The following is a 137603-nucleotide window of genomic DNA, read 5'->3' as shown; positions in this document are numbered from 1 at the left end:
GCAATCCTTAATCATATTCATAATATTCCCTTCTACCCAATTCATCTGTCTTTTCATTCTTTATTGTGCGAATTTAGGTTCTTAAAATCATGATCAAGGACAAACTTGATTAACCCAGAAAAGCATTCATAGAAAATAAATGAGACAAGCCCGAGTATGTACATTTGGTCATTATTTGTAATATTGTATGGTAGTGCAAGTTGTTGTGTCTTTTTCTTTGGACTTTAATATATTCTTTTTCCTCCCCCAACATTAATATATCTTCCTCACTAGCTACATAGTCAAATGTAGAAACCATGCTAACCTTGTTTTTTTTTTTGGTCAAGATGCTACCATGCTAGCTACCTTGTTATATTGACTTATTGTTGCTGTTTTGTTCATGTTTTGATGGCATTGAGTTGCAATGAAGTTCAGTTGTCAAATCATTCCAGCAAACACAACCCTATTACATAAATGGCTATTTAACCTTCTGAATTGCTCATTGAAGGAGCCAATAATGGAAAAAAGGGATCTAGCTACACCGTCCATATAATTCCAAACAATCCCTCCGGCCCTAAATAAACTTCAATAAATTCTTGACACTTGAGTGACAAAGTCACTTAATTCTAAGGGCTTTTGACCCTTATTTCATAAAATATTAAACTACTTCCTGACCAAATGCAATATATAAATATATATATATATTTATTTTTTGGTTGAAAAAAATGCAATATAATAAGTTTTTTGCTGTTAGCTAGTAAAAACAAACAATATAACAAAGAAACAAATTAAGGAACCCACCAGAATGCATGAGAGAATTAAATTTTTAAAGAGATATATATTCTCATAAAAAATCCATCATAGTATATATATATATATATGTAGATTAAGCCAACCCAAGAATCTTTTTTGTGTGGCATTTTTCTTTTTGAATTTGTTCAAATGTGAAATATTTATTTATGAAAACCGCGTGAAAGTGGGCAAAAGGGTCAGGACCGCCAGGCTGACAGACTGAGCCCTACTCCCAGAGGCCCAGCTCAATAAAATGAAAGAGTTGAATGGATTATGGTCCACACACACTTGACATTCCACAGTCCACTAGCTAAGCTTCTTCTACTTTTTACTTGGCTACTTGGATTGTGAAAGAGTAAAGACAAAGTCACAAAGCTATTATAGCGAGATTGTCGATCCCGAGGTGAATTTCCTTTTCTCCTACAATTAAAGTCATGATCTGTGACTCTGATTGCTGAAGATCTCCTACTCCTAGGACCACTTGGTTGTTACGATTATAGGGTCATAAGTTTTTCAGGATTCAGTCTCAATGTGCAAGGTAAACTTTTCTCTGTGTCAAAGCTGCAATGCATCAAAACAAGGTGAGTCACACTACAACACGACACGATGAAATAATATGAAGCATTATCCTTAACTTTCATGCTTCAAACATATTCATGTCCACTAGGTACCATTAGAGGGGGTCACATAATTTAATCTATGGTGGTCCAATTTTAACCCTTGTGCCTTTTGTTGTAGTAAATACCGCCCAATTGTTGTAATTTTAATCCGAAACATTCATAGGCTCTCTCGCCCCAGGCACATAAGCTAAACAAAAACAAACACTAGTATATGCCTCTGCACTATCGCCTATATGATTAATGACCTATTGACCAATTGACTCGTGGGTGGCACATCACAAAATCCGCCCAAACTGTCGTTTGTGACCCATTATAAGCACCATTACACCAACCTTAAGCTTCCCTTCCCTTCGCATATTCCTCACACATGAATATATAATTAGCAATGAACAATATTATCCAAAGCCTCTCACAGAAGAAAAAGGCCAATATATTTGGGTCTCAAAGTAGTGCAAAGCAACATCACCAAAAAAGTAGCACAAAGCAAGTAACGCATACCAACACCGCCGCCACTGCCACTGTTGCCACCACCACCTCTATGCCGCCCCATGGATGTTGTCGAGGGCTTAATGACTGCTCAAGTTTGAGGTCGATTAACGTCGTTTCTAACCCTATGAACCAGCAGCCAACCTCCAAATTGGAGCAACAGGTGCGTACTTAGTTTAGGACTTTGGACCACATACACCTTGCTAGCTTTGTATTTTGATTTGTTTCGACCAAATTAGGGTTTGAATTTTGGACCACATCTCTAGTTGGGGCGCATGACTAGTGCATCTGCATGCATGCATCATATCATCATATCAAATAAAGGTCGATCATCATATCAAATAAAGGTTGGCACGAAGTCCTATGTATACTCCTATTTCATTTGTGTTGTCCCAGGCAATAAGATTTTGGTTAGATGCGTCCAATTGGCAAATCCCACCCAAATATTCAGTATTCAGCTCTTGGGCCCCCATAAAAGCTGAAGAGTGGGAGGTGCCCAACATGAAAAGGTCTTGGCCCCCCAATTCTCAGGCACCAAGCCCAGTCATTAGAAAAACCATATGGGTCGAAACGGATAGGTCCCAAATCTGGAATTGTGATCCACGGTGGGTGGCGCCCAACATGGAAAACGAAATATTCGAAACACTATTGTCCATTTTTTTAATTACATTAGAGGGAATCGAATATGAATCTATCATAATCTTAACTCATATTACTTCATCTATTTTTACTAATTAAAGCAAACCCCAAAAACGTAGTTGGTGGAAAACTCAGTTGGAAAGGCCGTAGAATTAGCCCCTCTGCACTCAAATTCGATTCCTACTCCCCCTAAATATTAAAAAAAAAAAAAAAGCAAACCCCAAAAACTTTAGCGTAAATCATTTTTTACCATAATTCAACTTCTTGAACAAAAACTTCATATGACCAAAAAAACCAGAGCATTAATGTGATTTTTATTGTCTATTTTTTTTTATAGAATTTAAATTTGTTTTGAATGAATTGTTTTGTCATTTTTGGGTTTTGGGCTGTAAATTTAGGTGGCTGATCTGGAAGAGAAAGTGGTGAGGGAGAAAGAACTTCGGATGATGTACAGGAAGCGGATGGAAAGAACACAAGATTATCTGCGGTACTGTTTACAAGTAGCCCAAGATCATGGGTTTTTGGACCTTATAGTCAACAACAAAGATAATGTTGGTGTTCGTCCACAACAATACCTTCTCTCCCCCAATAATAATATTGATGTTGTGAATGGCAATGCCAGTCCTCAATTGCCAACTACTCCTCTGCACCACCAACCTTCTGATCTTGCTGTTCTTATTGATCAAGCCAAGCTAAATGGATGGTACATCCATCCAGATGAGGTACATGTTTAATTACAATTATAAGATAATGTAGTCACATTATTGATTAAATGATTTAATTGGATTGATGTTTTAACAATATTAATACAAGCATGCTTATGTGTACATGTGATGAAAATTGTATCAGATTGAATTTGAAGAAAAAATAGGCCAAGGGAGTACCGCTCACATATACAAAGGAACATGGCATGGGCTTGATGTGGCGGTGAAATGCATATACCCTGATTTCTTTAAATCAAACGACAATGGTGTTTCATTCTTTGCTCAAGAGCTTGATACCTTATGTAGACAACGCCATCGATATGTGCTTCAACTAATGGGTGCGTGCCTCGATCCTCCTAATTACGCGTGGGTGGTGACGGAGTTCTTGAGCATGACACTAAAGGAGTGGCTGCATGGCCCGGGCAATAGGCGAAGTGAGAGGATGATGCCTCTTCCTCCATTCCAAGAGAGGGTGAGTAGGGTGTTGGAGATTGCCCAAGCCATGCAGTACCTCCATGAGCAAAATCCCAAGGTGATTCATCGTGATCTCAAACTTAGCAACATCTTTTTGGATGATGCTATGCATGTAAGAGTTGCGGATTTTGGTCATGCTCGATTCTTGGGTGACGAAGAGAAGGCATTAACTGGTGAAACAGGTAAGAATTTGTGTATTGTAATATGTTAGATATATACAAATAAAGTACTATCACATAATATGGCAAAAGTTAACAAAAAAAAAAAAAAACTGTCACATTTTAGTTGAGACCCAGAATATTAAAATTTGATTTGGTTTCGTAATTTGTAGTATTACTTTAATTTATTTATTCATACATTTTGGTACCAAAATACCTAAGGTTATGGACTTAGGTCCTAATATTTTCGTTTTGGATTTGCAGGAACTTATGTGTACATGGCACCAGAGGTGATCCAAAGTGAGCCTTACAAGGAAAAATGTGATGTATACAGTTTCGGGATTATACTTAATGAGCTTCTAACCGGAAATTATCCATACATTGAGACCGATTATGGTCCCACCAAGGTATTAATCAAACAACTCATCCGTCAAGTCAAACAATTACATGAAAATCACCTCATCCTTTTAAAAGCAACATATAAAGTTGTGCATACTATAGATTAATAGATGTAAAGTTGTTCAATGATCACCAGCTAACTATTTTCAAAAAAAATAAAAAATCATAAAAGATAATATTAGACTGGGTTTTGAACTAACTTGAAGAATAAATAAACAAAAAACTATATATAATCGATTAAATTAATCATGTTGGGCGATATTAATTGTTGTGGCCAATTATCTTAATTGGTTGTTATTAATATATATAGATTGCTATGGAAGTTGTGGAGGGTAATCTAAGGCCAAGACTTCCTGATGATGAGGATGGGGAGCTTGAAGAGCTAATTGACCTGATTTGCCTTTCATGGGATGGAGATGCTTCTCTCAGACCATCCTTTGCCACCATCACTTGCACTCTGAAGAAGCTTCAAAACAGAATAGTTGACAATGTTTAGCAGTTGTTTATGTTAATATAATCACTTTGATTCTTATAATAAGCAATTACAATATCACATTTTTTCCTTCTTTACTTGTGCTCCAAATATGTCTCATGAATCTAATAAAAGACTCAAAATAAGTAAATAATTAACTGAAAAATGCTATTTACCTCAACGTTATTCCTACTTGCTTTCTTAAAGACATATATTGATACCGACATTTACGTTAACAAAGCTCTAAACCTCAATTACTTAATTTTGAGGGCTTGTTTTGTTATCATCTGAATTATATATATACATATCATAAAGTCAAAACTTAGAGGTTTATAAGTAAAGAATTATCTGATGAGTTTAAGTTTTAAAAATGATCAAGTAGCTAAATTTCAATTAGTTTATGGAAACAGTCTCACATAAAATGCAATAAATTAAAGTTCATCTTGCATTATTTGACCATGCAATCATACCCTATAAATAAAGATTGATGCAGACCAAAGCAACTTTAGAATTACAAGTCATTTATCTATCTTGCTTTTAAAAATTTTGGCATTCTATTTTTGTCTTCTTTCATTATTGAACGAGCCAGCTTTATTTACCCACTTTATATTATTAATTGACCTTCAATTATTAGATCAAATATTGTTGTTAAGATTTCGAAACCATTGCAAGAAGATATTTTTGGCAATAATCTTTCTTTTATTGGAGTGCGTGACCGGTGACCCTTCAAAAAAGGGTTATTCCATATTTATACAAAAGATGACTCGAAAATATAATCTCGTAAATACTGTACCGAACAATAGGGGTCGGCAATGGGCCCGGCCCAAATTTTTTGGGTTCGGGCCGGGCTCGGGCTTGAATTATAGAAGCCCAATAGGACTTTCGGGCCGGGCCGGGCCGGGCTTGGGCTTTAATACACAAGCCCAAAGCCCGCCCATCGGGCTTTGGCTTGCGGGCTTGGAGGGCCGGGCCGGGCTAGGCCCGAACGGACGGCCCAAAATGGGCCCAAAGCCTATTTAGACACATATATATCTTTAAAAAAAAAAAAAGGATTTTGGCTATATTGTGATTTGAATATGAGACCTCACATAACAAGCTTCAACTCTCAACCAACTGAGCTGACTAGTTTATTTGTCAAATTTGTGAATCATAACATATTTAATAGCTCTTTCGTTTATTTACTTCAATAAATTATTAATATGCTTATTAAGTTATTATATAATACTATTATGTTAGTAATAGTGTAATACCATAAATAATAAACTTTTAAAATTATATACAACATTACAACTATAATAAAACATAAATGTACATATGTATTATTATATATTTTATTACATATTTTTATAAACAAACGATGCAATTGTGTTGTCAACGATCCAAACCGTTCAAATTTTAGTTCCTCACTCAAAGATAATTTGTGCAAAAAATTAGCTCAATCGGAGATATAAAAGTGACATAATGGTGGTCAAATTAATGAACGATCGTGGTTTTTCTAATGATCATCGAATGGGTAGATGAATTTCGATTTAGCCGATTTTTTGTACGGATGATCTTTGACTATGAACATAGAAAATGAACAGGTCAGATTGTTGAAATCACGTTGTGGTCTTCATAATTATGGAAACAATAAGGTTTCAACGGGAAAGTTATTAGAATTATACTCTTCAAGTGTATTTATATGTAGATGCTCACATATCGATCTTGTTTTCAACGATCCGAACCGTTCAAGTTTTAGTTCTCCACTCAAAGAGAATTCTTGCAAAAAATTAGCTTAATCGAAGATGTAAAAGTGATTTTTCTAAATGTAACGGTGGTCGAATTAATGAACGATTGTGGTTTTTCTAATGATAATCGAATGGGTAGATGAATTCCGATTTAACCGATTTTTTGTAAGGATGATCTTTGACTATGAAAATAGAAAATGAACGGTTCAGATCGTTGAATTAATGAAATGACGATTGTGGTTTAATAACTTTAATTATACTTGTATTATAAAAGTTGTATATACACATATACATTTATATTTTATTATACTTGTAATGTTGTATATAATTTTAAAAGTTTATTACTTTATTATTTATGGTATTATATAGTTTACACTATTACTATTTACTAACATTATAGTATTATATAATAACTTAATAAGCATATTAATAATTTATTATAGTAAACAAACAAAAAACCTATTAAATATGTTATGATTTCCAAATTGGGCTTTGGGTCGGGCTTTGGGCGGGCCTAAACGGGCCGGGCTTCGGGCGGCCCATGGGCTTCAAGGGGATGGCCCAAGCCCAACCCAAGAGACTTTCGGGTCGGGCCAGGCCGGCCCAATTTTTGGGCCAAATCGGGCTTCGGGCCTAATGGGCCGGGCGGGCTTCGGGCCTTGGGCTTTTTGGTGAGGCCTACCGAACAACTTAGAGAATTTTTTGTTTTCGTTTTTCATATATTAGAATTGCAAACAACATAACATATATTTAATTAAAGGCTTAATTATCGTTTTACCACCCAAAACTATAACTCATTCCCATTTTACCACCTGAAAGTTTTTTTGTCCCAGATTACCATCTGTAACTTACATCCGTGTCCCATTTTACCTTATTCCGTCAACAATTCCGTTAATGCTGACGATCTGGCCGTTAATGCTGACGTGGCGCGCTAGATGTGCGCCACGTGTCACATCTTTTTTTATTTTTTCACATTTTTTTATTTTTTTATTTTTATAAACTTTGAAAATTAATTAAAAATAGCTCAGAATTCAGAAAAATACAAAAAAAAATTCCTACGGACTCGTCTTGACTAGCACTAATTTAATATAAGGTTAAATTACCAATTTGCCCTCTAAAAATTTTCAAAAAAATTAGAAAGTCCAAATTTATTTCTAAAAAATTAAAATAAACTTTCCTCTATTAAATAAATTCTAGAAAAAATTCTAGAATTTTCGTAAACTCTTGGACAAATTCTCAAAAATATTTTGAAAAATTACCAAAAGCTTGTTTTAGAGAATTATTTCGAGACTTTACAGAAATTTTAGATTTTTTCTAGAATTTATTTTATAGAGAATTTTATTTTTCTCTAAGACCGAGAGGTCTTTTGGGTAGCAAGTGTTCACGAGAAAGGTATTGTTAGTTTTTAGAAGACTAACGGTGCAGACCTCATATTTTTTGGAGTTCGGGAGATTATTCTATGAATTTTTAAAGAGTCTAGAGTATTTTAATTTTCTAGAAATAAATTTGGACTTTCCAAATTTTTTGGAAATTTTTAGAGGGAAAATTGGCATTTTGACCCCATAGTAAATTAGTACTAGTTAAGACAAGTCGGTAGGAATTTTCCGTGTATTTTTCTAAATTCGGAGCTATTTTTAATTAATTTTCAAAGTTTATAAAAATAGAAAAATCAAAAAATACAAAAAAGATGTGACACGTGGCGCACATCCAGCGCGCCACGTCAGCATTAACGGAATTGTTGACGAAATAAGGTAAAATGAGACACGGATGTAAGTTACAGGTGATAATCTGGGACAAAAAAACTTTCAGATGGTAAAATGAGAATGAATTACAATTTTAGGTGGTAAATCGATAATTAAGTCTTAATTAAAAAAATAACATAATATAAATTGGGCCAGACGAAACGTGATGTTCTAGAATTACGAAGCGCACTAACAAAATATTTGGCCCACTTTGTTTTTTTGGTGGGCCTCCCATCACATTCATACCTCTGCTGCTCTGCATGCATGGAAATCAAAAGAGACTATTTAATAAAAAACGTCTAAAAAATCAAATCAAATCCATGGAGACAAACATTAACATAGGCACTTCCCAAATTTTTAATTACTTAATTACCGACATAAAATAATAAAAATAATCTTCTAACAACTCACGCTTTTGAGCTTTGAGCTGACGCATGACAACCACTGTTGGTTTTGGTACTTGTTACTTGGTAATTGGCCAAAAAGTACCTGCACTACAGATTCAGCTGAGTTGTATAGCTAATAATTAATTAATTAATTAAGTCAGGAATAACTAGAACTTCATGATGCAAATTCCAGATTTACCCTCACTTACATTATAGTATTTCCTTATCGTGACAAGAAAACAGGGTTACGCTGATGGTTTATTCTATGACGATTATGTAGCAGGGAATAACTTACCTGTACGCTGTTATAAGGACGAGTGTTATTAGTGGCATCTGCTGTAGTAGGTAAGTTCTTCTCCTATGTAGAATGTGGGTTCGCATCCTTCAAATATTGTCAGTTACTTACCGCTCGGACATGTTACTCTTTCCACTTTAAGTAATGTAATTGTAATGTAATGTCCTCCTTCTTCGGATCTTCTTGTCCTAAATTTTAGTATTTCTTTTAATAATTTGTTTTATTTTTCTGAAACCACAAAACCACGTGCTTAAACAATATTTAATGCGTTTGTTCGTGGGACTTTGCAATTGCTCAACATCTGAACCAACCCCCTCTGCTCTCGCTTTCAATTCTGTGCAGCCATTCCTCTCCCTCCTTTACTCATTCACTTTCACACTCTGCTGTCTGCTCTGAGCTTCTCAGCTCAAAGAACTGATGAACGTCACCATAATCTGATAGATTTTGGCTTTTTGTCAAGTTTTTCAAGCTTCACCACCAAAATTTTGTGACCCAATACTCAAACGGTCAAACCCAACAAGATCAAAGAACTAAACTTCAAGCCTGTTCCTTTTTTTTTTTTTTTTGTTCAAAATTTGATTTTGAAGCCCAGTTGCTCACTTTCTCTGCACTACTGAATCAACAATCACTTGGAGGACCACCTGCCCCAGAAAATGATCTTCCATCTTTTACTTTGTGGGTGCTCCGTGGATAGCTTCGGTCCAGTCTGATTATATATACTCAGGTGAGGACACTAAAACTAGTGTTTCTACTGTTTTAGATAATATATAGTTTTTAATTTAATCTTTTTGGCGCGAAAATTACTTCTTTTCGAGTTGTACTTCACTGGATTAGTTTTGTTTAGAAAGCCATTGTATAAAGCTCCAACCTTCATTAAAAAAATTGAGGATCTGATAAATCCTGAAAGAAAAGGAAAGTATCTTCTGAAAGTGTCTGAAATTCAGATATTTATTGTGATTCTGATTCTGGTGTCCCGTACTTTCTTTTTTGGGTTTAATGCAAGTTTTTAATTTTGGTGTTTGATGTGATAGGGTTTTAATGAAAGTCACAGGGAAGCTCTAAGTTAAAGGCGGCGGAATAAGCATGGCGGAGAAGCAATATTCCAATGGAGGTGAAGTTGTAGTGGAAGTTCGGAGCGAAGAGACCACTGAAGCAAAAGGGTCTCCTTCAAAAGTCCGGGAATCTTCAGCTCCCAAGCAAAACAAGGTGGAGTCTAAGTCAGTCCCAGTTGGGTTTCCTTCACCTGAAATTTCAAGATCCAGCCCCAACCGGGCCATCCCCAGTAAGCCTCCCAAAATCCCCACCCCCAATGAGACCCTCACTAGGAGAAAGTCATTCAATAGGTCAGTTTACTCCAGACCCAAGTCAAGGTTTGGTGAGCCTTCAGCGCCCATTGATTCCAATATGATTGAAGAGAGTTACTTAGAGCAGATTGGTCCAAATTCCCCTTATAGGGGTTCATTCAATAGGGGTTCCCCAAATAATAAATCAGCGGTTAGGACTGTCTCAATCAATTCGAGGGGTCCAGCTATGCCCTCTCCGGGCAGGCTTAAAGAGGCGGAGGACGAAGAGATTTACAAGAAGGTTAAATTGAGTAGAGATAAGCGTAGGAAAGTGAAGACTAAGGTCTTGGTTGAGTGGATTGTTTTTCTGTGCATTGTGGGTTGTTTAGTGGCTAGCTTGACTGTTGAGAAATTAAAGAATTTCATGGTTTGGGGCTTGGAGATTTGGAAGTGGTGTGTGCTTGTGCTGGTGACATTCTGTGGCATGTTGGTTACAAATTGGTTTATGCATTTTGTAGTTTTTGTGATTGAGAGGAACTTTTTGCTTAGGAAGAAGGTGTTGTATTTTGTTCATGGAATGAAGAAGAGTGTTCAGGTTTTCATCTGGTTGGCTCTGGTTCTTCTCGCATGGCTACTGTTGTTCAATCGTGGGATTGAGCGATCAAAGACTTCCACCAAGATTTTGGATTATGTTACGTGGACTCTTGTTTCCTTTCTTATTGGGGCATTTTTGTGGTTGGTGAAAACTTTGTTGCTTAAGATCTTAGCATCTAATTTCCATGTGAACACCTTTTTTGATAGAATTCAAGAATCAATTTTCCATCAGTATGTTCTTCAGACACTTTCAGGGCCTGCACTTATAGAGGAGGCTGAGAGGGTTGGGAAATCACCAAACACTGGGCAACTGAGTTTCAGGACTACAAAGAAGGCTAAGGCTGGGAAGGAGAAAGAGGTGATTGATATGGCAAAGCTTCATAAGATGAAGCAAGAGAAGGTTTCAGCTTGGACCATGAAGGTATTGATGGATGCAGTTGCTAGTTCAGGGCTGTCCACTATCTCCAATACATTGGATGAGATGGAAGATGGAGGGGCTGAGCAGACAGATAAGGAGATTACCAATGAGATGGAAGCAACTGCTGCTGCCTATTACATTTTTATGAATGTTGCTCCACGTGGTTCTAAGTGAGAAAAACTACCTTATTTGTGCTTATTTTGTGATATCCTGGTTCTCTTTTCATATTTGGTCTTTTGTTAAATATCTTACATCTGAGTAGGTACATTGAAGAGGAGGACCTCTGGAGGTTTATGATCAAGGAAGAAGTGGATCTTGTGTTTCCGCTGTTTGAGGGATCAGAGACTGGACGTATTAACAGAAAAGCTCTAACAGATTGGGTGGTAAGAACTTTTACTTTTATGTATCTTGACTTCCACATTGAGTTGTAGTTCTTAATTGGTTTTTGGATATCTTAGTTTCATACATTGGTTCTGTAGTCATGAAGTTCAACTTCTCCATCATACATATACATAAACTAATGGTCTTTGAATCTAAAACCATATTAGATTGGGGGATGGAGAAATGAGAATTTGATAACTTGAGTCCGCTTCTATTACATTCTTCTTCTTAATTTTCTAGGTAAGCATAAAGAGCAAAAGATAATCTGCACTTAGTCAATTATGTTTGATATTGAACTGCAAGATTGAAAAAGTAATAATAATAATAAAGCATCATTCATTCAGTTGGTACCACAATTAAGTTGTTGGAGTTCTGTTTTAGATGATTCTTTCTGAAATAATAGGTGAACCATTTTTTTACCTTGTGATTTTTTGCAGGTGAAGGTCTACAATGGTCGCAAGGCATTAGCTCATGCTTTAACTGACACCAAGACAGCTGTAAAGCAATTGAACAAACTTGTGACTAGCATCCTATGTGTTATTACCATTGTAGTGTGGCTTTTATTGGTGGAAATCGCAACCACAAAAGTACTCGTCTTCCTCTCATCACAGCTCGTAGTGGCAGCTTTTATGTTTGGAAACACTTGCAAGACTATTTTTGAAGCTATCGTGTTTGTATTTGTAATGCACCCATTTGATGTTGGGGATCGCTGTGTTGTTGATGGTGTACCGGTAACTTACACAACTCTTACTTCATTATGTTTGGATTACTTAATCAAATGTTTAATATCTGGTAACCTGACAGTTGATGGTTGAGGAGATGAACATCTTGACTACAGTCTTCTTGAAACTCAACAACGAGAAGGTATACTATCCAAATTCAGTTTTATCCACAAAACCCATCAGCAATTATTATAGAAGTTCAGATATGGGTGATGGTGTGGAATTCTCAGTTGCTTTTACGACACCAGTGGAGAAGATAGGCTTGTTGAAGGAGCGAATAAAGAAGTGAGTTATTTGATGCTTTTACTCATGTCTGTGTGTGTGTGTGTCTATAAACATATATATGTTGATATTTTTTTGTCAAATAATCTGATATGTTATGTTTTTAGATTAACACATGATTCCACTTGAGTAACAGTCTTAATTAACAGTCAGGAAACCTAACAGTTTGACCAGTGAGCTTCAATTGTACTGCTCTTTTGTGTTTACTCTTATGCAATTTTCTTTTGCTTATTCAGCTATTTGGAAAGGAACCCACAACATTGGCATCCAAACCACAATGTGTTGGTGTTTGAGATTGAAAATGTGAATAAGTTGAAGATGGCGCTCTATTTTAATCACACTATGAACTTCCAAGAATTTGGAGAAAAGAATAAGCGGAGAACTGAACTAGTCATGGAATTGAAGAAAATTCTTGAAGAGCTAACCATCAACTACTATCTGCTGCCCCAAGAAGTTCATCTCACTCAAACTAAATCAGATGCAACTGTCGCCAACATATGATTCATCGTGGAGTAAAAGGAAGAACCTCTGATGACCTTTTTGATTTCACTTCCTTTTCTTTTTTGTCAGTAGGATTTTGGAGGAATCACAATTATTTTTAGCAGATAGATGAGATAACTGCTGTGGATTAGGATTGAAAATGATATGAAACGTTGTTTAATTTCCTTCTTTTTCTTTGTCTTTCTGTACTTTTTTGAAGGTAACTCTAGAATTCTTCATTTGAGCAAGGCAATATGTGTACCTTATCTGAATTAATGAGCAAAATATCTTCCTCTATGGCTATGCTTGGGTGCTCATTTAATTTTCTTCAGTAAAGAAATCAAGTATTCACTGCAACAATCAATAATTTGACATGGAAAATATTCTTCAGTGATGTCTGCAAATTTTGAAAGCTAAAATCCTGTAAAGTGTTGGCAAATGATTTTGATGCGCACTGATGCTTATTGGTCTGAGACCATTAACACAGTCCAAAACATGTGGCCTGCCAAGAGCCATGCATGTTTTCTCAATGGAATCCTGAAGTGAACTCCAGTTTCAAGTGGAATCGGTTTCTAGCAGATCAACCCAATTCTAGGGGATAACCTTATCCTTCAAACCCAGGTGGAGAATTTGCCACCTAGGATAAAGCTGAATAGACACGTCAGCTGAAAATCTCCAATTTCCACCTCCCATTTCATTCCCTCCACTACTCATAACAACACATACATTGTATCCTAGGCAAACAGAGACTCACTTCTAGGAACACACAAAATGGCTTCTGCTTCAATGGCTATGCCACTAATGTCTGCCACCCAAAACAGATCAAACCAGCCAAGCTCTGCACCATTATTGAAGTCCTTCCCAGTAAGGACAACAGGGAAGGCTGTGTTTTTTAAGCCAAAGCCCAAAGGCATGTTCAAAGTGCAGGCCTCTTTGAAAGAAAAGGCAGTGACAGGTCTCACAGCTGCTGCATTGACAGCCTCCATGATGATACCTGAGGTGGCTGAGGCTGCAGGGCCTGCCCTCCCACCATCTCTCAAGAACTTTCTGCTTAGCATTGCTGCTGGTGGAGTTGTGCTTGTAGTGATTATTGGAGCTGTTGTTGGGGTCTCCAACTTCGACCCAGTTAAGAGAACTTGAAGAAAAGTTTGAATCTTTTCCTGAATTTGATGTCTTAATTTTCTCCTCTATATCTTGCAACTCTGTTTGATTAAAAATATTGTGCAACTCTTGATTATTATATGAAGTATATATTTTCTTTACTAAATTGATTTTTGATTGTTTATGACAAATTAGCTAGATAGAGCCACTATATATGGGCTGCAAACACTGTCCAAGAAAATGAAAGCCAGCGAATCAAGAACAAGGATTCTGATTCTGTGACAAAGAAATCTCTGTATGTACGGAATGGAGGAATGCCTCATAATTCATTTCATGAAAGATAAAATAAGCTTACAAAAAAGTCTCACTTTGAATCCTATGAACAACCCAATGAAGCTAACAACATATCTTGTGTAAAACAAAATGCTCCAAAACAATTGTTAGACTTTTTTTTTTTTTTTTGCTTTAAAGAAAATTAATGACTGTAATTCCCATGAATTCTTCTTCACTTGTCTTTGCTGTACAGCAATTCCCCCAAAACCTGTGGCTTGAGCCTCAATGGCGGTAAGCCACCCCATGTCCATGAATAAATCTTGCATCTTCTTCAGTGTAGACATGGGTTTCGTTCAACAACCTAAAATGACACATTATAACCCATCAATTAATTAATTAATTTTCAGCAATATTAGTATATTTTATGGTAATTAAAGGAATTAAGTGATGATCTTCTTACGATAAAGAAACAGTTTTGTTCATGGTTGTAGAGGAAATGAACAAAGCACCATTCAAATAGTTCAATTCCCCATCAACTCTCTCCTCGATTCTTCTGTCCATTTTCTCAGCATTGATCGAGAAAGGTTCGTCTGAGGCCTGTTTATATATGTATATGACATAACCGGCCATTAGACCCCAAAATTTAAGCAAATAATATTCACATAATCTAATATAAATACAACCATTAATAATGCATTTTTGTAGCTTTAATTTAATTACATACCATAACCCATCCCCATGTATCTGCAAAAGATGGTATGTGAGCTGCGTATGCCACCACGTCTGCACAAACATGCAAATGAGCTCACGGTGTTAGACAATCACTAAATCCGAAAAGTTTAAACTACTAGTAAATACACGAACAATGTATATAACGCTAATAATTAACACACCAACTTTTGAGTTGAATGGGAGACTTACACTTGAAGACTTGTTTGATTGTGTTGAATATGGAGGTGAAGACCTCTTTGTGGGTGAAAATGCCTGCTGGTCCAGCCTGCATCATCAGGTAAACATTAATTTGCTTCATTCGCAATGCTAAATTGACAAAAGAAGTGGGCCTTATTTATTATTATTAAGAGGCCGTGTGACATTAATTTGCATGTACCTGGGTCACAAAAATGCCACCGTGATTAAGCTTTGGCTTGAGAGTTCGTTCATAGAAAGATTTTGTGTAGAGTTGATAGCAAGGCCCTCCTTCAACTGGGTCTGCCAAATCTCCTACTATTATATCGAATTTTTCGCAACTCTTTTCCAATTCCGCCCTTCAATAACAACAAATACGAATCTAATTACTTAGAGGGAATGCTTAATTGAGTTCAACTAATTATTAATCTAATAATATTTTTTGTCACTTTGTTAGAAAATGTTTCAAGTTTGATTTTTTCTTTTATTTTTTAGCCAATCAACAAGCATCCTTTATTATTACGTACTTACTTGGCATCATTAATGACAAGATTAAGCTTATTGTGAGAAAAGGCCTCCTGATTCACTGTCAAATGTGTGCGGCAGAAATCAACCACCTCCTGCAATAAGTGGCCCAAAATTTTATTCTGCACGTCTGTCTTAAATTTTTATTAATGAAACTAACCAAAAATTCCACGTACGACACGATACAAAATTGTCACGAAATATTGTGTTCGTATTAGGATTAATTGTTTTGACATACATTATGTCATCTTGCGTTCGTAAAAATATTGACATAAAATAGTTACAAATTTAATACGTACGTATGAGTTAACACAATGAAAAACAAGAACAAAAGTTATAAAATATAATAATTATTTTTCTTAATATAGTGGTAAATTGGTAATGAAGGGTTAATTAATTGAGTAAATAAAAGAAAGCAAGAAAGAAGTAGTACGTTAATTAATTACCTGATCGATGTCGCACATTACAATTTTGTCGAGTAATTTGTGCTTGAGTGCTTCCCTTGCAGCTGACCCTTCCCCACCTCCCATTATGAATACAGTTTTAGGCCTGCACAATATATTGTAAATTAATTAATTCAAAGGTTACAAATACATTTTTATCATAATTAATTTCTTTAATTTTTGATGTCCCACTTATTTTTGTTCCGTACGTCAAACTCTAAACAATCACACTTTTTTTTTTTTTTTTTTTTTTTTTTTGTGGGGACTGAATACTAAAACAACACCATCTTTATTTGACCCTCTGCTTTTTGTTTAATTGATTGGAGGGAGATCCTCTACAATTTTAAAAAATTAAAAGGAAGAAAAATGTTAATATTATATCTAAAAACATATATGTTAATGTAGTAGAGCGGCCCAACAGAGAGAGGACTGACTTTGGGTGGCATAAGAGAGCAGGATGTATCAAGCATTCGTGATATATAAATTCGTCCACTTCTGCACTCTGCATCTTTCCATCAATCACCAACACCTGTTATTATTAAATTTATTTATCAAATTATTTATTTAGATTTTAATTTCATTTCAAACGCTGTTTTATTTTGAACAAATAAGATATATACGTGAGTGTTAAATGCAGAAAGCCATATATATATATACAAGTAACACAAAGTAATTACAAACCTTGCCAAAATGTTTTGTATCCAATAAAGCAATCTCCTGATACTTGCTCGTCCCTTTATGAAGCACACTGTATGTAAAAACAGACAGAAAAGAAAAAATGACACAACAAAGAAACAAACAAAAACACACATAATGCATATCCATCGATCAATTATGAATATATATAAACGTAGACATGAAATTTACAAATTACCCATTCAAAGCAAATGACCATTTGAGGTCATGGTCTAGGGTTTCTTCGTACCAGCTGGAACTATGATCTCTATCAAATGTGTGGTTAGCACCGTTGAGAACTACTACTTTAGGATGATCAAATTTTGAGAAACCATTTGCATGCAAAAACTCAACGGCCTCACCCATTTTCTCAAAAAACGAATTAAGAGATTATGATATAATTAAGGGGATAATTGAAGCTAGAAGAGGATGTGTAATTAGATATTCCTGTGTGCAGTGCAGGGCAGGTTGGCATTTAGGAGAGGGGGCTTTAGTGCTTTATATAGTGGCAGTGCCACAAAAAAAAAAAAAAAAACAAATTAAAATAAAAATAAAAATCTACACTGGTAACTTGGTAATTGCTAAAGCTAGCTAGGATCAAGGATATGAAGGAACTATATATTATTAGGAGCATGCACGGGCAATGATTTTGTCAGCTGCAGCACCACCAACTTTCTGGTGCAATTCACTTCACACAAACCAAATTAATATGCAAGCCAATTATAACCCCAGCTTTCATAAACAGAAGAAAATTTTAATCTAAATTAATACTTTAATAATAATAATAATGTATGAACAATAGGTTATAAATTATAGTGTGAAGTTAGTTTTATTTTAATTCCTTTTTCTTTTTTAGATTCATGATGGTAAATAGTTGTTGTTGTTAGAGCGCACATTTCAGTTGAAGTTTTTGTTCTTAGATATTTTTTTGATCTTCAGACCAAAAAACAAAAAGATATATATTTTTTTAATCTATGAAATATCATGTAATTAAATATTTAGTTTTTAACTTAGCTTGAAGTTTGAGTAACATTTCATATTAATTGCTCAATTTGAGACAACTTGCAGTCATTATATATAAAACATGTCTGATAATCTTAGAGAAGATGTGTGAGTGGTGGTGTGCGAAGATACGCACGCGTAGGAGCAAAGTAGTTGGCACTCTCAAGTTTGTGATCGATGGAGGAAGAATACAAGGATTAGAGATTTAGAACGGTAAAACCAAACCCACCAGCAGATGGAGTGATCTTTGAGTATGAGTGTGGCTGTTACACGGCCACATAGAATTATTAACCCACTTATATTATAATACGTGTATATTTATTATTAATATTATACTCATTTACTACTTACACCACGTTAAGGACCATGAGAGAGCTGTCCAATGAAGCATTCTATCACGATGAAGTGTGACCCATAATTCATAAAATCCATTTAATTGTAAGAGAGTGTTCCATTTAAAACTGGGGCCCACTTGGGATTATGGACCTTTTTCGGAGATTTTATCCTTTGTTTCTTGTACTTGCCCACAAACTCACTAATAAGTTGGCCTGCGTAGTGAGGGGATAATTGTCCCACCAAACAAAAGCGAGGGATTATGGTTTAAGAGCAGATGGGCCCCACAATATAACAAATGGGATTGATTGTGGGTCCCACATTGGGACAGGAAGGAGGCCTTCACTGAATGAGCGTGGGGTGACTCCACTAATCCATTTTGTGGAATACCCACTCTTAACACTAGGCTTCCCCAGCCCCTTCATTATCTCTCCATGTTTTTTTTTTTCCTCTTATGCACTATGATTTCTTCCATGTTTTGACAAAGAGAAAAAAAAAATCTTTCATGCTATGTCTAAAATGACCCATTTTTCTTGCCTTCAAACTATTCTAAAATGCTAAAAGCCTTTCAACTTTTTGTTTTGATGGAATTCCATTTTAAAATTGAGATAACTGTTGGCAACTTAAAACATTAGGGTTGCAAAGAGTAACATGAACGATATCACAATAAAACTTTAGATTCTAACCAATGTGTTAATATTTTATTTGTTTATATTTGAACCCACTTTAAATCTTATAATACTATTTGTTACATTATTTGGTGACTAAAAATTTAAGAATTATTTTGGTGACTTCCGTGTTATTGGATAACAAATTCTTCCTTAGAAATTGCAGGCCACCGTTATGTGCCATATGTCTCTCAGTTAAGAGTTCTTGGGACAATGCTTGAAGCCTATTTATTATATATTGTTAACATGGAGTTCCAAGGAATCTTGTTTTCTAGTCTTTGAAATTACATGCTATATATTATGGAAGTGTTACACGCTAAGTATCATTTTCAAGATTTCAAAAGCCCTAATTTTGGATCCACACTTTGTTCATTTGCTCCCACATTGAGATGATATGAAGATCACAAAGAGCCAGTCACTTGGGACAAAAGTCATTAGAAGATCCTACACAATTCTTAACAATATTTTAACATAATAGGGGCAAAATAGTCATTAAGGAAACAGTAGGGATACCAAGAGCCACTTCCTCTTGGGTTGAAACCTCTTAATGGGGAGACAAGGGCAAAAGATTATTAAATCAGCCCATATTGTAAGGGCGGCTCAAAATCATTTTTAGGGACTTCGTATTTAGTCAATGGCTTTCTTTCATAGTCTATGAGACTGTGGCCCCCCACCAAGTCAAAGCTTTTCGAGTCTTTTTCTATTTCCATTTCATTTTCCATGTAAAAGGTCAATTGTAACGTTTGTATTTAAAAGGTTCCAACAGATAATGATGATTTATATCGGTTTATTATTCATTATCTCCAAGCAAAACATATACAAGTTACTGTGCAATTTTTAACTATTACCAGGTTGAGTCTTTGAGATATTGGATAAGTTTATTTATACAGAAACTTATAAAACACTGAGTATATATTAGTCAAATTTACCTTTTTAAAAAAATTTATTTTAGCTCTAATATTCAGAATATATATAGAAAATAAGCTTAATTTATTGAAGAGATGAACCTTTTAGTTGGTGACAACTATCATTTTCACAATTTCACGTAGATGGCAGCAAGTGGGAGGGAACCCATCATTTATTGTCGTGCTTCGATTTTCATTTTTATGTTAAATATTAATTATTTTTATGTTGTGTAATTAGAGTTTCGAAAAGGGAACATTTATTTTGATTCATACATGGATCCTTCTTTTCTCTGAAGACAAAAAGATAAGGGGATTATGCAATGAGCAATATTCTTAGATTTCATTGCAAGAGACGGCAGAAAGGTAAATTAGGTGCATGTATATACGCATGCTGAATAATTTCAGGACTCTTCTTAGACAGCAATTACATTTGGCAATTTAATAATTTTAATTCTCTTTTTAGGTCATGTGTCACAAACTAGTGTTAGGGTAATAATGAAATGTTTTATTAATGTATCGTATTATTTTTATTTTCATATAGTTGTTTAATTAATCATGTCAAATGATACGATACTAATTTAATATGTGTTTATTATGTCATGTTAAAAATTGTCACTCAGTCGTTATTGTAAGTTGAAAACACGCTAGTGATGAGGCGTGCTTGATGCTCGCCACTATAAGCAGTATCCATGTATAAGTTTGCATCCCCCAATTGGAATTTCAATTATAAAAAGAATGAAATGCGATGGAGGACAAACCCACTGTCAATTTTGAAATCTTTTTATCACTTTTGGTATGTGGGGTGCGATGGTGCTCCAAAAACAAACCCTTTCTGCTCACTCAAGATGTTGTTGTCCTAAAAAGTGTAAGGGTATTGAGTGACTGAGTGACATGCCGTCAAATTGTCTTGCACACGTACGTGCTCTTGGTGCTGGAAGCTGACCTGTAAATGATGTCAACCTGATAAGGTTAGTTTTCAAGAAGCTTTCCTCGGACACCAAGTGGAAATTGGAAGTGGGTTCAATGTTTAATGCTACAATATGTATCACAGTTGATACATACATGCATAAATGCTTTATAGTTGGAGAGTATAATTACTAAAGGAACACAAACACAAATGGACAATGGCAGTGTGGCACTAGCTTGTGTTAGTGAAGAGGGACCAAAACTCAAATTGGCATCCATGACATGGATAGATGCCTATATGTATTTGAGTGCCACATAAATAAGATAAAAAGTGGTGCAAGGCATGCATAAAAGAAATTGGTGGCCTCAGGCCTGCTCAGTCAACTAATTTCTCATTGCTTTTTCGTTTATGGGTAATGGGTTACTCCTCATTCCTCAAAACAATATAATAATTTGTAATCTTGCTAATTTTCTTGCAAGAAAAGTATAAGATATCTGTACGCATACTGCATTTACTTAATCTTAAAGTTTATTGTGTTGTATTCGCACTTATGAGCTAGCCGAGGCCCAAAGTTTTGCTAAAGCCACTTTAACAGAAGCTGCTGCATATCAGATTTTGTAATATCCCAACAGATATTACATAAAGACTTTGAAAGAGAATTCAATCACCCCCGAAATGATTTTGATACGACTACATCAGATTGCCCCAGAAATTTCAAACATAACAATTCACAGGTGAAAGATAGTGAAAACCATAACAATTCTCAGCGTGGACTATAACCCATAGTCTGAGTCAAACCCGTTACAAACTAGCCCAACTTTTTATCCTCCCATTGAACACTGCGTTTAGGATCTGCTTATTCGGCCCAGCTGGGATGGGTCGAGGACTGGCCCCTTACTCCCTATTCTTCTTTTTTTTCTCCCCGAGGTTTGCATTGCAACAATTATTAACAAATTGTTTATATCATCAATGAAATAAGTCAAATAACTCATTAATCAGAGAAAAAACCATCCTCACAAAGGATAGTAGACATCCATGAAGGAGCATCCTCCAGGCAAACAAACCCATCACCAAACATTACAAACTGTTACCATAATGTATTCAATGGTATAATAGTACAATATTTATAACAAAATCATTTTGTTTTTAACTTCTCAAGGGAAATTCTAAAAATATCCTATTGCTTGCTTTCTAAACCCCACATGAGGAGCTTTAAAGAACAAACTATAGTGAGCGTGTAGAGTTTATAAAGCAATCCATAAAGTCCTTTCGAAATTTTCTTCTTTTTCAATCACACCCCTCCCCCTCTCGCAATTGCCTACAACGCCTATCACACATGATGACATGAGTACATGACCCACGGGAAAACCGAATTGCATATTTGTCTTTAAAGCAAACCCAACAACCCATTGACAAGTATGGCCAATCAATGGTGAATAATTATTAATATATTAACCAAGATTACCAAAAGTAATACAACCCAAGATATTTCTTATACTGCATAAAATCTAAAATATTAATCATTTGTATAATATTATGAAGAAATAAACCACAGATCAAATGCCATCCAAAAATTGATCGATATGCACAGGCAAATCCAATATATATGCAATATCGATCTTAAAATTTTCTCTTGCATAATTTCGTTTTACAAAATCAACCATCCATATAGTATGTCTATACCAAGTTTGCAAGGCCAACAAATTAAGTCCAAATTTCCAATTATTTAAAGGGAGTTTTAAAAACCTGCCTTAACAAGGATAGTACATGCCAATGACACCAACTAACTCACCCATAACTTTCACCAAACCAAAAACAATATACACATAGCAGCGATTCAAGTCACTAGCATTTATCCCTCAATTAAAAACAAAATTAAAGTGAACAAAACTTAAATATGCAAACCTGAGGAGTTTAATTAAACAAATATAGCCTCTCCTGATTTCAAAAAACTGTTGCTAAGATACTACATAAAGAGTCTGTTGAAAATAACCAAATTAAACTTAAGCTACTTGAACTGGTGGAACCTCTATGTTGACTGCTGCCACTGGTGGAACTGGAACATAATGCTCCTCCTTGGGAGTGTGGATGGTCACCAAATCTGGCAATGGAGTCATTGGTCCCTGCTTGCCCTTGGGATCCCAGTCGAGCATGATCTTCACCTTAATACCAAGCACACCCTATGGCAGTCCCAAGTAAAAAAGAAACCACACAATCATTATCTTGTCAGCAAAATTTCACTGAAACCCTTCAGGTAATGACAAAACAAAAGTATGAGAAGAAGCTAACCTGTCTAAGGAGGACGTGTCTCACAGCAGCGTCGATATATTCATTGACAGGCTGACCAGAGGAGATCATATAGCCATCCTTAAACTTCATTGACTTGGCACGCTGTGCCCTGAGCTTTCCGCTCACAATAACCTACGTGTGAAGATACAAGGTCAGATTTTCAAGAACCACTGACAAACCCCAACAACAAAGACATTATAGTTCTTCAAAAGAGAAAGAAATAGGCACTGTGGTATACCTCACATCCCTTAGCCCCACTCTCCATGACAAATCTTAGCACACCATAGCAAGCCCTATAACAATAACAAATCTCAGTTCCAACACACAATATCAACAAATAAATATATGTAAGTACACACTGTGCAGACACGCAGATGGAATGTAGGAGAATATTCCAAACTCCAAGCACCTTGAGATTAGCACAAGAAGCCTGACAAACTCCAATAGGGGTTTAATTTGAGCATTGATGTGAAATCATCCCCAAAGCTTATGGGGGCAAAACAGAAGGGGTTAACGAAAAAATCAATGCTCATGTGTAATTAGTACCCATCAAAATTTACCATCCAATGAGCAAAGTGATATTGCCTAGGAACACAAAAATCATTCCTAAGCTAACAAAGCATGGATGGAGTAAGCAAATGTTGTCACCCTCAGACACGAAATAGGTACTTGGTACATGACCTTTCGCTGTAAAGATGACACTATAACATGTATTATATGAATGTGTAATAAAACATTGAAAAATTACATGTATTATACGTATATGTAAATCAAAGTACCTGCGAACAGCGAGGCCTCCGAGAAGCTTGTAACGAAGAGACTCGGCCTGAGCAATGGCACAGAGACCCCTATTGTTCACCTTCTCAGCATACAGCTCCACGCTGTTCTCTGGAAACTTGAACCGTTTCTGAACTATGGAGGTCAGCTCCCTAATCCTCCTTCCCTTCTCGCCTAATCGATAAAATTATCTAATTTAATTACATCTAATCTAATCCAATTTCATTTGTATAATAAACATAATTAGAGATCCACGAGGATTGATTAATTACCTAGAACGTTCTGAGTGCGAGTGGCTCTGATGATGATCTCAGTGCGGACAGGGGTGACCCTGACTTCCACACCGGAGTAGCCATCCTCGGCGAGCTCTCTGGTCAGAACCTCATTCAACTCCGCGAAGAACACTCCGTCGGCCACGAACTGTCAGATAAATAATAAATATGAATCAATTTTGTGTATAATTATTTCAGATTTGATTGCTAATCCACTACTTAACTGAACAGGAGGAGTTGGAGTTACCTTTCGCTTCTTGCTCATCTGAGTCGCCATGGTTAAGTGCACAATCGAAGGAGATCAGAATCCAAGACTGAGCTTCGGCGCTTTCGGCTTCTGCTTGCACCAAACCCTAATTGCTTTCGTAGTGGTGCTGCTGGACCAGTATTTGTTGCTATTTAAAGGGACTCATGTGGAGCCTGATCGGACGGTCTAAGACGAGATCATATATTCCAACGGATGAGATGCAGTGTATCAGTTTTTTTTACACTTTTTGATGTCTGGTTTACTGGACTAAGCCCAATCTATTCCAAGTCTTTGGGTACATTGGGTGGGCTAAGCCCAAGAAGTTGCCACGTCTTTCCTCAAAAAAGGATTCAACACTAAAAGCGCATTTGATTCAAGTTTTGGAGACTTGAGAATGAGAAATCAATCTCATGCTCATGTTTGGTAAGTAAAAAAAAAAGTAAATCAATTCATAGTCCAAGGAAATCTGATGCCCTTATTGAGGGGAAAATAAAACACTTGCTCTAACTTGAGAAAACATTTATTGCTTCTTTTGGACAAAACTAACTTTTTATTATTTCAAAATAAATAATAAATGAGAATATAATTAAAAAATTGACACTTTTCATTTCTAATTTCTAGTTTACTTTTTCAAGATTACTAAGCACAGAAAAAAGAATTTCACATTCCTTTCTCTCAGAAAATGTAAAAGAATTGATTTTCGTGAACCAAACGAATCCTGAGTGACCTTCATTTTGGACTTTTTTAATTTTAATATTAATATTTTTTCTCTGATGTTTGAGAGATTCCAATTTCCAAGTAAGAATTCTCCGTTAGATCACAATAATATCCTTTAAGAAACCCAATATTTGGTCTCAATCAATGGTAGATTTTTACACTTACCGAGTTGGATTAAATGTATTAATGTAATATCGTAAGTCCTTGGGGTTTGCCTAGTCAATATCTTTGTTCCATTCTAAAGCCACCCTCAAAAAGAGTTTCGAAGCAGATTCTATTCTAGACAACAAAATTATTTGCCCATAATCATGCGTTACAATCTTGCTGCATATAGTATAAGTCAAGCATATCAATTTTCTATCTTCTAGTTATGAGTTCCTGCTACAGATTTGAGAGAAAAATATCCCATTTTCTCAAGGGACATGAGAAACCTATTGCTTGACAGATGACGCAATGACAAGTTTACAACCCACCATTTTAGGCACATGGGGGCATTCTAGTCTAATCTATTATTCTCAGTTTCGGACAATAACTTCATATCTCCTTTCACCATTGAACAAGGGGAAAAGTTGCTTGACTGCAATTTGTTTCCCCCTGTTAACTGAAAACTGTAGTTCACCATCAACCCCGAAAAAAAAACTGTAGTTCACCATGATCAAATGCTAGAAGTCTGAATGGTACAAACAGACTAGGCTTGAATGAGTTATGGGAGTCCGGCAGAGGGGGCATTCAGGCTTTTCATTGCACCATTCCATAATGCAACTCCTGCAAATAGAGCATGTTAAATCAGAGAAAGAAAGGAAGATAGATTATAGCGCAAAGGATTAATCAAAATGCAAGGAGTCAGTACCAGCAAAATACATGACCACAAGGTGTGGCAGTTGGCTGTTGTCGATTACTCAAACAGAGTGTACATTTGCTAATCCCACTGGCCTGAGACTTAAAAAAATTAACCGATTTGAGTCGGTCAAATTATTCCGAAGAGATCACATGATAGTGATGCTTATTTCCAGCACAAGAACCAAATCCAATTCTATGTACAATTAAGTAAGTGACAGTTTTGGTGAATTGACCCATTCACATTACAGAAGTTTGTTGTGACATCATAATGCATAAGACCAAATACAGAATATACAGGTATAGAAATTGTAACCACCATAATAGATGAGCAATGCATGGAATTATGCAACATACAGGCCAAGGAAAGGCATCATCTTCATGTTGTAGAAACCAGTATTTGCATATTTCTAACTATGTACTTTGTTAATAATCTCCAGTTATCTTATCTTCATCCTTTGACTCAGAAACTAAAATCTTCAGTTTCTCATAAAGAACATGCCTATTGCCTGGTCAACCAAAGGGCAAATAAGAATACACCACCATCAAAAAGAGGAGAAAAGTTCAGTTAGATGATTGGAATACCTCTGAAGTCAATGATGAATCAGAGACCCAACTTCCCTTGGCAGCATCCATTGATATCAAATTGCCTTCCTCATTTAACACAGGTAAATCTCGACCTATAAACCCACAATGGAAAGCAACAGATTGTAAACGTAGCTACTAATAAAAGAAAAAAAAAAAAAACAGTACTTAATATATCACCATGAAGAACAATTAGCTAGGAACTCAAAACAACTCAACGACCTGTGTTCCACAAAAAGAATGGCTGCATGATCTGACAATGCTCAAAGTTAATCTTATCACTTTTTAAGATTAACTGCTAAAGATACTGACCTGCTGAAGTTTGGTGGGTACCAAAAGTCTGATGAGCTGAACTTGCAATAGAGGATAAATTGCTACGCCTCAGTCCTTCCGCAGCAATGATACAAAGCTGAATCAGTAGAAATATGCCCAGAATTTGGTATCTGCATTCAAGTGAGTCTGGAGTTTATGGATAGAGAATTGCTGTATAATATTACTAAATGATGTTCAGAAACAAATGGGGGAAATAACCAAGAGCAGAAAAAGTGCAGTAGGGGCAAGCCAACAAAACCAGGTCTTGATCAAAAGAAGAATAAAAGAAAATTGCAAACAGATCCCAATATGACTCAATGAGATGTGGCTAGATCAATCACAGATTCTTAGACATGCTCAACCTGTTGGTAGTTAAATATTGTAATAAGAATCCAGAGAACTGCCAATCTCTTCAATCATCACAAGCGAAAAGTAGTCACCAAAATACTAAGACATGTTCAATTTCTGATAACAGGCCAGAGAAGAGAAACAGTGCAGATGAAAAACACAAGTATGTTTCCATAGGAATATCGGCATAACAAAATATGTTCATACTGGAAGGAAGGAGGTATCAACAAATAATATACCTTTCACGCATACTTCTGAGAAAAGTGGCTAAATGAGATTTCATTATAATATAAATCCATACCTGGGCCTTTGGTTAGATGGTTTTCCAATGAACACATAACGAATTCCTGCTGCACGTTTTGATATATGATAATAGAGGCCTGCAGAGAATCGATGACAGGAAGAAAATTAGTTTCTGTCCCCAAATCTTTATTAGAAATTTCACTATAATACATGAGCCTTTAAACGCAGAAATCACCTTCAAAGTAAAAGAACATGAGGTTAGCACGAATAACCAATTGCAAAAATTCTCGAGCTATAGGGAGCACCTGGAAGCACCAGCATCATAGAGATATTAACTACAAAAAGCAATCCTCCCCGGTTATTTGATCACCAATTAAAGGTGGTGACATTGAAAGAATGAAGAATAAACACAAAAACACTGAAGGCATTCTGGCAAGTAAACATAAAAAAAACAGCAAACAACTTGTAAGTAAAAATAAGAAGGTGAAATGAATCCCAAGAGATCATACTGTAGGCCATCTCCGAACAGCATTAAGCCATAATTGATTAAATTTCTCTTTCAAGCTTGTGAAAGCCGAAACAGATGCCCTCGATGTGGAGGAAGATGAAGTCTCAGTGGTTGAAGAAGATTGGGCATCATTGCTGATAGAAGCATTGTTGCCATAGAGCTCATCAGACACAGAATCAGCAAGGACAATGCCACGGGAAGCAGCTCTAGAGCTGTGTACAGGAAATTTCAGAAATTTCCATGAGTAAATTAAATAAAATGATATAAAAAGATTGGTGGATACTGAAAATCAAAAAGCGGGGTGGGGAGTTGGGACCTAATTCGTTCTGCAATATAAGGAAGTGCCGTCTGGTACACAATGAAAAGGGCACGCCTTGCTGGGGTTGGAGGCAGCCCATAAGGTCCTGCAACCTAAAGAAACAAGTATCAAACATCAAATTACAGAAGTGGGGTTCCAAAAAGATAATTAGAAGCTAAAAATAGATAAACCTGAGTGATGTCGCAGTATTCTTCGCCCAGAGTTTGCTGGCCCGACCCAGTTGTCAAAACGTAGTAAAGCATTTGCCCAAGAAGCTTTGTCTGCCAAAACGAAAAAACAAGAATGATGGACTCCATGGATGGAACTAGTAATCAATACCCATTAAAGCTTAGAAATTGAAGAAGGGGCCAACCTCGTTCTGGTACGTAACAGCTACTCTTGTACCTGAGCCAGTGTGAAAATCAATTAGCTGAGAGCTCATTACCTCAAATTCAAATAACAATTAATGGTTCGACAATAAACAATTGACAATTGACAAACCGAAAAGGTGGCGGAAAGCGTCGCGACAAGCGTCGTAGACGAAGGAGGCGTACTGGTCGTCCTTCTCGGCCGCTCTCATCACCTCCGGCTGAGCCGCCAGTGGGAAACGACGTGCCGAACCCGGGTCAGCGCTGCTTGGACCCGGTTCCCCTCCGCTCGGCCCAACCTGCTGGCCCAACCCAGCTGCCTCGTTCCGACCCATAAAGTACTCTTTGGGAATGGGAGCCTCTACTCTGTAATCTGTTCAGAGCTCGTAATTGCAATTCCAGTTTCGTAAACCTAAACACTGAGAAGTGAGAAATGAATTTCAGTGAAAGGCAGAAACAGAAGGACGGAGAGTTTTGTGGTCACCAAAGAGAAACAGAGACGGAGACAGAAGAAAAATGGTATGAGGATAAAACGAGACGTCGTATAAACCAACATTTTCGAACTAAAAAAATAAAGCGCCGTTGCCGGGGATCGAACCCGGGTCACCCGCGTGACAGGCGGGAATACTTACCACTATACTACAACGACTCGATTGTTTCTACGTTTAGAGATTTAAATATTTAATGATTGTTTGTTTTGCACTGCTTTTCTAATATATCTATTTTCATTTCTCACATATATGTAGGTTCCACACTAGAATAAAATTCCAATAATGTAGTGAGACATAAAATATATTCATATAGAGAGAGAAGGAAAGAGTTACTAGCCTAAGCTCTAATGTAGTTAACTTTGCTCAAAATAAAATTAAAAGTAAGAGAGATGGAGGAAGCTAGCTAGCACTTAGCAGTTAGCACAGCCCATGTTTTAACCCCAAAAAAAATTGATGACGTAACCCAAACACCAGGTGCCAGGTGTTATGCGCTCACACTTTAAATATTTATGAGAGTAATTTGTGTGATTGTTTTGTCATTTAAATTCAAAATTTGGGTTTTTGAACATAAATCTGGTGGTGTTTTACAAAAATAATTATCGATGTAAATTATAAAATTTGGTTGACAACCGAAAAAACTCAAGTCAAAACAGATATCGAATTACTGTGATCACTCACGAAGATAGCCTCATCTCCAATGTTTTTTTTATCTCAAACATGTTTCACAATGGATTTGTCTAATTTGGTCCTCGAACACAAACTTATAAACCTTGAAGTAGAAGCTATTAGTAGTTATCTCATCGTCAAGACCTTGCTTTGGTTCAATTGAAATTTTTTGAAGATGCAATACGTCACACCTTTGCAAGTGAATGCTATTCCTTGCGAACAACAGCAAATCGAACATGGTCAATGGGATCCAACAATTTATCCAGGATAAGAAAGAAACAAGGTAAAGACATTGTGAAGTAACAGCCGCCATCTTCTTACTGGAGGCCATCAATTATGAAAGAAAGAAAGCAATAAGGGTTTTAACGATGGTAATCGAAAGGGGAGGGGTCTTCTTATATATAGAGATTAGGAAATCATAATCCAAAGGAAAAAGAAAAAAGGAAATCATAATCCCAAAAATAGAAAGACGGAGAGTTTTGTGGCCACCGAGGAGAAACAGAGACGGAGCACAAAAAAACACTGGTATGGGGATAAAATGACACGTCGTATAACTCAACTTTTTCTAACCAAAATTAAAACGCCGTTGCCGGGGATCGAACCCGGGTCACCCGCGTGACAGGCGGGAATACTTACCACTATACTACAACGACTCGGTTGTTCAAGATTTAATCAATATATCAATTTATACCAAAAGGACGCGTTGTAAAAAAAGGGTGTGGTACACACTTAGCAGATAACAATTGTTTGGTGGGAAAAGAAGCCGAGCCTTATCTGCCACCAAGCAAAACTCCAGTCTCCAGTGGCATTGGCAAACACCAAACAGAGAACGCCAATGGCTGTGTCAACTTCCACCTCTACTGTAATATACATAGATGCCCAGAAAGGCTTTCCTATTCCAACGCCAAAAAATGGTACTTGTATATTCTCAAATTCAATCATCAGGTTTGCACCAAAACCGCGCAGCTTTTGCATTAGAAGCTCCAGTGATGTCTCGGCGGCAGAGACTACTGCTGCTGCGACACAGGCGGATACAGATGAGAGTTCCATTGAAGTTCCCAAAGAACCACCTTCTCTAATTTCTGCTCTCAATGTTGAGCGAGCACTTCGTGGCATACGTAATATTGATCAGCCGTATTCATCTTCAAATTGAACAAGTTTTCCAGTTGACACTTTAATTGACAAAAAATTTGTTTAGAATAATGCAGCAATTACAGATGTAGATCATTATGGCCGGCTTGGACTTCAAAGAGGATGCTCCTACGATCAGGTCACAACTTAACTTCTTTGCTTAATTATTGTGACATAATTTTAACAATTTTCTTAAAACAAACATTTAAGTATTATTGTTCTGTTTAAACAGGTTGCAGTTGCATATAAAACCAAGCTTGACGAACTAATGATCCAGGGATTAGATGAAGAGGAGCTAAACAACAATCTGGAACCTTTAAAAGAGTCGTATACAATTTTGTCATCTGGGGATGAGCGAAGATTATACGATTGGAGCCTGGCCAGGAGTGCAAAACCAGATACGTACGTCTGGCCTTTTGAGGTTGAGACAACCAGAGCACCCCAACAAGAACCGCCGCCAATACAGGTTGCTTCCTCAACTCTCTCTTTAGCCACTTCAAGTTTAATTTATCCCAGATTATTTTTTAATAAAACTATTTCTACCTTATTTTTTATACAACATTAATATCACCTCTCCAATAAAAACGGCTTTTATTAGAGAGGTAGCATCAATACGATATGTTTAATGTTACTCTTATTTGTTTGTAATTTCACAAATCAGTTGACTTGATCAGGTTAAGCCTTTCTGTCTCTGTCAAAGATAACTGCAATTTGGTCATAACCAGTTCAATTGCAGCCATGGATTTTAGTTCATTATAATTTGAGTTCTTTAAAGTCCAGCTGTAGCTTCGGTTCTTCAGGTCCAGTCCATGCAAGTCCTTCTCTAGTCTCGTTTAGGATGTCAGTCAGAACATGAATAACTGACTGTTGAAATAATCTTTATTGCAGGAACCAGAGGACACAGGGCCCACAAGATTGGTGGGATACTTCGCATTGGGATGGTTGATACTGTCCTTCATATTATCCATAGCCCTTAATCGATAGATAGATAATAATACCTTTGCTGCAACTTGCCAACTTGGAACCTTGTATAATTAAATGCATAGCCTCTTTGCAGTTTCTTAACATTGCAATAATAGGTTGGTGAGTGTTACAGTGTTGAGTTGCAATGATGCAATCAAATTTATTCTAGTTTCTAAGTTGAGTGTAGTAGTATTTAGGGGGAGGAAAATATATATAAAAACTTCTCTTTCGTAAAGCCTAATTTTTTTTGGATAATGCTAGAGAGATCATGTTATTATACCACATTTGTGGTATCACATAATGTGGCTTCTTAACCACCCTGTTAGAGAAAAAGAGGAAGAGATTAAAAGTGACTAGGAAGCCACATCTTGTGGTACCACAAATGTGAGGCAATGACATAATTCCACTATCATTACCCTTTTTTTTTAGCACTGCTAAAAATAGGGAGATGATCTTAACACTCCAAAATTACCGTTATACACACCTCATCTCATGTGTGAATGTGAGTGTAGAGGCAAGAAGTCATTTTTGGAGTGCTAAAATCATACTTCTCAAAATAACCAGTCTTATTCTATAGACGGTTCTCTCTTTGAATTGTATTTGTAGATCGTTTTCAGCGGCCGTAAGTCGTATTAAGCAGCAATCCATGGAGAAAAATTCATAGGGTAGTTCTACCAGTGGTTAAACTCATACAATTAAACTGCCGGAAAAAGTTCATCAGAGATTAAACATAGATTTAAAAAACTGGAGCCTGATTTTGTATAAAAGATGTATCCTCTTCCGTTTCATCTGAATATAATATTATAATACCGGTAGAATTTTCTCAATATATTCAACATTATCCTATAAAGATTAATATACATTAACAAAATACACAAATACGTTATATTTGATTTTTTGGAATATTGAGCATTAAAAAATACTTAAATGCACATGATCTCTAAAAAACACAAAAAAGATTTTTTTTTTTTTTTTTTTTTTTAAAACACAGTTGATCTGCACAGTAGGATTTTTTGAAAAAAAATTAAAATGTTCCAAACTATTTGAATAAAGATTTGGAAATTTCACTAGGAGAAAGAAGGATTCAACTCTCTTTGTTTTAAATTTGGAAATATTTTTTCTGATAATACCATTAAAACTGTCATTTAATCTCTGGCACTCCCCCCAAACAAATGAGCATAACATTACGTATGAAACAAACAAAGTTATATGATTAAGCATGGCAATCAGAATAAGAATGGGTGAGTCTGACTCACTGAGCCAAACCAGCAGTGACTATAAATGCAACTTCACATAACTCAAAGACCACTAGACTTCCTACAAATAATGGTTGCCAAGTCCATGAAGAACCTAGGCAGTAGTAAGAACAAACATAAAATATTTGCCACTAGAACATAAAACTTACAGCAGCAACCCTCTACTTATTTGCCAAGAAAAAACCAAGGAAGAACAAATTTAAAATTTAACAAGAGAAACACTAGCTTATCAAATCAGACACAACATTCTGAGGCATTCTTAGGATTGCTTAGCCTATGAATTTTTGCAGTTCTCATACTCATGCATTCTATCTTTTCAACTTTTTTCTTCAACCAAGTATGTGAGATACCAGAATAATAACAAGAAATCACAATGCAAAATTATCCATCAAAAGAAGCAGGGCCCGTCCCAACAAAAATGTCTTTTCAAAACTAATGTCTGCATGCGTAATACTGAGAAAGGATTACTGACTTCTATGATACATACAAAGTTTCACATAAAGACTGATCTTCTCATAAATAGGCAGGCCCAATCTTCATGATTAAAAAAAAAATTAAAAAAAAAACAAAGCCTAGTGGTAACATGACTAATAAATACCCACATTGGCGTAAATGATGATGCTACTAGCCTTTTACCTAAAATTGAATACCAACCAACAGTCATCTAGATGAACTTGAGCAAAGTACCTAACATGGAAACTAATAGAAAAGACTAAATGCAACTCTAATTTTAAAAATATAATAAATAATACCAGTCGACTATTAAGAGTGTTGCGAAAGTACACTTGTGACCATCCACCTCAAGATAACAAGTGAACGAATTCAGATCCTCCCCTTTGAATTAAAGTTCAAATGGAGATGTCCAGTAGGTTGATTACAGCATTCAAATCATAATCTGACAGCTGAAAGCAATTGTGTATAAATAAAACATCTTTTTAGTGATGAATTCTTTCCAGCATCCGATTGCAATATAACAGCTGAAAATGTATCAACTGAACCTCTCCATTTGAAGTACATCAGAGAGGATCCGAATCACAAGTGAAATTACCTGAACCATCCTTTAGATGAAATGGAAGTTGTTGGATGCCAAGCATTAATATACAGACTATTTTTTTTTTTTTTTTAATCTTTTAGGTCCATCTTTGCCAGGGATATATTATAGCAAAAAATAGCAGCTAATTCTGACAGAATAATTGAAAGAAAAAGAGAAGTAACCATGACCTCCCTTTGATTGCCATCTCTTAATATTTTTTTTTTTTTCTGAAAGGGAACATACCTTCACCGGCTTCAACATGTCTGCAAAAGTAATTTTTGGGAACAGCAAAAAGCATCCGAGCCCTATGACTATCAACAATTGCTGCTCTGGTTAAACTTTTGTTTGCTAGCCCTTCCCTAAGGATCAAGCTAAGGATCACAATAGCGTTAGTTAGCAGATATTAAAAAAAAGTTACTGTCCAAAAGCCGACCAGTCAATTAGATCTGTATCAACAAAACCAACAGAGAATTCAGATTAGATCAGAAGTATCCTACATATGTCCAAATAATTGTGCTAAATATGTCACTTTCAACAGTATAGGCAGCTTTTTTTTTTTTTTTTCCAAAAAAACAAATAGAGCTAATACTTGAACTAATACAAATATCTAAACTGAAATGAAAGAGTACCAGATAGAACACCAAAGTTGAGAAATGTGACTTCATCTACACCATTTACCTCAGAAATCATCCCTGCTATTTCTTTCATGTACTCTTTTCCCCTTACAATACTGATAACCTTCTGCACCATCTTCATCCGACCCACTAACCATCTGCCACCTGTCATGACTCGGCTCATCAACATTAGACTTCGCATTGTGCTTAGAATGTCTAGAACTGTGACTACTCTCTTTCCGTAGTTTTTTCTTATCACTGGAAACACTCTGTTCTAAACCAGATCCCAAGTGTCTGGGATGTTTCTGATTGTACCTTTTGAAATCTTGCTCAATTCTCTTTCTCTTATTATCTTTCTCACTGTTACTTTGATTACGACTCCGACTAGAACCACTTCCACAATGCTCTCTTCTTTCCTTTTGTTTTCTGGAGATTCTATGATAGTGTTTGTGTTTCTCTTCACTGTGCCAACTGGAGCTACTTGGCATATCATCTACCTCTGAACTTGATCTCTCCGTGCGATGATGCAGCTTCTGATCTCTATCACCAACTACCAAGCGACAACTCTTCTGTTTACCATCAACAGAGTGCATGTTATCACCCATGTGATTATGATGGCGATATTGCCTCTGGGACCCTTCAGTAGAGCCGCCCTCAGAGTAACTTATGCTCTTTTCCCTGTTTGGACAAGATTTATGTTCATGTAATCTGGCTATCCCACTGTACTGATGCCTCTTATTAAAATCACGGTCTTCATCATCATCAAGGGATTGTTCTCTGGTGCAGAAAAAAGTCACTAATAAAAATCAGGTCTATTTATATAATAATAATAACCAAAACAAATAATGTATTTCAAAGCCAAAATAGTACAACAAAGTAGCAGATACCTATGCCCTTATTTATTTTAAACAGATTCCATGCATAACTTTAAAATGTTGAACTGTGTGTGTGTGTGTGTGTATGTGTGTGTGTGTGTGAGAGAGAGAGAGAGACTTTAAGTCCGATAGACACTTTCCGGGTGCCTATTCGTGACAAGATACCAAGTGACCCAATTCAAACCCACTGTTCAACTTTTAGAGAAGTAGAGCCAATAACTTAAAGGCAAGAAGCCCTTACTAAGGCTAGAGGATTAGAAATATCTAGTCATCTGGTTCAAAGTAAAATGAATGTCACTGCAAAGGCTAGAGGGAAAATTATATTTATGATTTAAAAATAAAAAATAAAAAACTCTACAAGCATTGTTTCTACTCTAAAAATAAAGAATAATTCTCATAACAAATGGAATGTAAAAGGAATAGGAAAGGCAATACATATAAATAACTGGAATGTAAATGAAAATTCAACAGATGGCATGATGCAGAATACCCCAAAATGAAGCTTCTATTGTTAAAAATTCAGATTGTTGGAACCTTGTACAGAATTTCTAATAAAAAGAGAAAGAAAATGGAAAAGACACATCTATCAAACATAAATACAGACTTACCTTCTCAAATTCTCATTTGAAATTTTTCTTCTCTTTTCCCAATCTTGAAGATCCAGAAACTCCGAACGACTTAAATAGCCGTCTTCACCAGTTCCTGGCAAAGGGGCTGTACCTCCCATCCTCATATATCCACTGCAAGATGTTTCGGTGTCAAATCACTAAAACGCAAATTGATGAAGGATACTTTATGTAATTGAGGATCAATATTAACCAATAACTTACATACAGCAATCAATTTATGATTAAAATGAACCTACCCAAAGGCAGAAATCGAGTTATACATAGATGGCCTGTATGTAGGAACAGCGAAAGGAGCAGAAGGGACGAGAGTTGTATTAAAACCCGTCATCCCATGATTTCCATATAGGTTTCCAAAGGGCCGGGCATGAGGAAAGGGAGCCCCATTCCAGTACAATGGTGCATAGCCTGGCATAGCTCCTGGAAAGATTGCATTTCCTGGAATCCACAAACAGGTCAATATCACAGATAAAGACTTCATAATAGTAACGAAATAATGCACGCAACTTATCTATTCCATACCTGGATGAATCATAGGATGAGGACTGGAAGCAACTGGACAGTCTCTTATGAAATGCTCCGGAGAACCACACATGTAACAGGTACGGTCCCCCTGATTCATAGAGACAAGTATACATCAGTATCAGTCAAAAAGCTCCCAAATAAAAAAGAATGCCACAGCATGCATGAACGACCTCTGTTAGATTTATTACATTTTCTTTAATTTATCTAATATTACAGCCTGAGTTTACAAACATGTATACCACTTTTGAGGGAAAAAAAAAAGGGTGAAGCCACTCATAATTATAAGTAGAATCTGTGGTCTTAGCACCTAAACCTAAAAAAAGGCTGTAAAGCAGAATAATTTCTCAAACAGTGCATCGATAGCAACTGCTAGGGTAAGCTCAAACAGAAAACAAATAGCAACTTTTTATTGCAAAGATCCTACGAAGAGAATCTCAACAATGATTTTCTAATGATAATTTGCAAAATATAAACCCATGAGTTGGGGCATTCCTTAAGTTGCCAATAATGTCCCCCGAAGAGTGACATTTTAGTTTGGCTTTCCAAAAAACAAATATAAAAAAATTTCACATGCCTACTTTCACAGTTAATACCTTTCTGCGCTTTCCAGTCTCCAAGAAACTCCTATCACCGCCTGAAAAATTAGTGTGATTGTTAGAAAAGGAGATATATGCCAAGATAATGTCTAGCTAAAGAGGCAACAAAGTACCAAAGGTTAGATGCTACCTGCCGTATAAACCCAATGTGGCTTCTTTTTCTTTAATGCGGGTTCAGCTGGAACCACATCAGAAAATGATAGATTAGAGCTTCAATATGGAGTTAAAAAGATATTACCATTAGTTATACAACAAAGAGAATACGAAAAGTCTAATTCCAGCAAACAAAATTTCATGACCAGAAAACAAATGTAGCGTTTGAAATATACAACATAATAACATGAGGCCCAGAAATCAAGAGTGAATGAACTGAAATTCTAGAAAGATGATACCTTCCTCATGCATAGGCTTGCTTTCCCCTTGGAAATCATCAAAGCCTGCCAAGTCATCAGAAAACACACGAGTAGAACCATGTCTTTCTCCATCTATTTGATTTTTCTTGTGCAAAAATGGAGGAAATTTCGGAAAGTTATTTGAACTGTAAAGATTACGTGCATCTTTTCTGAATGATGAGTTATAAGCAGATTTTGCCAAGAAATGACTAGATCCCATCCCTGTTTCAGGAGAATGAGGCAACTCTGACTCTCTTTGTAAAATAGTTCCACCACAAGACACATCTTTTGCCTGAATTCCAGACTCTACATCTGTTTGTACATTTTTAAATAGTTAAAAACAGGACTGTAGTGGAGCTCAGTGAGAATATAAATATATTAAACTTCTACCTGGAGCATATTGGGAACAAGCATTGCCTGGACCAGTGATTAAAATTTGAGACTCTAGGAAATGCTCAATTGCTTGTCTAAGAGATACATTCGGTAGCAAATCTTCTACTCTGCATTTGGTTGAAAAACACTTGGGACATTTTTCCTTCTCAAGTAGCACTTGACAAATGCCTGAACCCAAAAAGATGCAAAAGTTATCACATTCAGGTTACTGCCTAGAATTACTAATGCCTAACAGAACATGAAGTAGGGTTTCTGGGAGGAAAGAGAAAAGGTGATATTATGCAGTAGATGTCTAGGAATGAAAGAAATAAAGCTATCAGACACTAAACTTACATTTCTCACAAAAACTGTGCTGGCAGCATGGTATCATCATGGCCTCCTTGAAAAATGAGTTGCATAGGGAGCATTTCAGCTCCGATGGCCAATCAGCATGTTGCATATCTAGGGGATTAACATTGCCCACCCTACATTTACACAATGATAAAAATGTCAGATGCTTGAGACTGAAAACCAAGAAAAACAATAAGATGATACAACTGCATATCATACTTTTCCAAATTCATTTCTTCTAGAACTTCAGGCTTTGGTTTTGTCAGTGGTATGGTGTGTTCAACTCCACCATGCACATGACCTAAATCAAATATTGCAGTGTGGTAAGCATAGATCTAACCCATGAATAAAGACTAATAATAGTAATAACACAAACATCATATACCTCCTGGAATAGCATCACTAAGGCCGCTTGCTTCAAGTTTCTGATTCTGACATCTTGGCGGCTCCGAACATCTAAATACACAGTGAAAAAAATGTATCACATAAATACCAAAAATCTACTAAAGAAGTTGATGCATCTGAAATCTGAAAAGAACAAATCATAAACACTAGGAAATCATGATTGAAAGAAAACAACTAAACCTTGTGATGCCATTATTTGGCTCATAATCATGGATGCAAGCTTCCTTGTCTGCATCCAAATCAGAACTCAAAGAGGTCGCCTCAGGAACGGGATACAAGTCAACCCCAAAGTCATCAAAGTCAACTGTCTCAACATTCTGTAAAACATACAAATTATCCAAAATAGTAAGTAGGATGAAAAAAAAAATTAAAAAAATAAAACTAAGACAAGCAAGCAAACATATCTGAAATTGCAAAAGAGCTCCAAATGTGAGTAAGAACTATCTACGCAGAAATACAGCTTAAAATGGGAGCGCAGATTTTAAGATACAAACCGCTGCAACAAGTGATTTAGCATTCACGGATCCCTTGCTATGAAGATTCTGGAATGAGTTGAAGTGAGGCCTGTCACAATAGTCAAAAAAATTAAACTTCCATCACCAACGAATAGAAATTCCAATTAAACACCAAATCTTACATATCCACATGTAATGATCCTGCGGGCACTCTCTTGATTATCACGCACGAACCACGCGGAATTTGAATATTCTCGTCGTTGTACTCTGAAATCAATCCGAAAAAGAAAGGGATATTACGATATAATTAACAACATAATTACCCCTTAATACCAATACCATGCAACCAAAGTACCAAACACCAAAATTGTGTGTGTTTCGGAAAAAACTTAACGGACGATAGAGACGATAGCAAATTCAATGTTATAGTGTAGTGTCTCTCAATTGGCTTTCTACTCAATTTTCTCGGCATCCAAATAGAGACAATAGCAAATTCAAGCGGCATAGACTGTTAATAAAAAAGAAGGGCGAGAGAGTTGACCTTGACCGGTTATGGCGTCAGAGAAGACGAGATCGGAATCTTGGCAGATATTAAGGTTCTTGTGGCGAATGATCTTGGATTTGAGATCGCGAACGGAGATGGAGGTTCGGCCGTCGATGTCGACCGAGTCGAAGTTCACGGAGCTTCTGAATTTGAACTGGACCGCCATGGCCGAGTCGAGTCGAGTCGAGTCGGTGAGTCAAGGCTCAGATCATCCTCAAGTTGTCAGTCGGAGAGAGTAAAACACAAATCGATGTACGTACAACAGAACGAGGGAAATATACCGACCTTTGTTAGAAATTTCCGGTTTCTTGGTGCGAAAGGTTATAATTTGGGCTTTGTAACAAGTTAAGGTCCAACTCAAATTCACATATTCGTTTGGGCCTCAAACCTCAGCTCTTCTCAGGCCCGAGATAAATAGATAAGGTCCAACTTTGAGTCAACCCACGTTATTAATTGACGGACTATGGATCTGTCGTTTACATAAGAAATGCACCACAAGTTAGCCTCCTTATAGGCCCAAAGACCCGGCCCATACTCTTCCACACGAAATGCGGTAAATTTGCTCTCATTCGGGTCACATCCTTCTTACCCACAACCCACAATCACAAACTGAACACTCCCTCTTTCCTTGTTATTCTAGCTAGGGGTGGGTACGGTACGGTATGGTACGGTATGAGCCCTATACCGATACTATACCGAAATTTTTATTCGGTACGGTATCGGTACGGTATGGACATTTTAAAAACTGGTACCATATCATACCAGTGTTCTATGAATTCGGTATGGTTCGGTATGGTTTCGGTATATACCAACATTTTAAACTTTTTTTTTTTGGGTCAAAAAACAATATTTAACAACCAAAAAGAAATATTTTTTCCCAACCAAAAGATAAAACAAAACCCAACTTGTACGTTCCTTTCATTTCTGTTGTGAACTATGACCGATGGTATTGATCCTTAATTAACCATCAAACGACTAATTAAGCACATATATAATTCTAACCCAATTCATCATCAACCAGTGTAAACACAGAATTAGAAAAGAAAGCAACTGATCATAAATCACACACTATTCTATATACATATATATATAAATGCCAAAGAAACTACAACAATGACAAAAGGAAGAGTAAAACTGTAAAACACAAGAGCAACTCAGACCCAAGTATAGAAAGCATAATAATGAAATATATATTAAATAATTAAATTAAAAATATATCGGTACGGTACGGTATTGAAAGTTTCATACCTATACCATACCGATTTAGACTCGGTACGGTACGGTATCGGTACGGTATATAATCGGTATTATTTTTCGGTATAACATTGACACGGTACGGTATGGTACGGGTTCGGTTTCGGTATTTCGGTATTTCGGTAGTAAATGCCCACCCCTAATTCTAGCTATAGACAAGAGGAAAAAAAACATAGTTCTAATGAAATTGAACTCTTTTAGATTTTGACAGCCTTGGAACCTTTATGAATTATGTTGTTAGGACCACCTCATCTCATCTGACCATCTTATAAACATCTCTCTAATACATATAGTACTCATCTCTATATATAGATGGTCTATGAAATGATTAGTTAAAATGGTTCAAATAGTTTCAATCTTTATTATTCATGCTTGCCATAATTTTGGGATGAACAATATTTGGCTCATTACTAATAAGTACGCATTCCTTCTTATTGACCAATCACAATTTAACATGTATCAACTTACAAAGAAAAAGAATGAATGGCTCATTATATATAATAAAGAGCCAAGTATTTTTTTCTTAAGATTTGTAAAAGATACAATAATCCGGTATTTATAAAATCCGGTATTTACAAAGAAACGATAAACATACATTCAAACAAAAATTTATCTAATAAATTGTGCGTTAAGATTCACGCACCAATAGGAGAGGATTTCCAATAGAACATTCTAACATTCTAGTCCTACTTATTGACTACAACTATAGTTGTCACCTTCGAAAATTTCTTCTTATTCTTTTCTCAAATAATTAAGGTTCTCTTGCTTCGAAAAACGTTTGAAAGATGAATCATAAGACAAACAATAGAAGACAGCCTTGGGACAAAGACAAACTTCGAACAGTTACTTTAACTGCTGCTCAAGCTGCGCATGTTTAGTTAATTTCTTTCATGTGATCTTTGGAAACTAAAGTGATATGTGAGTGTTTAAGTTTTCTTTTCACGTGACATCATGAAGAATCTCTCTTTAATAAAACAAATTACTACATATTAATTTATGTTTTATTTGCCAAGGGGAAGGAATTGAACTGTATGCGAGGTTGGACAAGATACTATTCAACTAATTTGTCTTTTGTCATATCTGTCCTTCCAAAACAATATCAATATGGGTTTTACCTTGCCAGAAGGTTAGGTAGTAATGAAATTGATTGGTCAGAAAATAACTAATGTGTACAAAAATTCAATCATTATTTTGAAGATTGGCATTATTTGTTTACTTTATAACGCACTAGCTTCCGGTAGCCGATCCTAGCCGCCTTGAAGCATGTGTTATATACAGTGCCAAAAATAATTATTTTCGTCCCCCCACTTTGATGTGCGCTCTTATGGCTCTGCAAGACTGTAAATTATTCGTCGTTTCTTACGTACATGATGTTTCGCGTGGAGATTCATGCATGTCCAATGATCCATCGCATCAATCGGTCACGGAAGCAAGAGATTCTAGAGTGTAATTTGTTATATAATATTTATCTCAAATGTTTTGATCAGGTAATTAATTATTATGAAGAAAAAAAATGTTGCAAACACTCGTTGTAGTTAAAATTTTATACAAAGACATCCCAAAAATTCAGATATTTGCCAATTAGCGTTTTAGTTTGGTTAAATTATCGTGCATAGGTGGGTTGTATAGTACGGCATTTAAAAACGTGGTATTTGATAGAATTAGAGCATCTAATTTAAAATTAATTGACAATGAGTGAAGAGGTTTAAGACTTATAAGTATATATGCTAAACTCTAGTTTTTCAATATAGAATATTGTTCCACATTACTCTCAACATGCCCCCGCATGTGTGGTGAGATTTTGAATTTTACACGTGAACAAATTATATTGGGTGACGTGAGAATACGTGTGGCCGTTGGGCCTTACACGTGAATAACCAAGCTATGATACCATGATAGAATCAGAGCATCCAACCCAAAACCAATTGACAATGGGTGGAGAGGCCTAAAACTTATAAACACATATGTTAAGTCCCAATTTTCTAATGTAAGACATTGCTCCACGTTACTTTCAACAGTATTATTTATGCTGTTGTGAATATTGGTGAATATAAAAGCGATGTCTGCGACTCAGCAGCCCGCAGGACTTTATCGCCTCTGTTTCTGGAAGCTTTTTGGTTGGAATTTGAAGGGCTTTTTTGGTTATCACTTATCAGGACTCCACTCATTGACTAGCTGCAAGGTTAGACGGGCTATGTATATAATATATATATAGTGAGAGGTCAATTTTAAGTTTAAAGTGGTCATCTTAAATAATAATTATTGTCACAGGAGGTGGGTATTCTGTATTCACAATTCAGTGAGAGGTCAATTTATGGTGATGAAAATTGTAAGTGGTTGTCATGTTCTTAGCAATTATAATATTTGGAAGTCCTTAAAAATTTTGAAAATAAATCTGGGTTTAATTATATATATTTTTTAAAGATGAATGCGGGTATTTGGTAGTTTATTTATTTTATTGTGAAAATGAATGTGGGATGCATATATGCATGAAAGATAGGAAGAGCATAATTAAATTAAAGGGGTGTTCTCAATTCATATTTTAATAAATTTTAAAATTTATAGAATCTATTAAAATTTAAGGGAATTCTCATAGAATTTGTTATGTGTAAAAAATTCATCTAAATTCATTAAAATTTATCACTTAATGAAATTTATGAGTTTTTTAAGATACCTAAACTTTATTGGAATCCATTAAAATTTGAGTTGGAGACACTTTGATTTCATTGAAATCCATTAAAATCCTAATTGAGGACACCTAGATTACATTGGACTTTTAAAATCCATTAAAATTCAAGTTGGGGAGACCCCCCAAGAGGAGAATTTTTTCTGTGTAACCAATCCAACGTGTAAGGGTATTGTTAGACGGCATGTTTATCTCTCCTAAGGTATAATATTAATAATATTTACTCATATAATGACACATATACTGGTCACATCACGTGGCGGTGTATCGTTTACACTGAAAAATCTCTCCCTTAAGAGTGCTTATATTTCCACCTTTGTATCATATTTCTCCACTTACCTTATTTTTATACCCACTATTAAATTTGGAAAAAAATATATTAAAAAACTCTTCCTACCTCCAATTATTCTTATAATACCTTGATATATCAACTCAAACACCCACCTAAACACTCTTCCACCCCCTTAACTATCATCTCACTTACCCATCCTTTTTCATAAACTCTAATTTTACTCTGTCACCAAAACTTAAATTCGATGATACTATTTTGTTGACCATATATCTATATAAATGTAAACAAAATTTTCCCCTAAACCATTTTTATTTATTTATAGTTTTAGATCAAGAATTCATTCTATTTAATGTTTCTTTTAATTTAGAAATTGAATACTAATCTTATGGATTTAATTTGACATTTAGGAATGAATTATATGGGTATAAGATTAATTTTCTTCTATTTGGAAAAAGATGGCTGCGTGGAATGATAATTAGAGGGTGGGAAGAGTGTTTAGTAGGTGGGTAATTGAGTTGATATATCAAAGGGTATTTTAGGAATAATGGGAGGTGAGAATAATATTTTTATATTTTTTTCAAATTTAATGGTGGGTGTAAAAATAAAGTGGGTGAACAAATTTGACATGTGGAAATATAAGCACTCTAAATTAATAACCAGTTGAAATTCAACATCTTTTGTAAGAGTGTTATTAAAGATCTCAAATTTATATTTCGAATTTGAATCACCAATTCACGTGGTAGTGTCTCATAAATTCATATCAAAGTCTACTTTGGCTCATTTATTTACAAAAAAAAAAAAAAAAACATTAACGCATACACTGCCACAATATTTGGAATATAATTAAATTTAAAATCTCTAGTAATATCTGATAAGAATAACTTTGAGTAATGCTATATATATAGTTAGACAAAATTTATAGGCTGCAGTACATGTATGCATTAATTAATGAAAAATGTTTGGGTATTTAGAAATGAGTATCAAGTTTGTCATTACAGACAACACATAAGCACGTAATGGGGTCTATCTACCACCTTCTCTCTTATGGTGAACCCCATTATGGGTTCATGTGATTAGTTGTGAGGACAAGTTTGTACTCATTTTTGAGTACCTAAGCACTGCTTTTAATTAATTACAATAATAAACCAATATTTGAAAGATTATCTCCCATATATTACAGCCAATATATGAGAGCAAATTTGCTTACCACCTTAATTTGTGGTGAGCATCACCACCCTTCTTTACATATGTCATCTGTTATATAACTTAACTATAAACCCTTGATAATAAATGTATTCGGATGATTAAGGTGATAGAGATAGAAAAATATTAATAAATAAATAATTATTGTCTTTTTCCCAAAAACGTTACATTGATTTAAGAATTTAAAAAAGAAGAAAAAACCCATCAGTCCCATGGCTGACTGCAGCTACCCTCCCCGGCCGTCCCATCTTTCCGGCAACCTCTCCTCTTAAAGCCGGCGACCCCTCTGCCCAATGTCAACTGATCATCCCTCTCTTATTCTCTAATGTTTATTATTCTCCGTCATTTCTTTAATGTCCTAACACATTGACAGAGACAAAGAAAATGAGGGAGAAAAAGAACAAAAAAAAATGAGAGGACAAACCAAATTGCTAGTGATTTGATCGTTTTCAATCCATGGAAGCAAAAGTGATCTGATTGAGAAAGCATAAAGCCTCACACTCAAATCGGGCTGGGGGTCGTCGGTGTTGAGCGGGGAATGCCACCGGAATGTTGGGAGAGGGAGGAGGTGGAGTTGCTGCAGAACGATTGAGGAAGCTGATGGTTTTTTCAATTTTATTTATTTCTTTTTATCTAAAAGTAAAATAAGATTAAAATTATTATTTTATTACACAGTTAATCCTAATTAACTCTGGTTAACACATGAGACAGATGACAAACTCCTAATAAAGTGGTGATGCTCTCCACCAAATTAAATTAAGGTGGTGACCAAATTTGCTCTCGCCAATATATGTTAGATTGAGAAAATTGGAAAAGTAGTGCAAAGCTAGCAAGGTTATCAGAATTCAGAACTAGCAGGCTTTGACTGCTCCCTAGATTCAAGCAGTTGTTTTTGTTTTGCCCACTAGTTTCAAGCAGTTGTTTTTTCTTTTTTGCCCACTAGTTTCAAGCTCCCTAGATTCAAGCAGTTGTTTTTTTTTTGCCCACTAGTTTCAAGCAGTTGTTTTTTCTTTTTTGCCACTAGTTTCAAGCAGTTGTTAAAGAATACAAAACGTCATATCGTACAATAATTGTTGATGGGGTCAATAAGTATACCTAAAAATTTAAAACTTCTGGCGTGACAGATCTTCTCTCTTGGGAGGACCAGCACTATTAATTATTAGGATAATTAATTAATTACGAAAATCTTGGGCATCAAGGAAACCGATTTTATAATTTGATAATTCAAACCCAGATTAACTATTTCCCGGCCAGTTGGGGGAAAGTATTAGTACTATCTCTTAATAATTATGTTGAATATTTCATTACATGCAGCATAGTATGTACGGATGTACCCATTTGGATGACAAGGAGAGGGTTGAGATCCAAAGGACATGCAAATTAAATTAGTTCACGTAATATACGAAAGAGTTATAGTTTCCATCATAAAACCACTTCAATTCAACTCTTTAAAATCCGCCTAATAATGTGGGTTAGGTGAATATCATTTTCTTGTTAATTTTTGAATATATTAGGATTTTCATGGTGATTGGATGAGCATAATATATTAGTTTGATATATATTATTTGTGGAATCCAGTTCATAACGTCTTTAATCTCTTAAGTCCTAATCTAACTAAGATCCTATGGTTCTCACTTCACACTCATTTAGAGCTAAAATTTCAAATTAAAAAAATTAAAAATAAGAAACGTGTGTAATATTCAAATGTTGTGTTGGACTCTCTCTCTCTCTCTCTCTCTCTCTCTCTCTCTCTCTCTCTCTCTCTCTCTCTCTCTCTCTCTCTCTCTCTCTCTCCCTTCTCCTAAAATCTCTTCATTTTCCTTCTCTTTATTATGCAAAGTCTTCTTAATTATGAAACTGAGAATTCCTTACCTCCTCTAATGCATAAGGCACTGAGTTTCCTATGCGCCTCCATAGACAGATGCAACTTTCTTGTTCACTTAGAATAACTCTAACAGTTGATTTTCTATCGTCCCAAATTGAATTGAGGGCCAGTTTGGTATTGCTATGAGACAAAACAGCTGTAAAGTAAAACATCTGTGAAGTAAAGTCAGCTGTAAAGTAAAACAGTTGAGTGTTTGGTAAACTATGTTTTCAAAAGTGTTGTGAGTGCAAAAAACAGTATCAAAGTGTTTGGTAAATGTTAATATAAAAATGTTGTGACTGTGTATAATTACTAAAATGGACATGATGCTGAAAGTGCATTTCACTTATTTGTTTGGTAAAAATAATATGTTTTTTTACTTGTTTTTGAAATTTTTGACTACAAATTTTTATTAGCATTAATTTTTCTAAGAACAATATTATTAAATAAGTATGCCTATTATTTTTTTAAGTATATTATAATTTTCTAATGCATAAGGCACTGAGTTTCCTATGCGCCTCCATAGACAGATGCAACTTTCTTGTTCACTTAGAATAACTCTAACAGTTGATTTTCTATCGTCCCAAATTGAATTGAATCAGTTGAGAAATATAGATACCTTAAACGATTGTAAAGATTAATATCCTAACCGGCCTCTTTGTTTTGAGGAATAGTGAACATTAAATAGAGAGACATATGTAAGAAATTTGAAAAGGTTAGGAAGCCAATAATAATCTTTTTTTTTTTTTTTTTTTTGTATTTGGAGGTTCTCAAGGGGAAAAAAAATTCCATGATTTTGAAGTATAAAATTTGTGAGACTAAGATCTATTGAATTATATATATAAAAACGAAACAGGTTGATTAGATAGTGCCCATTTGCAAACGGTTTAAATTTTGGAGTTTAATAATTTTTAATATGATATTAATATACACGACGTTGTAGTGTAATTAGTTGGTCGCAACATACACGTGATCATGTAGTTCTACACTTCTACTCAATAATGTCTCACCTTTAATATACATGCTCCATTTTTCTTGTTAATTTGCAAGGCATAAAATGAGACTAGACCGAATAAATTAATATAATATTGTGAATTGGAACGTACCTTCCAAAAATGGTTGGAGTACTGTAACATCTCGCAGATGATCAACTCGATCTATATCAGCTTGTATGTATATGTTGTTGCTTTGTATTATTTTGCTCGCACGTGTGTCCTTGGTGGCTTCTTCAGTTACGTGAAAGCACTTTTTATGTGTTTATATAATAATATGTGAACATGAATTGCGGCAAATGATTTACAAACAATTCTTTATTCAATTGAATACTTAATACTGAATACTCCCCGAGGGAAAAAATCATGCACAATGGTATAAGATGACGTGAGTGGGAATATACTTCAATTTTATGACTGAGAATCTCTGTTTCTGTTGCTTCAATATCAACAGAAGTTGGAGCTAGACATTATACACCTGAAAATTTTATATTAAGTTTGAGCATGTACGTGTAATTAATCATGACCTTAATTATCTATATTTTAATATCATGTATAAATGAGAGTATGTATTCAATTCAAAATCAATTAATTAAAACTAACATTTTATACTGAAATATCACACATTCAAAATTGAAGTGAACCGTGGGACAGTACGTACTGCACGGTCTCAGTTAACCTACCCATCAATGTAAAATTGGATCAACTCTCTCCAAGGCCAGTTGGTTAATTATTCAAAAGTTTTGACAAAGATTCCCAATTCAAATAGTCTATCAGGATTCACAAAATCACAATTATTGTAGGGTAATGCATTAATTTCATTTTGGGCTTCTTGTTCATATTGTGGAAACGTACCTAAACTAAGCTTTCAAGTGGGTATCTCTCGTCACGATTTGAGTGCATGCAATAAATTTCCACTCCATCTACAGAAAGCAAGCTGATCGAATAAGAGAAGTGGCCCATTATTTATTTATTTATTGATCGATTGATTGATTAGGAAGCACTTTGCATTCTTAAGGCTCGGTTTGGCACTGCTTTTAAAATTGTCAAAAGCGCTTTCAAATTAGTAAAAGCACTTTTGATAGCGTTTGGCAAAAATAATTAGAAGTGCTTTTGAGTTATAAAAGTACTTCTAAGAGGTTTTTTGAGAAGCACCTGACATGTGCTTTCTCAAGAAGCACTTTCAAGTGCTTTTGCATAAATAATTTAGAAGTTTTATAAAAATTTATATGTGCTTCTTAACATAAGCGCTTCTGATAAAAGCGCTACTAAATAAAAATGCTTCTAAAAAACAGTGCCAAACGGGCCCTTAATTTCTTAGATTAATTATGGTGATTGGTGAATGATCACTTTGGAAGATATTTCTTTACCTACCTCAAAGTTTCATACATTAGCAGTGAAAATTCGATATTGATAAGTGGCAAGTAAGCGAACCTACCCCAGTACGTTGTAGCTACCAGCAATTCAAAGCTGGATCACAAGTCACAAATAGTTTTGAAAATTGAAAGCATACACATGCAGTGGCTAAAAAGCATCATATAAAGACAAGAACATAAATCTTAGAGGACAAAATATAAATGTTGATGCCTATGCTCCGCACACTTGGCGTTGGCACACAGGAGGAAGACTTTAGGACCCCATGTTTGACACCATCAAATAAATAAAAACAAGTTAAACAGTCAAATCTATTTGATGTATAAAACAAGTTACATTTATTTAATTGGACAATGCTAGAGTGCCCTAAGGACATGTTAATTAAAATAATTAATGTTGTTTAATTAAATTTATTATTTCTTGCCACATCAATTTTTACAAATACTATTTTAACTTTCAATATAAATTTTACAAAATTTAAATTAAAAAAAATATATCCAAGCCATAAATCATTTAACCCCTAGCTATAAACTCATCACATCATAATCGATTCCACGGTGGCAATTGCTAGCATTCTTTTTTTTTTGGCCAGGAATGCTTTATGTAATATAAGTTTACAATAGAACTAGACAAGAATGATGCCATTAATAATGGTAGTGGACTGCTAATTGATAATGTTTTTGGCTGTTGCGTTGTCCTTGACTCTGTTGCTTTATGACTTTTTTCTTGTTTGATGTTGTTGTACTGCTTGTGTTCTTGTTAGGGGTGTGATTTGGATTGAAAAATTCAAATCCAACCGATTTCTATATGAAAATTTTCAATTTTATTTCAAATTTGAAAATGTCGAATTCGAAAATGCCAAAATCTGAAAATTTCGAAAAAAATTGGATTGGAATTGGAATGTTTATGTAAATTCCGATTCCGATCCAAAAAATCCTGAAATGTTTCAAAGGCATTCTGATCTGATATTTCCGAAATTATGCCAATTTATTTCATATTTATATTAATATTATATATTTTATCATTTATTTAGTATGATACATATAACATATATTTTTAAAAAGATGACTAATATTATTAATATAAACATATGTACATTATAAATATATGTGTATCATAATAATATAAATGGTAAGTTGGTAACACAAACACCCACATTTTTCTGTACATGTAATTACTATTTTTTTTTTATTAGGGAGAGGAATTGAAGATATGAGGCAATTCTACAGTTGTTCCAACTCGAATATCTCACAAATTGTAATTACTAATTACTAAATATTTAAGCTTATTATATTCAAAATTTCAAACATAATATATATATATGTGAGTAACATATATCTTCTAGTGACATTTATTCTAACAATGTTGGATGAGGTCCAAAGATTAATCCCCCACCTCTAAGATATGTGCTATTAAGCCTATTATACATTTATAGTGACATTTATTTCTCTTATATATTATGTGTGTTATAATATATAATATATACCATTAAACATACACAATATATATCATACATAATATATACCGTACATAATTTATTTCGCTTATAACATACATAATATATACCATACATAATTTATTTATCTTATAACATACATAATATATACCATACATTAATGAGATTAGTTCGCGCCTAAAAATTTGATGCTGATGAAAAGATACAATAGCTAATAGCAGATTGAGGTGGCCAACGAAAGCTTTTTTCTAACAAGTGAGTTGAACCGACAAAATGTAGAATTTTGTTGGCAGAGAGTTTCGTTGATGCGCTTTGGGAGACCTAACTATTATGAAAAAAAATCCGAACATGTTCTAAAAAATATTATGAAAAAGTGAAAATTCTGATTTTTGATTCGAAAATTTCAAATGTTTATCCGAAAGTTCCGAAAATGTTATATTCCGAAAAATTCCAAAAATTCCGAGAAATCCGAAAAATTCCGAATCAGAATGAGATGTTGAAATTCCGATTTTTTGGAATGGAAATTGGAACATAAATTTCATTCCAAAATTTTTTGGATTGGAATTGGAACACCCTATTTCCGATTCGATCCGGCCGAAACACACCCCTAGTTCTTGTTCATAGTCTATTGGTAGGAGTGTAAAGTTTAAACGAGTCAAGCCAAGCCGAATATTATTGTGCTCAAACTTGGTTTATTTTAAATTTTTCGAAGTTGAGCTTGGTTTGGCTTGCTTTTAATACGAGCCGAGCTCGAACAAGTTAAAAAAAAATCAAACCCGATACGAACTCGAGCTGTATCAAGCTTATTCACATAATTTTATCGATGATATTTTATTAACTACTATTTTTTAAAAATATTAATTTTTATTGAACATTTTCTTCTTGAAAGCATTATAATTTGTTACTTTAACTTAGAGTTAATATATATTTTTAATTAAATTAAATAGGCACCAAAGACTTCTTTAAAATACCATATAGATGAATATGGTTTCCATGAAATACAATTGTATCAAATAATTTCATCTAAACATTGATAACTTATAACATTTGCAAAAATTCTCATTAAAAAAGAGACGTAAGGTAGTAGAAGTCTTATAACTAAACAATACAAAAACAATGTAGGAAATAAAAATAGTAAGTCCTTATATAAGCTATGGAAAATGAGGTATGAAACATATAAACTAGAAAATACGAGCTGTTCACGAGTTTTCAGAACCGAACATACTAAAGCTCAAGCTTGGCTTGTTTCTTAAACTAGCGAGCTTCAGCTTGGCTTGTTTTTTTTTCGAGCAGAGCTTAAACGAACCAAGCTCGAGCCGAACTCGATACGAACTCGAGCTGTATCGAGCCAATTTACAGCCCTATCTATTGGAGCCAACAGCCCACAAAGGTTGCAATCATAACTATATATGTTCTTGACGATTGCTTTCAGACTTTCATCTATTTATTGCATATATGAAATTTGGGTATAGGGAATAGGGCTCAATTTCTAAGAGCCCAACTTGCCTCTATATTTATAAATCAAAACGGGTTTTTTTATCACTATCAGAGAGAGAGATATGGAAGAAGAAGACTGTGAAAGACATATGACTATTGGATTATAAATAGTAATTGTAGCCGTTAGATTTGAATTGGGGTTTCAGACTTTCATCTATTTATTGCATATATGAAATTTGGGTATAGGGAATAGGGCTCAATTTCTAAGAGCCCAACTTGCCTCTATATTTATAAATCAAAAGGGGTTTTTTTATCACTATCAGAGAGAGAGATATGGAAGAAGAAGACTGTGAAAGACATATGACTATTGGATTATAAATAGTAATTGTAGCCGTTAGATTTGAATTGGGGTAAAATAGTTTTTTAACAATAATGATATTAATTTGATGTGGCAAATAAATAGTGATGTGTTAAAAAAAAATTTACCACATCATATTAGGGCACATGGATCTTGTGCCTTTCTAGGCACAAAATCTTTTCCCTATTTAATTATATGTGTTAGTTTGATATTGATACATTTTCAGTTGATAATTCAAATTTTGGAAGTTTAGTAATTTGGCATAGTATCATAACTGTAGTTGGATGAAGTTATGGGTTTGAAACCTCGATCAAATCCTCAACATCCACTTATTTGGTATATGAACGGGTGTGCTACACCTATATGGTCTGTCTCTATATGTTTGTCCCTTTGGGTGTAAGAGTAAACTGTATAAAGTACGTGTTAACTTTTATCTATTTATTGACAACTTAAATTTTTAGAGTTGGGTGATCGATTGACATATTTGATCAAATGTATGGCGTCATGTACTTCTCACCTTTCTTAGGAATTATTGTCCTATTTATGGAAATATTTCCAACTAAATAATTTCACGGTGGAACCCATGCCATTTGACAACATCATCGACCCGAAGCCTAGCAATATTTTGGCAATAATATATTTGGGTAGGTTGACATGTTGGTGCAAAAGTTGTACCAAGTCTTTTTTAAAGAATAGAGATGATCATCATAATGCATGCCTCGAGTATCAACTACCTCTCAAATTATTGGTCTCATAACATACAGCACAACAATGTGGCATGATGATAAAGAGTGAAATTAATTGACTCAATTTGCACTCTACAGACAGAATTTAATACCAGTACCCCATGTGCCAACTTTGCCATAGTTTTTAAAGTCAGCTGCTTTGAAATTTTCAATTGTCACAATCCAAGATAATGATGTAATTAAGAAATGTAAAAGTCTTCTTAGTATATTAGAAGCAAAATTAACTAACCACAAGATAAGAGCACAAGTTGTTCAGTACTTAATTAAGTAAGCTGATATGCTTAAAATAGTTAGTTCTCTTCTCATATTTGGGTTTACTTTCGTTAATCACGCATGCTACGAGTTAGTGACGACAATTCAAATATATTACATCGATACTCGAACTTGACACCTAAACTTTTAGTCACCCTTCTAATGTCACTTAAGCTAAAGCTGGGCTTTAATTGATATTTATTTATGTACTTGCTATTTAGAATTAGTTAGATAACATTTTCTTGTGAGGGCCATTCTTCAGAGTCAAGCAAAAAAGCCAAAGAATCCAAATCCAATGTAGCGCCATAGTCCTCAAGATTACAGGCATCACTTCCGGTCCAGTCATTGAGCATGGCCTCATCTAGCGGCAGAGACTGGTCAGCTATACACAAATTATCGCTGTACTCTCCCTTAACACAATCACCATGCTCAACCCCTGTTTGAAATTCGTCGCAGCCGAAGTTCAAGACAATATTATTGTTGCAGTCCTCTGCATCAGTACCTTGAAACCCTTCACTGCCACCATGAACTTGAAGCTCTAATGGGTTTGTGTAATTCTCATTATAAGGAATTGGGAGTGGTGGGACTACCACTTTGGTGCACCTGATGGCCCTGGTTCTTATTACTTGGTGCTGAGTGGCTGCAGCTGATGGTGATGATGAACCCGATGGCTTGCTGGTGGTTTCCATGGTTTTGGGGTCCATGTCTCGCTTTTTGGCTCTGTGTTTGCTTGGGGTTGGGGAAGTCTCTTTTGATGATGACCCAGAAGTTGATTCAGGGGATTTAGCTTTCTTTGCCAAAGTGGTGTTCCAATAATTCTTGATTTCATTGTCTGTTCGCCCCGGTAGCCTTCCAGCTATTAGAGACCATCTATAACATATATAACCAAAAATTCAAATTTAATTCCAAGTCTAATTTATCAGAAAGAAAAAAAAAAACTGTCTGAGTAAGAACCTGTTGCCAAGAAGATTATGGAGTCTGATAATGAGTTCCTCTTCATCACCGGATATGTTTCCTCTCTTTATGTCTGGCCTCAGATAGTTTAGCCATCTAAGTCTACAACTCTTTCCACATCTCTTCAAACCTGCATTTTGTTACCCACCATCAAATTCAGTGACTTCTGGGACACTGTCACATACCAATATGCATTTTTGTACTAATGGGTTTTTGTAAAACAGAGGGAAAAAAAAGAGCAGCTTGAAGAAGACACTTAAAAAGTGGTCAAGAAAGTAAAGCAAAGTTTGCTAGATATATCATATATATATATATATATATATATATGTACCAGCTCTCTTTGGGAGACTTCTCCATTTGCCTTCACCATGGGCTTTGATGTAAGCTGTTAGTATTTTGTCTTCTAAGGCAGTCCAGGCTCCTCTGTTCAGTCCTTCTTTGGAGCAACATGGACTCCTCCCCATCTCTCTCTCTCTCTCTCTTCTCTCTGTGTCTCTGTTTCTCTGAAAGAGGTAGAGGACTTGTGGCCCTTTTATAGCCCACGCAATAAAAAAAGGAGCCTTCCACTGAAGTAGGAAAGTGACTGTTGCTCAAGTATTGTAGTTCGCTCAGGGCCTTTAGGCATTGAGGTGGCCAATAAAGTCTACAAGAAACTGTATTTTTCCGTGGTAGGAAAGTTTTGGTATTCCAGTATTTGTATATTAATGCATCATATGTGTTATGATATCAAACTGTTAATTTGAAATTTTGAACCACTCATAATATACTAGATATCTTAAAAAATATATATATGTATATATATTATTCTATGTACTATATACTTATACATAGGAGTATGTGTTTATATTGGGGAAAAGATTTCAGAATCTTGTATGCTGCTCTTGTATCTTATGAGATATAACTTGTTGTACCATGGATGGTAGATAGGTAGCAGAATAATACACGCAATTCCTGCCCAATTCATCATCCACAAGACCAATTTCATTTCGTAATGTGATTCATTTTCTCCAACCCCATAAGTCATTGAAAAATAGGTGTTATCTGTTTTGCAGCGCAAGGGGGGATGGGTTCAATGGAGAGAAGTTTTGTCCAAAAAATAATGGTCTTGGGTTTGAAATTACATGCTATCCGTTTGTGTGTGCCCCAAGAGTTACACGGTCATTTAATAGGTAAGAACATCATTTATGACTTTCTTTCAAGAAAATTTATTAATTAATGATTCTTGCACAACTAAATATGCACCAATTAAATGCATTGTACAAATTAATGTGCAAGAATTATTTCCGAAAGATTGATTAGAGTAATTAACACACTGTCAGTATTATTACTTTTGTTTAGTCAGTGATTTCATGAGGATGTGAACCACGAGGACTGCAGAGAGATAGACCAATGGTGTGTCCATTGTGGTTTAAGACTTTAAAGTATACTTGTACAATGAGTTTTGGTAATTATGAAAAAAGCCTTAAACAAGGACAAGACATAGTCCATTTAGCTTCTTTTTTTTTTTTCTTTTTTTTTTTTTTTTTTTTTTTTCCGGTCTGATACTCTATTTAGCAGAGGTCGACTTTTGGAACCTGAAGGAAATGTACAAAGGATCCCACGTCCTAACCAACACCCATTCCCTTCCTTTTTGTCAGGAGTCCTAACAAAATTATTGGTGATTTATCTTAATATGAATAACAATAATGCTAGTTGTCCCACATTTTTTTCCTCACATTTGTATCTTACTTGATGTGTCATTACTTTACTGGAAGAGTATTTTTTTTTTTTTTTTTTAGTTTTATTTTTTAATTTGTAGTGTCCAATGTATGAACGTCATGTAAGATAATATGTAATTGTGGTATAAAAATGTAGTAAGTGTAGCATTACTGTATGAATAAATACCATTTAGTGGTATCTATTTTTCTTTTAATATTAGAAAAAATCTCAAGTTCGATCAACTCCCCATCTTCAAAGATAAAAAATATATATGCATATAAACAAATAAAATTAAGGGAGACTTAGAGTCCAGTCTATTTTATGAGTCTTTCTTAGACTAAGACCGGTAGTGATTTAAGGTTTTTAATTAAGTTCTCTTATTTTCTTCTTTAACGGCTTTATGTTAGGTTTTAATTCCGGGATTTTGGGCTACAAAACCTACTCTACACCATAAGAGGGGAAATACCCTTCAAATTTGGGAAAGACTTTATTATGAATTAAAAGATTTTCTTATAAATTAAAATGACTTTATTATGAATTTAAAAAAAATTCTTATAAATTAAAGGGATTTTCTTCTAAATTTTAAAACACCCCTAATCTCCATCTAAAAACTGTTTTTCTAAAGGACCCAAGCCTAATTATCTCTAAAATAAATAACTTGGAAAGAAAATTTCATCGTTTATTATGTTTTTGTGTTAATATTGTAATTATCTCAGATAAAAAAATAAAAAAATATTGTATTTATTATATCTCTATTACTTTAAGCTCTATTAACTCTAAATTCCAAAATATCGTCATTTTACGCACAAGTTTAATATCAGCAAAGAAATAATAGAAAATTAGGATTAAATATCAAATCTCAATAATTTTTTGGTATAGCATGAAGACCATATAATATTTAAATTGAAATACTAAATTTAAATGTGATTTTTTAGATTCGGTCACAAATATGTTGGCCCCTTTGATTTTAGCCTTTTCCATTTGACATTTTTGTCATTTGGCCCACATATGATGGGTGTTAATTAAAATTTATAAGGTTTTGACAAAATTACCTTTGAGGCTTTTATATTATCTTGAAAATTTGCTAATGTAGTCTCAACTTCACATTTAGTTGTGACTGTACGACACTCACAACTTCAAATTTAGTTGTGACTGAACGACAGTCACAGTTAAGTTGTGACTTAATTGAATTATTTTTAGAGAAATTATACTACAATATAGTATAAATAGAGGTCAAAACAATACTTTTTCTTAAAATAATATATAGTATAGTGGTGTAAATTGTCTCTTTCAATTTATCAAGACAGTCACAGTTAAGTTGTGACTGAATTGATTTTTTTTTTTTAATACAATATAGTATAAATTAATGTAATATTTGTGATGTAATATTTTTATTTATTGTAATGACATATGATGTAATATTTGTAAATTTTAATACCTTTTACTTTATTATTTTGTTTGACTTTTCAACTAGTACTTAATCTAAAATGATATTTAATTTTGGTACCTAAACTAAAATATTATTAAAATTTAGTAGTTAAAATCAATGGACCTAAGAAATAAACATTAAAGAATCAAACTTCTAGAAGAAAATAATACAACATAAAATAGAACATCATTTTACGTTTCTAGTTACAACTTAGTGACTTACCCCTTCCATGTTGATGGCAGTCAGCTTGGTGGGGTTTTCCGTAAATCTTAATTAATTAATGATAAAGCTTGCATTAATTTGTTTCGAGATGATATGGATTAGGATTCATTAATTTGTAATAAGGTCATTTAATAAGATCATATATATATGCTTCTCATTATTAACTTGTTAAACTAGATATAAATGTACGAGAAACACAGTATAATTAATATGAATATTATGTTGTCCATAGTTGAGATAGAAATAACTATTGGAATCATTTATTCAATTATTTTATCATCTGTTTCATGTGCCTCGTGTATACAAACTTAAAATGACACAACCTAGACTCACTCAATGTTTAAAATCTGGGTTGTGTTAGAATTTGCATAAATCATGGAGAAACTATAGTCAACCTGTTAGAATCATGTTTAGTTGTCACATCCATCAATGTTTTATAATATTAACTAAACAATTTTTGCCGTACACATGGTTTCTATATTCATTTTTATACGCAAATGGATCACCATAAGTTCAATTTTCAAATGGTGTAAACTGACAAAAGAGTCTTAATTAGCTTCGATAGTTTCACTTTAATTTGCATATAACGTACTATCACCGTCACGGAGAATGATTGTGAGACCCTCTTATGCAGCAGTCTCACACTCTCACATGCATGTATAAAACAAGTGAATGATCATATAAATCTTGAGGAACGTACGTTTTTTGTGGCCGACAGACACCATTGAGATTCATTGTCCATTTTTGGCAATGAGCTACCTAGAACATGTGGTATGCAGTAAGCAATCAAGTTCGTACTGTTAATTTGTAAAACAAGCTTTTACAGTGATTGAAAGAATGACAGGCACTTGCAATTGTCTGTAGTACGTTATAAATCAGAGCTAAAAAAGTTACCGTCGTTGGCAACTCAACTGAAATTCAACGCGGCTTAATGTCTTCTCTTGGCAGGTTCAGACTTTAGAATTTGAGAATATTACCCACCCATATATGCATTATTTATATTTGGACCACGTACGTGATAGGGAAATTGTCACAATCAACGACTGTGAAAGGTGGTGTCGTACGTTCTTAATTAATTTCTAGGGGTATCGATCGATCAGTATTTTCTCCATCTAACTTTCAATCCTTCCTACTGTGTAATTGAGACTTTTAAGTGAGAGATCGAGTCAGGTGCTTCTTCTTTGCTCACTGCCCTGGCTCTTTCAACCCACGTTTCACTTATTATTAACTCCTCACCCACCACCTTATCAATTAAAGTTTACGAATAGGTTTAAATTATATACATCTAGGAATTTATTTGGGTTATTTCATTTAAAATCAGTAGCAGCTCAATAGAAAATGAGGCCTATGACAAAATTACACAGAGGCTTTCCAAATATATTATTCAAAAATATATTTTTTAAAAAAATCTTAAGTTAGGAGGTCTTTTTTTCTTAAGTTTTTCATATGAGCAATGCTTGGATCCTCATGTTTGAGAACTAACCTTATTCTTATGGCCAATTAAATAAGCCCACGATGGGGTCCACCATCCTAACTCTTTTTTTTCTCTCATGGTAGAACTCATTTAATTGGTCATGAGGACAAAGTTAGTCCTTAAATATGAAGACCCAAACATTGTTCTTTACATATCCAAATTCAAATTTCCTACTAAACATAATAATTATTACTAATAACAAATAAAAGCTAAAGTATGAGATACAATATTCCAGAACAATAAAACCTAATTTTAAACTTTGAAGTAATGGCTTTGTTAGTCTGCACTTGTCGTATAGATGAACTAGCCCTTCCAGCAAAAAATCAGCCCTTAAGCCTACTTCTTTTAGTTTTAAACGAGAGATATTACAAAGAATGAGAAAAAATGAAAAAAAAAAAAAAAAAAAAAGGCATATCACAATGCACAAATGAGACAGATGTGATATGTTGACGAAAACAATTCATGAAGCAATTTTTTTGGCGAAAACAATTCACAAAAGATATTCTTCAAAATATATTATTCAGTGTATAATAATATTAATATTATGTATGTATATATATCACCATGTGCGTCAGTCTGTCACACTGTTTCAATATCCTTGAATTCTGAAACCTAATTGGCTAATTATAAATATTTAAAGTTTTTTTTTTAAATAGTGTGTCGAATACTTTTAATATGAGGCCTCCCTCAACATGAGGCCCTAGGCACATGCCTTACTCACCTTATGCTTGAGCCGGTACTGTTTAAAATCATAGTCAACTTCAAGATAAATGAATTATATATGAATTTGATAAGCCTTAATGGTTATTATATTCCCTCAATTATAACTTGTGTGTTAAATTGCTTTCTAAATTAAAATTTTGGTAAATTAAAATATTAAATTTTTAAAAATACGTTAATATGGCATAAATTGGGACTAAATTTAAGCTTATGAATGAATGAGTATTTATTAGCATTTTGTCTAAATTTTCCCCCAAAGTTTGTGTGAATGCATAATGAACAATTCTGGCCAAATTTGATTCGACATTATGTACCAAGACTTGACGTCTTTCTTGAAATATTGGGCACAATGAGGAATAAATTTGGTCAATTGAGAGTGAATTGAGGGGCACGCGGTATTTTTCCGACGAAAATAAAGATGAAACCATATTTTTAATCTGAAGAGCAATATGATATACGTGTTATAGTTGATGAAGCAAACTGGCTATTAAGCCTTTTTTTTTTTGGCCACTGACTATTAAGCCATTTAATTAAGCGTAATAAGCCTATATTAGCTGAAAAATATCTTTCATAGTGGTGGTTGATCAGTCCCGTCAATCTTTTATGAAAGCACTTTTTCTTGGGGAAATAAGCAAGAAAATTCCCCTGGACGGGGACAACAAATAATGATGGAGACGGGCACATGCAGGAGAATATCCTTTTGAAAATATACGCCATGCCTTATTTTTTGTATAGACTAGTACAACTTATAAATGGAAAATTTAATAATACCAAAATTGGTAATAATTTTGGAGAATCCATATCCTTCCAAAATGTAAAAACGAATACGATAAGCTCTCTCAACGTACTCTCAACTTCTCAAGGACCCTTATTATTAGTGTCCCTGCACTCAGGAAATATCTGATAAGAGTGTATCATCAATGCTGACGTGGCCAGTGAGTTTTGTCTATTTTTGTGTAACAGTCTGGTGTTATTCACCAGCTGTCTTATTTTGTTTGTTTGTTCAGTTGGCTTTGTATAAAGGCACAATGCCTTCTAGCTTCTTGATTATGTAACTAATGATTCAGAGATTAATAACAAAATCTAATCTTCTCTCTCTCTTCATACAATATATTCTTTCTCTCTTTAAGAATTTCTTCTGCAACACTCTTGAATTGAGGCCTTAAAAGCGAGCTCATCGAAGCAATTTGCTGGATTAAAATAAGCTAGGTTTCCTCTAGACCAAAAAAAAGAAGCTAGGTTTCAAACTCATCATTTTTAATTTAAATTGTTCAACTGCTCGATCGCTCATTTTTAATTCCTTAATTGGTATTTAATTATTTCCTATTATTATTTGCCTATTTGGACCCCTTGGGCCTTTGCAAGTGGTCATCTTACGGAGTACACCTGCAAGTGGCTCTAGATCGATCAGCTCATCATTTATTGTGAATTAATGAGGATGGAGTAATTAATTTCGGTCAACAAAATTGCAGAATGTAGATGGACAGCCATACATATAAGTGGAATTGGCAGGGGAACCGATCAAGATTATGTTGTCAATAAATTTGCTTCCTTAAATAATTAAGATGGATCCTATGGCTATGTACCAGATCATTCATTAAACTCTTAGAAACTTGTTATTAATTTACAATGCTGCTATTTGCACACAATTTTTCTTCTCATTACATACTCTTTTCTTCCATTCAGTGAATTACAATTTTAACCCAACCTAAAATGACTATAAAGGACAACTTCACAAACCCAGCCACCCCAAGTCCCAACCCCCCTCCCGCTGCCATTGTTGCCGGCTCCCTGCTGCCGTCGTCGTCGTCCATGCCGTCGCCCTCCCTTTCTCTCTCTCTCCTGTCCCTCTATGTCTTCACCCCGACCCCACCCTCAACCACCCCTGTCGTCAGCGGTTCAACCCGGCTTCCCCTTCTCTTATCTCCTATGTCCCCTTCTTTTCGATCCACCAATCTAGAGGCCGACAAGGTCGCCGGCCTATGCAACAGATCTGAAAGAGGGGGACAAAAGAGAGAAGAGAGAGAAATGGATAGAGGAGAGACAAAGGGAGGTCGGAGGCCAACCCGCCGACACTAGCAATGGAAGGATGTGGTCGGAGCGGACGAAGTGACCGGGTGGTCAGAGTCGGGGGTGGGGTCTGGACTTGGGTGGCTGAGTTTTTATTTTTTTTAATTTTAATAATAGAGTATTTTAATAAAATTAAGGGTGTGTAATGAGAAATTTATGAAATTGAAAAAAAATGGGTGTGAAGTGAGAATGAGGCATGTAGTGAGAGGAAAAAGAGTCTACAAATAGCAGCACTATTAATTTATGACATTCAACCTTCATATTTGAGAAAAATTATTGAGTATAACCGATATATATACCGTCATATGGTATAACAAATTTAACGTATAAGAGTATTATTGGACGATGTATTTATATTTATGTGGTATAATATTAATAACATTTACTCATATTGTAACACATAAACTAATTATATTACGCAACAGTATATCGGTTATACATAATAATTTTTTCATATTTGATACATCTTCAACATTGTAGACATAACCCGTACCTTACTTGTAGTATATGTGATTTATTCGATAAGAAAAAAAGGTATATGTGAGTTACTAACAATGATTCATTTATTCACGATATTCCATGTTGATGATGATCCCACCATATATTCAAACAAGGCAATGGAGAGTGGAGAAACAATTGATCCCAAATCAAATGCCCAAACTCTGTTTGATTTTGACACTGTACTTGGAGTAATTATTGGTAACATACTATATATGTTATGTTATGTTATTATTACTCTTTTCCTTTTTGGTTTCGCGCACGATCTAAAAAATAGATGAAATAAGAGACATATGCAGAAAGTAAAAAGACCTAACGAACTTTCAAAATTCTAAGACCGTACTGGGAAAGTTAGCTTGAAAAAGATCCCAGAAAATATATATTAAATATTTGGACTGGTAGTTGAATGGATCGAATGTGGCATAAATTAATTAATATAATTAATTGAAGCTAGAGCTAGCTTCTCTTAAACTTTATAGACAATAATTAATCCAACATGATGTTCTATATATAGTATATACCATGGTCACATGACCCCTAATTCCCTAAAAATTAAACCATATTATCCCCATACAATTCAGTATTAGTGCTTATATTCTTAAAGTCCAAAGTCCAAAAGATATTCTTCAAAATATATTATTCAGTGTATAATAATATTAATATTATGTATGTATATATATCACCCTGTGCGTCAGTCTGTCACACTGTTTCAATATCCTTGAATTGATATATTAAATTAATATTGGATCTTGAAAAACAAAACTGGTGTGGCTATAAGAATGAATATGGAACAGAATCCCCTACACAGTAGGAAACAAAACGGTGTGAGCAGTGTCGTTTAGAGGAGACTACACAAACTGATCGATCAATCTCGTATCAGAGAAAGGGAGAGAGACAGCTAGCAAAGTAGATAGCTAGGTGGGTTTCAATCAATGGGTCGTAGACCTCGTTGTTCTAAGGAGGGACTAAACAAAGGACCATGGACATCTCAAGAAGACAAAATGCTGGCAGATCATATCAAAGCCCATGGTGAAGGAAAATGGAATCACATTCCAAAACAAGCAGGTACGGAACTCATGTTACATATATGCATGAAAAAGATATGTTAACTTTTAATTAATTAATTTCAAGTACTGGGTTTAACATATATATATATATATATATGTTGCATATATGCAGGGCTGAACAGATGTGGGAAGAGTTGCAGGCTTCGGTGGCTGAATTATCTGAGACCGAATATCAAGCGAGGCAACTTTACACAGGAGGAAGAAGACCTCATCCTCAGGCTCCACAAACTCTTAGGCAACAGGTAGCTAGCTAGGTCCTAGTTAATTAATTAATTTGCTTCATTAATTCATTCCATCATCTTATTAATTTCTACTAATTAATTGACTTTATTTGCTTAGTTTGGATTAATTAATTTGTGTTTGGTACGTGTACATATATATATATATATATATATATAGGTGGTCTTTGATAGCGGGGAGAATTCCAGGTCGAACAGACAGTGAAATCAAGAATTACTGGAACTGCAATTTATGCGAGAAACTAGAACCAGCTGCAGCAGTAACAGAGGATAATAATAATAATAATATTGTTAATCCACCAATTACCAATTTATCCTGTACACCCTCCTCCTCCTCCTCCTCCAGTGAGGCCTCAGGAGAAGAAGATTCCAGCTCAGACTTGAATTGGATGGATCTTTACATGAGCAGCAGGGAGATAAGCCTTTCGGAGTTTCTAAATACTGACTTTACAAAGTTTGCCAATCTTGTATCCCACCAAGTCATGCACAAATTCAGTGAAGCTGATTGAAGATGCGAGATTAACTAGAGATGCGAGCTAGGAATGCCTACAATCTCGCATTTTCTTATACGGCATTAGAGAATTTTGTATAAATATGTTTGGTGTTATCAAATTCCTGATCGAGATATATACTACTGAATAAGTCCGACTAATTTACTGTGTACTTGTGTAGGGTAGGGGAAAACCTAAATGGTTTGCTTCCAACTTGTTCTAACATTAAAAGAGTTTGTTTGATTAATAATAAAAGTCACTTTATTCTTTAGAATTGACTTTCTTTTTGCCAACTTGGATATTTGCTTGATTCTTCTCTTTTGGGCTTGAGAAGTGGATTTAACATTATACAATTCAAATATGGCCAAACCGAAGCCCACATAGATAAGTTCAGTCCAAAAATTGAATACATATCTGTTTGGGCCAGCGTGGGCCTAGCAGAAAACACTGGACTTTTTTGGTTGAGTCATAACCAAGCTTTTTGTTTTTGGTCATCTGACCCAGCTTAAAAGTTAAAGAAAAAAGTCGAACTATGGTGAAGTAACAGCAAAATCTGATACAAAAAGAAAAGAACAAAAAACAGTTGTCATATTGTCACGTGGTGATATTATTTCTCCTTGGCTTTCATTAACACTGTAATCAAAGAGTAATTAAATACCAAAACAACGACGTAAGGCGGTACGGGTATGGACTTTCAAGTCTTTTATTTATTGTATAAGTACATAATGGAATTATGCAGACCCCCCAAACCGTAAGCCGTACAAATAATTACCTGACTTTGTCTTTGAACTAGCAGTCTACCACATTATTGATACAAGATAATGTCCTAAGTGTGGGACATTATTGAACTAACAGTATGCACTACATGGTCAATTTGTATTCATAAGTAGTGTCCTAAGTGTGGGACTCGAATTTCGGATTTTCTTTTCCCAAATGTCCATCTTAGTGAATGGGTTGGTTGGATTGGAGTGAAGTCACACTTACATTCCCTACCCTTTTGGCTAAGGCAGACTCTTGTACTTTGTTCTTTACACATATGACACACCATCAAATTTAACTAATTTGAATTGATTTTGGCTCAATTGAATTGGATTCTCAAAAACCAACTTATTGGATTTGGAGTAAAGTGAGTGAAGAGAGAGAGAGAGAGAGAGAGAGAGAGAGCAGTGAGCTTCCAACATATTTTAATTTAATGGGGTCGGTGGCATTTTGAGAAAGGAGTAAATAGGCAGGCAGGTGTGGGTGGGTACTTGACTGGATCTGGAAGTGTAATAATTAAGTTGATCCTGTGAAAAACGATATCCAAAGCTTGGTTGGAAATTGAATTCCTAGGGACCCCTAACTTGCTTCAGTAATAGGGTGGGTGGACTGGTGAATATATTGCAATAAGTTGGCAAGGTCAAAGGTCCACCATTCATAAACATAATCATCTCCCACCAAGAAAAAAAAAAAAAAAACACACAAACTCAAACTCAAACTCACTCCTCCAAACTATTTTCATATATATTTAATCCCCCGACTGCTGTGCACAGGAGAAAACTGACCCATATCATATGGGACAGATAAATCCTGACTGCTGTGCATGAATTCCATACATTGATCTCATAAATTTTCATAAAATTATAATCCTCTCCAGCAAACACATCACAGTACGTAGAGCTTCACGTAACCAAACACCCCTTAAGGCAAGTATGTATTCAGTATTCACTGCACTGCAATCTACATATGTGGCCCCCACATACACTAGTGTTATTGTTTGTACCACACCATGTAGGCATGTAGGACCAGCTACATTTGTTATTCTATCCTCTATGTACAGCAAGTAATTACCACTGCAAATTTCGCTTTGCAATTTATAGCACATTGTGGGGATTTTCCAATTGTTTTTGCTTTTTTCCTTTTTGTTTTGCCGACACATATATTGTAGGATGATTTGTAGGCACTAGAATTAATATTTTGTAATGCTAAAAAACGGGTAATGCTGCCTACCAACGCCCAATTAACTAGCTAGTGGCTATTTTGTACTCAAATATCATTAATATTTTGTACGTACGTAGACTTCATTTTTTCTTAATTAATCCCAATTTGAAACATGTAAGTGTTATATATATAAGATCTGTCACTCCCCAATAGAGTCCATGAAAGCTATGTTTCCTTAGAGACCAGGAGAGGGAGAGAGAAAAGAGTAAGACAGAGAGATCGATAAGAATTAATATAGAAAAAGTATATGCTTAAGTTTGATTTCAGATTATGGGAAGAAGCCCCTGTTGCTCTAAGGAGGGACTGAACAAAGGAGCTTGGACTGCTCTGGAGGACCAAATTCTCACAGACTACATCAAAATCCATGGAGAAGGAAAATGGAGAAGGATTCCAAACGAAGCTGGTGGGTTTGGTTTTTAATTAATTAATTTTGGGTCCCCGAAATTTATCACATTGATTAATTTACATGATGAGTTTGGCTTGGTGCATGCATATATATATATATACATGTAGGTCTCAAGAGATGCGGAAGGAGTTGTAGACTGAGGTGGCTGAATTATCTGAGACCTGATATCAAAAGGGGTAACATAACTCAAGAGGAAGAAGATCTCATCATTAGGCTCCACAAGCTATTAGGCAACAGGTAATTTCTATTAATTCACTTCTCACTCCCACTTTTTTTTTTTTTTTTTGAATGGTTCTTTTTTTGTGGGTGTTAATTTGTAGATGGTCCCTAATAGCTGGGAGAATTCCAGGACGGACAGACAATGAAATCAAGAACTACTGGAACACAACCTTAGTAAAGAAGGTGAAGGGTGATCAGAAACGACCAAAGCAGCACTCCAAGAAGAAGAAGAAGAAGAATAAAAAAGAGACAAATAGCACCATTGTAGACAAAGACATGGCCAAGTACATGATGATGAGCTCTGAGGATCAATTAGACACTACTATTAGTTCACCATCACTTCAAGTTGAGGACCAGTTCATGTTGGATATGGATCATGTGGGGAAGCTTTTAATGTCTGATGAAATTCCAGACTCTTCAGACTTCTGGAAACTATGTCAGTTGGGTAACATTAACAATGGAACTCTTGTGGATCATTACGGTACATGTGGCATTAATAATAGTACAAATAGTGATGGTTCAAGGAACAAAAATTGTCCCTCTACCTCTGCAATGTCAATGTGCCAGCTGCAGCAGCCTCATCATCATCACCTTCTCTTCTCTCAGGAAATGCTCGAGGATTGGATGAGAGATGATGATTGATTTCGATTATTTCCACCATTAGAGTTCACCATAAAGCTAGCTGGATCCTCTACCTATTGGAATCTCATGCCTGCCTTTTGGGTTGAAGTTGGTGTTCTAAATTAATTTGAATAAGCTGACTATAAATCCTAGTCTGTTTTGCTTACTGCTTTATTATACTAGTAATTATATATGTGAATCTAATAACTGACCCCGAGAAAAGTGACCCTAATTCATCAAGTATAAATATATATATATATTTAAATTCACTTTCAAATTTTATTATTTTTTTAAAGTAAAATAATACGCAAGGCATCGTAACATTTTTAAAGTAAAATAATACACATGGCATAGTATTAGGCATCGTAACACTAGTGATCAACCATACATGTGGTCAAGCAACCATACTCCAAAATATCTCATCATTAGGTATCAATCTTCAAGCCAATTTTATATCTACATAGTTTTCTTTTGTGAAATAGTTTAATTATTGGCTTGAAAGATTAAGATAATGGAAAAATAGTCAGGTAAGCATATAATGCCTGATGGAATTATGGACTATGTGGAGTGGAAGCCCACTGGATCACTTCCTTATGTTTGGCGCCATCTTAGCTTTTATCTTCCAAGCCCACACGTACAGAAGGTTAGTTAAATAATTCTAAATGGTTAAGCATTCGTCTTTTTTTGTTGGAAGTACAATTATAATTAAATTAAGAGATAATTAGGGTTAGGTCTTTAAAAAAATAGTTTTTGGATGGAAATTAGAGGTGTTTTAAATTCATAAGAAAATCCTTTTAATTTATAATAATTTATAAAAAAATTCTTTTAATTTATAATAAAGTCCTTTTAATTTATAAATTTTTTTTTTTAATTCATAATAAAGTCTTTCCCCGATTTGAAGGGTATTTCCCCATATTTGAAAGGTATTTCCCCTCCTAGAGTGTAGAGTGGGCTTTGTAGAAGCTGCATGTTAAGTTTTAACTCTGAGATTTTGGGCTCAAAATCTAGGAGTTTAAACCTAACATAAAGCCGTCAAACAAAAAAAATAAAATGACTTAATTAAAAACCCTAAATCACTACCGGTTTTAGTCTACAAAAGACTCATAAAATAGACTGAACTCTAAATCTCCCTTAAATTAATTAGAGTACAACTATTTTTTGTTGTTGTTATTTTAATTATTTGCATATAATTAAATGAGGCTTGGAGAAGACGAGGATTCCCAGTAACGTTTTCAAGTAAATCGTGAGACATGGGCTGAGAAAATCAGAAAAATGATATTTGAATCATGATATTTGATGGTCGTCGACAGTAGAAACACATATCTATTATCCCACATTAGTCTTAATTGTTTTGTTAAATAAACTAATTAATGTGAATGATGTGATTCACATTTTATTCTTATACAATCCTATTAATAAGTGAAAGCAGCTTCTCGTTTTGCTCAAGAAAGCAACTCCAAATCCAATCAACGCAGGCACTCTTTTCAATTTAATCGAGTATATATATATTTGGCTCAAATAGCATAGCTAAAGAGGTACACTATAAAAACTTATCATCACTAGCTAATTAATAATAGAACTTCCAAAATATTATTGTAATTAGTATTTTGACACTAAATACAGGGAAAAAGAAAAAAAGAAAAAGAAAAAGAGAAATGAATAAACCACGCATTGTCATCTTGTGGTTGCATACCAAGACTCTATTATACAATAATACAAGTCGAACAGAGAAGTTAATTGAAAGCATACATTTAGCTTAGGTATTTTGAAGTTGGCAAATAAACCAAAGCCCCTCCTCGATTTCCACATAATATGAAGACAAATGAAGTATCGTTTTTAATCTATTAAATGAATGCATACCTCGATTTTCTGAATAAATATACGTAACAAAATAAAATATTAAACAATTATAACAAAGATGATGCTATTGACACTCTAAAAAAGTTATTCTGCACTCAAATTTTAAAAAGATATAAAAGAAAATTTATACATATTAGAGTGCAGGATGACATTTTCAAAGTGCCAATAGTATTTTTCTTGGAAATTTCGGTCCTTTGGAAATCAATGTCTTTGCCATTAGGGAACTGGTTTTTTTTAATTTTAATTTTAGTTATGTATCTATTGTCTAATAATAAGAAATAAAAGATGAAATGAATTCATTAGATATTTAACAAATAAACATAAAAAAAGTAGAAAATTCAAATCTAAGTAGTAACTAGTAAGTACCCATTCTACCAACTTTTCTTTATTTTTGCAATAATTTCTACGTTGGGTGGTGCCAAAATTTTTTTTTTTTCCAATAAATGCCAAACCATCTGTTGGTGCACATTATTATACGAGCAGTTGGTCGACAGTGATGAATAAATAGCATAATAGCTTGTGGTGGCAACGTAGTTTTGAGATATTAGTTGCAGAGTGCATCAAGTTGCATTAGTTTTGTTTTAGATTCTAAGCTTAATTTTTCAAATGACTCCTTAATTAACAAGTCAAAAAGAAAATGAAATAACCTTTAGTAAGGTTTGCTTTCACTGTTTGACACTTGACACAGTCACGTTTGGTTTGTAACTTTGTGTGCGATTTGGGATTCCATTGCATGCTGCCATGCACATGGGAAATGTCAGATTATTCATGTAAAAATGAATATATTTGTGTCCAGGCTTAACCAATGACAGAGTTGTCTTTAATTTTCACGTTGATACAACTACAAGAAATCCTCTCATTATTATTAATCAAATGCCATTGATTTTCATCTGCATTCTCATTGGAAAGCAAAGAATCAAAATGAGGCCAACGCTATAGTTTATTTTTTAGCTTAAAAAAAGTGGCATAGCCGGTGTGACAACTAATTAAGCTAATTAATAATACTAGTTCTATAACATCAATAATTAGCCAAAAATTAAGCATACTATATAGTTGTCAGCATGTCAGCTCCAACTGTGACCCAAACTACAACCAATAGTGTTTTTTATGCAAATTAAATTTTGTGTTGACAGAATGTGTACAACTAACAATATTTACTAGCTAGAGATACTAAGAATTTTTCCAAATTTTAATTACCACGTGATCTTGTAGATCATATTACACTATCTTGTATTTGTTCAAACACTGCTATATTAATTGAGATCCAAAATTTTGAGATTTAATATGGTACTTATAGTATTACTCTTTACTATATAATCTAAACCAATTTTTTTGTACCAAGAAGAAAAATCAGAGTAACATCATGGAATCTCAGTTTGACCAAATAAAACTCAAAAGACTTTTGATTTCTACTTGCTATGTTATGAAAACATACAAACCCCATGTCATGATTCCAAAAAAGAAATCATGTCATAACCATAAGTTGTTTTCAAATAACTTGTTTTATCAAGTGAAGATCAGAGTCAAGCCCAGATTCATGATATTTGTATTATTATATATTAAAAGTGTACACGTATCACTGCAGAACATGAATACACACAACATGAAAACTTTAAATAAATTATAAATAAATAAAAAAGCATTTTGGCAAATGACAATCAGTTCAGTTCTTTATTTCGATTCTACGTACCCACGTTGTTGAAAAGAGATTAAAAAATTTGTTCACAGATTTCCAAGTTTTCATATAATAAGATTAATAAGAGTGAATAATAACACCATCTATAAAATGAGTCACTCACAATAACATGCAACTCTGAAAGAAAGAGAGAGAAATAAACGAGACTGAGAGTGAGAAATGGGAAGAAGCTCTCGATGTGAGGAGGGACTGAACAAAGGAGCCTGGACTGCTGTTGAAGACCAAATTCTCATGGATTACGTCAAAGAGCATGGTGAAGGGAAATGGGGGAAAATGTCAAGGGAAACAGGCGAGTCGGCTTTGGCTCTCAATATATATACAAGTTTTTTAATTTCAATGATTTTTAATGTTTATGAAAATGGCAGAAGATATAGTTGAGGCTTATTATTTATGTAAAAAGTAAATGGGAAATGTGAATTGCTCAGTGCAGGTCTGAAGAGATGTGGGAAGAGTTGCAGACTTAGGTGGTTGAATTATCTGAGGCCTGATATCAAGAGAGGGAACATTGAAAAAGATGAAGAAGACCTCATTATCAGGCTCCACAAACTCTTAGGCAACAGGTACTGGCTAAGACTTTTCTTTCTTTTTAATTCTCTTCTTTGATGTGAAATGAGTATTGAATTTAAACCATGTAAGCTTCCTTTGTAATTAGTATAGTTTGATTTCAATTTGTTTTTTGGGTGCCTGTAGATGGGCATTGATAGCTGGGAGACTTCCAGGCCGAACAGACAATGAGATCAAGAACTTCTGGAACTCTACCTTAAGGAAAAAGACACAAGAAAACCGCGCAGTAAGGTCTAGAAATCAGAGAAAAACCATCAAGGACTCGTGCCCGGAGGCTGTACCACCATTAAAAATGGAATCAAATTTGACCAAAAATGGACTCACACCAACAAGCAGCACCTATAATGAACATCTTGACACTACCATCTCTGAAGCTCAAGCAAAGAATATGAAAGCAGAATCCAATGATGAATTCTTGCCACTCACTGGTGACAGTGATACAACATGGAACTTCATAAACGATCTTGATGCAGGGAAACTTGGCATATCCGAATTTCTCCATACTGACTTCTCAAAGCTTTGTGAATTGAATGCACGAATGGGTGCAGAAATGGGTCATTAATGTTGACCTCAACCACTGAAGCTCCGTTGTACTCGCAGGAGTTGCTAAATAATTGGGCAGGCAATGACAGTTGTCTTCCTGAAGCGGCTTTGGGTCCTTGATTTCTCTTTTCCCTTTGCATGTCAATATCAAATAAAATGGCCAAATAGATTTGCTTATCACTCATCCAAAGTTATCTATCTATTGCAACTGTCACTCATATTTGATTTTACAAAGGGCAAAAGTTGCTAGGCTTTCGTGGTTTAGTTTACGATTTGATCCAATCCAATCTAATCCAACTACATCCTTTTCTGGGAGATCCCTGAAAGGACAGGTCTTTTGGGTTTTACCTGCCTTTTTAGTATTACTGATTACCAGGCTTAATCATCAAGATGAATGTTTTGGGCAGGCTTGATCAACTAAACTACTAATAGTTTAGAATTATTTTTTATGAGTTAGTAGACTTAACCGACAGCCTCATATGGTAGACATTCCCAATATTTATCAATATGTTCTAAAAGAATTTAATTCAACTTGAAACTCTGTCAGCAAAAAAGTACTTAAAAGGGCTTAAAACTCAAGCAAATAGCATAATTGAAAGAATGGCATTGAACCTTATAACACTTCAAAGTTCCTAGGTTCGGAAAAAAGAACTACAGGCGTGTGATAAACAAACGTACCTTTCTACTCTGTCTAATTGCAATGTTCTACTTCATTCATCGGAATCATCACCATCAATATCTTCTCTTTCTTCCATGTTCTTGTCGTCCTCATGGTTCTCCTCCCCATTATCTCCTTGCACATGTTCTTCATTTCCATCAATAATTCCATCAAAACCGAACTTACTGGACCCCATTTCAGAGATTTCAAAGTGCCCATTAGACAGATTTTGTGTGACTCCTGCGTCTATAAAGGCCTCTAAAAGCTCTGAATAACCTTGCCTTTGGATACCAACATCCATGGCAACTGAAGGCTTACTAGAATGATAGGAAGATGAAGATGAAGGGTCGGTTGATGGTGTTGTTGAGTACAGCTGATCCAACGGATTGAAATACGAGCAAGTTTTGGACGGCTGAGGTCGCTTTTTAGCACTGTCTTTGGTTTTCCTAAAGTACTTGTCGATGTTCTCCCACTTCTCTTTGCACCTCTTGGCACTCCTCTGATAACCCATTGAAGCCATTATAGCACTCACCTCTTCCCACAGAGGCCCTTTTACCCCTGGTTCCTGAAACTTTGATTTTATACTACTTCGCACCCAAATCAATGCCTCAACTTCACTTTGAGGCCATCTGTTATTTGTGTGATCAACATTGATAGGTGTCAATTCCTCCAAGGGTTCATTTAGGCCATCAGGCTGCAACAACAAAGGGGTTTTCCTAGGAGGAAGATTGACGCTTTGGCCTGTGATTTTCTCTATGTATGAAACAATGAGTGCCTCTCTACTTGAAGCCAAAGCCTGCTCATGGAGTTTGGCAATGGCTTCTCTGTTATGGTTTTCAGCCTCTTGACATCTCCATGCTGCTTCTCTCTCCCTCCTCTCTTTATCCATTCTTTCAATCACTCCCAAGTACTTGTTATGAAGGTTCTCTTGGTGATCCATCACTTGCTTCACTAAGCTCTCAAAGAACCTAGTGGTTGAACTCAATTGCTCCTTCATTTTCCTCTTTCTCTTCCTCTTCTGAATCTTCCTCAGCGAAACATCCCCTCCAATGGAGGCTTCTGACCCATTATCAACTCTAACTGTAGCAGTTGGACCAACACCAACATTGAGGTCATGAGGGTCACTAAATGGCATAGGAACAGACCCAACACCAACATTTTCAGTAGAGTTTTCATTTTCACCACTGAGAGCAGACCCAGAGCCTGTTTGCTTTTGATTAGCTTCACCAACTTTTCCAAGGCTATAGATTGCTTCAAGCTCACCATAGAGCCGGTACTTGTTCTCCAAGTCCTTGCCTCTATCTCCTTCATTGTCTTGCTTCTGCCTTTTGTTTGTGTTGGAGATTTCAGTGCCAAGAGGCTTCCTGCGACATTATCACAAACACGTATAAAACACAAAAAAACGACCACATGAAAAACATTGAAAACGGAGAACAAACAAAAACAAAAGCACATAAATTCGTGCAATATCAATTAAATTACCATAAGGGCTCTTTTCTAATGTCATAATCTTGGGTTTGCCAACTTCTGAATCCTAAATTATGTGGTCGATTTTGAACAAACCGAGGGCCATTTCCGTCGAGAAAATCACCACCCAGAGCACCCTCTCCTCCTCCACTGCCACTGTTCTCATTCAGACCAAGCTTGAAATTTACAGGACTCAGCTGCCATTGCAACCTTCCTTCTTGCTGTTCTTCTTGTTGCTGCAGTGCTTGAAACTGATGCTGGCGCTGAAACAACTCGTGGGTAATGGGAATGGGGTGAACTAGGCGGCGACTCATATGATGATGGTATTGCTGTTGTGGATGCATATGCTGCTGAAGTTGGTGGTGGTTTTGCTTTTGAGGGTTGAAGATGGGCAAAACTGGTGAGCAAGAATTAGTGTCCATGAAGTGGTCGTGAATACCCATCTCTGCTATGTCAAAATTGGACTGCATATCTTCTTGTCCAAGGTATTTTGTTTTGCGTTCTTGAAAGGGTGTGGAGCACAATGCAATTCAGTTCAACTGTTGAAGAAGGGGTCCTCCTCTTCTTCTTCTTCTTCCTCTTCCTCTTGTTCTTGTGAAGTAATCGTAACAGTAATGGAAGGAGATTTTTTAGGGTTTTAGCGCTTAACAGACTGAACCTCCATAGAGTAGGAGTAGGGAAGGATAAGATTGGAGCTCATCTATTCGTGCTATCATATTTTCTTTCATTATTATTTTTTTCATGGAATACCGTTTTAGAAATTTAACTATTTTTACTCACTTTTTAAAACATAATAAATAATAGAATAAAAAGATGGTCAAACAATATATTTTGTTACCTAAGAACACACAATGGTTTTGTATTAGGATATTGTTTATACTGTTGTCCTTAATAGTTGCAATTACACTTGCGTACTTGCATTACAGTTGCTAATCAATGAATTCCTACGTTGATTGATCGTTAGTATCAAAAATATGTCAAACACATACGAAAATTGTCTATTTATTGCTATAAAATTTAAGGTGCATTGAATTTAAGTACTAAATTTTAATGTTATTTTATTTAATTACTAAAATATTTATATTATTTCACTTTAAATATTACCAAGTTTAAAAAATATAATTCTATCGAGTTGTGACTGTTTAATAGTCACAATTTTTTATTAATTTGTTATTTTTTTAGTGTTTGCAAGATTTAAACTTAAATGTTTAGTTTCTAAGTTATAGAAATTGATCTCCCAATCCTAAATCAAAAGTACTAAATTCTTATAAACTTTAAATTTTTATAAATTTCAAACCGTCACAACTATAAATGTTTCATAGTCACAACTGTATAGCAAACTGATTTATGACCTAATCCAAAATGTCTTGCTCTAGATTAGTACCTAAATTAAAAAAAATTAGTATCTTACTGTTTTGCTAAAAAAATATTAATATTTGGTATTTAATCCTAATTTTCTAGAAAATTTAATTATCGATGACATTAAAAGTTAAAATCAAGAAAAATTATTATATGTGATTGTAACATCAAGTGACATAATGATATGGTGTTATTAATTTATTAAAATTATAGATAACTAGGCTTAGATTTAGAGTTTTTTTAGATTTTATGATTTTATAAATTAATTATTATCTACGTATTATAATTTAAATGAGTAAATAATATTATATCATCATGCCACGTGCCCACATAATATTACGATCACACACAATAATTTTTTTAAAATCAAATTTATTTTATTTTAAATAATTTATTTGTGAAAGATAAAAATACAACCTTTTGACGGAAATGTCCTTGTCACTTTGTCAGATTGCGGCTCACATTGTAATAAGTTTTGAAATACAAACATATATTAGTCAAAAATAACAGAAAAAGATAAATTCAAATATAATTCATGGGAATATTGATATTTAAGAAAGAAAAAAAAGAAGGGAGCTGACATGGTGACATGCCCTATAGTATGGTCCCATCATTAATGAGCTGAAGAGGAGGAGCGGAGTGCAGGCAATCCCAGGCGGGACCCACGTGGACAGGTGTTGAAATCTCTTGTCCGGCGGCATGACTGTGAGTGACATCCTTTTTGGAGTCATTTTGTATGTGCACGTGAAGGGTAGAGTACGCTGCTCCTTTGTCTCCACCATTAATTCTGTATCTGCTGCATGATCTCCAATATCATCCAACGGTCAGCGTTTAATTTTAACAAATAACACTTGTATTGTAGCGTCATCGGCAAACAACTCTCTCACCCTTCCAAGTTTTCAGAGTGGAGTTAATTATACTTACACTCCCTGAGGTTTATCGTCTTTTCACATATACTTCCTGAAGTTTCAAAAATTACACATACACCCCCCTGAGGTTTCAAAACTATTACATATAACCCCTACAAGAGAAAAAATATATAAACAAAAAGAAAATATTTGTATTGAGGTTGAACATTACACCTTGAGTAATCTTATTAGGTCATTTCACCCTTTAGCATGTCTTTTTACATAATTTTTTATCATTTTTCGTCTCACTATAGAGGGTTATATGCAACAGTTTTGAAACCTCAGGGGGTGTATGTGTAATTATTAAAACATCATGGGTGTATGTGAAAAAACGATAAACCTCAGGGAGTGTAAGTGTAATTTCACCCTTTAGCATGCCTTTTTACATAATTTTTTATCATTTTTCGTCTCACTATAGAGGGTTATATGCAATAGTTTTGAAATCTCAAGGGGTGTATGTGTAATTATTGAAACATCATAAGTGTATGTGAAAAAACGATAAACCTCAGAAAGTATAAGTGTAATTAACTCTTTCAGAGTGTTTGTCTAATTTTGGCAAAATATGAAATACAAAAGAGCACTCTTAACAAATAATTTTTTTAAGTGGTTAATCATATTTTTTATGTGAATTTAAAGTGTTGATTAAATGACTAGGACAAAGCGGATTGATCGACAATTTTAGAATGTAAAATCATTTTTGAAATTTAGGCTATTTTTAAATTGACCTACTTGAATTATAATTTATAACTTTGTTTGCACTTTATTAATTAAATTTAAAATTAAATTAACTTACTACTTTAATTTTTAAAAATTTACAATGCAACACCTTTATTCAATTTCATAACTTTTCCGTCGAAACATACCACGTGAAACGCGCGTGCCCCATTTTTTTAAGAGATTTTTCGTCGTTTCAAGCCAAATTCTCTTGCCCTTCTTTCTCTTTCTTTCTCTCTCTCACCTACCTCCGATCTCTTTTTATTCAAGGTCCTACTCTCCCAAAATGGAGATGTTAATGGCCAGATTTTTATTTCTTTCGGATTCAATATTGTAACTTATGACCTCGATGCCCCCATCCCGATTATATTCTAACTTGGTTGGAATTGCATAACTCCTGTCCTGTCTGTCGCTACGAGTTGCCCACCAATGATCAAGAGCAGAGGATTCGTCATTTGGTGTTGTATAAATCAATAGTGGACTGTGGACTAAGATCGGAGGTCCGACCATGGATTCGTCATTTGTAATTTGTTGAAACTTGGACCTCAAGAAAAAACGAGACGTTGACTTTGGCGACTTTTTGCATCAGAATTCACTTTATGAGACCCGAGGGGCCTATAAATTGATCAGTACTTTAGTCTTAGTCATCAAGCTGAGACTTTAAATGAGCTCTAGCTAGCCTTGGTTTCATAGCACCAAAAAAATAAAATGGAAGATTATGTTTTTATTAAAACGTTGTCATTCTCTTTGCTTGCTCTAATTCTCTACTCTGTTCTGAAAGTTATTAACGTCTTTTGGTGGGGACCCAAAAACTTGGAGAAGCAGTTAAGACAGCAAGGGATCGGAGGCAGAACTTACAAGCTTTTCCATGATGACATGAAGGAGATTACAATGTCCAGCAAGGAAGCATGGTCCAAACCCATGACCCTTAACCACCAGATTGCTCCACGTGTCTTCCCATTTTTCCATCAAATGGTCCAAAATTTTGGTAAGCAATAAATATGCAAAGTTGGTTTGCTTGATGTAATATTGTTGACATTTTAATTTATTTAATTAGGAAAAGTGTGTCTGAGCTGGATTGAAAGAAGACCCAGGCTGATAATAGCAGACCCGGAGATGATGAAGTTGATATTAGCAGACAAGAATGGGCACTTTGTGAAGCCACCACTGAACCCACTTGTCAATCTTCTGCAACTGGGTGTCTCAACCTTGGAAGGAGAGCAATGGGCCAAACGCAGAAGGCTCATCACACCTGCTTTCCACCTTCATAAATTAAAGGTACCTACGCATTACGAGTTAAATTTCATGTAAGAATTGTATATATAAATTGTGTGTCTGTCTGTCTCACCACGTATTAAGTGACATGATGAGCCCCTAAAGCCCATGTCAATCTCAATAATTGACCATCTTAAAAGTCCTATGTGACATTAATATAACCACCCAAATACTTAAACCAATTGAAATTTAACTTTCTAATCTTTGGTTGTGACAAATCAAAAAACAGGGGATGGTGCCTGCATTTGTGACCAGTTGTTCTGGCCTGATCAATCGATGGGAAAATCTAATTGGTGTTGAAGGATCATTTGTGGCACCTGAATTTCAAAACCTTGCTGGCGATGTCATAGCTCGAACAGCCTTTGGAAGCAGCTTTAAAGAGGGAAAGAAAATATTTGAACTTCAAAAACAGCAAGCTGTTTTAGTGCTTGAGGCCTATTATGGTTTCTATTTCCCAGGTTTCAGGTATATATGATATGCCATTCATTGTAATTTGACATTTAAACCATCAATGAATATTAATACTACTCCTTTCAAGTTGTACTTTGCCATTGTAAAGCAAAGGATGAAAGTGGGATTTTGCTAATTTGCTGCTGGTTTAATTCTCTCTGACTCTGTGTGTACAGATTCATACCCACTAAGAAGAACAAGAAGAGGTACAACTTAGACAATGAAATCAAAGCAATTTTGAGGGACATGATCTGCAGAAAAGAGCAAGCCATGGAAAATGGTGAAGTGGGTGGCAATGATCTACTAGGTTTGCTATTACAGTGCAAAGAACAAGAGCAGAATAGCATGACAACTGAGGATGTTATAGTGGAGTGCAAGTTGTTCTACTTTGCTGGCCAAGAGACCACGGCCAATTGGCTGACTTGGACTCTGATTGTGTTGTGTATGCATCCAAGCTGGCAAGAAAAAGCAAGAGAAGAGGTCCTACAGATTTGGAAAGAAAACTCCAGATTTGGATGCCATTAATCACCTCAAGATAGAAACTTCTGACACCGGTTCTATTTAGTTTCTAACATATAATATACTGATATGTATGTTGACATATTATTTAGTAGTTCTTTCATTATTAATGCTATAAATATATAATTTCTTTTGACAGGTATCAATGATATTAAATGAAGTTCTAAGGTTATACCCACCTGTGACTGCTCTGTATCGTCACACCCACCAAAAAACCAACATAGGAGGAGGGATTTCCATCCCGGCTGGGGTTGAAGTTGTGTTATTGACCCTGTTTCTTCACTGTGATCCAAAATATTGGGGTGACCAAGTTGAAGAATTCAACCCAGAGAGATTTGCTGAAGGAGTTGCCAAGGCATCAAAGGACCACATTGCATTCTATTCATTTGGGTGGGGCCCAAGAATATGCCTGGGCCAAACATTCGCAGTGATAGAAGCAAAGATGGCTCTGGCTATGATTCTTCAGCATTTTTCGTTTGAGCTCTCACCCTCTTACACTCATGCACCTTGTATGGGCATTACCCTAAACCCACAACATGGAGCCCCAATTATACTTCACAGAATTTGATTTAAGTTGCTGTACTTGTTTTTCAGACCAAAAAATGAAAAAGTTGCTGTAATTTTTGCCCAATAATTAGAGTTTCAAAATATAATAAGGGTCCATAAAAAAAATAATAACGTTGGATGAATGGATCTTCATGTTATGTAACTTTGTATTCATGTTCATCTTTCATGCTGGGCTACTTTGAAAGTGAGTTTATAATTCTATTCCTTTTTAGTTTTTACCAAACCATAAGAGGACAAAAGTTACTGCAGTAATTAAATAATGTGGATAGGAATCATAGGATAAGGTCTCAGTATCTAGGCGTTCGCAGGATGTCTAAAACAGTGAAAGTTATGTTACTTTTTTTTTTTGTTTTGGCCATGATGTTACTTATCGAGCTACTATGATTAGTAGTAAGTACTACTGAAAATTCAATATCACACTTTGATCTATAGGGTTGAAGTACTGAACATTTATTTGATGGGGGTAAAAGAAAATCACTCACAATGGCAAAAGTTAAATCTCTGCGCATAAAGACCAACATATAATTTTGTTAATTCAAGGAAAAACCTCATCTGTCCCTGTAGGGAAACAGAAGAACCTGCAGCTCAGAAAAAAAAAGAAAAAATTAGAAAAAAAGAAAAAAAAAGGAACAAACCTGATGATGAAGTGGGATTTTCCTAGAATTAGCAAAGGCCTCGTGAAACCAAAACAAGAAAGGCAACAGAGCCAGCTAGCTAGTTAGCTCAAATTAATGTCATGCAAACTAAACCAACTCTCATCCATTTCCAGGAATTTATTCATCCACTCCAAATTCAAAGGTCCCTCATCACTTGAGCAGTCAAAGAATTCATCTCCATTAAAGCTGGAGTGCTTGAAATTCTCATGACACTTTGAGGTGTCTTCTCTTCCATTGATTGTTAGAGCTTCCACCTTCATTACCCTAATATTCTTATTAGGCTCAGAGGACTCTTGTGCTGCTGTTGAGACGACTCTGTTTTGTCTTTCTTTCTGTTTGATCTTCTTGCTCAAATGAGAATTCCAATAGTTCTTAATCTCATTGTCAGTTCGACCCGGTAGTCTTCCCGCAATCAATGACCACCTCAATTCAATAAACACCCAATTCATAAGTACAAATGTTGTACATGAAAAAACTTCAAAGAATCAAAATTACAGAAAATTAGTTGAAAAAAAAAAAAAAAAAAACTAGAACTTGGGCATGTTGTAGATATAGTAGAAGCTCACCTGTTTCCTAAGAGTTTGTGAAGCCTAAGTATCAAGTCCTCTTCTTGGTCTGATATATTGCCTCTCTTAATATTGGGTCTAAGATAATTCATCCATCTCAGTCTGCAACTCTTCCCACATCGATTAAGACCTGCAATATATAACAGAAAACTAAGCCTTGAACAAAATACTTACACTTCCTAATTACTAAGTTGGACATGTAAATTTGTGAAAACCTGCTTTGGTTGCAACAGACTTCCACCTCTTTGGACCGTGGATTTCAATAACTTGGGCCAGTTTTTGGTCTTCTTCTGCTGTCCAAACCCCTCTGTTTACTTCCTTCTTCATACTTGTGAATCTCACAAAGAGAGGGCAGTGAAAGAAAATACTAAGCTTGAGAGGTGTATTTATATATGGCTTATAGAGTGGTGACCGTGTTGCTTTTGCCTCTTCTTTACTTTCTAGCTAACTATCTTTCCTTGGAAAATTTCAACCCCAGCTAACTTTATGCATTAATATACAGAGTAGGACTGTAGGAGTCGATTGCAAATCTTCACAAAGATATGTAAGTGCATTGATGATTGAAGAATGAGAAACATTCATGTGTACATTTTGTGTCCACATGACTTAGCAGCAAAGCACTTTGGATCAGAAATATGGCAATTGGACTTAAAACAATTCTGCAGATCAGACGGTCCACAGTTTTCAATCAAGAAGATAGGGAGCTAACTCTGTTGCAAGGACAATATACAAAGATTGTAATAAATTATATGCATGTGATGTGTTCTGTGATTCAAGTGGAGCCAGAGACAATGGAATGATGGCAGCAGAGAAAGTGAATTAGGGTGTAATCAGGACAACAGGTTAGTCAATTTAGAGATCAAAGCAACAGTCAAATACATGATAAAGTTATGTTAGATAATCATAGAGAGAGGGGAATAATAAAGTACACCCAAAAGGCCAAAAGTGGGAAACACATATTCTTGCAAGGGATTGATCAGATTCTTCATTTTTTCATTTGATAGAATTATAGGGGATGATGTTCATGTCCTTGCTGTCTTACCCACATGACCAACGTTTTTATTCAAGTCACAAAATTCTGTGCCCTCATCATGCTTTTTTATTCTGTTTTTGTTGTCTACACTCTAGAGCATATTAATAAATGGGGCAGAGTGGTATGACCAAGACCCACCCACCCTCTCTATTCTTTTAGCTGACTGAAGGAGTCAGACACCCACTTGGAATCTGCAGCTGTGGGTGTGTAGATTGGGGCCAATTCACCCCAGGACATGTTGCATAAATCCAGAGGGAATCAATCCTTTTGAAACTTCAGCCAACTCAGTAAAAAAACAAAACCTTCCTATTATGTGGTGAAAATTCAATCTGTATCTCTCATTATCTAACTTAGCATAAATGTATATAGAAAAAAAAAGATACAGTTTTAAGAATTATGAAAAAAAAATTTACAAAAAGAAAAAGACTGGTGCAAAATTCTTGTATGCAAAGTGTAAAGCCATGTGGAAGCATGATTTCATGCATGGATTGGATTGGCTCAACTGTTAGTAATAACTATGAGATTAATCTTACAGTACTGGTTATGTTGGGGTATGTGATGAATTTAGTATTTTAATGAATCTGAATCACACCTTGTATATTGCCGCCAGTCCAAAAAGGTCCAACTCTTTCTCAAGTACCTGCAGGGACAGTCATTATTAAACCCAGTTTGTTTGATGGTTTACTAATAGCAAGAAAGTACACGTAGTAGTTAAAAGAGTGGTGGGTTAGATATATATGATTAAATGGTAGACAACTCTACTAAATTTTGAACTTTGTGGAAACTGGAAAGGCAAACATATGGAGGAAGAAATAGAACATATCGGTGTGTACCCACACTTTACCAAGCACCAAAGTAGTGGGTTCCGAACATAGAACATCAAAAACTTAAATTGTCAGAGAATAGAACTAATAAGCCAACCATGTATATATCATGCTTACAATATAAATATTAATATATACATTTATACATATCTTTGCATATATGTATGATATTAGTATAGTGTTAAGTGGTTATTTTAATTAGACTAGTATTTTTTGTTTTGATTAAGAGTTAGGTAAAAAGTGGGCATGTGCAATGTGCAGCACCCTTTGTATTCATAATAAGTATATAGTTATGTGCTTCCGTACGTGATGCACAGAACTCCTGGATTTACATGTATTGGAAGAGCATGCCCAATTGGAACCTAATGAATGGAGTCTACATAATAATTATTACTACTGCCAACATTTTTATATGATAAATCATACACTTGAATCAAACTTCGGAATCATACTTGATATAATTATAAGTGATAATTAGTATAAGCAATTCAAACTTTGTATTGGAAAATACCCACCTTTTTTTGGTATCCACTACCCACTAACAAAACAAAGCAATTCAAAATTTCAAATATTGAAGCTCGCTCACCACGAATTGAGGGTTTGAGTTGGTCATCATTAGTAGAAGAATATTTACATTACTATGGTCTCGTTAAATTACCAATTAGTCATCATCGTCATCATTGAGCTTGTTTCATTTTGATTTTGTTTGGTTTAAATGATCATTTGGATTGTTGACCCATCAACATGTGGAGCAGTAATTACCAATTACCAGAGCTCCATTAGTTTATTTAGAAACATCTAAATCCAAGAGCTAAGAGAAGGTAACTTATTTTAACCAAGGTATATGAAGCCCCACATACAAGTACCATCATTTAGAGCACGTGAAAAGGCAAACTCTCAATTATATGGCCATGTCTTTGATACACGCAGCCCAATTTCGTTGATAATAGGAGAATAATAATAGACTATATCAACGCAATAAAAAGTAATTAAGGATGTCATAAATTAACCAAAAAAAAATCTCTGAATATTTTTATAGCAAATATACATCAATTTTATGCGACCTGATTTTATTTACATGCGAATTTTACACATGATCAAGTTTATACCAATGATCTTCAGGATGATGATTGGAAGCTAATGAAAAAAGTATTATTAATCATTGGCACAAAATTGATTCTAATCGCTGTTCAATTTCGATTGGAAGATGTTGAGATCATTAGATCAGATCAAAGTGATATTCTGTAGTGGCTGTCTATTCTATTTCTGGCCACAATTTAATTAATTATGTTTTGAAAAGGAGAATATGATCATTGGGCCACAATTCCTATCATTCTTTTTCGTGGACTAGCCTTACAGTTTAGCCCATAGTGGTAGGACAAAGCCCAATACAACTCCCTTACGTTAAACTGGACCACATAGCATAGACTCAGTTTGATAGGCATAGCCGCATAGCCCCCTCGACCGTCTCCACGTAAATGTTATTTGAACCATATCAATTTGTGCACCACTAATAGAGATTGCTCCACCTATGTGGGACCTACATAAGTAAATCCTACTTAAATTATAGAGATGATTCACAAAATGATTAGTAAGTGTCGATATCTTACAAACACAACAGAAATAATAACACGGCTTTACATGCCAAAAACAGTACAAAGGTATCATTCAACATTTTGTCAAACTTATAATGTCATTTTATGCTCGTGTGGAATAGTAGTTAATCTTACCACTCACGCTAAAAGTTCGACTTTTGTCATCTCTTCTATTGAATATTACAATTTTAAAAAAAAAAGTCATTTTCAGCATGTCCTCAAACTCAAGAGGCTGCATCTAATTATGATTCATTTGAAATAGATGGCACAGTAGAGTGAGGCACCTAGTTTCAATCCACAATTAAGAAAAAAGACAATAACTTGTAAACATCATCAATTATTCAACTACAAAGAAAATCTTATGGCTTATGGAAGCAAAATCTGTATTTGCTCCCTAAGATTCGTAGTTGTTGTCCCATGATATGCAAAGAAAAATAAATAGATTTGACAATGCAGAGATTGAAAGCCAAGATCCTCTGCAACTGTTCAAAATTAGCTCTTACTTGACTTAAAAAAACATCCAATAGTGGAAGGACATCCTAGAAAATCTATCATTAACAAATTAGTCAAACCAACTCGATTCATCCAAATTTGCAAGGATCTTTTCTCAAAATTTTCTGCAGACAAATATATTGGACAGAAGAACTTGGCAACTTGGATTCAAATTATTTAAGATTGCCATCAAACCAATTTGTCTTGAAAGCTATCCCATATCCCACCATCTTCATTGTTCATTGTTTTGAATAGAATTGAAAATGAATTTTGCACAAGATAAAAGCTGTGAAATACTATTGATCTAGTAGACTAGTACCCCATTTCTGCATCAGAGAATCATCAAAGCAAATCCCATATGGCACCATTTTCAAACTTTGAATTAGAGAAAACAAATTCAGCACAAGGTGATATATTGATATCTGTAAAACTATTGATCCAGTATCCAATGTTTGCATCACAATATCAAATCTCACGCAACATAATCTCTCCTTGTTTTCATTGACCAATCACTTTCAGCATGATCTGCTCAAATTCTCAAGCTCATGCAACAACAGGCTTAATGATCAACCCTTTAGACTTGACCCCATCTAGTTGTTATTCATCATTTGAAATGGACAACAAATGAGTTATGATTTAGGCACCTAGTTGCAAACCAAAAGAACAAGACAATAACTTGTAAACATCATCAAAACTACGAAGAAAATCTGATTGCTTATGCAAGCAAAATCTGATTTTTGCTTCCTCTGCTTTGACAAACGTTTGACAATATTGCAAAGATATTCTCATCTGCATGCAGCATGGCATATACATATTCAAAACCATCTGTATCTCAGTTGACTTCAAAAAAATCAAATATTGGTGTATCATAATGACCCTTTTAGAAGGATATCCTAGGAATTATCTTTCATTATTCATTAACAAATTGCAGTCAAACTGACAAAGTAATTAATTGGCAAGATTTCTGCAGACAATTATATTGGACAGCAGAAGAACATGGATTCTGATTATTTAAGATTGCCACGAAAGCAACTTGTTTTCATAGCTATCTCATATGCCACCATTTTCAATCTTCGGATTAGAAAAACAGATTTTGCACAAGATATGATATCTGTAAAACTATTGATTTAGTAGACTAGTGCCCCCTTGTTTGCATCACAATATCAAATCTCACGCATCACAATATCTTTTCAAGTATTGAATTACGAAATTCATTAAAGTTAACATCACATATCCTCAAACTTGATTTGGATATGTCAGTTTATCCCGTCTGTTTTAATCCTTCTTTATTAATTTTTCAGAAAAGCACATCCTTATAGGAGTAAAATGTTCACAGTATCAAGGTTATTGAACAGTATTTAGAGTCTACATCAAAGAAGAAACTCAGTTTTTAGATAAGCCAAGGAGGAATAAAATACTGCCGCCCTTGAATGAGTCTCAATCTGCAAATTAAGCAAGAGCTTAGTGTTATTATTTATGTAACAATTAACAAATTGTACTAAAAGTCTAAAACACATTGTTGGACTGTATGTTATTTATAAGTGTTATTTATTAAGCCCAGAATCCATAGTATATCTGGGACAAGATTTAAGCAAACAAGACAGAGACAAGTTAAATTTTAAGATACTACGTAAGAAAATCAAGCGTTAAGATTGCATTTGTATCTAAAACTTTGACCAACGGCAGTTTATGACCGTTATTAGTTATTGTTTAGAATGACCAAAGTGTTCCCAGCTTTTGTATCCATATAATTCATCTATGCATTTGATTTGTCCGACCACACATGAAGAAATATGTTGTAATATGGGATCTCGGAAATGTAAGTTTTGCATGATAAACTATAATATATATCAGGCTTATTCGCGTCGATGCTCTTTGAAAATAATTTCGATTTTCAATTTGTCCTCTGAAATTTCATTTCTCCCAGGTTGCCCCTTAAACTTTACAAAATATCATATTGTGTTAAGTGATAGAATTAGAGCATCCAACCCAAAACCAATTGGCAATGGGTGGAGAGGCTCAAGACTTATAAGCACATATGCTAAGCCTTAGTTTTCCGATGTGGGACATTGCTCCACATTACTCTCAACACGCCCCCGCACGTGTGGCGATATTTTGAGCCTTACACGTGAACAAATTATATTGGGTGACGTGGGAGCACGTGTGACCGTTGGGCCTTACACGCGGATAACCAAGCTCTGATACCATGATAGAATTAGAGCATCCAACCCAAAACCAATTGGCAATGGGTGGAGAGGCTCAAGACTTATAAGCACATATGCTAAGCCTTAGTTTTCCGATGTGGGACATTGCTCCACATTACTCTCAACATTAAGTCTGTCTATGAGTCCGTAAAAAAAGCCTACGTGGCGTTTATGTGGAAAGATTAATAAACTGTCACGTCAGCTTATTTGACGGAACTTGTAACGGACTTGACGAAATATGATATTTTGTAAAATTCAGATGGTAAAGTGGGAGGAATCAAGTTTCAAGGGATAAATTGAAAATCAAAATTACTTTCAGGGAATATTGACGTGAATAAGCCTATATATCATGAGTCTCATAACTATCTTTACCTATTTATCCATTGTCAATTAACAAATTGGTCTTTTGAATTGAATGATCCTTAACCTAGCAATATATTTCCATCTCAAAAAACACTTCCCATTGTCTCATTTGCATGGCTGGATCCAACTCAATTAGAAATTTGGAATCATAGATAGGCACATAATTAAGTAGTACGTACTGTCGAAATGACAGATTGCTAGCTATACTAGCTAGTCACGCACTTTAATCATGCAGCAAATGAGAACACAAAATTTGGTTCTTTTACTTTCTTTCTTTTTTTGTCTGATTGGTTCCTTCACTTTAAAAGACCAAATAATGATAACAAATTGCTGTAATAGTCGTTTGAACAAATATATATCTTATCTACATTAGGAAACGCACTTTAATGAGAGTAAATGTGAGGTCGAAAAAGTTTTTTTTTTTTTTTTTTTTCCGGTTTGACGGGTCAAAAAAGTTGGTTCGATCCACTCAAATTTTCATTTAGCATAGTAAATTAATAATCAATCAAATAAAAAAATAATGGCATTTGTAATATAGTCTCTTGAACTCGTACAGTTATTTGTAATAGTCGACCCTAATTATTAGTTTTCATTTTTTATTTTTATACTTACTTTTAAGGGAGGTCTGAATTTTACTCATCAAAAATCAAAATAAAGATTTTGGAAGGGAAGGAGAGGTCTAGCCATGGCCCATTTATTAGAAAAATAAAAAAGAAAAAAGAAAAGTGGGGGAATAATCGACAAGCAATATAATAAACAGCCCATAATAATTAACTAGGTAAGTCTTTCACTTAAATAATCCCATTACCTTTTTCTTTAAGCTGTAAACAACTACTCTCTTTCCTACTTTATCATGAAAAAAAGAAAATCATATCTATATTAAATCTTTTTTCATGGTTGGAAAAGTTATCCGAATTGGAATTAATTTTGTGTGTGTGTGTTGTATACTTGTATGAAGTTATTTATTTATATGCCTCGGATTCTCATTTTTGTGTTTTGGGTTATCATTTGTGTTTGAGCAGCCATGGAAATTGTGGCAAGTTTTATATGGCAAAATGATAGGTGTGGGGGCGGATTAAATGGTGTACGATAGGCGTTTGGAGTCAGAGGTTTTGTCGACTACATAAGGGCCAAAGTTAAGAATATCATAGGGTGACATAAAAGGGGAGATGCTAGAGATCCCCAGCATCACATGGACCCAAAATATTATTCTATCTAATTGCCTCTGCATGCAAACCTAGACACTATCCTTTTATCTTTTGGTTTCAATCTTCGTTTCTTAAGCTAAAAACAGAAACAAAGAAGATTTTGCAAGAGAATAGATAATGGCCATTTGGCAGAGTTTAGTCTATAATTATTACTGCAAGAAAAGGAAATTTTCGGGTTATAAATGTTTGCTAAACATAGTTGTTTATATAAACAACTATAAATTATTAGAGAAATTATTTTGTATAAACTGTTATGTGGTATAACTAATATATATGTTAAAATATAAGTGTATGTTATTAATATTATACCTTATAAACATAAACATGTCGGTCAATAATATCATTACACGTTGAATTATTTTTTCATTGATCTAGTAATTAAAAATGAAAAAAAAAAAAAAACCAAAATAATTCGAGTGACTGATTGAGTCTTGATATAGAAGTGGCCGGAATTATAAATGTCAACTTAGGTTTGATCACATAAAAGTATATATGGAATAATTGATTTTAGAAATTAAACAATATCTAGCCGGCTACTTACTTACTTGTATAAAACTATAAAAGAAATGATCGATGAACGTGAGTATATGGATTAGTATCAGTGGACAAACACCCACATTTGTCAGCCATTCCGAATAGTAATGTATTCAAAGAGGATGTCGGTTTGACATTTGACATAATCATAAAAAAATATTAATTCAGAACAAAATAATATTTGACCTTTAATTGTTTTGGTTTTGGGAAATTTTCTCTTAATTAATTACAATAAATTTGCTTCTAAGTCTACTGCACTTCAGTTTAAGTTTCACAATCACACAATAAATGGCCTGCAGCTATACTTCTATAATACTATATCTTATTTAGGTTGACTTTAGATTTATATTGGTTCTTCTAACTTATGTTAATTTCATGCTTTTGTAGCATAAACATATAATCCTATATAATTACCAGGTACAATGTATTAAGAATAGGCATGGATCGTGTGTTTTATTGAAGACATGTTTTATATCCTACGTACTATGATATGCTACTGAATACTAAACACCTTTTACCTCAAGTAATTTGGACTTAAAAAAAAAACAAATTACACTAGGTATTGACTTAATTAACATTCCCTCTAACGGTTTAACATGTAGCCGCTTTGAGGTCGTACAAATGGTACCTTCACAACAAATGCATTTGTTTCAAGTTCAGCCATTGGAATATACCAAATACCAAATATTTCTTTTTGTCCAAAACTAAGTTGAATTGGTGGATTCTGAGATTGGAATCTGGCTGTTGTTTAAAAATAATGCAAATGAAAAGAGAGAGAGAAGTTGGGCAACCTGAATCTTTCTTTCTGGTTAGTCATATGAAAAACCATTTCAACCACCTTTTTAAATTTATTGATCAATATATTAGTTTCACTTTTTGTTTCTTAATAAACTAACAAGTGGAGCTGGCTAGTTCATCTAATAAATCTTCATTCGACCGCTCCTTCTAGGCCTCCTAATAATATATAATATCATGTAGCAAAGCCGTCATAGTGTACAAGTATTAAGGAAGGCGTGGTATTAAATATATATAGGTACTCCAATGTCAAACATTTGAATGAAAAAAACAATGTTTGAGTAATTAAATATATATGGGTGTACTCAAATGCAGACTAATTAAGCAAATGATTAAATAATTGCTAGCTTCGTGGCTTTTTTCTCTTTTAATTATAGTTAACAATAAAGTAAACCATTCGTGGAGTTCCTTACTTTGTTATAATAGTGGCTCTTGGTCATGATCATGTTTACCCTTTACTAGCTGCCTAGTGCCTACAAATCTTTGCCTCTAAATGCAGCTAGCACTCACTAAACCGTATGCATCCCTTCGCATGGTTAAAGAGTCCAGTTCAGTTTCGTTAATTTAATTAAAAAATTGAGGAGTTGACATTCTTGGCCATGAATTTTTATATGGAAGAAACTTATTATTTTCTAATAATATAAACTGAAAATTGCAAAACAAAAAAAGAGAAGAAGAAGAAGAAGAAAGCATTTTCAAAAATTACCTTATCAAATATTGACATTAAAGATTGGTCTGAAGCATGCATAGGCTCTTTGGTTGGTTTGTCCTTCCCTAATATATAATTTTCAAATTCAAGTGAAATTAAATTTGAAATCTCTTTTAATAAAGTGAAAAAATATCACTACAATGATAACTAATTATTGTTCTCCAAATCATTCAACGCATTTAATATAGTTCAAGCATAAAAACAAGATGAGAAGTATAAATTTTTTCTACGATGGCTTATTAATGATGTGAAAATTTACAAGTTTAGTTACTTATAGAGTTCTCTATAATGTGTATATATATATGAAAGTCATATAATAAATATAAAGTTATCTGTTTTGTGAGGATATATTTTATGTGTCTATATTTTTTTTAAGTGATATATATATTTTGAAATGATAATAGAGATGTTTATATGCATGAAAATTTGACTCCGGACGGCCAAAAACATGCTTGAATTTGAAGACACTAGAGGGGTCTCTAAATTGACCCCCAAAAAAGAAAAGAAAAAAAAAAAAAAAAAAAAACTCACTAAAATAGTTGATTTAGTAATCAGCATATATAGACCCTGAAACAAAAATGGAAATGTGAAAATTCCAAAAATGATTTTTTTAATATTATGTGGAAGTGGCAGACAGAGGATGTCCATAGGATCACAACGTCAACAGGATTATTGAGGGTAGTATCTGACGTCATAAAATTTATTTGATTATTTTAATTAAAAATTTTGAGACTCGGTTATTATAATTTAATTTCTGTGAGGAGCGAGTGACGAGAATCAGGCGCTATTTAAACGTAAACTCCAAACCGTAACCACCTCAACTTAACGAGAGCGTTAGAAGAAGAAGAAGAAGAGTGTCTGACACAGACAACAAACAGAGCCCCTTTTTTTTTGTTTACCAGACCAAAAAACCAAAACCCCAAACACTAAACCGCCTACCGGCACCCAACAAGATGCTAGCTTACTTGGAGTGTAATTTCGTCCAAGAAAACGACACCGCATCGTCCGAAGCACCAGACGACGGCGTTTCCTCCCTCTGCAAGGCTCTCGACCTCCACGGCACCATCGACTGCGGCGGAGGAGCCGCCGACAAAGATTTCGGCGGCATGAATTCGCTGACGCCGTTGGCCTTCATCAGGCCGACCGGCGCCGATGACGTGGCAAGTGTAGTCAAGGCGGCGGCGAGGTCGTCGAATCTGACGGTGGCGGCGCGCGGCAACGGCCACTCGATCAACGGCCAGGCGATGGCGGATCGGGGGCTGGTCCTCGACATGCGGTCCACGAAAGACGAGCATTTCCGAGTGGTGAGGCTGAACAACGGCGACGGCGGCTCACTTTGTGCTGCTGACGTGTCCGGAGGGGCATTATGGGAAGACGTGTTGAAACGTTGCGTTTCGGAGTTCGGGATGGCCCCGCGGTCCTGGACCGATTACCTCAGCTTGACCGTGGGCGGGACGCTTTCGAACGCTGGCGTGAGCGGTCAGGCTTTCCGTTACGGTCCGCAAACGTCAAACGTAACGGAGTTAGAGGTCGTTACGGGGAAAGGCGAAACGGTGGTTTGCTCCGTAACCGAAAACTCGGAGCTCTTCTTTGCGGTGCTGGGCGGACTCGGCCAGTTCGGCATCATTACCCGAGCTAGGGTTTTGCTCCAACCAGCCCCGGACATGGTTGGTATTAATTCATTTCAGATTTCCCAAATTAAATAAAATAAAAATGAAATTGATACATTAATTTCACCACATTTGTCTTTTGCTAACCAGAATTATGGGTGCGATTGAGTGCATGAACGACACGTTTACGGCACGTAATTATGGGTTTTTGTATTTGATTAGGTGAGATGGATAAGGCTGGTGTACACTGAGTTCGACGAATTCACTCGGGACGCCGAGTTGCTAGTGACTCGGCAGCAGGGTCAGGACTCGTTCGACTACGTGGAAGGCTTCGCATTCGTGAACAGTGATAACCCGGCCGACGGGCGACCCTCGGTGCCACTCAACCCGGACCAGTTCTTCGACCCGACCCTTCTTCCTCGAACCACTGGATCAGTCCTCTACTGTCTCGAACTGGCTCGTCACTACCGGAACACTGACCACCCCTCAATTGTTGATATGGTAACTTTAATATAATCTCATACATCGCAGCCTATTATAATTAAGCTGGACCCTAACTTACTGACCGTTTAATGTATGACTACAAAGTTTATTTATCTTTTTTCTTTTTTTCTCCGGCTATAGTTTGCGACTTTGCGTCATTACGGGCCCTGAGAGTGTGTGCCGTGGCCTGTGGGTATCCAAAGTACAGTTTTGTGTGGGTCCCACTAGAGGGGTGATGACTGAGTTTTGACCTAGGTAGTTGCTAAGTGGACCACCCCCCTCGAAGATTTTGACCTTGGATTAAGTTGGTGCATCCCGCGCAAACTGTCCGCCGGACAGTGAAAAAGTCAAAACCACTCTGAACTCACTTACACGTGTGCCAAGTTCGTCGATGGAGGACGGCTTATCCCCCTTCAACATCATACCATCACTCAAACCATCATTCAGTATTTTACGCCCGTCACTGTGTACTTTCTGTAGCGTATTATTGTCTCTATTTTTCATTTTTTCCATAAAAATTGTTATTATAATTAAATATTATTTTTTTCTAGGATGTTTTCTTTCGTCGCTTGCTTCAACTTGAAACTGACAATACACTGTAGTGTATCTTAACTATCTTCCATTGGATTTTCTGACATGGTACTGGACCACAAAAACCCTTGCGGTTGCGTTTTAATTACTGGAATGACACTCTGGTCCGGGGACAAAATAGTAATAGTGCGTCAGTAGGCGTTGATGATTGAGATCTTGCTGACGGCATGGTCCCCACAGTTCCACAAATGGCCAAAGTCATCATTTTCTGGAATCTGTAAATCATGAATGTGTGTCCCTTGCCTGGCGGAATGACGCGTGTGCCCCCGTGGTTTGACGTTATTTGCTTAATTCCTGTGTAGGGCGTGAACAGATTGCTTGGAGGCCTTGGATTCGTTGAGCAGTTGAAGTTCCAAGTGGACCTGGGCTACCGTGAGTTTTTATTGCGTGTGAAGCGCGCAGAGGAACACGCCAAGGCCAACGGGATATGGAACGCGCCTCACCCCTGGTTGAACCTCTTCGTGTCCAAATCCGACATCGTTGATTTCGATCGTGCGGTGTTCAAGAATATGCTCAAGGACGGGATTGGTGGGCCCATGCTCGTCTACCCTCTCCTGCGAAGCAAGTAAGTTTTGCCCTCTTTTTTTCTCACTAAATTATTAACGCTTTTACTAATTTAAAAATATTTTTATCAATTTTAAAAACAGTATCAAATCAAAATTTAATTACGTAATTGAGCTTTACTGTTTGATCCTTGCTTTCCTGCCACGTGGAAACTGGATAACCTCAGCTTACTGTGAGTGCGAGATGACGAGGTTTGCTCTGTCCACCTCCAATGTTAACACGTGTCAACAAATCCATGCGAGTACCACCGTCCCTGTCACCCAAAAACTGCCACCTAATGATATACAATAAAATTATTTCAGAGGAGTAGAAAAGTAAATATGTTAAAAATACCATACACTATTATGTGAAAATTATGCATTTTTGTGCATGTAATATGCTTCAGAAACACAAAGGTTGTACCATCTAAATCCTGCAACCCATGCTGTTTTCAGTGTCTAGCCATTTACGTCATGTTAGGTGTTTGGTGGAGCTGTGACTGGGTTAGCGATTAAGCAAACGCAGGAAGACTGGAAGAAGAGTACTTTTGCGGTTGCGGGACAAAGATACATTGGGTCCCACAACAGAGTAGAATAGTTTTTTTTTTTTTTTTGAATAATTTTCTATGCCAATTAATTAACTCGAAGGGTACATTGGTAAGTTAGTCCACTGATGTCAATTTGCCCGGACAGGGGCATGTTGGTCTATGCAGAGTTTTTCTTTATATGGAAAATGAGATTTCAATGTGATGTAACGTTCACGGTTAGTCTTTATGCCATTTAAGAAACGACAAGGATAAGCATTCCTCTAATGGACCAATGGGATTTGTAGTGACACCATAATTTGTCTGGCTCCAACTTCAAATTTGCCATTTACGAAAATACCCTTTTGGTTGGTACTTCCATAATTGTTCTAATTAATTGAATTAATTATTGTACATATGATTATCAGGTGGGATAGTCGTACATCTGTGGCGTTACCAGAAAGTGAAATCTTCTACATCGTGGCATTGCTGAGATTCACTCCACCATACCCAAAAGGTCCCTCCTTTGAAACCCTGGTGGCCCAGAACCAGGAAATTATACGCTACTGCACCAAGAAAGGGTTCGATTTCAAGTTGTACCTTCCTCACTACCGATCACAGGAGGAATGGAAGCGTCATTTTGGAAATCAATGGACCAGATTTGTCGAAAGGAAGACCTGCTTTGATCCGATGGCCATCCTTGCTCCTGGCCAGAAAATTTTTACAAGGATTTCTCAGTCCTAAATCTCAAGACGACGTCGTATTAGAATAGGATCATTATTGGGGAACAGTGTAATTTTGTTGGCATCTATTTTTTTTTTTTCTTAAGAAAAAAAGAATTCCTTAGTTTCTGCTGGTGGGTCAGTACCATTGTTATCAATCGACATTCGTCAAAGAAGCTGTTGGTGCATTTAATGTAAAGGAATACTTTAAGCAAAATTTATATTTTGATCCTTTTCTATTAATGAAAATAAATCCAAAAAAATTGGATGGTTGTATTATCAACAACTGAACAAGTCAGTGATATGACTATCATGCTAAGCCTATACAAATTCTCATGATAAGCCCAGCTTTTTCTGCTTTTGCTTTTCCTAGCTTTACCCCTTTTTTGAGTTATAACATAAGTAAAAGTGAATTAATAAATTAATTTGGCCCGTTCAATTTTATGTCTTATCTAGCTAGGATATAATCTTATAAACTGGCCTTGATGTGATGATCAGTTCGAGATGATTTGACTTCAACTTGGCCAGCAAAGGGTCTCAGTTCTCTTTTTTCCACACACAAAAAAGAGATAAAAAAAGCGTAGCTAATTAGGCGTGTAGTTAGGCATCAGATTCTCTTTTCATGCAAAAGATCAATGCCATGCATAAAAGCTAGCTTTCACTTTTCTCTTATCGATTGGGTTCTTATTTACAACCTCGAGCTTTGCTTGTTTGTTTGGTTTCAATTAAGGAAAATCAAATCTACTCGGTTTCTTTATCTTCTTGTACTTTTTCTTCTCTCCTTTATTTTCATCTTTTCTTTTTCTCTTATGAAAAGTAGTGAAAAGTGGAAATGCCGAAATGGAGTAGGTTCCCAGATCTGGCTTTAGAAGGCAATTATAAGATCATGATTTCTTGTAAGCTGCACCAAAGGCAAGCCATCCAATTACTAACTAGTAATAAGAGACCCTTTTTCTCGATTATAATCCCATGCAAATTAAAGCATTGTATACGTCCTTTGCAAACGTGTCATGCAAGCACGTGGCGTACTTGTAAACATCTCCTCGTTGATTGTGAATTATATATATGCAAAACTACATAGTTGGTACCAAAAAATAAAATTTCGAGTTTCGAAGAAATTTCAATGAAAATTTCGACGGAAATTTTGAAGATTTTTAAATTTCGACATAAATTAGGTGGAAATGACGGAAATTGCTATCAAAATACGAAAATTTTGAATAAAATTTTACCATATATTTATTTAACATATTATCTACTAAATTAATAAAAAACATTGAAGAAATCAAATTATATAGTAGGTTTCATGTGATATAAGGTTAATATAATGCGCGCTGAAACAAATACTGTTAAATAAAATTAGTATAATTAATAAACAAAAGTAGTATATTCTTTATACTGTATAATTTAATTATACACTAAAATCTAAACCCTAATACTCTATATATTCTATATACCCTAATACTCTTTATACTCTATAATCTATATATTAAACCCTATATACTCTATATTTTTTAGGATATTAGGTTTTAAGCCCTTTAGGATACTTTTAATTATTTTTTTATATATAAATGTATTAAAGTTTAAGGTTTAAAATAACTAAAAGAAATCTCAAACCTTTTTTTCTTCTTTCCAATTGCCCAAAGGCCCCAAACCCCCCCCCCCTCATTTTTTTTTCTCTTTCCTTACTTTTTTTCCACGTGCCTCTCTCTTCAGTCATTTTTTTATTTTTTATCTTTCCTTCCTTTTTTCCCGTGTCTCTTATTTAGCCAAGCTTTATCTTCACTAAGTGTAACAATCCAAATTTTGGCTTATGGTAATTTTGTTACTTAAATTTTTCAAATTTGTTTAAAGGAATTAGAAATTTCTTTAAATTTATTTTAACTAACTTAGATCTTTGGTTGTGGTTCTAGAACTTAGTTGTGTGGAAATGAATTTTAGAAAATGAAAATTCAAGAATTTGACGATTATTATTTTTTTCAGAATTAAATTATAAGAGTAGGATTTTTCATAATTTTTTTGAAAGCAATTTGACTATTTTGGGGTTATTAGAAATTAGTACTCATCAATACGAGTTCGTAGAATTTTTCGGTGAATTATTTGGAGTCTCGAGCTATTTTTGGTGAATTTCTGAAGTTGGAGAAAATAGAAAATATGAAAATTTCGATAATTTCGATAAATTTCGATAAATTTTGATAAATTTCTGTCAATTTCTGTAAATTTTGGTAAATTTCGATAAATTTCGGCGAAATTTTTAAAAATTTATTAAACATGTGTTTCGATTTCGACACTCTAAAAAAACGAAATTTATTTCCTTGGTTGGTACTTGGTTGTAAATCTTAGGCTGCGTTTGGTACCCTATTCAAAAAGGGTTTTTTGTATTCAAAAAGCGTTTAGAATGATTCTTGAATTTGTGTTAATTTGAAGTAAACTCTTTATTATTTTGAATGATTCTTGAATTTGTACTCTAAAATTTTGTTATCAATCTTAGGTTACGAACCTTGTGTATAGAGTATCGGGTCTCAGGTCCGGGATTCCGGGCCCTGGTTCTCAAATCTTGGGTCTCGAGAGTTAGGTATTGAGTCTTAAGTTCAAACTTTAAAGCCTAAATCCTTATACAAACAACATATTGGAAAAAAAAAATTTATTTTAAAAAATATCAACCAAACAAGTTTTCAAATATTTTAAAATTTTAAAACAATTTTTAAGTTCCATACCAAACAAGTTTTCAAATTTTAAAAACTGAATTTAAAATCTCATATTTAAAAAATAGATCCATGTTTTTTATTTTATTTTTTGAATTGGATACCAAACAGTGCCTTAAGTTCCATAGAAGGTTTGAATGTAAAAGCTGCAATATTTGAAAGATGAGGCAATGAAGTCATTGAGTTGGTGGAGGCTAAATCATGGCTGGGAATTGAGATAACATGTGCCGTATATCATATAATTATATAAATGCATTTAATAGTAGATAATATATTTATATTACAATAGTGGAAAAATGAACTTATCAACGTTTAAAAATTAAAAATCGTCTGCATGACATGTGTGGTGTCCATTTAAAGAATATTTATGAGATATTCAATAATGTCACACATATTTTGGTTCCTTCGATGAATTTGTAGCACTCCTTCCCAAAATTAAAGTAAATAAGACAAAAGAAAAATCATTCACACTTGAACCAGTTACCTACTTACCTTTAAGCATGCACGTGATGTAATTGTAGTATTAATCTACATTTTAGAAGAATTAGATCTTAATCTCCACTATTATTGATTATTTTCTAGGGAAACTTGTTTAATGAGTTACTATGCGCGGTTGTGTGCTAGTAAGACTGTAAAAGGTCCATCACTTTGCAGCACTCTCCATCTCCAATTCTCCATAATGTGGTTAATTCTTAAGTTCAAATCTCTCTAGCTCCTCAGTGTGATTTGAAATAAAAATACAAAAAAAGTTTTGTTTTTTCTTTGGGTGTTGAAATCGAAATTTGGCTTTAAGTAATCATTTCAGAAAGTTATGGTTTAAGAGTTAAGACTTGTTCATGGGGTGTGCAAAGTTCAGCTAGTGAAGTGTGGCAAACTTGGATCGAGCTCAATATCAAGCGCATGGGCAGTTTTAGACCAGCCCAGACATATCGGATATAGATATATGCATATAGGCCCAAAATTGAGATAAAAGGCTTTTTGAGGAGGACATAGTGATGGAGAGACATGGGCTGGCCCCATTGTGGAAATCATATAATAGCACATATTAATCACTAAACCCATTTCTTTTTTGGTGATTAATCAGTAAATCTACTTAGACAGCCATTGTTTATAAATTTATAATGTGGTAGTAGTGTATGAGAAATTCTTGAGTAGGGCTGTTTGCTCACGTATGTAGTATCGTTCAATGCTACAACGTTATATATCTGTTTACTTTAAATTGTAAATTTTACTTGAAATAAGCATACATGTCAGTGTATTATTAGAGATTGCATTATACATATGGCACAAATGTCTTATTGAAAAATATGTTATTGTGTAACATATTGTATTATTTATAAATAAAAAATGTACATCCAGACATAATTTCATATGGTCAAAATCTTTTTTAGTCGTACATAGTCAATATTTTACATTAACAATTTGATAACCTTTGGCCCAAAAAAAAAAAAAAAACCAGTTTTGACAATGTGCGGCAAAAAAACATCTTCAGTTCTATAAGTAGGGCCTTAAACCAGAAGAGGGTTCAAATTCAAGTGCATTTGAACTACAACTGTGAATGGTGTCGACCATGTAGATGGACAAGCTTTAGGCGTTGTTGAAGGATTTATGGACTTACGGGTTTACCAACATCTTTTTGTCACCATTGACTGATTACATGGGACCCACCTGTTCCCCCCTATTTGGAAGTTGATGACACTGTCTATTGTCTGATGTCAAAGGCCCCCCCGCATTGCCAAATGCCTAATCATTCTTAATTATCAAATTTCAGATTAATTACATTTTAAAGAATAATAACGTCTTCTAAAATAAGCCCATTAATATTTAAAATAAAAATAATAAGCAAGGAATTTGGATCATTTCTAAAACTGGTAATTATATTTCAATAAGCATGGAAAACGCCTGTTGGCCCAAACAAAAAAAAGCATGGAAAACGACTTAACCCATACCTAGGGGCATTACCAAACAAGAACTTCAAAAAGAAATGAAAAATTCAATTTTTTTTTTTATAACAATGTAAAATACGATATACGAATAATAAATTTATGTAATCCATAATATTCCATGTATAAGTCATATAATCATTTCTAAAAAGGTATTATGAACATTTATATATGAGATGCATATAACTCATAAGCCAATAAGGTAGAGAAATAAAATTATTGACACTAAAAGTCAAGATTATGATGTGTTATGAGTTTGATTTTATTCTATAAGACAAAGTGAAACAAAAGTAATCCTTAATTATGATTTATTATTTATTGTACTGATATTAATTCAAAATTAGTTTTATTGGTACAATTAAAAAAGTATAAGTTTTTTCATGAGAAAAAAAATGATTAGTTAAATCAAGGGGGTTATAACACGGGTCTTTGTCTCTTTCGTAAAAGAACTAATTATTTATTGGTGTAGTAATATTTCTTGTCAAGAAGTTTGATGTTGGAATTTCTCAAAACAGATTTGTAAAATTATTTTGTTGTATATTTCACTTGTTTTTTAAATAATGAAAATCATTGTAGGAGTATTATTCTGTTTTTTTTTTTTTTTTGTTTAGAAAAACATAAATGTTTTATTGAGTATTTCCCGGATAGAATTCTGAGCTTTCCTTATAGAGAAATGGAACGCAAAATAAAATCTTTTAAATCAGGGAAAAGCAAAACCAATAGTGAAAGACAGTGGAAATTAAAAAAAAAAAAAGTCTAAAAGTGAAATAAAAGAAGAACGGCGTCGTATATTATATATTATATATAGTTTTGCTGTACTTTTTTTTTAATAGGTAGACTCTATTGCAGACCTGCATTTCCGTTCAGAGTAGAAAGTACACACAGAGAGATTATATGAGGAGTTCGAAGCTACCATAAAATCGTCCTCGGCAAATCACCTCTCAGGATCCCCTCCAGATCCATCAAGTCTCTCTTTTTCTTTAATGCAATTTGTATATTTCTGTACATATCGATATCAATTCTTGTGTATTATGTTGAATAATTCAAATTTAAGAAAATCGAATCCTCGGTCTCATTTCTAGGGTTTCAGAAAATTTTCCATCGCGTTCTGTCGCAATTAGGGTTCAATTTTGGGGCCGGAGTTGGGAGGGAATAGAAATGTATCGGATCTTGACTTAGGGTTTGCAAAGTTCTGATCTTTTGCCCTCCGGGTGCATGAAGATTTGGTGCTGCCTATGCTTCAACCAAGAAGACGAACCAGGAGAAGAGGAAGATAAAGAGGCGGTCGAGGCTATCATGAAGGAAGAAGATAAAGAGGTCGAGGCTGTCATGAAGGAGGGCAATTTCGAAAATGAGGGCAACTCCGAGGGGGGCGTTATTGAAAATGGCGAGGAATCCGTGGGTGGCGGCGGCGGCGTTCAACGTTTAGGGCTGGTGGCCAATGGCCGTGACCGTGACGACCACATGAGATTGTTTGAGGGGATGGTCCAAGCAATGCGTGGTGGTGCGCATTGGGACGAGTCGGTTTGTGTTGGCGCTCTTGCCACGTTGAGGGCTGCGATTAGGACTCCTATTCGGCAGTTCGTTGGCGAGAGTAGCTCGGCTGCCACCGCAGTTGATGGTGATCACGATTCACACCATAAGAGAGCCAAAGTTCATGCCTTTTCTCCGTGAGTTCTCACTCTCTATTTGTCTCTTTGTAATCTTTTCCCTGGGCGTCGAATTTTGCTCGATTGTTAAGTTTTAGGTAATTTGCTATAGGGCTTACTCGAATTTGAACCTTAGTGGCTACTGGGTGGCTATTTATGTGTTTTGATTCTGATTGGGGCCTTAGGAACACGAGTTATTATCACAATGAGATTATGTGGGTAGGTACCATATTTTTCGAACAAACCATCGGAAGTGCATCCACAGTTGGTATGGAACAATCTGTGGTGCTTTATGTTCAATGCTTCAATGAAGGTGATGGGGACTTGCATGTCTCCTATACCTGAATCAATTTGTTTCATTACTCTTACATGAGCAATCAGTTAAATGAACAATACACATTAAATTCAGAAGGGTGATTACACTAGGCATGTATAGAAGATATGGTTTGATATGGTGATTACACTAGAACTATCGTTTTTAATGAGAAGTAGTGTTTTATGTCACAATTGTGCATTCTTTGGTTATCAAATTCATGATTGTTGTTCTGTTATAGGATAAAAGAAGTGACGAGTCCAACCATTATTAGTCATTCCCTTTTGATTTGCATAAATGTTTCACCTTTTATGAAAACATGAGAAGTAAGCTGTTTAACATGTAGTGTCATATATACATATATATATCTGATTTAGATTGATGATGCAGGTGCAGATTTATCTGACATAATGTTTTATAATGTAAAGTGTATTTTTGACTTAATGTGTGCTACATTGTCTCATATACTTATTATTGTCTTTGACACTATCTGTTGCAGTGATTTCCATTACGCAATGGCAATGTCTTCAGGTGCTGGAAACTCCAGTACCTCTGCAGACAGAGACTACGGAATAGGTCAGGGCTCTAATGCCCCACATAAGAGCGAGAGTTGTATTCATAATTTTGCACTGAATAATGGTGGTGAGGACAATCCTTTTGATTCTGGAAGTGGGAAAGATGATGAAGGAGATAAGGGTGGCACTTCAAAAACAGAAGAGTTAGTAGTTCGGATGGATCTTACAGATGATCTATTGCATATGGTAAGCATTACTTCGTGTATATGTGTATTTGATTCAAGGAGCTGATATAAATTTTTGATGCTAACAATGTTATTTTTCTTTCCAATTCTGCTTGTTTTCAGGTTTTCTCTTTCTTGGACCACAATAATCTTTGCCGAGCTGCAATAGTCTGCAGGCAGTGGCGAGCTGCTAGTGCTCATGAAGATTTCTGGAGGTGTTTGGATTTTGAGAATCGGAACATATCTGTTGAACAATGTAAGTTTTACTTTATTTTTGTGGTTTACTGCTGAATCTGTTTTCTAAAATACAAAAATTAAAGATATAGTTGTGCCAAGTAACTGGAGAGTTTGTCAAACTAGTGGTCATTGATGTGTTTGGGGTCAAAGTCTGTCTTCCTCCCCCTCCCAAATATTTCATGTTTCTCATATTTTTGGTGGTGTGTTTCATGTGGCTTGTGCTGCTGGTGTTCTGTGCTAGTTCAGGCATGGATGATGCATTTGTGAAGTGTATATTGTAATGTGGATTTATCAGTTATAGTTTGAATTTGTAAATTGTGATGGAAGTGTGTGAATTTTAGTAAAAGTCTTCAACATTTGTATGACTAATTTTATTATAGTTTGGGTCATTTTATATTTTTTATTCTAGATAAACAATTGGGTACTAATTACTGTTATATGAAATTACAGTTGAGGATATATGTTGGCGGTATCCAAATGCCACAGAATTGAACATTTCTGGTACGCCTGCTATTCACTTGCTTGTCATGAAAGCAACCTCTTCATTAAGGTAAATTGCTTTACTTATTCTCAGGTATGTATCCTATGATTGGTGCTTAAGCCTTGTGTATTTTCTTGTTTACATATCTTATTTTTTCTCAGGAATCTTGAAGCTTTAACCCTGGGGAAAGGGCAAATAGGGGACATATTTTTCCATTCCTTAGCAGATTGTCAAATGTTGAAAAGTTTGACTGTGAATGATGCTACTCTTGGTAATGGTATCCAGGAGATAGCTATAAACCATGATAGACTGCGTCACCTTCAACTAACAAAATGTCGTGTTATGCGCATATCAATCAGGTGAAAAAGTTTGGATGATCTCTTAACTTGACTGTCACTTGCTATCAATTTGGTTAAAGTTGTGTGCTAAATCTGTCCTTTTGTAGGTGTCCACAACTTGAAACTCTGTCTTTGAAGCGCAGTAACATGGCACAGGCTGTTCTTAATAGCCCTCTTTTGCACGACCTTGATATAGGTTCTTGCCACAAGCTTTCAGATGCTGCAATTCGTTCAGCAGCAACTTCATGTCCTCAATTAGAGTCTCTGGATATGTCAAATTGTTCATGTGTTAGTGATGAAACACTACGTGAGATAGCACTAACTTGTGCTAATCTCCATGTTCTCAATGCATCATACTGTCCAAATATATCCCTAGAGGTTAGGCTTTATAGGTTTTCACCCTCTTCGTTTTAGTAATATTTAGATAAATTTTTATTTGACATGCTTCCTTGTTTTTTTGGAAGTCTGTAAGACTGCCAATGTTGACAGTTCTTAAGCTTCACAGTTGTGAGGGCATCACTTCCGCTTCAATGGCTGCAATATCTCATAGTTATATGCTGGAGGTTTGAATCTTGTGTCAGATATTGATAATGTCTGTGCCATCTCATTACATGCTTTGAACAATTTAATCTGAAATAATTACTTGTTGCAGGTTTTGGAGCTCGACAATTGCAGCCTATTGACCTCTGTGTCCTTGGATCTGCCACGCTTGCAGAATATTAGACTAGTACATTGTCGCAAGTATGCTTTTACACTTCCATTTCATCCTCCCTCCCCTCCCCTCCAAAAAAAAAAAAATCAAAGCGGAAATATACCCCCCTTGGAGATGACTATTTGTTTATTTATTATTATTTTTTTAAAATTGTAATTCTTTTACAGATTTGCTGATCTGAATTTGCGAAGTATCATGCTGTCATCTATAACGGTGTCTAATTGCTCTGTGCTCCACCGTATCAACATCACCTCAAATTCACTTCAAGTATGTATTTTGATGTCACAATCTGATTCCTTGTGTGTAATGTCTTGATCATTTGTAATTCTGAATGAGTAATCTTTTGGACTTGCAGAAACTAGCATTGCAGAAGCAAGAGAGCTTAACAACGTTGGCACTGCAATGCCAATTTTTACAAGAAGTGGACCTTACAGACTGTGAATCTTTAACAAATTCTATATGTGATGTTTTCAGTGATGGTGGTGGATGCCCTATGCTTAAAACTTTAGTTCTTGAAAACTGTGAGGTTTGTGGATTTGTCTCTTCTCCTTAGCTGAATTAATATTGTTGAGAATTGATATGCTAGCACGTGGATTGATAGAGGCCTTGGTATTTTGACATTCTTTGACGTATTCTCACAATGACCCTGTAAATTGATGCCATCAACGAGTTAGTTGAAACTGTATTGTCGACAAATATATATAACCTTTTGGTCATTCTGTGAATGTTATAGTGGCATGTGAAGAAAAGAAATCTGTGATTGTTATATATTTGCGGATGCTTGAATTGTTGTTCCAGGAGGGTTGAATCATCCTATTTTACTGAATGATTTATATCAGTGTTATAATTACTTACGAAGTGTTATCTTTGATGGGTTTTGATGCATTCTCTGTTTAGCTGACATGACGCTTTTTTTTTTTTTTCTTTCATCCAGAGCTTAACGGCAGTGCGATTCAGCAGCACTTCTTTAGTCAGTCTTTCACTTGTTGGTTGCCGGGCAATCACTTCTCTCGAACTGACATGTCCCTATCTTGAACAAGTTACTTTAGATGGTTGTGATCATCTTGAAAGAGCAGCATTTTGTCCAGTAAGTGAGAATGATTGTAAAGTTGATTCTGCTGCTGAGTATGTGTGTTCGAATTATTGATTCTTTCTTTTCTTTGAGCATTTAATTTTTAGATATGAGAGCAGAAGTGATAAGATTTTTAAGAAATTTATAAATTTTAGAACGCAAGTTCTGCAATATGCATGATTGTTGCTTATTTAAATAAAAAATTTGTGTAATGATTACTCAGCCAATGGAAAACTGAATCCTTTTCTCATCCATTTCTTCAGGTTGGTCTTAGATCACTCAATTTGGGAATTTGTCCTAAATTGAATGCACTCAGTATCGAAGCGCCAAACATGGTGCAGCTTGAGTTAAAGGGATGTGGTGTATTATCAGAAGCATCCATTAATTGTCCACTCTTAACATCTTTGGACGCTTCCTTTTGCAGGTTATGTTCTTTACTTTATTATACCTTCATGTCCTCGTTCCCCCCACCCTGCCAAACTAAAACCGGTTTTAATTTTGCACATGCAGTCAACTTAGGGATGATTGCTTGTCTGCAACAGCTGCTTCATGCCCGCTGATTGAGTCTTTAATTTTGATGTCATGCCCTTCTGTTGGTTCTGATGGACTCTACTCTTTGTGCTGGCTTCCAAATTTGACTCTGCTTGATTTGTCATACACTTTCTTGATGAACTTGAAGCCAGTTTTTGAGTCTTGTATGAAACTGAAGGTAATTTTTACAACCCATACTTTGCTTGAATTTTTTGTAACATGGAGCATGCTGTTCCTCCTTACCATATAATATTTTATGTTCATTCAACAGCATGTGTCACGTTTCTTTATATGAAATTAAATTATGTGAACCTTGGGCAACGTGTCACATTTCTGCATTCAACAGCTGTTTATGACCTTTTTTTCTTATTTTTCCTCGTGTTCTCCCAGGTGTTAAAATTACAAGCATGCAAGTATTTATCTGACTCATCCCTGGAGGCTCTTTACAAGGAAGGGGCTCTTCCAGCTCTCCAGGAACTGGATTTGTCTTATGGAACCCTATGTCAGTCTGCTATTGAGGAGCTTCTTTCTTTCTGTACACACTTAACTCATGTGAGCTTGAATGGCTGTGTGAATATGCATGACCTGAATTGGGGTAGTAGTGGTGGGCAGCCTTCTGAATTGTCTAGTATTTCTGTCCCATCTGCCATGTTTGCACCTGAAAATGCCCTTGAGCCAATTGAGAAACGAAACCGTTTACTGCAGAACCTCAACTGTGTAGGTTGTCCAAATATTAGGAAAGTTCTCATTCCACCAGCAGCACGTTGTTTCCATTTGTCGTCATTAAACCTTTCTCTGTCTGCAAATTTGAAGGACGTTGATGTTGCTTGTTACAACCTCTGTTTTCTTAATTTGAGGTATTTTGTTTAAAAAATCTTTGTATGACTAGTACTTGATTTTTATGCTGTTTTCTCTGCCTAACATTTCTGTCTTTTATTCAGCAATTGTTGTTCTTTGGAAGTTTTGAAGCTTGACTGTCCTAAACTGACTAGTCTCTTTCTTCAGGTATGCATTTCGTTCCTTATATGTGAGATCTCTTTTCACCATTTCCTTTACATTTTATTTTAATATTTTTTTCATGTAATATTCATCGGTAAGGTGTATATTTATTTTATATGTATTTTTTCCCGAATTTTGGTTTGGCTGTATCTTTTCACCAGCCATTGTTGTGAAGGACTGCAAACTGCTTCCGTTTACTGCTGTTAACTAATCTTTTTTTCTTGCTGGGACTTTTTATTAGTCTTGCAACATTGATGAAGCAGCAGTGGAAGCTGCCATATCAAAATGTAGCATGCTGGAGACTCTTGACGTTCGTTTTTGTCCCAAGGTAGGGCATAAACTTCAACCCTCTCTCTCTCTCTCGCACACACACACACACACATATATATGGTGCTATGATGTTTTTTTAAAAGAAAACCCTTTTATAATGGAACCTAATATTGGCTTTTTATGGTGGTTAACAGATATGTCCGTTGAGCATGGGGAAATTACGCGTGGCATGCCCAAGTTTGAAGCGCATCTTCAGCAGCCTGTCACAGTCATGATCAGAGCAAGCAATGTATCTTTTTTCCTGGGATCTAATAACTTGGTTTGAAGTCGGGACCTAATAACTTGGTTTGAATTCGGCAAGCAGATTTGGTAATCTACGAACTTGCATGTAAATGGTGTCATCTATTTTGCTTGTATTTGTTGAAGTATATAGGTAGCAGACCATAGGCGTCTTATGTAACCATACAATAAGGAATTGTTGTTTTTGTGTTGAATTACAGTTGTTCATCTTAAAGTCAATTGTTCAGAACGTGTGAAATTCAAAAACAATCTGATTTCTGTGTTCTGTTTGTATAGTCTACTGTATTGATATGTTATTATGTAATGATACAATAAATTATTTTTGTTTTTATTTATTCAATTAGGGGTCTACTATATCCAGTTCATGGAGTTTCCATTGACGGTAAGTTTAATATATGTGATTGTTAGTCGTTGTCACGTTGAAGTGTTTGATGTCATTTACGACTGGAGCATCAGCAAGAACTGTGGTCTAATTCGGGTGATGATTATACTATTAACAAAAATGTTTTAAATTTTCGTTTCAACTAGGGAATATGATCATTACCCTTCCTTTTGAAAGATAGGACATTATACTGAGAAGCAACCTGCTTCCAAGTTCTAATGCATAATATGAAAAAGTCTGCTACTATATGGCATACAATCCACATCTAAGGTATATTTTTTTCACCATGAGATATGGTTGTATATCATAGTCACTGTACAAAATACTAAGCCCCATCCATATAATGCTTTCATTCATCAGCAGGTAGGATTCAATTGCAAGTCTTGTTGGACTCACGAAGCTTCAAACCATAGATATAATGTGAGTAAGAAAAACAAGAATCATCATACAGACCATCCATGTATATGTTAGGAAAATTTCATGGCTCATAAATTCATAATATTGATTCCAATTGCTTCAGTTCCGGGTCTGAGATATCAAGATCTGCATTCTCTAATGAGTTCCTATAAGTATCGGCCGCAACCTTCCCTTTGTCTAGCACATCTGGGGGAACAGTTTTGAGGAGGCTGCAAAAAGGAAGGTCTTCAGAATCTCTAGTTTTGTCGCGTATATGAGAATTAAAATTGTGAACAAAAGAAGATGAAGATAAAGACATGGAAAAAGAAAGAAACAAGTAATACTATAAAGATTTACCTGTCCAATGCATTAAGAGCAGTATTAACCTGTGCCTTCATTGAATTGACTTTAGCTTCTCGTTCATTTCTTAATGCCAGCAAAAGCAAGGAATCCAGTTCCTCCAAGGCCCTTCAAAAGTTGAAATTTCACTGGCCTTAAAGTTAGTTGACATCAATAATAAGCTTGTGGCTGTTTTTGTATCCAGTCCAGCAGAGCCATGTTTCTAGCAGCTTCATTTGACTAAACTAGAGTAGATGCTCAGTCATATCTATTTTAGTCTCTATGCTATCTAGGAAAAATTGACACAATACATCTCTATATTTTGTAAATGCAATTCATGGTTACATAGAAATATGACTATTTTCATCAAGAAATTAATAGTACCTGAGACATTGATCAACATTGCTAGAAGCAGTTTTCCCATTGCCACTGTCTGAAGCATACTGTGCCACCTATTATAGTTGCGAAGAAAATTTCCAAAGCTCTTAGGAATTCATGTACAGAAAAACTGCCATAAAGCAAATGGATAGGAGCATGAAGAGTGGTCCTAAAATACCCTCTGATATGAAACCAACGTCGACAAGTGTAATAAAATTTCAGAGAACAATTTACAAGACTATTATAATTAACTAGAAAACATGCCAAGTCCATAAAGTTGAGGGGGGAAAAGTTTGGCCATTTTGTACAAGGGGAATTGCTAGAAAATAAGATAAGAGACCCCAAAGGCTTAGAGCCATTCTAGTTAAGTTCAGTAAGTCACTAAACAAAACTACTCAAATTCATAAACTGTATGAAGACAAAGAAAACTGAGAGTATTTTGCAAACAACAATCAACAGAGAAATCCTCAACTTACAGCTCGAATATTTACACGAAGGGACGCTGCAGGGCCTGAACGTAGTAGAGACCGACAGGTAGCGAACTGGGGTCGATCACCTTCCAGTGATTTCTCTGCGGTTGTTGAAAGATTATATAAGCACTATTATAGTGGAATTAAGGAGTGTGTAAAATAGAAAGAAGAAGCATCATAAAAAGGTCGTCTCTAACTCTTTGGAAATTACCATAAATAACAAGAGTACATGCATAAGCATAACAAAATCATTATAAATCATCAACATTGACAACACAGAAATCAGTGGTCAAACAAAACAAAAAAAAGGACAATTACCCAAGTCCTTGATTTGTAACTGGGTCAATATGACTGGGGGTACATAAACCTCAAGCGGGTCAAGCTTTTTCCTGGGTTATCAAATTTTGGGTGAAAGTTTAGCTTTAACAGTAAGATCTTCTAATTAAAGACTAATTAAGAGCTAAAAACTAATCAAAGTCCTTACCTTTTCACATACTTATCAAACATGCTGCCAGCAACAGCATCTGTAGTAAGACTTGTTTGTCAAGAAAATGCATAGCACTAAATTTTGAATTAAAAATCTTTAATTCTCTTTTCTTTCCAACCAAACAGAGAACAGGAAATAGGATAGAAACACAATAGGGTTTTAAGAGGCTCACGGTTGGGGACAAAGAGCAACTGAGAGAGAGGGAGAGACAGAGAGATGGAGACCAATCGCCTGCTCTCCCGCCAATTTGAGGGCGACAATGCGCACCTCACTCGCGGCAAATTCTTAGCTTTTGTTGCGATCTTTATGGGCGATGAAAGAGGGGCAGTTGAGGAGATGAAGGGGGTGACGCTAACGTGCGCGGTGGTGCTCAATTGGGCCATGCCAACAGAGCATCCGACCCGTTTCTCACTCTTCTTTTCCGGCGGGAGCTGTCTAAGACACAGATAAACGAGGAAAAATCTTCCAAGTCTTATCCGCTTGGTTACGTCGAACTTCCATATTTGCCCTTAATTTCTTTTATTTACAATTCTAGCTGTTGGTTTAGTGCTAGGACCACGTTCATAAACTACCTTAACTGTCAACTGTCTCTCAATAATTAGAGAGTTACATTTAATTAAGCATGTGTGAAATTTTCAAATTGAAAAAAGAAAGAAAAGAAACAACTTTTCGACAGCCCACCTAATCCAATGCCACAATGCCACAATGTGAAGTAGTATCAGAAAAATTATGGGATAATTTTAGCTAAAATATTATAACTACATCCTTATCGCAATTAAGGATATCACAATATCACATTCTGTTTCAATTAATCAATTAAGGATTTTCGGTCAAAATACCAATTTTGAAGAGCAAAAACATCTTTTTACTTAAAAAATAAAACTAATTATAAAAAATAGTTTGCAAAATAAAAAGAAATTATTTTTTATTTTTATTTTTATTTTAATGGTTTTGTTTTATTTTTATAATTTTTTTAAGTAAAGAGACGTTTTTACCCTTCAAAATTAGTATTTTTTTACTAAAAACCTTTAATTAAGTAAAAAGAAAGTTTAAAATCCTTAATTAGAATAAATTAAATATCACATTAGTATGAGTCATTTTACTAAAATTATCTCAAAAAATATTGTATGATCATTAATATTACATTATGTGACATGTTGATATATTCAAATTATAGTACCTGTAAAAATATTAAAGGTAAATAATTAAGATTTAAATATTAATATTGATAAATGTATTATAATTTGATGGATTTATATCACTATATCAATATATCAAAGTGGTGTTACAACTGTGAACTATAAGAGACACAAGGCATGAGTGGCAATGTGGCATGGCTGAACGTTTACTGTTTGAGGGTATTTATGTAATTAAGACTGCAAATAACCCGTTGGAACTCGGATTCAACCAGGTTAACTGATTGGTAGTCTTGCGTTGCCACAAGGCCCACCACAACCACAACCCACACCAAATTTTCTGTTTTTAAATAAAAGTTAAAAAAAGAGCATATAATAGCTGTCGATTTTAGTAAAGCTCGCACCCAAGTGAAGCCGACACATTACTAACTCATCCTCTTATACTTCTCTTTAGACCAAAAAAACAAACACTCGCGCTCTCTCTCTCTCTCTCTCTCAGAATTGCAGCAGAACAGAAGTGCAGTAACAATGGCAAAGAGCTTATGTCTTCTTTTAGTTTCTCTTCTTGTCGTCTCTTCTGCTGCTGCTGCTGCTGCTAGTACTCAAAGTAAGTCTTGTACAAATCCACAACACATGTAATTAGTGGTCATCTTTATGTGTTTATCTATGTTTATAGTACGACAATGTGACCCTGAAAATGTGTGGTGTCTCAGATTTGGAACTTATATCTAAATGGGCACTAAATGTTGGATCTACTTTACCACTTTTGGGCTTCTGTTTCTTATTTTGAAAATGTATGTGTCTTTGATATGTTTGCCAAATATGGCTGCACTTAATTTTCACATTTGCATTTGCATACAAGTGTATGACTTTATTGATTAAAGCTTGTTAGATCTTTGTGGTTAAGATCAGAGCTTACCTTAGGTTGATCTATTCGGGAGGAGGTGATTTTTCACTTACAATTTTGGCTTGTCTTTGTAGTTATGCTTTGATCGAGGACATATAATATAATTTGAGGGAAATATGACAAGAATATTACAATTTTGGATCTTGGGTTTTTCATGATTAAGGGCATGCTTGATTTACAATAATAGTAAATAATGAAAAGCAGAAAACTCCAAATTATTTGAACCCAGTACAATATTCTCCTTAGTTGATTTAATTTTAGGGGACCGAAATAACTGAGAACATAAGATTGAAAGGGTGGTATGTGACTATGTGAGTTGGGAACTTGGGATGCACTTTGATGCCTTCTTTTTAGACTAGGGCAGTGTTTGATAATACCTCAATATGTCTCATTTGCATAATCTACCACACTTAATAACACTGCCACATTTTAATTTCCAATTTGGCATAGGACTTTTTTAATCCAAAACCAGTACTAAGTTTTGATACTACTTTTTCCTTGTGTAATGTGATTCACTGGGTTTTTGTTTTTTCACCAAGAATTGCAGTGCTTCAGGTTCATTTTCTCTCTTTTTAAGTTGTGTGGGCATTGGTATTGTGCTTTAGGAATTTGAAACATGTTACAGTCTTTATATAATATGAGCATGCAATAGTGAGGATATGAATGGGTGCGCTAGAGGTCAAAGTTAAAGGCTAAATTTTTTGTACCTCACTGTATAGATGGTTAATTACTTTCGTATATGTATTGACATTGCCTATTGGTTAATTTTTTTCGTTTTCGTCATTTGTTGTATTGGTATTATTATGCTTGGGATCAAAGAAAACTATAATCTCCTATTTATGAGATCATGGATGAAATTGCAGTCAAGGTTACAAATAACCCTGCGGATGAGTTAGTGGCTGTACTTAACAGTAACAGAACTGCACACAAATCATCAACCCTCTACGACAACCCAGGCTTGGCCTGCATTGCGCTGCAGTACATAAAAGAATACCAAGGTAACTGTGGTGCTGTGGGAGGACCCAATGCCAAGAAGCCTGCTGATTCTGAATTTGCTGAAACTTTTGCTCCCAGCTGTGGTGTTCAAGCCTCATCCCTCACTCCAATTACCGGTCGTTTACTTGGCTGCCAGACTCATTACGTTCATGCTGCCGAAGCATTTTCAGAAATCTTGATTGAAAACAATAAGAGCTTAGAAATACTCTACAATAAAAACCACACTGAAGTGGGAGCTGCTGTGAGTGGCAGTGATGGTGGGTCTCCATATTTCTGGTGTGTGTTGTTCAGCAGTGGGAAATCTAACAGCAGCTTTACTGCAGAGGGAGATGTGGTTAAAACTTAAAATAACAAGACCTGGATGCTTTAGTGGTGCTAATGATGAGTGCAGTGGTGCTGATGACTGGTCTAGAAGCAGCCATATGTGGCCATTTTTCATCACAGCTCTGATTGCAATGGCTTATGCCTTTGGAGTATGAGTGTTGTATGAAAATCTGTGTTTTTCACGTAATTTTGCGGCTCCTATTGTTCTGTTGTATTAACAGGCTTGGCCTTTGTAATTTGTTTTCTGTTTCTCGCTTTCATTGTATGTAGATTGTAACTGCAAGATCAATGTCGATTGTTGTTCTTCAGTTTATCCCTCTCTTCTGAGTCCTTGTTGACCAAGACTGCCTTTTTTCATTCCATTTTGTGTGTGTGTGTGTTTGTGTGGAATTACAAATGGGGCATAAGCCAAACAAAATAAGGAAGACTGCCTTTGTTTTAAATCGAGAAACATTACACTCTAATTACCCAAAAAGGAGCATCACACTCTCAGTTTCTGCTTAATAGCTCTCTACAAGCCAACTTATACACCCACTGGGGTGGAAGACTGCCTTTGTTTTGAATACATTGAATGTTCATACCAAAAGAAACTATTTGTTTACCTTCAATACTGAGAAGAAAAACTTTAAGACTTTCAATTCAACAAGAAGCTGCCTACTCTTATTTATAAAAAGATACATAAACTTTGTCCTGTAACATGATACTCAAATTACATAGCAGAAAACAAGTACCAAAAGGGACTTGAGTTAAGCCTCCCAGTACAAAATAGAAGCTTTACACTTCAACACCATCGCCAGAACCATGAGGATTATTATAATACCACTAGAAGAACCACCAACTCTGTGAATCCAGTAAGGATCAAACCTGGTAAAGCTCCGGTCTAAGTAAAGCGACAAGGTGATGGCGAAGATCAACAACAAGAGCAGAAGAGGCAGCCAAGCAGCAAGGCTGATGAGCTGCTCCTCTTCAAGTTCTGAATCATCTATCGTTCTGCGGTCGATATAGAGGGGAGAAACCACAGCTAGAAGGGCCAACCCCACAGCCACCAACCTCTCATATGAAGAAAACCTACTGGTCCTCCTTGTAGCAGCTCCAAGCTCCATTCAAGATACTACCTCAGGAGTCAGGACAAACCACCACTTGTTTAACTGTGGAGTGCATATAACTAATTACTTTTTGGATATAGAGGCTCATCTTGGTTTGTTAATCAGTGCAGATGTCCAATTTAATGGTTGTCGTAGAGAGCTTGACCAAATGGACACTCTCATTTTAGCTTTTTCCTCCCCAAGGAATCCTTCCAGAAACTAAGAGATAATGTTCCCTTCAAGACTAGGAGTTAACAGCAGCTTAGGCATGAAGGTGTTGGTGTCAGAATGAGTGGGATAGATTATTCTCCATTAACAAAAAATTTATAAAAAATTGATACTGACTGTTACTGCATGATAATCCTTTGGAATCGGATGCTGTATGAGTCGCATGAATTTTCAAGACTATTACCCTATCAATGGAATTATTGAAAATGGAACCAAAGTTGATATTTTTATCAAAAAAAGGAATATGGGTCATCTCATGCTAGACAACACTACAGAAGCAACAGAGGTCTAAACCCATTAAAGGGGGTGGAGTTGCCTAATAGGCTAATAGGAGACTTCACATCTCACCCTTTTCTCCAGTTTGATATTACTGCATGGGTTCTTAGGCCTCAAGTTCACAGCTGCAGGACGGCCCCTACGCCTTAGCAAAGTCCATTTGAACACCATCATCAGGCAGCAAGCAATGGGCTTCTGTCCCCAATATCAAAACATGGGCTTTACAGCCGACGCTATAGACTGCATTAGAGCACTAGTGACTAGTACTGTGTAAACAAATATACAAATTTGCCATTTTCATTTAGCTTAATGTTTATATTTTTAAAAAAGACAGAAACAAATGGAAGCATTAATTCAATGCGTCACTACCTTTTATGCAAAAAAAAAATCTGATTTCTGCAGTTTCAGCCAATTACAAAGAAAGAAAGAAAGAGCCGTAAGATTAGTGTCCATTACTCGAATATTACAAGAAAATTATAGAGAGTAACCTAACTGACACCACCAGAGCTCTTTGTATTGCTGCCCTGAAGCCTTGTCATCCACTTCTTCTGAGATGTAGTGGGGTGAGCAATGAATTCTTGGGAAGAAGCTCCTGATGATGCTGGAAGTTCAGCAGGTAGCGCAGCAGCAGTGCTTGTAAAGGCATTCAAAACCAAGAATGCCAGAATGGGAGACAAATCCAATGTGCCTCCAAGTGGTGGAATTAACCCACGAAATATGTTCAAATATGGGTCACATATTGTGCTGCACATGTACCACCACCCACATCATAATCAATTTGATTTATTCCTATAAGCCTATTACATTATTATAGTATATAACACAACAACATCTACAGTGCAAACACCGTGTGTCATACTAGAAAATCTGTATCTGGTAGTGGAAATGACATCTGAATGTCATAAATCGTCTCATTGACAAGCAGTGTCGGCATTGTAAAATTTTCCATATAATGAATGGAAGGGGTTACAGGGATATACCTGAGAGGTCCAACAATGACAGGAGGGGAGTTGGGGAACCAGGTCAGGACAAGCCTGACCACCAAGAGAGTGTTGTACAAGTTCAAGAAGTTGGAGATACCATTTGCCACCACAAGCCCTGCCACTGAATCTCCTGGTAAAACTGCAGCAAAGTTGTGATTGGATAAAGTCTTCACCTTCCTGTACCTCCTGCACCCAATCTGAAGTACCAAAAAAAAAAAAAAAAAACCTTGAAACATAAGTTACACTTTTCATTAAATTTAATACCTTTCCGAATTTGGAAATAAATTCAGAGACATATAGATACCTGGTGGCAGATACTTTGAAATTCAGAACGCAAAGAGAGTAGCTTGTTGAGAAAGGGGTTTTGAGAAGCTAATGAGTGGAGCATTTGGAGACACTTATCGGTAGCGGACGCAATTGAAGTGTGAAAATCGGGAAGAACAAAATTGGGCTTCTTGGAGGACGATGCTCTCAGAAACGGTGCGAAATTGGTTGAGGAGAGTAGCATTGCGCAGTTCGGAGCAAAATTGGACGCCATGGATTTCTGGGTCTCAGTGGCCGAGGCCGACTCGCTCTGAGCCATTTGCTTGCGTTCGTGAGGAAGCGAAGCTCAACCAGATAAAGCTTTTGGATCAGGAAACAGAGAAACTAGAAAATATTTGGATAATTGTATCGTAATCGTATCCCAGGCATTGTGCTATACACGACGTCGTTTCCTCTCCACTCGTTTTTATTTATATTTAGGTGGATAATTATGGCGTTATTCACTTAAAAAAAGTGTTTTAGTTGCTGTGGCAGTTGAGCTCGTTCCAAACGGTGTCGTTTTGTTTTCCCCTCGTTTTTCTTGTGGTCAACGTGTGTCGGCTTTACCAAGCCGCCAGTAATAATCTGACGTGTTAGATTATACAAGTAATTTTCAGCGCCAATAATAATCCAATTCAACGACCACCTCTACCTTCTTCACCGGTCATCGTCCACCACGTTCTTCTCTATCAGATCTCTCTTTCTCTCTCTCTCTCAATGCCGATGATGAATAGTATTCTGAAGCTCTCTTTCTCATCTGACCCGAAGCTCGTGTTCAGTTACAGCACCAACTCCAATGTTGACCGCTTCGCCTTCAACTTCAAGCCTCACCTCTCGGAACGGCGTCGTTCCAATCACCTCCCAAATACTCGCCGACGTCACCTCCTCCGCCTCCAATCAAACACTAATTTCAGTAATTTCACTGTCTCGAACTGCCACCAAGCTCCGACCTCAGTTCCAAAGGCGGCGGCAGTTCAGCTTCAACACGGACCGCCACGGGCCGCCGCCGAGACGTCGGTGCTGCTCGACGTCACCGGGATGATGTGCGGCGGTTGCGTGTCGCGAGTCAAATCGGTTCTCTCCGCCGACGACCGAGTCGACTCGGTGGCGGTCAACATGCTGACCGAGACGGCGGCTATTAAGCTGAGGCTGGAGCTCGCCGATGGAGCTGAGACCGTGGCAGAGAGCTTGGCCGGGAGGTTGACGGAGTGCGGGTTCACGTCAAAGAGGAGAGCTTCGGGGATGGGAGTGTCGGAGAGTGTAAGGAAGTGGAAGGAGATGGTGAAGAAGAAAGAGGAGCTGCTGGTGAAGAGCAGGAACCGCGTGGTTTTTGCTTGGACTTTGGTGGCCTTGTGTTGTGGATCGCACACTTCGCACATTTTGCATTCTCTTGGAATTCACATTGCTCATGGTAAATTTCTTATCTTTCTTTTTTTAGAAAGTTTCATTTTTTGGTGGGTAAATTAATTGAAGAAAGAGTTTTGGATTTGTAGATAATAGATATGGTGATGTGCATTTTAATTTTGCTTTTTTTTGTTTGTATTGGTTTAGGATCGTTTTGGGAGGTGCTTCACAATTCGTATGTGAAGGGTGGTTTGGCTTTGGGAGCTTTGTTGGGACCCGGGCGAGGTTGGTTGGTCTTCCTGCAAAACTACTTGTATTGTCAAAATTCTTTGATTACAGTCTTCTAAGTAGTAGTGCTCTCTGTTTTAGAGGCTAACAAATGGCTCTCTAGCTCAATGGGTAGCTCACTACTTTAATTTGCAATTTTTATACACTTGCTGATCTAAACTCTTTGAAATTAAATTGTTGCAGACTTGCTTTTTGATGGTCTTAGAGCCTTAAAGAAAGGATCACCCAATATGAATTCTCTTGTGGGATTTGGATCCCTAGCTGCTTTTACAATTAGTGCGGTCAGTCCCTTTAAGGAAACAACAATTAACATTGATTCTTCTTTTTCTTTTTCTTTTTTCCTTCGGATGCAAGATTGTTCCAATTTGTTTTTGCTTTCAATTTTGTTTATTTTTAAGTTCTTTACTCTTGTAGGTCTCGCTTCTTAACCCTGGGCTTCAATGGGAGGCATCATTCTTTGATGAGCCGGTGACTGGTTTTGCTTTCAACTTTTGCATTGTTTATCATTATGAGTTTTTCTGCTTTATGCATGATGATCCTATGAGATGTTTGTTGATATTCCATACCAAGCTTGAGCCCTGAGCATCTCATTTTGCACTTGGCTAGGCTTGTTTACAACTGTATACAAAACTTGCTTGAGATCCGTCTGTTTTACCATGACAAGACCCTTGTTTTCATGTATTACTGGGGTATCTATATGGATACTAAAGCTTGTAGATGTGACTTTAATATCTTTGGTTGATGACAAATTTCTCATGGAAAGCTCCTGTCTTTTTAGTATGCAGGTCATGCTTCTTGGTTTTGTGCTCCTTGGACGTTCTCTCGAAGAAAGGGCAAGGATCAAGGCATCTAGTGATATGAATGAACTCGTGGTAACTTAGATGTGATTCATATCTATAATTTTGAATAGACAACTTTAAACATGATATAATGATGTGTTTTTCTTCTCTTATGGATTCATATTTTATGTTGGATTTGATTGTGCTTGGCAGTCACTGATAAATACTCAATCAAGACTTGTGATTTCTTCCTCGGAAAATGATTCCTCCGGCGACAGTGTGCTTTTCTCTGATGCAATTTGTGTCGCGGTCCCAACTGATGATATTCGAGTTGGAGATTCGGTGTTGGTTTTGCCAGGAGAAACCATACCTGTGGATGTAAGCATTTTGGATTGTCTAGAAACATCATCATTAAAAATCAAATGTTCAATTACTACTCCAATCTGATTGATTTGGCCTATTAAAACTCCAACAAAAAATTCAAGGAGTTGTTATTGAAATGGGTGTGAATGATTAAATGCTCAAATAATATGTTGTCGTCATTGTTTAAGCCCAAAGGCTCCTGTTGGCTTAGATGACTAACTCGTTTCTTTTTGTGCATGCAAAACTTGGTGATTGTTCACTAAAATAAATGCTTCAACAGGGAAGAGTTCTTGCTGGAAGAAGTGTTGTGGATGAATCCATGCTCACAGGAGAATCACTTCCTGTATTTAAGGAAAAAGACCTTACTGTCTCAGCTGGAACCATAAACTGGGTATGATTATATAAACTGGAGACTGATGTGCAATTTTGATTTGCTGTCAATTCGACTGGGTTTTTTTTGTTTCTCGGTTGATATTTCTGATACTTGCTTAAGTTTTTGAGATATAGAAATAGGAAAGCTTTCTGTATCAGAAATCTAGGACACAGAGTTTACATAATAACACGGTAATATAGTTGGGCATTCATTTCACCTTGCTGGATTAGAGCAAGAATTTCAAGCAATATTTACATACCTTCCGCAAATTAAGTCACTAATTGAATTTCCAGTTGCTAATTTCATTTGATATTTAATTTCTGCATAGTTAAAATAGAAGGGCAACTGTTTACATATTTCAGGATGGTCCTTTGCGGATTGAAGCATCTTCAACTGGCTCCAATTCAATGATATCCAAGATTGTTCGCATGGTACTAGTAAACTACTTTTACTTATGGCACACAATAATATTAAAAGGATACATATGAGGCAGACGATAGATACTTTCCCTCATTATTTTTCGTTACTTTAGGAATTTTTTATTTTTGGTATTTTCTGTGTATTATTAATCAAATTTAGCACCCATAATGAATACCATAATTGTCAGGTCGAGGATGCTCAAGGCCATGAAGCACCTATACAAAGGCTTGCCGATTCAATAGCTGGACCTTTTGTGTACAGTATAATGACTCTCTCAGCAACAACATTTGCTTTTTGGTAGGTGGTGGTTTCTTTACTCTCTCACATATTGTTGGGCCTGAGTCTTATTTTTATAGAAACTTTATTAATCTCATTTATATTGCATAAAGAGACTGAATTGAGGAGGCATCATGTTACCCACATATTTGGCATTGGGATCTGAAGTTTGGGTCCTTTGGGATACTTACGATTAATTATAAAACTAATCAACTTAACAATGCAATGCTATCTTCTTACTTGGGAAAAAATTGTCAAGCATGTTGTCATGTGTTTTTTCCAATTATGCATGCTTATGCTTTGAATTCATGTTCAGGTATTACATTGGAACACACATTTTTCCAGATGTTTTGCTCAACAATATTGCTGGGCCAGATGGTGATTCCTTGCTGTTGAGCTTGAAACTTGCTGTGGATGTCTTGGTGAGTATGGTGTGTTAGCGTATATTAGAGATATTTCTGATCATTATCATTCAGTGAATTGATTGACTGATCTAGGGGAGATGATTTGTGATTTTTAATCACTATTATTCACGAAATTGATTTTAGGGAGTTGATTTGTGTGACTTTTGTAATTGCTTAGATTATGTAATCACACCCTTGTACAGAAAGACATTTACTGATAATAAATACAGACTTGCAGAGGCTAACCTAGTTTGGGTTAAGCAACCCTATTAGTATTTGATTCCATGGTTAACTATCTTCCAATTACTAGACACGTTTTCTACTTTGTAAAGAATACATCTCTCATATTGGAAACTTATACTTAATGTTTCTTAAATTAGTATGCATGTTTCTTTTGCAGGTAGTTTCTTGCCCTTGTGCACTGGGTCTTGCCACACCCACAGCAATCCTAGTGGGCACTTCTCTTGGTACACCATTTAACACCTTCATATTCACTTTGATGTTGCATATATAGAACTATAGAAGTTCTAAGTTGGATCTGTTAGAGAATCATGCTAGGTATTTGATACATAATTCTGTAAGATCCATCTTTCAATGTTAATCTTCAAAGTTTCTTCCGACTAACTTTTTTTAATCTGGAGTTTGAGAGATTTTTTCAATTACTCAAGTACATATATCACTCTCACCAAAAAACAAAAAACAAAGAAAAGAAAGTATGCATATCACACTCAATTTTATATCATGACTGATACTGAGTAGCTGCTACCTACATATAAGCAAGGATATATCTGGAAATGTATAGCTAGCTCATGTTTCAAATATTTCTTTGAGCACTCAGGGAATAATCCGTTTGGTAAAAATTATCTGATACCTTGGATGGTTTGTATTCATTGAGAAAAACTTTCTTCTATAAAAATGATATTATCTAGTATATTGTCAGTGCTGCTGTTAGATAATTTGCCTGATATACCAAATGCTTTTGAATGCGAGTTTTTTGTGGAAAAAGAGCTGTACCTGGTTGTTGGGTTTTTCCAACATGCTTAAAATTGCTACTTGTTATGACACTAATGTAATTCTGGAAAGTTCTAATTTTACATTTTTTGCATTGAAAAATGAGCAGGAGCAAGGCAAGGGCTCCTTGTGAGAGGAGCAGATGTATTGGAACGCTTGGCCAGCGTAGATTATGTTGCTTTAGACAAGGTAGATATACATTTAGAGTATCATTTCTCACTCACACACTTGAACTGGCACCGAAGTTCTAAAGATATGTTGAATAAGTGATGCATTGTACTCTAGCCTATATGTGAAAATCTCTATGCAATCTCACTTCTAAACCTTAACCTTCAGACAGGAACCCTCACTGAAGGAAAACCTACTGTTTCTGGTGTTGCTTCTTTCATGTATAAAGAGTCAGAAATTCTTCAACTTGCTGCTGCAGTCGAGAGTACAGCATCACATCCAATTGCGAAGGCTATCTTAAATAAAGCAAATTCATTGAATTTGAGTATCCCAGTCACAAAAAGGCAATTAACAGAACCAGGTTTTGGAACTTTAGCAGAAGTAGATGGTCTTTTGGTTGCAGTTGGTTCTTTAGAATGGGTTCGTGGACGATTCCAGAGACAAACCGATCTGTCTGATATTATGAATCTAGAATATGCTGTGCGTCAATCATCAGAAGGTGTAACACCTTCAAGTTATTCAAAAACAATTGTATATGTTGGGCATGAAGTAGAAGGCATTATCGGTGCTATTGCAATATCTGATAGCCTGCGCCCTGATGCTAAGTTTACTGTAAATAGGTAATATCTCCATTACCTTATAAGCATTGGAATGCAGATATTTAAGTATATGCAAGGAACCATTTACTGTCTATTTATCCTTTTTAATGCATACTCAAGTTTTCCCCTCTCCTGCCTTGTGACTATTGTGCAGGAAAATAATTTTATCTATAATTTAAGCTTTTGTTGACCGTCCCCAAGACAAAATAGAAATGCTCCTGGCATTTTGTCGTTCCCTCTCAATGTATTGTGACCATTGTCTGTTCATAACATAGATTGTTAGGTGATTTTGTGATGGCATTTTTTTTTTGTATAATAACCTGTGCCATTGTTGAGCCTAGTGATGCACTCTTTGCATGTTATTTTCTGTATGTAATTCTTCTTCTCACTATTGTTATCAAGTTTTTTTCTGCCTGGTGTGCTGACTTTTTGCTGCTTTGACTGGAAGACTCCAGCAGAAAGGTATCAACACTGTCCTCTTTTCTGGAGATAGGGAAGAGGCAGTTGCAACTATAGCGAAGGCAGTTGGAATAGAAAATGAATTTATCAAATCATCATTGACTCCACAGGGGAAATCTGGAGCTATTTCTAGTCTTAAAGCTGCAGGGCGTCGCGTTGCAATGGTACCCATCTCCAATTTGATCACTTATCTCTCTAGAATTCTGTTTTAACATATATTTTTTCATATGCCAAAGCTGCTGTAACACGTATAGTTTTTTTGAAGGTTGGTGATGGCATAAATGACGCACCATCTTTGGCTCTTGCCGACGTTGGGATTGCTCTTCAGATTGAGGGACAAGAAAATGCCGCTTCAAATGCTGCATCCATTATACTTCTTGGAAACAAATTATCACAAGTATGTTATTTCTACAATCTCATAAACATGGTCACGAGCTCCTCCATGTTCTTATATTTGACGCAAAACCTGTTCGTGGCAGGTTGTAGATGCACTGGAACTTGCACAGGCAACAATGGCAAAAGTGTATCAAAATTTATCTTGGGCAGTTGCGTATAACATAATTGCCATCCCCATTGCTGCCGGTGTACTGCTTCCTCAATATGATTTTGCCATGACACCATCACTTTCCGGTGAGTAAAATTATTTCCCTAATTCAATTAAATATTTGCTTGAACGGAGTTGGAATACAAGCAATTTCAAAACTTACCTTGTGCAACTTGTCATTGCCTGTGTAAATTAGAGGATTTCTCCTACCATTTAATAGATCCTGCTAGATCCTTGTTCCTTGTCCACCAATGAACAACTCCATTAATACAATACTCGGTTTGGCAGGTGGGATGATGGCCATGAGCTCAATATTTGTAGTTACCAATTCATTGCTTCTACAGCTCCATAGGTCCGACAGTAGTAGAAAGAGTTAGCTCCACTAATGCTGTAGATGCCTGTATGTTCAAGACTTCAAGTTAAATAATTTGGCTAAATTTATTTTTCTACAACAGTGGGATTAATTGAACAGGGGAAGTTATTGATTCCTTATTCAATATTTATTGGCCCAAAATTTGTGCAATTGAAAAATAGTTCATGTGTAATATTAATAGTCATCAGAGAGTACTTGAATTTTGACATCTGGGTTTGGAATATTGGGTCAAGAATTTTGCACTGAGATTATTATAGAAGAGTCGAGAGTATGACTGAGAGTCTGAGACAATTGATTTTGATGTCCTTGTTCACAGTTCACAGTTCACACCCACCAGCCACAACTCTCATTTAATTATTTACTTTAAGCATAGCCAGGCAGGGGAAAGCAGACTCAACGTTTCAAAGGGACTCAAAACCAGTAACTATGGATAAGAAAGTACTGCATTCAGATCTTCGTGACAGCCAACTTTAAGCTTTACTCACGAGTCAATTTCAGATTCACCCGATAAACCAATAGTACCACTGTACGTGCACTGTTAAATATTTGAAGCAAAGCAATGAAGCACTATATGAGGTTCACAAAAAGACCGTTGAAAAAAGTGATTTTTCTCGGCAGTTTTCCGTTGGAGATAATGTAAAGACTTCCACAATAAGAAAAAAAAATTGTTACTAATTATCATGTTATAATATATGTACACAACAAATTTATATTCTAAAAAATTATACATATTACAATATAAGTGGATTAACATCACCGTTATCCAATATTTTGCACCAAAGCTTCGGAAGTTGAGAATTATGGGCCACTACTACAGATATGGGCCTTCGTAAAATGAATTTGGTATGTAAAACATGCAATTAAAAAATGGTTTTTCTTCACTTTTTTTGTTTGGTTTTGCTGACAAATGATTTGCTTCCACTAAAAAAATCACTGTGTGCACTTTAGGAATGTATGATTCTAAAATGTTATTTTAAGAGTGAGATATTCTTCTTCTCTAGGATCCTGTATGTGGGAAGCAAAGTTTATTTTATTATTATTTATGGGTCAGGGAATACATTTGAGAATGATGTGGAGCCCACGAACCTTTAATATTCACATTTAATGAGCACGTGATTGAGAACAATTGCTGTTGAGAAGGGCCTTCATGCTAAAACGCCTTGCATGTGATTGTGGCCCAACATGCCCCACTCATTTTCTTCCCTATTGCTGTTCTCGCTTCGCTCAAAAAGAGAAAAAAAAAAAAGTTTATCTGCTCTTCTTTAAAAAAATATTATAGAGTATAACTGATATACCGTTATGTGGTATAACTAATTCAACCATATAAAGGTATTATTAGATGATGTGTTTATATTAGTAAGGCATAGTATTAATAACATTCACTCATATTATAATATATAGACTAATTATACACGTGTCATACAAAATAATTTTTCCTCCTTTAAGCAACAAATAAAATGGAGAAAATTAAAAAAATCTAATTTTCCATTTTTTTCAGCTCCAGTTGGTTTCATATAGATCTACATTATTATATTGGTCCACAGAGTTTTAAATGACAAAATAGTTTTTTTCCGTCTGAAAATGACAAAATAGTTAAAGAAACAGACTGGGATGAATAGTAGGTGTGTCCGAGACAATAATGCAGCTCCAATCCAATGAATCTTTGAACTACATAGAAATGATTTTTTACAATTTTATCAGTATCATTATCAATTGAATTTGTACCATCTTAAAAACACATGAGAAGTTCGATAGCAAAATTTTAGTTCTAAAGGCTGTCAAAAAAATATATATATATTTAGTTCTACACAAATTTTTTTTTGCAGGATGTCCCTTCTTTTACTAAATAATAGACATCGGTATTTCTATCACATTTTATCATTTGTTAAGCTATTTTTTACATAGTTCAACATGTTAGTGTATATGGTTCTATATTTTAGAATAGAAAATTATTGTTAAAGTTATATTTTAGGTTTTAGCTCTGAAGCTCAAAATTTGGGAGTTAAAACTTAAATTCTAACAGAGAAACAAGAACTACAAATCATGAGTGTTAAAACCAATGAATAGGGATCGATTGATGATTTATATCATAAATAATTAAATCCTGTCAAGTTTAAGATCAATTGGTGAAAAAAAAATAATTATAAAACATGTGTCCATTCTTTAGTTAAAAAACAAACATACTACATATAAAATTTATGCTTAGTTTTAAATTCTTTGTTCATATACATATGAATTAGTTGAATATAACATGATTAATAAAATAAAATAATAATAAAAAGTTAGCTTATGAATAGTAATTCAAGTTAATGATTTTATTTTTAATTGGTCAAATTAATGAATTAAGATTACAGTTATCGAGGAGCACACAAAAATACATACTGATCCAACAATTTTCTATCTCATCCTACGACATCATAATTTTTTGATATTGATCATGAGTAATATTATTTATATCATTTTAATTGATTACTTAGTTTATAATTTTTTTAATATAGGAAGTCCCACTTATGTGAGTCTCACACATATGAGTTTTACATCTATTAAAAAAATAATCAGATAAGTAATCAATTAAGATATGAAAAAATTTGCATGAATCAATCTGGTCAATATATTTATCTCTTTTATTATGAGACTTGTAACCTAATAAGAGACGGTCACACCTAAACATATAGAATGCTCTCATGCAAATGAGTTTATTCATCGATCATACTATAGCCAGCCCCTAAATGGTAAGGCACTTTCTTTTTGGTAGTAGTAAATAGGTATGTTGCTTTAAGAGGAGCATACTCTAATCTAGGAAACATTCGCGATTAACGAAAAACTCAAAGCTAGTTAGGTACGAACTTACGAAATGACTTTCTAATTAGAAACAAAATAATAATAAAATCAGACAGGACAAAAGGATGAAGACGACGTCTCTGACATTGACGTTAACGGAGTAGGCCGTCAATGGCCGTCGTTAGTCCTCAGGCTTTTTGGGGCCAAAGCCCAAAAGCGGGACCCACTTGAAATCATGGTGGTGTGTCAGACGGCGTCGTAGAGAGTACTGAGAGTGAAAGCGAGAGGACGGTACATATGGCCTTCCCGAGGTACAAAAGAAAGAAAGCGAGTAACTTTTTCTTACTTTAATCAGTTTGATTGGAGGGGGGTAAAAAAAATCAGAGTACGAATGGGTTCCTGTGGGCCCCACGTTGCTTCAGATCCTTTGTGTGGATGTCTCCATCCTTTGTTCTCTTCTCGTGCTGCGTTTTTACCCAACAGTTGTTACGCTGTTATTTGGGAATTTACCGGAATCGCACACTTCACAGCTATTATTATGATATTGAAATTTTAATTATAAATTATTTATTAATATATTTTATTCTGTTTTCCTTTTTGTCGCTTTACTTAATTATTATTACTGCATGGTATGACTTTCCTTTTATGCGGTGAAATTTATAATTCAGTTTTTGACCATAGGAGAGATAATTCTGTTGGATGTGGTCCACTTCCTGAACGAAAGCATGTGCAAATAAGCGAGTACACAATAATAGGGCCATCTTCATGATAAGCCCAAGACCAAGGTTGACCTCTTTGTTTAATCACTTGTGATCTTTTATAATTGGATATATTTCCATTCCCTGCATATATTTAGCATTACTTGACTCTTAATAGTTGTGGGTTTTTCTAGACAAATGTTATACGTGCGTGATTGTAACATTACATGTCATGTTAATCGTCATTAATATATAATTTGTGAAATTGTGAATTGCTACCACAGGTGCAAATTAGTATTTAATTTGTGAAATTGTGATCTATTACCACATGCGCAAATTAGTATGTCACATAGTAAATTTTCATGTCTATGTATGTAACACACATAAAATGGTACACATGGATGGTTAGTTTTCCTCCTCAATTACAACATTATTTTATTTTTTTATAACATTATAAATAATTACAGCTGTCATATTTTTTAAATTCATATATTAATTAACAAAATCTTACGATATAGCATGTTCATTAATATTACTGTCTAAAACAATATTAAATGACACGTTTAACATATATGATGTGGCATTTTTAATGACATGAATACCAAATTTATGTCATGCAATCAAAAAACAATAAATCAAAACTTTTAAATAAACAAATAGAAATAGTGTGTGGCATTTAATGTTTTTTTTTTAATGAAAATCTTGACGGACATGTTATATTGTAAGTTTTTATTAATTAATATATAAATTTGAATTTTTATTTGTAGACCAACTTAAAATATCCTTTATAGTTAATGAATGTATATATACTTGAGCTTTAATTCAAACACTTTTCCATACATTCCGTTGCCACATAGATTAAGTTCAATGACTATTCTAATCTCAGTTACTAATACATGGGAACATCATATGTATTTTGAAATTGAAAAGTGAGCCAACGCATTTTCCTTGCCAAATTAAAAATTGGATTAATTGCAGTATCAGAGTAACTCCAACAAGCTTGCCTATATTCTAGTTAAGTTTGTGCAAAAAATGTTGAAAATCTATTTTAACTAAATGCTTTTAAAATCTTACCTCAGCAATATTATCTATTTTAGCTAACATTAATATATATATATTTTTTAAATTTTGATATTATGGCTCATGAGAAATAAATTTATACTATTGTATTTAAATAATTCAAAAAATATTCTCACTATATTACTTTGGCTATAACTATTTTCTCTCTCCTCTCACCCAAATTTAACTAATAAAAAATAAAATCCTAAATTATCTAATTAGATAGCTAATACGTTGGAGAATTATTTTGAGAGGAAATTTGTTAATATAATTAGGGAGGAGAAGATGGCTAAACCGCAGTAAATGCTCTCAATGTCTCATTCACAAGCACCGAAATGAAAGAAAACTTTAAATGTCTTTTAATTATTTTTCTGGTTCCTTTTTAATTTTAAGAAAGAAGACCTTTAACGTTAACCCAAAAGACCAAGAACATGTGGTGGAATTCTCTCTCACCAGGAAAATAGAGGTTTAGGGGTCCGAACATGGCTGTCTCTCCTTACGTGGTATATGAATTTAACAATTTAACTTATATGAATTTTACATTTTTACCACATTTCAAATCATCTTAACGATTAATGGTCAATATTCATATGAGAATATGAAAATTAAATTGAAAAATTATTTGTTATAACTTGAATGTCGCGTTATTTAATTAATCCAAATATTATAATATAGGCGGACGATATTAATGACTATTTAGTCTAGTGAATTACACCACATTTTCCTTTGTCGAAGTAAATCATGATTTTAAATCTTTTGAATGACAGTTGATTAATAAAACAAAATATTGAGTGAACGTTATTAATACTATACAAGTATAAACTTGTTGTCTAGCCATAGTCATACAAAATAATTTTTTTATTTGAACTAGAAACCTTTCAAATATCAAATATTTATAGAAAATATATAATCAGATTAATAAGTAGTTGGTATTCAGGAAAAAATAGATTTTAAATTGTTTCCCACTTATGCTAATTGATCCTTAAACCATTCTTGATAATTAAATGTCCAAGTTAACCTAAAATGCAGCAAAATACACACTTGTAAATGTAGAGGAAAACCATTACTTGATAAAACTAGAAAAAAAAAAAAAAATTTGTTGGCAATTAAGAGAGCATTTACTATCCAGTGTAACTGTTGACGCTATCAAGTACAAAATAGTTTAGAATAAATCGCGAGAGTGTAAATGTGTAATCACTTGCAAACAGGATGGCAAGCTAATCAATACAAAATCAACGAGGGGCCATTTTGCAATAAAATAATTTAAAAAATAATAATAATTAAACATGTGAGAACTTAACCAGTTAACCCACAGAAATTGCAAATTGCATTGCCAAAGGATAGACCGGAATGAGAAAGCGACCATTTATTCACAGCGGACACACTTAGACACTAGACAGAGCGAAAGAGAAATGGAAAAACCCAAAAAATATACAGAGATAGAAAGTTGAGAGAGAGAGAGAGAGAGAGAGAGCAGAGCAGTAATGTTGCAGGTTTTGTAGCAGAACTCTGGCATGTGGTTTTTTAACTTTATCCATGAAAATAATTCTCCCTCCATCTCTCTCTTTGTTTCACTTTCTAGCTCTCTGTCTCTCTCTCTCTAGCTTGTCGTTGTTACAGTTGTATTTAGAGGAGGAGAAAGAAAGGCCTATGCGCCAGAGCGATGTGATTGAACAAAGCAACAGGCTTTAGTTTCTGAATATATCATCAGGTCGTCACACCCAGAAAAAAAAGACTTGAACTTTCAATAAAAAAAGAAAAAGAAAACAAAGACCAGAGGCAAGGACTGCCAAGAGCTTTCATAACCCAATATCAGCCTCTCACACTCCTCCCACTTCTTATTTGTAAGTGGTTCAATGTAGGCAGGTCCAAGAGAAACTTAGAGAACGAGGATGAGGAGAGATTCTTCGTTTGGCTTTTGAGGGTGTACGGGTTTTGCTGCTGTGATTCGAAGTGGGCATTTGAAGTGGAGTTTTGTGTACTTGAAGAAAGAGCCTTTCTTGGGGGATTGAAAGTTTGAAACTTTCGTGGTTAGTGCGTGAAATGAGGTTTAATGGGAGGGCAGATATGGCATTTCGGGTCGACTACGTCGTGCTTCTGGGTTTTCTCCTTTGTGTGAGCAGCTTCGGTTATGTGGATTCAGAAGACGGTGAGTTACAACTCTTGCTCTGTTTGGGTACCCAGAAAATGCACCAAACATAAGACTATAAGAGAATATGAAGTTTGAACCTTCAACCAAGCTTAACTTAAGTGACTGATAGTAGCAGGCTTCTATTTCGTATTTTTTTGTTGTTTCCTCTTTCTCTGCAGCCAAACAGGGGATACCCATCTGTTTTCCGAACAAATTTCATCTGGGTTTTAAGTGTGTGCTTCAAAGTTTGGAACTTTATGAATTGGGCTAGCTGGGGGTTTAGTTTTATTTTATTGGGTTTATAACTTTTATGTGTGCGACTGAAATTTTGATTACAATATTATCAATATATAATATGAAGGAGCAACTCTGCTGGAGATAAAGAAGTCATTTAGGGATGTGGACAATGTTCTATATGACTGGACAGACTCGCCCTCTTTAGATTATTGTGTTTGGAGAGGCGTCGCATGTGACAATGTCACCTTCAATGTGATTGCACTGTAAGACCTTTTCTTTTCCTTTTGGGGTTGACTTAATTACTATTCTAATTATTATATTTTCAAGACAACAATTGGTTCTTTTTGTTTCATTTTGGTTTTGCTGTTTTATATTCTCTGTGTGCAGTAATCTATCTGGTCTAAATCTTGATGGGGAAATCTCACCTGCAGTGGGAAATCTTAAAGGCCTACAGTCCATGTACTCTTCTTTAACACTTCTTTGCCGCTGTTTAATGCTTTTTCATTTTTGGGTTTTGCAAAGGTTCTAGCTTTTATGTGGTGGGAGGTTTAAGCAAGGATTGATTTTCATGGTGTCTTCTTTGATCAGTGATTTGAGGGGAAACCGACTTTCAGGCCAGATCCCAGATGAGATTGGTGACTGTTCGTCTTTGAGAAACCTGTAATTTCTTTAACTGGATCAGAATTCTGAATGGTTTATGCTTATAACGTTTGCTGGTTATAATTTATAAAAATGTCGGTTATTAACTCCAAGTCAATTGAATGTTTCATTAAACGGGGTTAATTTTAGGGACCTGTCCTTTAATGCGATATATGGGGACATACCATTTTCGATATCCAAGTTGAAACAGCTGGAAAATCTGTAAGTTACCGAAGAAACTCATTTTTTATAAATAAAAGAAACTTGTATATATGTTTTATATGAATCTTACTTTTTTGTTGGACTTTCAGAATTTTAAAAAATAATCAGTTGATTGGACCACTCCCTTCAACTTTGTCCCAGATTCCAAACCTCAAGATTTTGTAAGTTCCTACTAATCATTTATCATTAATGATAATAATAATAATAATAATAATAATATTGTTATTATTATTTTAATACCCATGACTGAATTTCCTATATTCTGGAATGCTTGTTCTAGAGACGTAGCGCAGAATAATCTCAGTGGGGAAATACCAAGGCTTATCTATTGGAATGAAGTTCTACAGTACCTGTGAGTAAATTGCTAAGTTGATGATACTAATCTTTGTGAAATCCATCTGGTGATGTTATCTCATTTTTTCATGTCAATTTTATTATTTTTGTCCTCTGCATTGTAGTGGTTTGCGAGGCAACAATTTAGTTGGAACTCTCTCTCCAGATATGTGCCAGTTAACTGGGTTATGGTATTTGTAAGTTAACATCTAATCACTTCACTCCTCGAGCCTTGAGAATATTTATATTTTCCAGCATATGAGATACTTTAAGCAGTCTTAACATTCTTTCTGTACTATTCGCCAGTGATGTGAGAAACAACAGTTTAACAGGTAGCATTCCTCTAAATATAGGGAACTGCACTGCCTTCCAGGTCTTGTACGTATTTCATCTGACTTGTGAAGTTAAATATCTTCTAATGCCTGAGTAGGATGAATCAATTATGTTTTCCCTTTTTGATTTGCAGGGACCTGTCCTACAACCAGCTAACTGGAGAGATTCCATTTAATATTGGGTTCCTGCAAGTAGCCACCTTGTATGCGCTTGCAATTTCTTTGAGATAGTCTGCTGCTTGGTATGTCTTCATAAAATCATCAATTCTTGTTGTATTAAATTTCCTTGGCTTTGTGCTTGCAAGGTCATTGCAAGGTAATCAACTTTCTGGGCGTATTCCATCCGTGATTGGCCTGATGCAGGCACTTGCTGTTTTGTAAGTGCTTAAGCTTGTGGATTTCTGTTAAATTGTATTTGCATTCTCTTTACATGATATGTCTGTTTTTGGTCTTATCCCTTCCTTGTCTCCAATACAGAGATTTGAGCTGCAACATGTTAAGTGGACCAATCCCTCCCATTCTTGGAAATTTGACTTATACAGAGAAATTGTAAGTGCATGCTTGTACTTAATGCAATGTATTACTTATTCCTCTGGGTGTATTTTCTCAATTTTTAAGGGATAAATTATGTTGAAAATAGTTACAAATATGCTGGTGCATGGCGTCAGTCCCTTGTATGCGATATTTTGACTTCAATGTCTTGTCTATGTAGGTATTTGCATGGTAACAAGCTTACCGGATCAATTCCCCCAGAGCTCGGACAGATGACAAAGCTCCATTATTTGTATGAATGCTTTATCACTTTCCTCTTGGATTTTTAACATTTATTTCGGACAGATGACAAAGCTCCATTATTTGTATGAATGCTTTATCACTTCCCCTTGGATTTTTAACATTTATTTCATGCTTAATGATGTGGACTACATATGAATCTGAGTTGGAACATCTTCTTTGTTCTTATATCTATCTTTTTTATGTGTATTGTTGTTCTCCAGTAAGGAAAGTTCAGAGAACATTTTGTCTCTAAGTATTGCTTTTCCTTTCAGGGAATTGAATGATAACCATCTTTCTGGACACATTCCACCTGAACTTGGGAAGCTTACTGATTTGTTTGACCTGTAGGTTCTCTTGCCATGAGGTTTTTATTCAGAAGGGGTTTTGCATGTTTTAAAATTTGAGTTACTGATCAACATTCTTGCAGAAATGTTGCTAACAACAACCTTGAAGGCCCTATCCCTGATAATCTTAGCTCGTGTACAAATCTCAACAGCCTGTAAGCATATAACCTCAAATTGTTACATTGTTTTATAATATAGTTTAAGGTAGTCATGCCCTCATGCCTACTTGATTTGGTCTCAGCAATGTGCATGGGAACAAGTTGAATGGAACCATCCCGACTGCTTTCCAGAGGCTGGAGAGTATGACTTATCTGTAAGTTCCACCAATCTTTTCATAAACTTTGGTCTAAGGTCAAAATATTATAGTTGTTTTTTGCATAAACTTTCATGTTCTTCATGGACTTGTCATGGGGTGGAAAGTAAGAATAAAGGTTTCTGTCTCATTGCTGTGACAATTTTTGTTCATTATTCCCAGAAATCTCTCCTCCAACAATCTTCACGGCGCAATTCCAATCGAGCTATCTCGGATTGGCAATTTAGATACTTTGTAAGTATTAAATATTCTAGTATTTTCTTTTTTATTGCTTTCTTTGGATAATGCATGTTTATATTTTTGCACAGGGATCTTTCTAAGAACAAAATAAGTGGATCAATACCTTCCTCGCTTGGTGATTTGGAACATCTTCTAAAGCTGTGAGTTCGACTGCTTGACTTTTTGTTGCAATGGTTATTCCTTTTTCTCTCTTTTCCTGACACGTCATTTCATTTGGTAGGAATTTGAGTAGAAATCATTTGACAGGATTTATTCCAGCAGAGTTTGGGAATCTAAGGAGTGTTATGGAAATGTAAGTATTTGTTGATTCTTTAATACTTCTTTTGAATGAATTAAATGGCTACTATGTTATTCTATCCTCATGATTTTTTTTAAATTAATACAATATATATATATATATATATATTTTTTTTTTTTTGCAGAGATCTTTCAAATAATCAGCTCAGAGGCTTAATTCCTCAAGAGCTCAGTCAGCTGCAGAACATGTTCTCACTGTAAGTTGCCATGTTGATCTCCATTAATTTAGACCTGTGTATTCACTGAAAAGAGTAGCAATGGTTATGTTTATGCTGAACTAAGTTCCTAATGTCTGGCCATTTGCTGCATCGAGTAGCTCCTCCTGTTTACAGTATGAATGGCCAATAACAAAGGCAAAACCTTTATAATGGAACCAATTTGTTAGTTGTCCAAGGTTGACTGCTGAACATGAACAAATACAAGTATTATCATTATCCAAGTTATGCTGATCCAAATTTGACCTTAAGATATCAACATTTTGATGGATAATGGCGGTCCATGGGCTGTATAGTTAAAACGTTATCTGTTGATTTTAAGGCATGAAAGAGTTTAAGTAGGACTTCAGGTCCTGGTGCCATGCATGTCTTTATGCCTTTTGTCTTCTATTATTTAAAAAATAAAATTTGGCCTGTTATGATACTATAACTTGATGTTGCTGGTTTGCTTTGATTTTGTTGTTACTCACTTAATGCGAATTATTACAGGAGATTAGAACACAACAATTTAACAGGGGATGTGGTGTCGTTGATGAATTGCCTCAGTCTTGCTGTGCTGTGAGCTCACTTTTCATGAAACATACCAATTTCATTTTTATGTAGCTCAACCTGATGGTAAAATCACCCAAGGTTTTATTTCGGAGCACTAATATGACTAATTCCTTGCAGAAATGTATCTTATAACAACCTTGCTGGTAATATTCCCACAACCAATAACTTCTCGAGGTTTTCACCTGACAGGTTAGAGAATCTGATTGTATTTCCTAAACTTCATAACAATTTAGCTGTCCATTGAGGGTTCAGCTTATTGCAAACAGCTCACAAGTTCTCATTGCTTCCAGCAGAACTTTTTTTCCATGTTCTTTGGCTGATCCGACTTTTTTGTGTGCAGTTTTATTGGAAATCCTGATCTTTGTGGCTATTGGCTCAATTCTCCATGTCATGAGTCTCATCCAACAGAGCGAGGTAAATATGGCTATCAAGTAAGACCATCATTTCTTTGTATGCTGAACATCAAAGAGCTCTGATGGTTTGGGTCCCACAATTTGATATAACTGACTACATAATCTGTCATTGCATGACATACATCGAATCATGAAGAAATTTCATTTTTCGATCCTATCCCTTTCTTCTCTTTGCAGTCACGATATCTAAAGCAGCTATCCTGGGAATTGCTCTTGGTGCCCTTGTGATTCTTCTCATGATTCTTATTGCCGCATGCCGACCATACAATCCAACTCCTTTTTCAGATGGTTCACTTGACAAACCAGGTACCTTTTCTCTGTTAGATAAGTATATTCAACTGCACACTCAATGCCATGAAGCTTAGATGTTAGTTTTAGTGATGTAGAAACTGTCTGGTTAATCAATTTCATTTGCTTGTGAAATAACAGTTAATTACTCAACACCAAAGCTAGTGATTCTTCACATGAATATGGCACTTCATGTCTATGAGGACATTATGAGAATGACTGAAAACTTGAGTGAGAAGTATATAATTGGTTATGGTGCATCAAGTACAGTGTACAAATGTGTTCTTAAAAATTGTAAGCCAGTGGCCATCAAGAGACTCTACTCTCACTATCCTCAGTACTTGAAGGAATTTGAGACGGAACTTGCAACAGTTGGCAGCATCAAGCATCGGAATCTGGTCAGCCTCCAAGGATACTCCTTGTCTCCTTCTGGAAACCTTCTTTTTTACGACTACATGGAAAATGGCAGTCTCTGGGATCTCCTTCATGGTAAGTTCACATGTTCCTAGATGATCTGTCATGCATGATTATGTTGCCTTATCTATCTAATGGTAATTGAACCATTTTCATCTAATAAGAGTTGGTCAATAAAATAAAAATGTTACTCAAGGTAAATCGTTATAAAGTAGCCTTCTGGAACATAATCAATGGCTTTATGTAATTGATTAAAATGCTGTTAGTGTTGCAAAGAATTAATTTCTAATCATTTTTTTTATATACTGATTCTTTCTCTTAGGCCCTACCAAAAAGAAAAAGCTTGACTGGGAAACTCGTCTCCAGATAGCAATTGGAGCAGCCCAAGGGCTTACCTATCTGCATCATGATTGTTGTCCCCGCATCATACACAGGGATGTGAAGTCATCTAACATTCTATTGGACAAGGATTTTGAGGCTCATTTAACTGATTTTGGCATTGCCAAGAGCCTATGCACCTCAAAGTCCCATACATCTACTTACGTGATGGGCACGATTGGCTACATAGACCCTGAGTATGCTCGAACTTCCCGCCTTACTGAGAAGTCTGATGTGTATAGTTATGGAATTGTCCTGTTGGAGTTGCTAACAGGAAGGAAAGCTGTAGACAATGAATGCAATCTCCACCATTTGGTGAGTCTTTATCTCATGATCTGTTCATTTTGTTCTGATGTTGCCATATTTTAGCTCAAACTTGGGTCATGAGTATGTACTTTTTGATGCTTACTGTGCATTCAAACAAGATTCAGTCACTCAGTTTCTCACATAGTATTGCTTCATATTTGTCCCAGATCTTATCTAAGACAGCAAACAATGCTGTCATGGAAACTGTAGATCCTGAGATCACGGCCACATGCACGGACCTTGGAGCAGTGAAGAAGGTTTTTCAGCTTGCCCTTCTATGCGCAAAGCGACAGCCAGCAGACCGGCCAACAATGCACGAAGTAACTCGAGTGTTGGGAAGTCTTGTGCCATCGCCCACAC

General features: G+C 35.3%; 20 protein-coding genes, 2 non-coding genes and 4 pseudogenes across 28 annotated transcripts in view; 14 read left to right on the top strand and 12 right to left on the bottom strand.

Annotated features, from left to right (window-relative positions):
* Window positions 1–1776: 1776 nt before the first annotated feature.
* Window positions 1777–4747, top strand: LOC147278500 (serine/threonine-protein kinase STY17-like). Its single transcript, XM_086250183.1, has 5 exons — window positions 1777–2040; window positions 2915–3238; window positions 3366–3876; window positions 4117–4259; window positions 4562–4747. The coding sequence occupies exons 1-5, from the start codon at window positions 1777–1779 to the stop codon at window positions 4745–4747; spliced, it is 1428 nt and encodes a 475-aa protein (XP_086106309.1).
* A 4419-nt stretch (window positions 4748–9166) lies between these two features.
* LOC147278499 (mechanosensitive ion channel protein 10-like) lies at window positions 9167–13364 on the top strand. Its single transcript, XM_086250523.1, is given in 7 exon segments — window positions 9167–9597; window positions 9919–11338; window positions 11431–11551; window positions 11987–12280; window positions 12354–12556; window positions 12790–12980; window positions 12983–13364. Coding segments are annotated over 6 exon segments (2235 nt in total). The 5' UTR covers window positions 9167–9597; window positions 9919–9956; the 3' UTR covers window positions 13027–13364.
* A 388-nt stretch (window positions 13365–13752) lies between these two features.
* LOC147278498 (uncharacterized) lies at window positions 13753–14300 on the top strand. Its single transcript, XM_086252352.1, has one exon. It carries the CDS (start codon window positions 13805–13807, stop codon window positions 14171–14173), a length of 369 nt encoding a protein of 122 aa, XP_086108478.1. The 5' UTR covers window positions 13753–13804; the 3' UTR covers window positions 14174–14300.
* A 134-nt stretch (window positions 14301–14434) lies between these two features.
* ACL5 (S-adenosyl-L-methionine-dependent methyltransferases superfamily protein) lies at window positions 14435–17415 on the bottom strand. The gene is made up of 10 exons (XM_086252350.1): window positions 17156–17415; window positions 16963–17029; window positions 16716–16810; window positions 16285–16387; window positions 15845–15933; window positions 15516–15672; window positions 15329–15404; window positions 15132–15190; window positions 14868–15004; window positions 14435–14768 (listed from the first exon to the last, which is right to left on the bottom strand). Exons 1-10 carry the CDS (start codon window positions 17320–17322, stop codon window positions 14690–14692), a joined length of 1029 nt encoding a protein of 342 aa, XP_086108476.1. The 5' UTR covers window positions 17323–17415; the 3' UTR covers window positions 14435–14689.
* Window positions 17416–22545: 5130 nt separating this feature from the next.
* LOC147278496 (small ribosomal subunit protein uS3x) lies at window positions 22546–24492 on the bottom strand. The gene is made up of 6 exons (XM_086252351.1): window positions 24357–24492; window positions 24110–24257; window positions 23840–24011; window positions 23299–23353; window positions 23061–23192; window positions 22546–22951 (listed from the first exon to the last, which is right to left on the bottom strand). Exons 1-6 carry the CDS (start codon window positions 24384–24386, stop codon window positions 22775–22777), a joined length of 714 nt encoding a protein of 237 aa, XP_086108477.1. The 5' UTR covers window positions 24387–24492; the 3' UTR covers window positions 22546–22774.
* An 804-nt stretch (window positions 24493–25296) lies between these two features.
* PEX10 (peroxin 10) lies at window positions 25297–29066 on the bottom strand. 2 transcript variants are annotated; one of them, XM_086252349.1, is made up of 11 exons: window positions 28706–29066; window positions 28578–28609; window positions 28396–28485; window positions 28223–28317; window positions 27908–28118; window positions 27634–27703; window positions 27457–27535; window positions 26808–26938; window positions 26496–26590; window positions 25924–26006; window positions 25297–25838 (listed from the first exon to the last, which is right to left on the bottom strand). In XM_086252349.1, exons 1-11 carry the CDS (start codon window positions 28905–28907, stop codon window positions 25736–25738), a joined length of 1191 nt encoding a protein of 396 aa, XP_086108475.1. In that variant the 5' UTR covers window positions 28908–29066; the 3' UTR covers window positions 25297–25735. The 2 variants fall into 2 exon arrangements, with proteins under 2 accessions (XP_086108475.1, XP_086108474.1); XM_086252348.1 differs by having other exon boundaries at window positions 25924–26012; window positions 28706–29065.
* An 83-nt stretch (window positions 29067–29149) lies between these two features.
* Window positions 29150–29221, bottom strand: TRNAD-GUC (transfer RNA aspartic acid (anticodon GUC)). Its single transcript has one exon. It is a non-coding gene; the product is annotated as a tRNA-Asp (tRNA).
* A 1089-nt stretch (window positions 29222–30310) lies between these two features.
* Window positions 30311–30382, bottom strand: TRNAD-GUC (transfer RNA aspartic acid (anticodon GUC)). The gene has a single exon. It is a non-coding gene; the product is annotated as a tRNA-Asp (tRNA).
* Window positions 30383–30493: 111 nt separating this feature from the next.
* Window positions 30494–32058, top strand: NDHU (Chaperone DnaJ-domain superfamily protein). The gene is made up of 4 exons (XM_086250724.1): window positions 30494–30847; window positions 30938–30999; window positions 31093–31326; window positions 31749–32058. Exons 1-4 carry the CDS (start codon window positions 30565–30567, stop codon window positions 31842–31844), a joined length of 675 nt encoding a protein of 224 aa, XP_086106850.1. The 5' UTR covers window positions 30494–30564; the 3' UTR covers window positions 31845–32058.
* A 122-nt stretch (window positions 32059–32180) lies between these two features.
* Window positions 32181–40113, bottom strand: LOC147278491 (uncharacterized). Of its 4 annotated transcripts, none has more exons than XR_015123351.1 (16): window positions 39865–40113; window positions 39506–39590; window positions 39363–39432; window positions 39049–39185; window positions 38849–38919; window positions 38683–38764; window positions 38467–38597; window positions 38131–38301; window positions 37741–38052; window positions 37479–37526; window positions 37346–37386; window positions 36750–36840; window positions 36467–36665; window positions 36210–36341; window positions 34742–35503; window positions 32181–34483 (listed from the first exon to the last, which is right to left on the bottom strand). XR_015123351.1 is itself a non-coding variant. In XM_086250721.1 (16 exons), the coding sequence occupies exons 1-15, from the start codon at window positions 40031–40033 to the stop codon at window positions 34792–34794; spliced, it is 2451 nt and encodes an 816-aa protein (XP_086106847.1). In that variant the 5' UTR covers window positions 40034–40113; the 3' UTR covers window positions 32181–34558; window position 34791. The 4 variants fall into 4 exon arrangements, 3 of the variants coding, with proteins under 3 accessions (XP_086106847.1, XP_086106848.1, XP_086106846.1); XM_086250721.1 differs by having other exon boundaries at window positions 32181–34558; window positions 34791–35503; XM_086250722.1 differs by having other exon boundaries at window positions 34791–35503.
* Window positions 40114–53705: 13592 nt separating this feature from the next.
* Window positions 53706–55223, bottom strand: LOC147278490 (transcription factor MYB123-like). Its single transcript, XM_086249548.1, has 3 exons — window positions 55067–55223; window positions 54736–54865; window positions 53706–54651 (listed from the first exon to the last, which is right to left on the bottom strand). Exons 1-3 carry the CDS (start codon window positions 55197–55199, stop codon window positions 54009–54011), a joined length of 906 nt encoding a protein of 301 aa, XP_086105674.1. The 5' UTR covers window positions 55200–55223; the 3' UTR covers window positions 53706–54008.
* Window positions 55224–63636: 8413 nt separating this feature from the next.
* On the top strand, window positions 63637–64895 carry LOC147278489 (transcription factor MYB114-like). The gene is made up of 3 exons (XM_086249596.1): window positions 63637–63911; window positions 64026–64155; window positions 64313–64895. Exons 1-3 carry the CDS (start codon window positions 63779–63781, stop codon window positions 64659–64661), a joined length of 612 nt encoding a protein of 203 aa, XP_086105722.1. The 5' UTR covers window positions 63637–63778; the 3' UTR covers window positions 64662–64895.
* Window positions 64896–66893: 1998 nt separating this feature from the next.
* LOC147278488 (uncharacterized) lies at window positions 66894–67986 on the top strand. Its single transcript, XM_086249595.1, has 3 exons — window positions 66894–67026; window positions 67137–67266; window positions 67350–67986. The coding sequence occupies exons 1-3, from the start codon at window positions 66894–66896 to the stop codon at window positions 67888–67890; spliced, it is 804 nt and encodes a 267-aa protein (XP_086105721.1). The 3' UTR covers window positions 67891–67986.
* A 3598-nt stretch (window positions 67987–71584) lies between these two features.
* LOC147278487 (transcription factor MYB1-like) lies at window positions 71585–72652 on the top strand (annotated as a pseudogene).
* A 430-nt stretch (window positions 72653–73082) lies between these two features.
* LOC147278486 (uncharacterized) lies at window positions 73083–75369 on the bottom strand. The gene is made up of 2 exons (XM_086249594.1): window positions 74673–75369; window positions 73083–74554 (listed from the first exon to the last, which is right to left on the bottom strand). The coding sequence occupies exons 1-2, from the start codon at window positions 75125–75127 to the stop codon at window positions 73243–73245; spliced, it is 1767 nt and encodes a 588-aa protein (XP_086105720.1). The 5' UTR covers window positions 75128–75369; the 3' UTR covers window positions 73083–73242.
* Window positions 75370–78011: 2642 nt separating this feature from the next.
* On the top strand, window positions 78012–79928 carry LOC147278485 (cytochrome P450 CYP72A616-like; annotated as a pseudogene). The gene is made up of 4 exons (XR_015123290.1): window positions 78012–78626; window positions 78696–78916; window positions 79143–79378; window positions 79540–79928. The product of XR_015123290.1 is annotated as a cytochrome P450 CYP72A616-like (transcript).
* An 89-nt stretch (window positions 79929–80017) lies between these two features.
* On the top strand, window positions 80018–80499 carry LOC147278484 (cytochrome P450 72A397 pseudogene; annotated as a pseudogene).
* A 434-nt stretch (window positions 80500–80933) lies between these two features.
* Window positions 80934–82018, bottom strand: LOC147278483 (transcription factor MYB114-like). Its single transcript, XM_086249597.1, has 3 exons — window positions 81887–82018; window positions 81672–81801; window positions 80934–81528 (listed from the first exon to the last, which is right to left on the bottom strand). Exons 1-3 carry the CDS (start codon window positions 81996–81998, stop codon window positions 81168–81170), a joined length of 603 nt encoding a protein of 200 aa, XP_086105723.1. The 5' UTR covers window positions 81999–82018; the 3' UTR covers window positions 80934–81167.
* A 10218-nt stretch (window positions 82019–92236) lies between these two features.
* CKX7 (cytokinin oxidase 7) lies at window positions 92237–96133 on the top strand. The gene is made up of 4 exons (XM_086250494.1): window positions 92237–93095; window positions 93261–93539; window positions 94415–94677; window positions 95607–96133. Exons 1-4 carry the CDS (start codon window positions 92382–92384, stop codon window positions 95920–95922), a joined length of 1572 nt encoding a protein of 523 aa, XP_086106620.1. The 5' UTR covers window positions 92237–92381; the 3' UTR covers window positions 95923–96133.
* A 5264-nt stretch (window positions 96134–101397) lies between these two features.
* Window positions 101398–108566, top strand: SLOMO (F-box family protein). Its single transcript, XM_086251653.1, has 18 exons — window positions 101398–101511; window positions 101628–102215; window positions 103007–103268; window positions 103370–103502; window positions 103934–104033; window positions 104126–104323; window positions 104410–104680; window positions 104767–104865; window positions 104955–105043; window positions 105182–105281; window positions 105370–105540; window positions 105949–106101; window positions 106350–106510; window positions 106597–106795; window positions 107008–107474; window positions 107559–107622; window positions 107858–107944; window positions 108081–108566. The coding sequence occupies exons 2-18, from the start codon at window positions 101761–101763 to the stop codon at window positions 108159–108161; spliced, it is 3090 nt and encodes a 1029-aa protein (XP_086107779.1). The 5' UTR covers window positions 101398–101511; window positions 101628–101760; the 3' UTR covers window positions 108162–108566.
* Window positions 108567–108894: 328 nt separating this feature from the next.
* Window positions 108895–111025, bottom strand: LOC147278480 (uncharacterized). The gene is made up of 7 exons (XM_086251604.1): window positions 110811–111025; window positions 110636–110675; window positions 110470–110540; window positions 110158–110252; window positions 109688–109755; window positions 109322–109432; window positions 108895–109194 (listed from the first exon to the last, which is right to left on the bottom strand). Exons 1-7 carry the CDS (start codon window positions 111019–111021, stop codon window positions 109062–109064), a joined length of 729 nt encoding a protein of 242 aa, XP_086107730.1. The 5' UTR covers window positions 111022–111025; the 3' UTR covers window positions 108895–109061.
* Window positions 111026–112201: 1176 nt separating this feature from the next.
* LOC147278479 (uncharacterized) lies at window positions 112202–114480 on the top strand (annotated as a pseudogene). Its single transcript, XR_015123220.1, has 2 exons — window positions 112202–112381; window positions 113545–114480. The product of XR_015123220.1 is annotated as an uncharacterized LOC147278479 (transcript).
* A 132-nt stretch (window positions 114481–114612) lies between these two features.
* LOC147278478 (uncharacterized) lies at window positions 114613–115779 on the bottom strand. Its single transcript, XM_086249541.1, has one exon. It carries the CDS (start codon window positions 115102–115104, stop codon window positions 114748–114750), a length of 357 nt encoding a protein of 118 aa, XP_086105667.1. The 5' UTR covers window positions 115105–115779; the 3' UTR covers window positions 114613–114747.
* A 149-nt stretch (window positions 115780–115928) lies between these two features.
* On the bottom strand, window positions 115929–117235 carry YLMG2 (YGGT family protein). The gene is made up of 3 exons (XM_086249540.1): window positions 116878–117235; window positions 116571–116770; window positions 115929–116334 (listed from the first exon to the last, which is right to left on the bottom strand). Exons 1-3 carry the CDS (start codon window positions 117154–117156, stop codon window positions 116079–116081), a joined length of 735 nt encoding a protein of 244 aa, XP_086105666.1. The 5' UTR covers window positions 117157–117235; the 3' UTR covers window positions 115929–116078.
* A 288-nt stretch (window positions 117236–117523) lies between these two features.
* On the top strand, window positions 117524–124483 carry LOC147278476 (copper-transporting ATPase PAA2, chloroplastic). The gene is made up of 17 exons (XM_086249539.1): window positions 117524–118287; window positions 118428–118505; window positions 118692–118789; window positions 118923–118976; window positions 119294–119380; window positions 119501–119665; window positions 119931–120041; window positions 120386–120454; window positions 120631–120740; window positions 121036–121141; window positions 121524–121590; window positions 122244–122323; window positions 122471–122922; window positions 123350–123524; window positions 123626–123757; window positions 123840–123990; window positions 124193–124483. The coding sequence occupies exons 1-17, from the start codon at window positions 117594–117596 to the stop codon at window positions 124279–124281; spliced, it is 2718 nt and encodes a 905-aa protein (XP_086105665.1). The 5' UTR covers window positions 117524–117593; the 3' UTR covers window positions 124282–124483.
* Window positions 124484–130237: 5754 nt separating this feature from the next.
* The window catches only part of LOC147278475 (Leucine-rich receptor-like protein kinase family protein), a 7696-nt gene continuing 330 nt past the window's right edge, over window positions 130238–137603 (top strand). Inside the window, exons 1-27 of the mRNA XM_086250055.1 lie at window positions 130238–130964; window positions 131308–131446; window positions 131571–131642; window positions 131772–131843; window positions 131973–132044; window positions 132134–132205; window positions 132325–132396; window positions 132503–132574; window positions 132684–132755; window positions 132844–132912; window positions 133015–133086; window positions 133187–133258; window positions 133422–133493; window positions 133756–133827; window positions 133911–133982; window positions 134069–134140; window positions 134303–134374; window positions 134449–134520; window positions 134601–134672; window positions 134803–134874; window positions 135382–135450; window positions 135562–135633; window positions 135785–135858; window positions 136035–136163; window positions 136287–136634; window positions 136882–137252; window positions 137411–137603. The exon at window positions 137411–137603 is cut by the window's right edge and continues 330 nt beyond it. Of these exons, the coding sequence (XP_086106181.1) occupies window positions 130859–130964; window positions 131308–131446; window positions 131571–131642; window positions 131772–131843; window positions 131973–132044; window positions 132134–132205; window positions 132325–132396; window positions 132503–132574; window positions 132684–132755; window positions 132844–132912; window positions 133015–133086; window positions 133187–133258; window positions 133422–133493; window positions 133756–133827; window positions 133911–133982; window positions 134069–134140; window positions 134303–134374; window positions 134449–134520; window positions 134601–134672; window positions 134803–134874; window positions 135382–135450; window positions 135562–135633; window positions 135785–135858; window positions 136035–136163; window positions 136287–136634; window positions 136882–137252; window positions 137411–137603 (2794 nt within the window). The 5' untranslated portion in view covers window positions 130238–130858. The remainder of the gene's footprint in view (window positions 130965–131307; window positions 131447–131570; window positions 131643–131771; window positions 131844–131972; window positions 132045–132133; window positions 132206–132324; window positions 132397–132502; window positions 132575–132683; window positions 132756–132843; window positions 132913–133014; window positions 133087–133186; window positions 133259–133421; window positions 133494–133755; window positions 133828–133910; window positions 133983–134068; window positions 134141–134302; window positions 134375–134448; window positions 134521–134600; window positions 134673–134802; window positions 134875–135381; window positions 135451–135561; window positions 135634–135784; window positions 135859–136034; window positions 136164–136286; window positions 136635–136881; window positions 137253–137410) is intronic.

This window comes from Dryas octopetala, chromosome 7 (assembly GCF_963921425.1).
Source record: "Dryas octopetala chromosome 7, drDryOcto1.1, whole genome shotgun sequence".
Classification (NCBI taxonomy): Eukaryota; Viridiplantae; Streptophyta; class Magnoliopsida; order Rosales; family Rosaceae; genus Dryas; species Dryas octopetala.
The sequence above is the reverse complement of the archived record's forward strand: the minus strand, read 5'-3'. Positions and strand labels throughout refer to the sequence as shown.

Excerpts from the sequence above, each read along its gene's own strand:
- LOC147278500 (XM_086250183.1), top strand. The coding sequence starts at position 1,777 with ATGAACAATATTATCCAAAGCCTCTCACAGAAGAAAAAGGCCAATATA. Across the intron at positions 2,041-2,914 it reads CCTCCAAATTGGAGCAACAG|GTGGCTGATCTGGAAGAGAA; the intron begins GTGCGTACTTAG and ends CTGTAAATTTAG. Across the intron at positions 4,260-4,561 it reads CCGATTATGGTCCCACCAAG|ATTGCTATGGAAGTTGTGGA; the intron begins GTATTAATCAAA and ends TAATATATATAG.
- LOC147278498 (XM_086252352.1), top strand. The coding sequence starts at position 13,805 with ATGGCTTCTGCTTCAATGGCTATGCCACTAATGTCTGCCACCCAAAAC.
- ACL5 (XM_086252350.1), bottom strand. The coding sequence starts at position 17,322 with ATGGGTGAGGCCGTTGAGTTTTTGCATGCAAATGGTTTCTCAAAATTT. Across the intron at positions 15,191-15,328 it reads AATCAAACAAGTCTTCAAGT|ACGTGGTGGCATACGCAGCT; the intron begins GTAAGTCTCCCA and ends ATGTTTGTGCAG. Across the intron at positions 15,005-15,131 it reads ATACATGGGGATGGGTTATG|GCCTCAGACGAACCTTTCTC; the intron begins GTATGTAATTAA and ends ATATATAAACAG.
- LOC147278496 (XM_086252351.1), bottom strand. The coding sequence starts at position 24,386 with ATGGCGACTCAGATGAGCAAGAAGCGAAAG. Across the intron at positions 23,354-23,839 it reads GGAGGCCTCGCTGTTCGCAG|GGCTTGCTATGGTGTGCTAA; the intron begins GTACTTTGATTT and ends TTATTGTTATAG. Across the intron at positions 22,952-23,060 it reads GACACGTCCTCCTTAGACAG|GGTGTGCTTGGTATTAAGGT; the intron begins GTTAGCTTCTTC and ends GGACTGCCATAG.
- PEX10 (XM_086252348.1), bottom strand. The coding sequence starts at position 28,907 with ATGGGTCGGAACGAGGCAGCTGGGTTGGGCCAGCAGGTTGGGCCGAGC. Across the intron at positions 28,318-28,395 it reads AATACTGCGACATCACTCAG|GTTGCAGGACCTTATGGGCT; the intron begins GTTTATCTATTT and ends TTGTTTCTTTAG. Across the intron at positions 27,704-27,907 it reads CTGTTCGGAGATGGCCTACA|GTGCTCCCTATAGCTCGAGA; the intron begins GTATGATCTCTT and ends TGGTGCTTCCAG.
- NDHU (XM_086250724.1), top strand. The coding sequence starts at position 30,565 with ATGGCTGTGTCAACTTCCACCTCTACTGTAATATACATAGATGCCCAG. Across the intron at positions 31,000-31,092 it reads GAGGATGCTCCTACGATCAG|GTTGCAGTTGCATATAAAAC; the intron begins GTCACAACTTAA and ends CTGTTTAAACAG. Across the intron at positions 31,327-31,748 it reads AAGAACCGCCGCCAATACAG|GAACCAGAGGACACAGGGCC; the intron begins GTTGCTTCCTCA and ends TCTTTATTGCAG.
- LOC147278491 (XM_086250721.1), bottom strand. The coding sequence starts at position 40,033 with ATGGCGGTCCAGTTCAAATTCAGAAGCTCCGTGAACTTCGACTCGGTC. Across the intron at positions 39,186-39,362 it reads CTAAATCACTTGTTGCAGCG|AATGTTGAGACAGTTGACTT; the intron begins GTTTGTATCTTA and ends TATGTTTTACAG. Across the intron at positions 37,387-37,478 it reads ACATTGGGTTTATACGGCAG|GCGGTGATAGGAGTTTCTTG; the intron begins GTAGCATCTAAC and ends CTAATTTTTCAG.
- LOC147278490 (XM_086249548.1), bottom strand. The coding sequence starts at position 55,199 with ATGGGGAGGAGTCCATGTTGCTCCAAAGAAGGACTGAACAGAGGAGCC. Across the intron at positions 54,866-55,066 it reads AAGTCTCCCAAAGAGAGCTG|GTTTGAAGAGATGTGGAAAG; the intron begins GTACATATATAT and ends AACAAAATGCAG. Across the intron at positions 54,652-54,735 it reads CATAATCTTCTTGGCAACAG|ATGGTCTCTAATAGCTGGAA; the intron begins GTTCTTACTCAG and ends TATATGTTATAG.
- LOC147278489 (XM_086249596.1), top strand. The coding sequence starts at position 63,779 with ATGGGTCGTAGACCTCGTTGTTCTAAGGAGGGACTAAACAAAGGACCA. Across the intron at positions 63,912-64,025 it reads TCACATTCCAAAACAAGCAG|GGCTGAACAGATGTGGGAAG; the intron begins GTACGGAACTCA and ends GCATATATGCAG. Across the intron at positions 64,156-64,312 it reads CACAAACTCTTAGGCAACAG|GTGGTCTTTGATAGCGGGGA; the intron begins GTAGCTAGCTAG and ends ATATATATATAG.
- LOC147278488 (XM_086249595.1), top strand. The coding sequence starts at position 66,894 with ATGGGAAGAAGCCCCTGTTGCTCTAAGGAGGGACTGAACAAAGGAGCT. Across the intron at positions 67,027-67,136 it reads AAGGATTCCAAACGAAGCTG|GTCTCAAGAGATGCGGAAGG; the intron begins GTGGGTTTGGTT and ends ATATACATGTAG. Across the intron at positions 67,267-67,349 it reads CACAAGCTATTAGGCAACAG|ATGGTCCCTAATAGCTGGGA; the intron begins GTAATTTCTATT and ends GTTAATTTGTAG.
- LOC147278486 (XM_086249594.1), bottom strand. The coding sequence starts at position 75,127 with ATGCAGTCCAATTTTGACATAGCAGAGATGGGTATTCACGACCACTTC. Across the intron at positions 74,555-74,672 it reads ATTAGAAAAGAGCCCTTATG|GAAGCCTCTTGGCACTGAAA; the intron begins GTAATTTAATTG and ends ATAATGTCGCAG.
- LOC147278483 (XM_086249597.1), bottom strand. The coding sequence starts at position 81,998 with ATGAAGAAGGAAGTAAACAGAGGGGTTTGGACAGCAGAAGAAGACCAA. Across the intron at positions 81,802-81,886 it reads GTCTGTTGCAACCAAAGCAG|GTCTTAATCGATGTGGGAAG; the intron begins GTTTTCACAAAT and ends TATATATTGCAG. Across the intron at positions 81,529-81,671 it reads CACAAACTCTTAGGAAACAG|GTGGTCATTGATTGCGGGAA; the intron begins GTGAGCTTCTAC and ends TATTGAATTGAG.
- CKX7 (XM_086250494.1), top strand. The coding sequence starts at position 92,382 with ATGCTAGCTTACTTGGAGTGTAATTTCGTCCAAGAAAACGACACCGCA. Across the intron at positions 93,096-93,260 it reads TCCAACCAGCCCCGGACATG|GTGAGATGGATAAGGCTGGT; the intron begins GTTGGTATTAAT and ends GTATTTGATTAG. Across the intron at positions 94,678-95,606 it reads TACCCTCTCCTGCGAAGCAA|GTGGGATAGTCGTACATCTG; the intron begins GTAAGTTTTGCC and ends TATGATTATCAG.
- SLOMO (XM_086251653.1), top strand. The coding sequence starts at position 101,761 with ATGAAGATTTGGTGCTGCCTATGCTTCAACCAAGAAGACGAACCAGGA. Across the intron at positions 105,541-105,948 it reads TAGTTCTTGAAAACTGTGAG|AGCTTAACGGCAGTGCGATT; the intron begins GTTTGTGGATTT and ends TCTTTCATCCAG. Across the intron at positions 107,623-107,857 it reads TGACTAGTCTCTTTCTTCAG|TCTTGCAACATTGATGAAGC; the intron begins GTATGCATTTCG and ends ACTTTTTATTAG.
- LOC147278480 (XM_086251604.1), bottom strand. The coding sequence starts at position 111,021 with ATGGCCCAATTGAGCACCACCGCGCACGTTAGCGTCACCCCCTTCATC. Across the intron at positions 110,541-110,635 it reads TTTGATAAGTATGTGAAAAG|GAAAAAGCTTGACCCGCTTG; the intron begins GTAAGGACTTTG and ends TTGATAACCCAG. Across the intron at positions 109,195-109,321 it reads GCTCTTAATGCATTGGACAG|CCTCCTCAAAACTGTTCCCC; the intron begins GTAAATCTTTAT and ends TCCTTTTTGCAG.
- LOC147278478 (XM_086249541.1), bottom strand. The coding sequence starts at position 115,104 with ATGGAGCTTGGAGCTGCTACAAGGAGGACCAGTAGGTTTTCTTCATAT.
- YLMG2 (XM_086249540.1), bottom strand. The coding sequence starts at position 117,156 with ATGGCTCAGAGCGAGTCGGCCTCGGCCACTGAGACCCAGAAATCCATG. Across the intron at positions 116,771-116,877 it reads TTCAAAGTATCTGCCACCAG|ATTGGGTGCAGGAGGTACAG; the intron begins GTATCTATATGT and ends TTGGTACTTCAG. Across the intron at positions 116,335-116,570 it reads GTCATTGTTGGACCTCTCAG|CACAATATGTGACCCATATT; the intron begins GTATATCCCTGT and ends GTACATGTGCAG.
- LOC147278476 (XM_086249539.1), top strand. The coding sequence starts at position 117,594 with ATGCCGATGATGAATAGTATTCTGAAGCTCTCTTTCTCATCTGACCCG. Across the intron at positions 120,455-120,630 it reads TATCCAAGATTGTTCGCATG|GTCGAGGATGCTCAAGGCCA; the intron begins GTACTAGTAAAC and ends CATAATTGTCAG. Across the intron at positions 122,923-123,349 it reads GCTAAGTTTACTGTAAATAG|ACTCCAGCAGAAAGGTATCA; the intron begins GTAATATCTCCA and ends TTTGACTGGAAG.